The sequence below is a fragment of the Dama dama genome, chromosome 2 (genome assembly GCF_033118175.1).
Source record: "Dama dama isolate Ldn47 chromosome 2, ASM3311817v1, whole genome shotgun sequence".
Lineage (NCBI taxonomy): Eukaryota > Metazoa > Chordata > Mammalia > Artiodactyla > Cervidae > Dama > Dama dama.
Window position 1 is genome coordinate 12,577,568 of NC_083682.1, and position 144,179 is coordinate 12,721,746.

General features: G+C 41.9%; 1 protein-coding gene and 3 pseudogenes across 1 annotated transcript in view; 3 read left to right on the plus strand and 1 right to left on the minus strand.

Moving 5' to 3' along the window:
• Positions 1 to 12,436: 12,436 nt before the first annotated feature.
• LOC133067904 (pregnancy-associated glycoprotein 1-like) lies at positions 12,437 to 112,761 on the plus strand (annotated as a pseudogene).
• Positions 44,241 to 44,337, minus strand: LOC133041130 (U6 spliceosomal RNA; annotated as a pseudogene).
• A 173-nt stretch (positions 112,762 to 112,934) lies between the features above and the next one.
• On the plus strand, positions 112,935 to 114,592 carry LOC133067907 (solute carrier family 25 member 3-like; annotated as a pseudogene).
• Positions 114,593 to 136,901: 22,309 nt separating this feature from the next.
• Positions 136,902 to 144,179, plus strand: part of LOC133066308 (pregnancy-associated glycoprotein 1-like) — an 8,666-nt gene continuing 1,388 nt past the window's right edge. Inside the window, exons 1-8 of the mRNA XM_061157256.1 lie at positions 136,902 to 137,002; positions 138,075 to 138,225; positions 139,205 to 139,322; positions 139,422 to 139,540; positions 140,739 to 140,932; positions 141,753 to 141,869; positions 143,402 to 143,543; positions 143,631 to 143,729. Coding sequence (XP_061013239.1) covers positions 136,902 to 137,002; positions 138,075 to 138,225; positions 139,205 to 139,322; positions 139,422 to 139,540; positions 140,739 to 140,932; positions 141,753 to 141,869; positions 143,402 to 143,543; positions 143,631 to 143,729 — 1,041 coding nt within the window. The remainder of the gene's footprint in view (positions 137,003 to 138,074; positions 138,226 to 139,204; positions 139,323 to 139,421; positions 139,541 to 140,738; positions 140,933 to 141,752; positions 141,870 to 143,401; positions 143,544 to 143,630; positions 143,730 to 144,179) is intronic.

Genomic DNA, 144,179 nt, shown 5'->3' on the forward strand with positions numbered 1-144,179 from the left:
CACCAGATGGTCGACACCATAATCAGATTGATTATATTCTTTGCAGCCAAAGATGGAGAAGCTCTATACAGTCAGCAAAAGCAAGGCCGGGAGCTGACTCTGGCTCAGCTCATGAACTCCTTATTGCCAAATTCAGACTTAAATTGAAGAAAGTGGAAAAAGCCACTAGACCATTCAGGTATGACCTAAATCAAATCACTTATGACTATAGAGTGGAAATGAGAAATAGATTTAAGGGACTATATCTAATAGACAGAGTGCCTGATGAACTATGGACAAAGGTTCATGACATTGTATAGGAGACAGGAAACAAGATCATTGCCAAGAAAAAGTAATGCCAAGAAGCAAAATGGCTGTCTGAGGAGGCCTTACAGATAGCTGTGAAAAGAAGGGAAGCAATACGCAAAGGAAAAAAGGAAAGAGATACCCATTTGAATGCAGAGTTCCAAAGAATAGAAAGGAGAGATAAGAAAGCCTTCCTTAGTGATCAATGGAAAGCAATAGAAGAAAGCAATAGAATGGGAAAGACTAGAGATCTCTTCAAGAAAATTAGAGATACCAAGGGAATATTTCATGCAAAGAGGAGCTCAATAAAGGACAGAAATTATATGGCCCTAAGAGAAGCAGAAGATATTAAGAAGAGGTGGCAAGAATACACAGAAGAACTGTACAAAAAGATCTTCATGACCCAGATAATCACGATGGTGTGATCACTCACCTAGAGCCAGACATTCTGGAATGTGAAGTCAAATGGGCCTTAGGAAGCATCACTACGAACAAAGCTAGTGGAGGTGATGGAATTCCAGTTGAGCTATTTCAAATCCTGAAAGATGATGCTGTGAAAGTGCTGCACTCAATATGCCAGCAAATTTGCAAAACTCAGCAGTGGCCACAGGACTGGAAAAGTTCAGTTTTCACTCCAATCCCAAAGAAAGGCAATCCCAAAGAATGATCAAACTACCGCACAATTGCACTCATCTCACACACTAGTAAAATATTGCTTAAAATTCTCCAAGCCGGGGTTCAGCAATACGTGAACATGAATGTCCAGATGTTCAAGCTGGTTTTATAAGCTGGCAGAGGAGCCAGAGATCATATTGCAAACATCTAATGGATCATTGAAAAAGCAAGAGAATTCCAGAAAAACTCATACTTCTGCTTTACTGACTATGCCAAAGCCTTTGACCGTGTGGATCACAGTAAAATGTGGGAAATTCTTCAAGAGATGGGAATACCAGACCACGTGACCCTGCCTCTTGAGAAACCTGTATGCAGGTCAGGAAACAACAGTTAGAACTGGACATGGTACAACAGACTGTTTCCAAATAAGAAAGGAGTACATCAAGGCTGTATATTGTCACCCTGCTTATTTAACTTATATGCAGAGTACATCATGAAAATCCTGGACTAGAAGAAGTGCAGGCTGGAATCAAGAATGCCAAGATAAATATCATTAACCTCAGATATGCAGATGACACAACACTTATGGCAGAAAGTGAGGAAGATATAAAGAACCTCTTGATGAAGGTGAAAGAGGAGAGTGAAAAACTTGGTTTAAAGCTCAATATTTATAAAACTATCATGGCATCTGGTCCCAATACTTCATGGCAAATAGGGAAACAGTGGAGACAGTGGTTGACTTTATTTTTATGGGCTCCAATATGAATGCAGATGGTGATTGCAGCCATGAATTTAAAGGACGCTTACACCTTGGAAGGAAAGTTGTGACCAACCTACACAGCATATTGAAAATCAGAGAAATTACTATGTCAACAAAGGTCCATCTAGTCAAGGCTATGGTTTTTCCAGTGGTCATGTATCTATGTGAGAGTTCGACCATAAAGAAAGCTGAGACCCGAAGAATTGATGCTTTTGAATCGTGGTGTTGGAGAAGACTCTTGCGAGTCCCTTGGACTGCAAAGAGACCCAACCAGTCTATCCTAAAGGAAATCAGTACTGAATGTTCATTGTTAGGACTGATGCTGAGGCTGAAACTCCAATACTTTGGCCACCTGATGTGAAGAGCTGACTCATTTGAAAAGGCCCTGATGCTGGGAAAGATTGAGGGCAGGAGAAGAAGGGGATGACAGAGGATTAGATATTTGGATGGCATCACAGACTCAATGGACATGAGTTCTTGTGAACTCCATGAGTGGGTGATGGACAGGGAGTCCTGGTGAGCTGTGGTTCGTGGGTTCACAAAGAGTTGGACATGACTGAGCGACTGAACTGAACAGAAGTTGTTGAATATAGTTTCAGATTTCTTTCCTTTTTTTTTTTTTTTTTTTTTGGTTTTCTTCGGTTTTGTTTTTGATGGGAAGTATTTTTGTTTTTCCTTAGAAGAGATTCCACTCTGAATGTAGTCATAAGGCTGAATTTTAAAGCCACTTGAGTAATGTGTTGTTATATGCAGCTAGTCACCAACTTGATGCAATTAGATTTATTAGTCTTTGTTCTCAATTTGTTCAGTTCAGTTCAGTCCTTCAGTCATGTCCGTCTGTTTGCAACGCCATGGACTGCAGCATGCTAGGCTTCCCTATCCATCACCAACTCCCGGAGATTACTCAACCTCATGTCCATCGAGTTGGTGATGCCATCCAACCATCTCATCCTCTGCCTTCCTCTCTCATCCTGCCTTCAATCTTTCCTTACATCAGGGTCTTTTCCAATGAGTCAGTTTTTCCCAACAGGTGGGCAAATAATTGGAGCTTCAACTTCAGCATCAGTCCTTCCGTGAATATTCTGGACTGATTTCCTTTAGGATGGACTGGTTTGATCTCATTGCAGTCCAAGTGACTCTCAAGAGTCTTTTACAGAGGGAGGAGCTAAGATGGCCCAGGAATAGGATGGGGAGACCACTTTCTCCACCACAAATTCATCAAAAGATCATTTGAATGCTGAGCAAACACCACAAAAAAACTTCTGATCTCTAGCAGAGGACATCAGACACCCAGAAAAGCAGCCCAATATCTTTGAAAGGAGGTATGTCAAAATATAAAAGATAAAAGGTGACACAATAGAGTAAGATCGGAGATACTTTCCAGGAAGTGAGTCTTAATAGAGAATGTTTCCAAATACCAGGAAACAGTCTCACCAGCGGGTCTGGGAGAAGCTTTTGAATCTCGGAGGGCAACCTAACTAGGAGGAAAAAGAAATAAAACCCACAGATTACATGCCTAAAATCAACTCGCAGCAGAAAAGTACCCCAGACGCTAGCATCCGCCAGCAGCAAGTGGCGGCTGAACCAAGAGGAGTGGGTGGCAGCATTGCTTAGGGTAAGGACCTAGCCTGAAAGCCCTGAGGGCAATCTGAGGGAGCTAATGAGAGATAGCAACTTAAACTGTGGGATAGCAAGAGACAGAGAATTAACCTGGGAAAAGCCCTAAACTTAGGCACTACTCACCCATTCCCTGAACAAAGGACTGAGCGAATACCAGAGAAGAGCTATCTGGCTGCAGACCGGCCCATCCCCCCGCCAGAGGCAGGAGGCAGGAGGTAGGGGAAAAGGGCAAACTCAGCCCCAGAGATGGCATCCCCTACCAAACTGCAAATAGGCTTTCAGTCTCTAACCAAAGATTTCCTGAGATTCTGGATGGTTGACATCTGCTGGGAGGGTTGCAGCCAGAAATCAGCTCCCCAGAAGAGACACAAGGCATACCTGACCGGCACGCCGGCAAGTGAGGCTGGGACCACAGAGGAAATAAGGCGCTGCTCCCGGGCAGAGTGTGTTCATCAAGCTCCTGGTTGTCTGAACTGCTGGGAGAGGGAAGGCACAAAATGCAGGCCCAACCGATTCTGGCCCTTTGTGGAGTACCTGAGAACCTGAACCTGAGTGGCTTAGGCCTGGGAAGTACATGCAACTCAGGGCCTGCTCCCTGTAGAGCAGACTGGCTCCTGAGCAGTGTAGACAGGGAAAACACACACACAGTAAGCAGGGGCAAACCCAGTGTGGCGGAACACTGTGAGTACTCCCCCACACGCCAGTGATATTTCTCTGCAGTGCCCCTCCCTCCCCACAGCATGACTGAACAAGCAAACCTAAACAAGATACCACCTCCGCCCACTTGTGTCAGGGTGGAAATTAGACACTGAAGAAACCTGCAAACAGAAGCCAAATAAAAAAAGGAAACCACGTCAGAAGTGACAGGTGCAATGGATTAAAATCCCTGTAGGTAACACCGACTATACTGGAAGGAGCCTATAGTTATTAAGAAGTGTAAGGTGCAACAAGGAGCTATCTGAAACTGAACTGAACCCACATTGACTGCAACAACTCCAGAGAAATTCAGAGATATATTTTTTACTATATTTTTTAATTTAAAAAATTCTTTCTTTCTTTCTTTTTTTTAAAGTCATCTATTACTCCTCTATCACTCCTTAATTTTCATTTTTATAAGCCACTATAACCTGGCCAAAAAGAAAAAAAAAGGACCCTATTTTTATTTATTAATTTTTTCACAATTATTTTTATTAGTTGGAGGCTAATTACTTTACAAAGTTTTAGTGGTTTTTGCCATACATTGACATGAAACAGCCATGGATTTATATGTGTTCCTCATCCTGGACACTCCCCACATCCCTCCCAATCCCATCACTCTGGGTCATCCCAGTGTACTAGTCCTGAGCACTTGTCTCATATCTCCAACATGGACTGGCAATCTATTTCACAGGACCCTATTTTTAAAGGGAAGTTCATATATATTTATTAAATTTTTTGTGTTTTAATTTTTTAGTATTGTATTTTTAGGAGTCTAAGCTCTATTCTAGATTTTTAATCATTGTTTTTCAGTATTTGATATCAATTTTGGACATTTAAGAATGCAAACTTTAATACCCATTTTTAATCAGGAGTGTGATTACTGGTTTGATCACTGTCTCACCCTTTTAACTCTCCTTTTTCTGCCCAAGATCACCTCTATTTCTTCCCTCCCCCTTCTCTTCTCGATCCAATTCAGTGAATCTCTGTGGGTGTTCTGGGCTGTGGAAAACACTTAGGGAACAGAGTAGTTCCTAGATCTATATCTCTTCTCTTGAATCTCCCTTTTTCTCCTCCTGTTCACCTCTATCTCCTTCATCAGTCTCCTCTTCTTCATGTAACTCTGTGAACCTCTCTTGGTGTCCCTCACCATGGAGAACACTTTCACAGTTAACCTATACCTTTTATTATCAGTGCTGTATGGATGCATAAGTCTTGAGGCTACAGGAAGAATACGACTGAAATCCACAGGCAAGAGCCTTAAGCCCAAAACGTAGAACACCAGAGAACTCCTGACTACAGGGAGCATTAATTAATAAGAGATCATCCAAAGCCTCCATACCTACACTGAAACCAATAAGATCCAGAGCAAGACATACCACACAAATTCTCCAGCAACGCAGGAACATAGCCCTGATCATCAATATACAGGCTGCCCAAAGTCACACCAAACCCACAGATCCATCTCAAAACTCACTACTGGACACTCCATTGCACCCCAGAGAGAAGAAATCCAGCTCCACCGACCAGAACACCAATGCAAGCGTCTCTAACCAGCAAACCTCAACAAGACAAACATCCAGGCCCACCCACTGGGAGAAACCTCCACAATAAAAAGGAACCACAGACTACTGGAATACAGAAAGGCCACCCCAAAAACAGCAATATAAATAAGATGAAACGGCAGAGAAATAATCAGCAGGTAAAGGAACATGAAAAATACCCACCAAGCAATTCAAAAGAAAAGAAGAAGGGGAATCTACCTGGAAAATCATTTAGAATAATGATAATAAAAATGATCCAAAATCTTGAAAACAATATAGAGTTACAGATAAATAGCCTGGAGACAAGGATTGAGAAGACACAAGACATGTTTAACAAGGACCTGGAAGACATAAATAAAAAGTCAATTAAAAATGAATAATGCAATAAATGAGATCAAAAACACTCTGAAGGGAAGCAAAAGTAGAATAATTGGGCAGAAGATAGGGTAAGTGAGGTAGTTGGTAAAATGGTGGAAATAAATGAAGCAGAAGGAAAAATGAAAAAAAAAGAATAAAACAACAACAACAAAAAAAATGAGGACAATCTCAGGGACCTCTGGGACAATGTGAAATGCCCTAACATTCAATCATAGGAGTTCCAGAAGAAGAAGTCAAAACGAAAGGCCATGAGAAAATACTTGAGGAGATAATAGCTGAAAAATTCCCCCAAATGAGGAAGGAAATAGTGACACAATTCCAAGAAACCCAGAGAGTTCCAAACAGGATAAACCCAAGGTGAAACACTGCAAGATACATATTAATCAAATTAACAAAGTTCAAACACAAAGAACAAATATTAAAAGCAGCAAGGGAGAAACAACAAAGAACACACAAGGGGATTCCCATAAGGATAACAGCTGATCTTTCAATAGAAACTCTTCAGGCCAGAAGGGAATGGCAGGACATAATTCAGGTAATGAAAGAGAATAACCTACAACCCAGATTACTGTGCCCAGCAAGGATCTCGTTCAGATATGAAGGAGAATTCAAAAGCTTTACAGACAAGCAAAAGTTGAGAGAATTCAGCCTCACAAAACCAGCTTTTCAACAAATGCTAAAGGATCTTCTCTGGACAGGAAACACAGAAAGGTTGTATGAAGGTGAACCCAAAACAAGAAAGCAAATGGCAACAGGACCATTCTCATCAATAATTACCTTAAATGTAAATGGATTGAATGCCCCAAACAAAAAACAAGGACTGGTTGAATGGATACAAAAGCAGGACCCATATATATGCTGTCTACAAGAGACCCACCTCAAAACAAGCGACACATACAGACTGAAAGTGAAGGGCTGGAAAAAAAATATTTCACAAAAACATAGACCAAAAGAAAGCAGAAGTCATAATACTCATATCAGATAAAATTGACTTTAAAATAAAGGCTTTGAAAAGAGACAAAGAAGGACACTACATAATGATCAAAGGATTAACCCAAGAAGAAGATATAACAATTATAAATATATATGCATCCAACATATGAATAGCGCAATATGTAAGGCAAATGCTAAAAAGAATGAAAGGGGAAATTAACAATAATACAATAATAGTGGGAGACTTTAACACCCCACTCACACCTATGGATAGATCAACTAAATGGAAAATTAATAAGGAAACACAAACTTTAAATGACACAATGGTCCAGCTAGACCTCATTGATATCTCTAGGACATCTCACCCCAAAACAATCAATTTCATCGTTTTCTCAAGGGTACATGGAACTTTCTCCAGGATAGATCACATCCTGGGCCATAAATCTAGGCTTGGTAAATTCAAAAAAATTGAAATATTTCTAGTCATCTTTTCTGACCACAAAGCACTGAGATTAGATCTCAATTACAGGGGGGAAAAAAAAAAAAAACTATTAAAATTCCACCATATGGAGGATAAATAACACGCTTCTGAATAACCAACAAGTCATAGAAGAAATCCAAAAAGAAATCAAAATATGCATAGAAAAGAATGAAAATGAAAACACAACAACCCAAAACCTATGGGACACTATAAATGCTGTGCAAAGGGGAAGGTTCATAGCAATAAAGGCTTACGTCAAGAAACAAGAAAAAAGTCAAATAAATAGCCTAATTCTACTTCTAAAGCAACTAGAGAAGGAAGAAATAAAGAACCCTAGGGTTAGTAGAAGGAAAGAAATGTTAAAAATTGGGGCAGAAATAAATGCAAAATAAACAAAAGAGACCATAGCAAAAATCAAAAAAACTTAAAAGCTGGTTTTTTGAAAAGATAAATAAAACTGACAAACCGTTAGCCAGACTCATCAAGAAAGAAAGGGAGAAGAACCAAATCAACAAAATTAGAAATGAAAATGGAGAGATCACAACAGACAACACTGACATACTAAGGATAATAAGAGACTACTACAAGCAGCTATATGCCAATAAAATGAACAACTTGGAAGAAATGGACAAATTCTTAGAAAATTTTAACTTTCCAAAACAGAACCAGAAAGAAATAGAAGATTTTAACAGGCCCATCACAAGCATGGAAATTGAAACTGTAATCAGAAATCTTCCAGCAAACAAAAGCCCAGAAGCAGATGGCTTCACAGCTGAATTCTAACAAAAATTTAGAGAAGAGCTAATACCTATCTTACTCAAACTCTTCCAGAAACTTGCAGAAGAAGGCAAACTTCCAAACTCATTCTATGAGGCCACTGTCACCCTAATACCAAAACCAGAAAAAGATGCCACCAAAAAAACAGAAAACTACAGGCCAATAACACTCATGAACATAGATGCAAAAATCCTTAACAAAATTCTAGCAAACAGAATCCAACAACATATTAAAAAGATCATACATCATGACCAAGCGGGCTTTATCCCAGGAATGCAAGGATAAATTTATATCTGCAAATCAATCAAAGTAATACACCACATTAACAAACTGAAAGACAAAACCATGTGATTATCTCAATAGATGCAGAAAAAGCCTTTGACAAAATTCAACATCCATTTATGATTAAAAAAAAAACCTCTCCAGAAAGCAGGAATAGAAGGAACATATCTCAACATAATAAAAGATATATATGACAAATCCACAGCAAACATTATCCTCAAAGGTGAAAATTTGAAAGAATTTCCCTTAAAATCAGGAACAAGACAAGGGTGCCCACTCTCACCACTGCTATTCAACATAGTTTTGGAAGTTTTGGCCACAGCAATCACAGCAGAAAAAGAAATAACAGGAATCCAGATAGGAAAAAAAGAAGTAAAACACTCACTGTTTGCAGACGACATGATCCTCTATATAGAAAACCCTAAAGACTCTACCAGAAAATTACTAGAGCTAATCAATGGATACAGTAATATTGCAGGATATAAAATTAACACACAGAAATCCCTTGCATTCCTATACACTATCAATGAGAAAACAGAAAGAGAAATTAAGGAAACAATACCACTCACCATTGCAAAAAAAAAGACTAAAATACTTAGGCGTATATCTACCTAAGGAAACAAAAGACCTATATATAGAAAACAGTAAAACATTGATGAAAGAAATCAAAGAGGACACAAATAGATGGAGAAAAGTACCGTGTTCATGGATCGGAAGAATCAATATTGTGAAAATGACTATAATACCCAAAGCAATCTATAAATTCAATGCAATCCCTAACAAGCTACCAAAGGTTTTTTTCACAGAACTAGAACAAATAATTTCATAATTTGTATGGAAATACAAAAAAACCTCAAATAGCCCAAGCAATCTTGAGAAAGAAGAAAGGAACTGGAGGAATCAACCTACCTGACTTCAGGTTCTACTACAAAGCCACAGTCATCAAGACAGAATGGTATTGGCACAAAGACAGAAATATAGATCAATGGAACAAAATAGAAAGCCCAGAGATAAATACACATAGCTATGGACACCTTATCATCAACAAAGGAGGCAAGGATATGCAATGGAAAAAAGACAACTTCTTTAACAAGTGGTGCTGGGAAAGCTGGTCAACCACTTGTAAAAGAATGAAACTAGAACACTTTCTAACACCATACACAGAAATAAACTCAAAATGAATTAAAGATCTAAATATAAGACCAGAAACTATAAAACTCATAGAAGAGAACATAGGCAAAACACCCTCCAACACAAATCACAGCAGGATCCTCTATGACCCACCTCCCAGAATATTGGAAATAAAAGCAAAAATAAACAAATGGAGCCAAATTAAACTTAAAAGCTTTTGCACAACAAAGGAAACTATATGCAAGGTGAAAAGACAGCCTTCAGAATGGGAGAAAATAATAGCAAAGGAAGCAACCGACAAAGGATTCGTCTCAAAAATATACCAGCAAATCCTGCAGCTCTATTCCAGAGAAATAAAAGACCCAAACAAAAAATGGGCAAAAGAACTAAACAGACATTTCTCCAAAGAAGACATACAGATGGCTAACAAACACATGAAAACATGTTCAACATCACTCATTACCAGAGAAATGAAAATCAAAACCACAATAAGGTACCATTACACGCCAGTCAGGATGGCTGCTATCCAAAAGTCTACAAGCAATAAATGCTGGAGAGGGTGTGGAGAAAAGGGAACCCTCTTATGCTGTTGGTGGGAATGCAAACTAGTACAGCCACTATGGAGAACAGTGTGAAGATTAGTTAAAAAACTGGAAATAGAACTGCCATATGACCCAGCAATCCCAGTCCTGGGCATACACACTGAGGAAACCAGATCTGAAAGAGACATGCTGATTCCCAATGTTCATCGCAGCACTGTTGATAATTGCCAGGGCATGGAAGCAACCTAGATGCCCATAAGCAGACGAATGGATAATGAACCTATGGTACATATACATAATGGAATATTACTCAGCCATTAAAAAGAATTCATTTGAATCAGTTTTAATGAGATGGATGAAACCGGAGCCCATTTTACAGAGTGAAGTAAGCCAGAAATATAAACAGCAATACGGTATACTAGCACATGTATATGGAATTTTAAAAGATGGTAACGATAACCCTATATGCAAAACAGAAAAAGAGACACAGATGTATAGAACAGACATTTGGATTCTGTGGGAGAAGTTGAGGGTGGGATGTTCTGAGAGAATAGCATTGAAACAAGTATATTATCAAGGGTGAAACAGATCACCAGCCCAGGTGGGATGCATGAGGCAAGTGCTCGGGGCTGGTGCACTGGGAAGACCCAGAGCGAAGGGGTGGGGAGAGAGGCGGGAGAGGGGATCGGGATGGGGAACACATGTAAATCCATGGCTGATTCAAGTCAATGTATGGGAAAAATCACTACAATATTGTAAAGTAATTAGCCTCCAACTAATAAAAATAAATGAGAAAAAAAAAGTCTTCTCCAAGGCCATAGTTCAAAGGGCATACATGTGTGTCATTTTTCAGTGATGTCATATTCTCCAGTTGGGATTTAACAACCAAAACTGAATTAAACAATATGCAAAAATGAGAATTAAGACACAGTGCCCCTCCTACATACACCTGGCAACAGGAGAGGCTCCTGTTGTATTCAGGGACAGGCCTGGATAGATCTCATGCAGGAATAGGCCCTGGCAGTCCTGGATGAATCATTAAACATGACTGTCTTTACTTTGGTTGCCAAAGCTGTTTTGTCTTCTTTGATTGGGAAGAACTTTCAAAACATTTTTTTTTTTTTTTTGGTATGTTTGCTTTTGCAGACAAAATTTTTCATGGTATAGACCCTATGGAAGAAATTATATCAAAAATATATCCATTTATTTTCAGCAGTTAAATTTGTTCGTTTGTATGTCCCTGATGACCTTTCTTTATAAATAGAAGGGAAACAAACATGTTCAGTATGCATTCAATCTCTCTTTAAATCAAGCAAATTGAATTAAAATCCTCTCTGTCCCCACTGCACTCCCAAGTCTAGGCTAGAAATAAAAACCTGCAGAGACTGAAGGCTGATTCCAGCACATCATGTGGATATTATGTTCCCACTGTTTTTTCGAAAAAAAAAAAAATGCTAACATTATAATCAGTGGATTGTACATAAATATCCAAACTTCTGATTCTGTTGAAAACATGGTCAACTGGCCTGCTTTCCAGCATGGTTGAAGTGGAGGAAAGGCTGCTCCCAGGGGTCAGGGTTCACTATGGCCTCCTAGTCATATTATCATTTCTCTTGGCTCCTGGGGCCATGAGTTTGTGAGAACTAGACTACTGGCTCTCTTAAGATAAAGACTACTTTTGTCTTGATCAACGTTGACTTTGAAGCCTTTAACCTAGAAGCCAGTACACAGTTCTTCCTTGTATGTTTGATGGATTATATAAAATACTTGTGGATGAACATGACATTTTTTCCAATACTGAAACCCATGCAATAGAACTACTGCTGAACCCTAAATCTTTGATGCAGACTGACATCACAGGTGCCCCTGATCTCTGCCATTAGACCCACTACCTATGGCCAGTTATATGTCCCTGGGCTGTCCCTGAAGTCTTCACTTTGCCATTTGACAACTTATCCTCCTAGCAATCTCCTCTGCAATGAAGACAGCAATACATATCTCATGAAGTGGCTAGGAAGATGACATGAAACCATGAATGTCAAGTATGGCCCCTAGTTACCATTTTCATGAAGTTCTTAGCAGATTTTTCTCCAAGTAGGCAAGGTTCTCCATCTCCTTAGATGTCCATGCAGATCAGTTAGATTTTCCAGCCAAGCTTCAAGGAAGAGATTACAGTTCAATTGTCTGTATTCTGAGAAGCTTCAAAGTCCACTCGGCAAGGACACTGATGAAGGTAAAGATTTTATCGAAAGCTTTGTGTTTTTATCAGATCTATTAGTGGCGTAAAAGGGAAAACGAGGGTAGGTCAGAGCATATATAACTTGGGGCTCCCAGTCACCACTACATGCTAAGAACCCGAACTTCTCTGAGTACTTGGAGCCAGGAAAGAAGCATGAAGTGGCTTGTGCTCCTCGGGCTGGTGGCCTTCTCAGAGTGCATAGTCAAGTAAGTATGGGGACTGTAATATGTGTCATCTTGCTTTCTCGGATTTTTCTTTTCATCTGATTATTCTTCCACCCATCAGGTTTAGATGGGAATGGAATATTTCCCTGACACTCTTAAAGTTCAACCCTTACTTATTAATAAGTATCTTGCTTTAGGAACTGTGGACCCCATGGTTCTTGGTGTAGATTTGCATGGTTGCACAACTCTTGGGGTCCAGGCATGACCTATTGAAAATGCAACTCCTTACAACTGTTCAGTGCACAGTCTATGCAGATGTCCTGTGGAATAACACTTTTCTACATTTTATTCAACATGTCCTCTTTGTTCCCTGTCTACTTCATTGTGTATATGTCTATCTCTGCATCTCTGTATCATTATCATTTACCTCTTCATCTTTTTGGAAATCTCTGTGAGTGTATTTCTCTCTGTGTTTTTTTCCTTTACTTTTTCTTTTGACTCATCCTTCCTTCTCGAGCCTCTGAATTTCCCTAACTTGTTCCCTATCTCCTGGATTCTACTTTCAACTCCCTCTTCTCTTTCAACTTGGAGAAATATACTGTGTTTTATTCAGTTTTATATCTGACAAGCAGTGTGATCACAACCAACTCAGTAACCTCTTGCATTTCAAATTGCTCCATTGTAAAATAGCATGAGTCCCCCTTCTATCTCCTTCCTTGAGGTTCTATGAAAAGGATAGAGTGGGATGGCACCAGTGATGCTAATGACTGTGATTGTTGAGACTTCCTATTTATCAGGTACCTTATATCCATCACTTCACTTATCCCCAGTATATTCTATTTGGAGGGATACTATTGTTACATTCCATCATTTTACCGAGGCAGAGACAGAGATACCACATGGTCATATGTCTTATCCCAGATTGCAGAACAGAACCTGTAATCAAACCTATGTCTTTGCCACTGTATATGCATAAAATTCTGATAATAATGTGCCTCATAAAAATGACTAGAAAATACACAGGGCCATTACAACGACAGCTTTACCTGAACACTGACAGCTAATTGTAGCTTCTTCTTTGTTTTTTTTGCAAATGCTCGATAAAGAATACCTCTCGAGAGTGAAGCTGATGAGAAAAACCCACAGTGAAAAAAACATGCTGAACAATTTCCTGAAGAAACATGCTTAGAGACTGTACCTGACTTCTTCTCCTGGCTCAAATATAACTATTCTGAGAAACATCCAGGATGTATTTTGGGAGGATGGTGCTCCACAGTGCCCCCTCATGCTCTAGCCTAGCACCAGGGCTCATCTGGAGGTGCCAGGTGGGATGTGGTGTTGGGGTACCTGCAGGAGGCAGAAACACTGGAAAACAGGGACCCTGCCCAGAGGAGAACACACTCTCATCCTCAACTATTGGTCTTTGTGACTGGGCCCGGCAATTACCAGGTGGCAGGTAAATACTCATTTCTGTGTCAAAGATGTGTCATTGGTTTGAAGGAGATTGTTCCTTCTTCAATAAGTGAGTCAGTCAGTTACAGATGAAGAGTGAACCATCACTGATCAAATGGTAGAACCAATGGCAAAGCAATTGTGAATCCCCAGGCCGAGGAATTCAGTTTCCACAGATGCAAGAACCAAAGCTGTAATAAGATACTGAAACCATATTCCGTGTAAAGCCTTAAGTATCTAACTCTGTGGTTACTGTTTTTAGCTTAGAAAAAGGGCTTATTTTGTCTTCAAGAATGCTCATGCCGGCCTGAGATATAGGCATATTAGTAAATACATATCAAATGAAAGGGTCACCTCTAGTAAAACAGATGCAGGACCTTCTGGCAGGACCATTCCTAGCCTAAATCCCATAGATAATGGCCATCTTACCCACAGGATCCTGTCCCTGGGTAGGCAGTGCCCATGTTGACACAGGAGCACACAGATTAGCTAACCCAGAGAGTGGCTTGAGATGGGGACTTGCAGCTTCTCTGCCCATGAGCAGTTGAAGGTTCATTTTGCTGGGAGCCATAAGAGGGGAAAAAAGCACCCACTTTTATTCTCAGACTGTTCCATACACTTTCAGGGGATAACTGGTTTAGTCCTGCAAGAACCTCATACAGCAGTTACTCTGATTAACTCATGGGACATATGAGGAAACTGAGGTGCAGGCAGCAAGGGCCTTGCTGAGGACACACATGTGGTAAACAGTGGAGCTCGGCTGGCTTTTCAGGACTGAAGTTGCTGTGGGGTGTTTCAGGACAGAATAAAACTGATCTGAGGACCCTCGGGGCAGTCAAGGGCTTCAGGTAGCCAGACTGGGAAACTGGAGGCTTGATAATTTAGGGGGCCTGATAATTGACTTCTCACTCTGGCAGGCCTTTGAGTGTCCAACAAAACTTATGGCCTCCCCTCCCCACCCCCAACTACTTCAGTAGTTCCCCCCTCTCTCTTTCTCTCTCATACACACTCACACAAAGACACACATATCCCCAAAAGTCAATCCCCAGGCAGGAATTTCATAGATCCCTGCAAGCAAGAATGTGTTTTCGGCTTCTGTCTTCCTGGACAGATGCAGAATCCACAGTGCCTTACAGAGAATGCAGTCCATTCCTGCCGGTAGGTCACAGTGATGCCAAAGAGAAGGCTGCCTTGCTCTCGGCTCCTTTTGTCCACAAGGGGGCACCGATGGGCCCTGACCTGACTCAGTTGCCCCACCTGTACAGAAGCCACGAGGCCAATTTGACTCACTCAGGTGGTGTCTTTCAGAGAGGCAGATGTTTTAAAATTCACAGCCTCTCTCAAATGGAACCCAAATTTCCCTCCCAGTTTGGTCTAACCATGTGAGGTCCACAGAAGACACCCCCAGCCTCAATTCTTCTCTAAGGATCTAATGTCAATGCACCCCAGCACAGTCATAGCCCCACTTCACATATCTGTAAGTGGGATTACTCTTCTCTCCCACAGATTGGGGACCTTGTAAGTACTGACCAGCCGTTCAGTCTAAGCGTGACACAATCTGGGTTTGAGGGAATGCCTTTTGATGGCGTCTTGGGCTTGAGCTATCCCAACTTATCTCTCACTGTATGCATCCCTATCTTTGACAACCTGAAGAATCAAGGTGCCATTTCTGAGCCTGTTTTGCCTTCTACTTGAGCAAGTAAGTCTGAGATGGACAATCTGTTTCTCCAAATGAGCTGTAATTTGTTTTCAGTTTTAGGAAATTTATAGAACACTTGATAAAGGAGTATCCTGAGAGATAATCTAATCCAGGATAACTATGACCCCAGGGCCCTACCTGGCTTCACCACTGGCTTTTATAAATAATGTTTTATTGGAACATAACCCTGCTCCTGGGCTCAAGATCAGTACCTTGGTCTAGGGGGATGAGTGAGGAGGAAGACTAATGGAAGTCAACAGGAAACAAGTTGAAGGAAGAGGTATTAGGATTTGCTTATGAATTTGATAAGGAAGGAGAAGGATGGTGGATATCTTTCCTTCCTCATTAGCATTTCACTGCAAGCCCAGGACCAGCTACCCAATTTGTAGGAGCCAGTGAAAAACGAAAGTGTGGGACACAAAACAAAAGTGTGGGACCCCTTGTTCAAGAAATATTAGGCATTTCAAGACAGGGAGAGCAGAGATGGGGTCCCTTCTGAGTGTGGGGCCCTTTGGACAGTAGAGGTCACAGGCCAGTGGAGCCAACTCTGGATGACCTGATCCCACACCCTTAGCACTCCCAGGCCTTGATTTTCCTGAAAAATGACAAAGTGGACAAGGGGAAAGCCAAAATGTTTCAGCACCCTGTCCTCTGAGGGTGTCTGAGCACTCATGTCACAGGAGGTCCAGGGCATCTACAGAAAATATAATGGGTGGAGCCCAGCAAGGTGACTCAGCGTCTAACCTCCTCTGTGCCACTCAGTAGCCAGTAACTAACATCAGTCTGGTTCTCAATTGCTCCTAGCCTCAATTTCTGCATCTGTCCATGAGGACCTTATTAGGGCCTAAGGGGTGGAGAAGCAAAGCTCTCAGACAGTGCTGTTGTTGCCATCCTCCAAAGATCCCCCTGCTGTCTTCTCTCTACAGAAGCAAGCCGGAGGAGAGTGTGGTGATGTTTGGTGGAGTGGATAAATCCTACACCCAGAGAGCTCTCAACTGGGTACCATTGATCCAAGCAGGCAACTGGCATGTACACATGGACCAGTTAGTCACTCCCTCTGAGGGTCAGCCCAAGGGATGCTCCACATCAGTACATGAACACGGGCAGACACTCACAAATGGATTTTCAGACACATAGTCACACAAATATATACACCATCCATAATTATACAGACAGACACACAGACACATTGAAACATGCAAGCAGACACATATAAATATACACAGAGACACATATAAACATGCATAACTAGTCAAAGACACAGAAGCACACACAAAGACACATACAAACACACATACAAACAAACACACAAGCCCATAGACATGCAAACAGCCCATGGGTTCATAATCCCCAGGCCTCCTGACCAGGGCTCAGAGCAGGGTCCTCACAGGGTCCAGAGAGGTCTGTGCAGCTGGGAGAGCACTGCACCCGCCTGTGACGCAGGGAGCATGGTCAGAGGACTCTGCAGTGTGGTGAATAGGATCAGGGAGGATTTCACCAGCCTGGATAGTGTTATGATAAGATGACCAACTGTCCAGGGCTACCTGGGACCAAGCAAATTCTCAGTACCCTCAGACAAAAGCTGACCTGTCCTTTGGAGTTTCCGTGTGCTAGTCATGTATTTCCTGGCCAGGGTCTCAGGGTCTGAGCTGGTTGTAGGAGCAGTGCTGGGAGACACCCTCTCCCAGAAGAGCCCCTCTGTCCCCCTACATGATAATCTGCTGCCCCTGGGAATCTCCATCTTCACCCTGTGTTTGACCTATTATTTGTTCCCCACCAGATACAGCTCTCTAGATGGTTCTCACTATTTTCACAGTCTTCATTCACTCATTGAACAGACAGACATGGGGCATCCACTGTGTGCCAGGCACTTTAGGGAGGCAATGAGAATAAAACTTGCCCTCACATCTAAAAAGGCAGATACACGGAAATGACACACACAGTTAGTGAATTGTGACTTTGGTACATGGTAGACGTGAGGAAGGGTCTACAGAGAGTGACCAAGACAGGAGACTGATAACAATACAAAACAATACAATTAAGCTGGAATCTGGAAGATGAGAAGAAATTTGTTAGTCAAAGGGGAGGGGAGTCTTCTAGGAGGGAAAACCAGCTTGTGTCAAGGTACAAAACATCCTGGTGTATTCAAGTAGTGCATTCAAGGATATCAAGCGAGATGCCGTGTCAATAGCAGATAAAGAGAGTCAGGGAAAGAAACAAAGGGCTATTTAGGAGACGGTCAGGAATGGGGCAGCTCTGGGGAGATCACAGTGACCTTTATGCCCCTTTGTTCCACTGTCTCTCAGAATCTCCATGAGCAGATGTATTATTGCTTGTTATGGTGGCTGTGAGGCCATTGTGGACACCAGGACATCACTGATTCTTGACTCAAGAAGACTGATCAATAACATCCAGAGGCTCATCGGCACCACGTCACGGGGTTCTGAGGTGAAGGGTCATGCCCCAGGGTCACTCCCAGTTTCCACACAGAACAAGGATCTCTAGGGCCAATCTCTCTCCCTCTCTCTCTAACAGCACTACGTTTCATGTTTTGCAGTCAATACCCTGCCCTATATTATCTTCACCATCAACAGCATCAACTACCCACTGCCAGCTCAACCTACACCATCTAGGTGAGGGGACAACACTGAGGGTTGGTTCTCAAACTGGAGCCTGCAGGAACCCTTGGGCTACTGCTGGGAGGAGGGAGCCCTCTGCAGGCCATGTCACACCATTTGCAGATGCTCTGAGCCTTGTGGCTGGGCCAGTGTCTCCCACAGAACCAACTACTTGAGAGTAAAGGGTCGCCTGGGACACTGATCATCCTGAAATAAATGTGGACACGTCACACCATGCTGGCGTGGTGGGAGTCACAAGGCGAGGGGAACACTGAGGTCCTCAGTCCTCAGAGAGCTTCACTTCAATCTGAAAACTTAGGGGCATGAACATGAAAGTCAGCCCTAGCAGTCCCTGAAATAGGCCATGTTACAAGGAGAATGGCTGGGGACAATCCCAGTGTGATGTCCCATCATAAATTAACAGTCTCCCTTCCCTTCTCAAAGTTTTCCTGCTTTGGATGATAAATTACGTGGTCAGCCTAGATCTCGGCTGCTTCTTCCCCTTGCTCTGGCCAGGTGCCCCCTTTATGAATTGGGGTACCTGACCCCTCTGTGGGGATGTTGGATACTAAGGTGAATAAAGGGTGCATGGTGACTGCTCAGCCCCGGCACAGGGTGGAGGCTTCATGTCAGCCCCCTGTGGGAGTACATAGCAGGCTGATGGGCTCAAAGAAGGCTTTCAGGAACTGAGGGAATTTCAGGAATTCTAAAACCACAAACTCATGGAGCCATATAGAGGGTTGCTTGATTCTAGGCAACACTGCACTGGATTCCATGCAAATGGCATCCCAAGGTGCTCTACATTGGGGCACTGGGGACTTACTAGGGGTGATGAGGGATATGGACTGACCGGTGGGAATCAGGAACCAGAGTACATTACCCAACCAAGCCTGGAGTGGCCAAAGAGGGTGAGTGTGGGCTGAAGGAGGCTTCCCAGAGCTCCTGAGTTAAGTCTTCAAAAACGTGTTGTGGGCACTATTATATTTAATATGGATAACCAACAACAAGTTACTGTGTAGCACAGGCAATTCTGCTCAGTTATATGACAGCCTGGATGGGAGGGGTATCTTTGGGACCAGGATACATAGATACATACACTTGAGTCTGTTTACTCTCCACCTGAAACTCAGAATATTGTTACTCAGCTATACTCCAATAGAAAATAAAGGTTTTTTAATAAAGTTAGGATTGTGGGGATACAGGTGGACAACCTTCATTCTCTGAAGAGAAAACAAGGAGCAGGAGTCAGAAGGAAAGAAACAGGGAGTGAGGAGAACCAGGGGACACTCTTGTTCTTTTCTAATAATTGTATTGAAGTGTGGCTGATCTTCAGTGTCACCTTAAGTTCTGCTGCACAGCAATGTGACTCAGTTATACACATAATATATATATATTCTTTTTCTTATTCGCCTTCATGTGGTTTATCACTGGATATTGAATACAGTTTGTTACTCTCTACAGTAGGACTTTATCATTGCACTGTTTGCCCAGCTCCCAGTCCTCCACTCACCACACCCTTCCTCATGGCAGCCGCATGTATGGATCCTTTTTGATTTTGGATGAACTCTCACATTCCCTGCTGCTCATAAAACCACTTGAGGTTTTTCCCTCTTACCAAAAGAGGGAAATAAAACCAAGAACGGTGCTCTGTCTCGTTATTGGGGTGAGTCATCAATAAGGGCTCAGGCTGACTGGTGTGTATCTGACTCTCCTAGGGTTCTGACAGTGACTGCTATATCACATTTCAAGAGAACCCAGTGAGTACATCTACAGAGACCTGGATCCTGGGTGACGTCTTCCTGAGGCTGTATTTTTCGGTCTTTGATCGAGGAAATGACAGGATTGGCCTGGCACAGGCAGTGTAAACGCTTGGAGTGATTCAGCAATCAGTAAGGCCACTCCTAACACACACTCACATTCACTTAGGGCACTCCTGCCCAGGATGCTGATGAACTGTATTTGGTGGTCTGCACACCCTGTTCTCAGTAAAGAATAAAGGGTTTCACTCATAGTGGTGCTGAAACAAATGGGTGCCTCTGTTTGTGTCTGGGAGTGAAGGATCTAGAACCTAGTCTGAATCAAAATTGAGAGGAGCCCAACTCTAACTGGCTTCAAGGAAAAGGGAGACTCACTGAAATGATTCTGGGAAACCAGGACACAAGAATCAGAGCGAATACAAAGATCTCAGTGACTGGACCCAAGAAATCAGAAGTCATCAGTTCTCTCTTTCTCACCCTCACTCTTCCCCTTCCCTCTTCTTTGGGGGTCTTAGCCTGACAACTTTCTTCCTTAAGGCTTCTACACTTAGTGTGGGAGTCCAAGCTAACTGCGCTAGGGTTTTATATCCCCAAGGTATCACCTAGTAAGGAAAGAAGCTCGGGGATATCAGAGTTCAATGGTGTTCTCTGAATGACCCACCTCAGATCACCTGTACATCCCCAGATCAGCAATCCTGGCAGGGCCATGAGGCCCTATGACTGGGTTTACATGGTCATTGGCCATGACCCAGCAGCACACATGATTGTCAGTTTCCTTCAGAACTACATGACTGAAGCTTGGGAAATGTAGCCCCAAGGATAGTGACTTTGGGATGGTCTAGGCCATGGAAGAGTTTGTGATGACCCACCAACTCCACCACCTCCTCATTCAGAGGAATTCTAAGGGCTAATAAAATAGACTCTCTTCGTCCCATCTCAGATAATCTTATCACTGGGCTTCTCCTCCAGGGGAGTTTGGGAGAGGTAGTTCATGCAGAGCTGGTTCCCTCTTGTTCCCACACTCCACTCACCAGCTGTCTGCCACATATGCCTGCTCTGTCCTTTCCAGTCCTACTTGGCAAATGGTGGCCTCAGTGGATCCCTGAGCCAACCCCCTCCTCCAGGGCCCAGAATGCCCCTTCCTTGGCCTCCAATGCTTCTGGGGAGATGCAACGCATGTATCGGGAGAGCCAGGGTTCACAGAGCCTTCAGCCTTGGCTTCCTCCAAGGGTGGAGCTACTAACTATTTGCTTGGAGCTGCCAGGGTTAGACACTTTTGTAGTGGAAGCATCTGTTCTTTCCACCTGGAGGCCCTCAGTAGATGGCTCAGCTGAGACAGCAGGGGTCAGAGGTTGATTTCTTTCAGAGTGACTAGTTTGATCTCCTTGTTGTATAAGGGACTCTCAAGAGTCTTCTGAAGCATCACAGTTCAAAAGCTCAGTTTTTTGCCATTCACCCTTTATTATGGTTCAGTTAGCACATCTATGCATGATTACTGGAAAAATCATAGTTTGGACACTACAGACTTCTGTAGCAAAGTGAATTTCTGCTTTTTAATACACCATCCAAGTTTTTCATTGTCTTTCTTCCTTGCAAGGAACAAGTGTGTTTAGTGGTTATGGCCACCATCCTCAAGGCTAAATAATGATTGAAGCCAAATGACCTCTATTTCTGAACCATGAGACAGAACTCTGACTGAGTTGATGCTTCTGTTTTCTGGGCTCCAACAAGAGCTAATGTTTACTGGCTCAGGTTACTCCCTTCCCAGCCTTACCTGTCAGCCTTTCCTTGCCAATTACTTCTAGCCTGAAATTACACTGTAAGGTGAGTTGTTAGGCTTTTGTTCTCTTGTCAGTTTCCCACATCTGCAGCATAGCAACAAATAGCTCTTATGGCTACTTGTTAGCAACAACTATGGCGACTTGTACAGTCCAATCTTAGCCTGTTAAATGAAACTGTCCCCATTTGGCCCCTCATGTTTAAATTTCCTACAGTTGCCATAGATACCTTCTTATTCTTGCTGTTTAATGACGAAATATGAGTGGACCTCATCTAGTTTTCTTTCCCAAGCATGACTCCAACCATGCAGTGAAGTAAGCAGACACTGAGTCATCTAACTACCCACAGGAATTGAGAAACGCAAACCACCGATCTTGCATTTCTTGCTTGCCCCAAAACACCACTGAAGTGATCTGCTGCAACAAAGTGATACATTGGCATGTACATTCCAGAAGGGACACTTTTTCTAGATTTGTTTCCCACCTAGTGCAGAATGTTTACCACATGCCTCACCCTCCAGCAGCTGGTCACCTGGTCTTTGCAGACTCAGCCCACTCCAGTTTCCTTCCACATTGCTCAGTAAAATCTAGAGCACAAACTCAGTCAAATCTCTCACTCCTGCAGAAAACAGTTTTTTTTTTTTTTTTTAATTTGTTTGTTTGTTTTAGAAAAGAATGTTTGGTAACACATTCAATATATTGTGCTCCTTGCCTTGGACTCAAGGACCTGCACCAGAGAATTGGAAGCCTCCCTTTCCACCTAAATCTTTCTCCACTCCCACCAGGGCCAGAAGCTTCACTGGACCCTCTGTTCTCATTGGTATTATTCAGTTGCTAAGTCATGTCTGACTCTTTGTGATAACATGTATGGCAACAGAACAGGCTTCCCTGTCTTACACTATTTTGTGGAGTTTCCTCAAACTCATGTCCATTGAGTCGGTGATGCCATCTCACCATCTCATCCTTTAGGTCCCTCTCCTTCTGCCTACAATCTTTCCCAGCATCAGGGTCTCTTCCAATGAGCTGCCTCTTCACATCAGATGGTGTAAATTTTGGAGCTTCATCTTCAGCATTAGTCCTTCCACTGAATATTGTTCTGCCACTTCGAAAACAAAACTCATGTTTCCAATCATTAACAAAATTGAGCATTGATGAAGTTTAATAGAACAGGGATATTTTCCTCTGGGAAATCCCAGCATTGCTGCCCTGCCTTTCTCTTACCATTTTCTCCACCTGGCATAGAATTGCTTCCCTACAGCTTCTCCAGCTTAAAACTGCCTGCCGACACATCATTGTCAGCTATCCAGGAATTGTTCCTTCCTCCTTCCCCAAAGACTTCTGCCTGCTCCCTAATTGCCCTGTGTACATCAGTTTAGTTCAGTCTCTCAGCCATGTCCAACTCTTTTCTATATAATGGGGTACAGCACGCTAGAGTTCCCTGTCCATCACCAACTCCCACAGTTTGCTCAAACTCATGTTCATCAAGTTGGTGATGCCACCCAACAATGTCATCTTCTGTCTTCCCCTTTGCCTCCTGCCTTTAATATATCCCAGAATCAGGGTCTTTTCTGAAGAGTCAGTTCTTCCCATCAGGTGGCCAAAGTATTGGAGGTTCAACTTCAGCATTTGTCCTTTCAAAGAATATTCAGGAATGATTTCCTTTAGGATGGGATGGTTGGGTCTCCTTGCAGTTCAAGGGACTTTCAAGAGTCTTGTCCAACATCACATTTCAAAAGCATCAGTTCTTTGTTTCTCAGCTTTCTTTATGGTCCAACTCCGACATCCACCCACGACTTCTGGAAAAAGCCATAGCTTTGACTATACAGAGGTTTACTGGTAAAGGAATGTCTCTGCTTTTTAGTATGCTGTCAAGGTTTTTCATAGTTTTATTCCAAGGAGCAAGTGTCTTTTTTTCCACAGCTGCAGTCACTATATGCAGTGATTTTGGATCCCAGGAAAGTAAAGTCTGTCACTGCTTTCATTGTTTCTCCATGTATTTGCATGAAGTAATGAAACTGGATGCAATTATCCTTTTTTTTTTTTTTTTTTTGATCTCTACATACCATATGAAAGCCATCCACAAGAATTTAAATGCAAAAAGGCAAAATGGTTGTTTGAGGAGACCTTACAAATAACTTAAGAAAGAAGAGAAGCAAAAGTCAAAGGAGAAAAGAAACACATACCCATGTAAACGTAGAGTTACAAAGAGTAGCAAAAAGAGATCTAAAAAAGCCTTCCTAAGTGATAAGCGCAAAGAAATAGAGGAAAACAATAGCATTCGAAAGATCAGAGAGATCTGGTCAAGAAAATTAGAGGTAGAGAAGGAACATCTCATGCAAGATGAGCACAATGAAAACCAGAAATTGCATGGATCTAGCAGGAGCAGTATATATTAAGAATAGCTTGAAAGACTATATAGAAGAACTATACAAAAAAGATATTAATGACCCAGATAACCACAATGGTGTGATCACTCACTAGGGCTAGACATCCTGAAATGCAAAGCCATGGGGGCCTTGAGAAGCATAACTACCAGCAAAACTAGTGGAGGTGATGGAACTTCAGTTGAGCTATTTGAAATCCTAAGAGATGATGTTGTTAAAGTGCTACACTCAATATGCCAGCAAATTTGGAAAACTCAGCAGTGGCCACAGGACTGGAAAGGTCATTTTGATTGCAATCCCAAAGAAAGGAGATTTCAAAGAATGTTCAACTACCACACAGTTGCACTCATCTCATATGCTACCAAAGTAATTTCTCCAAGCAAGTCTTCAACAGGACATGAACTGTGAAATTCTATAGGTTTAAGCTGGATTTAGAAATGGCAGAGGAAGCAGGGATCAAATTGCCAACATCCACTGGATCATAAAAAAAAGCAAGAGAATTCCAGAAATACACCTACTTTTGCTTTATTGACCATGCAAAAGATTTTGACTGTGGATCACAACAAACTCTGGAAAACTTACAGAGATTGGAATACCAGGCACCATCTTACTTGCTTTATGAGAAATCTGTATGCATGTCAAGAAACAACAGTTAGAACTGAACACGGATCAAAAGACTGGTTACAAATCAGGAAAGGAGTATGTTAAGGCCATATATTGTTGAGAGAATCAATTCCTATGCAGATTGATAAGAAGTCCAGGGGTCCCCAAGGAGCGAGGGGTCTGGAATTCTCAAGAAGGAAAAAAGGACAAACTTTTTTTGTCCCTCTACATCCCTTAGGATTATATAATGATAATGATTCCTGCTTGAGGACAGTCTCCGGAAAAAAAAAAAAAAAAAAAAAAAAACCTGGCTAATCCTGTTATCGTAAGGTGTAAATTATGGGAGTAGGTCTATTGAGGTCTTTACAACATCCAGGCATTATTTTGATTTACTGTAATAACTAATGAGAGAGTATATAACTCCATGGCTAACTTTAGCAAGGGGGTACTCTTTATACCCCCTTCTGATGCCTATGTCAGTAGCTTTCTCTATCTCCTTTATACTTTAATAAAACTTTATTACACAAAAGCTGTCAGTGATCAAGTCTCATCTCGGGCCCCAGATTGAATTTTCTCCTCTGGAGGCCAAGAAACCCGGCGTCTTTGTGTGGTTCAGCAACAACCTTTCATCTTGGGGGGATCTTCAGGACAAGGTAAGGATGCTTGGAGCTCTAGTTCCTTGTTCTCCTAGCGAACACGTTTTCTGCTGTACTTTACTAACTCTATAGTGTGCTTGTGTGAATGAATTACACACCCTGCATAAAGCACGTGTGGAGCCCTCCTCTGTGATTCCGTGGTGACCTCATACGGCTTATGGCAGATACCTGTTGGGGGTTTATACCGACCTGCCAATGCCAAGAGGCACCCATGGCTCCTTTGGGGAACCCACCAGAAATGGGTAAAGCGTGTGAACTGAACTCTCCTTTTTGGTCAAAATTTTTGGTCTCTTTGACTATTTCAGAACTCCTTGGAATTAGCACTAACCTAATCTGTTGAATCATAGACTGTCAAGGGACTTGTGCTCTATGCTATTACTGTGCATGATGACTTCAGTCCCAAAGTTGGAATGGTAGTCAGGAAGCGCCTAGCCTTGGAAGGCATGGAAAATTTGGAAGCTAGATGGAACTCTAGCTTCAAGAGCATCCCTGAGGTTAAAGGTTACTCAGACTGGAACTACAAGGGATTCCCCCACCCCTTTGGTAATGCTGGCTCTTAGTGGACCAGAGGAGACTCTTATACTGGTGTGGTGATGCTTAGGAGGCTCTTATATTGGTGTGGTGAGGTTTGGAAGGAACATCTCAGTTTTACCTTCGTATCAGTTGTATTGTGGTCAGGAATCTACTCATGGTCTTGCACAGGCACTCAGGTGATGAGAATGTTTCCCCCAGCAGTTTAGCCTGGGAGGCATTCTGGAAGGTTACTCTATTTGCACCCCAGGTTGCATCAGAGGCAAGCAAGGTTGTAATGGTGAGGAGCTGGATGTCAGTCACGGATACCATCAGGTTTACCCCTGGTGGATCTCCACCCCATTTCGGTGATAGAACCGGGAGGGATGAGTAGGTCACCTGTGTCGGTAAGGGACAGACTAAGTCTGACCAGAAAACAAAAGCTTTGGTGTAAAGTCTGTCTATACCCCCATCTAGAGCACGCAGGGTTGCTTCCAGTAGAAAGAGGGTGCTGGTCGCTTTTTTTTTTTTTTTCCCTCTCTTATAGTCGGGAACTTAGAATTCCAGCCTCACTACTTTGAACTGTATCCTGAAAAACTGGGATAGATTTGATCCCCAGGGCTTAAAGAACACACCTGACCTTCCTATGTGATACTGCATGGCCACAGTATCCATTGGAGGACAGCAAATGGTGGCCAGTTGGAGGGTCTCTTAAGTATAATACTGGTTTACAATTAGACCAGTTCTGTAGAAAACAAGGGAAATGGGTAGAAGTAGCATATGTGTTGCCCTTTTTCTCTCTGTGAAATATGCCAGACTTAGGTCCTAAGGAAATAGATCTGGGTGTGAAATCTTCAGCTCCCTCCTGTCCTCCTACTTTGCTAGTTGAGGTGGAGGACAGGAGACAAAGATATAAAGAAAAGCAGGTTTCTCCAATCTATCCCTCGGATCATATGCACAGAGCAGCCAGAGAGACTGAGGAAGAGCCACACAAGCTGTTGCTCTTCATGAAGCACCCACCAGGAGAAATAATCAGTCTATGAGCGTTAATAAGCCTTTTTCTTATCAAGAACTACAAAAAATCAAGGAGGATCTGGAGACTATTTAGAAGACCCAGAAAAATATATTAGAGCTTTTAAAGGTGTTACTCTGCTTTATGACCTTATTTGAAAGGATGCAATGTATGTCTTGGGACAAACGGTGACACCTGACTCAAAGATTAGGGTTTTGGGGAAAGCGGTTGCTTATGGAGATGAATGGTTTGGTAAGAGGGATGAGGAGATAACAAACTTCCCCACTGGAAATCAGGCAGTACCAAATACAGAACCAGACTGGGACTTCATACAGCTAAAAGAAGATGAGATCAGAGTCATTTTGTTAGATGTGTTCTTGAAGGACTCAGGCAAGCATGTGCTAAGCCTTTCAGTTCAGTTCAGTTCAGTTCAGTCACATAGTCGTGTCCAACTCTTTGTGACCCCATGAATAGCAGCATGCCAGGCCTCCCTGTATATCACCGACTCCCAGAGTTTACTCAAACTCATGTCCATCGAGTCGGTGATGCCACCCAGCCATCTCATCCTCTGTCGTCCCCTTTACCTCCTGCCCCCAACCGCTCCCAGCATCAGGGTCCGTTCCAATGAGTCAACTCTACACATGATGTGGCCAAAGTACTGGAGTTTCAGCCTCAGTATCAGTCCTTCCAATGAACACCCAGAACTGATGTCCTTTAGGATGGACTGGTTGGATCTCCTTGCAGTCCAATGGACTCTCAAGCGTCTTCTCCAACACCATAGTTCAAAAGCATCAGTTTTTGGGCACTCCACTTTCATCACAGTGCAACTGTCACATTCATACATGACCACTGGATAAACCATAGCCTTGACCAGGCAGACCTTTGTTGGCAAAGTAATGTCTCTGCTTTTTAATATGCTATTTAGGTTGGTCATAACTTTCCTTCCATTGAGTAAGCATCTTTTAATTTCATGGCTGCAATCACCATCTACAGTGATTTTGGAGCCCCCAAAAATAAAGCCTGACACTGTTTCCACTGTCTCCCCACCTATTTTCCATGAGTTGGTGGGACCAGATGCCATGCTCTTAGTTTTCTGAGTGTTAATCTTTAAACCAACTTTTCACTCTCCTCTTTCACTTTCATCAAAAGGATTTTTAGTTCCTCTTCACTTTTTGCTATAAGGGTGGTGTCATGTGCATATCTGAGGTTATTGATTTTTCTCCCTGCAATCTTAATTCCAGCTTGTGCTTCTTCCAGCCCAGTGTTTCTCATGATGTACTCTGCATATAAGTTAAATAAGCAGGGTTACAATATACAGCCTTGACATACTCCTTTTCCTATGGGGAACCAGTCTGTGGTTGCATGTCCAGTTCTAACTGCTGCTTCCTGACCTGCATACAGATATCTCAAGGGGCAGGTCAGGTGGTCTGGTATTTCCATCTCTTGAAGAATTTTCTACAATTTATTGTGATCCACACAGTCAAAGGTTTTGGCCTAGTCAATAAAGCAGTAATACATGTTTTTCTTGAACTTTCTTACCTTTTTGATGATCCAGCAGAGGTTGGCAATTTGATCTCTGGTTCCTCTGCCTTTTCTAAAACCAGCATGAACATCTGGAAGTTCACGTTCACGTATTGCTGAAGCCTGGCTTGGCCTTTAAACTATGGCAAATTAGCAGACATAGAACAGGAGGAGAAGGAAGCTTCTGGTAAATTCCTTGATAGACTGAGAGAAGCCTTTCGCAGATTCACTGAGATGGATCCCAAAAGTGAAGAGGGACAAATGATCTTAAAGGATAGACTGCTCACTCAGTCGGCTCCAGATACCCACTTTAAGCTATTGAAATGGGTGTATGGACCAAATCAGTCTTTGCATACTCTGTTACAACTGGCTCAGACAGTCTATTATGGTAGGGAAAATGAGGAAATGAAAGAAAAGTAGAAAAGGACAAGGGAACAGGTGGAAGCTCTCGCATTGGCTATGAAAACCGTTCTTAAACAGCCTGAGAAACATGCACAGAGGGACCTAGGTGAAAAGGGATGGGCTTGCTATTACTGTGGAAAGGAGGGGTACCTCAAGCGAGATTGCCTTCAGGCATCCAAGCCGCCCCCGGCTCCATGTCGTGTCCGCAAGGGACCACACTGGAAGAGACGGCCCCCAGAGGTGTAGGTTTCAGGGGTCAGACTCTCAAGACAATCAGGACTGAATGTGCCCATAGGTCCCCACACAAACTCCCTTTCTAATTACACCTGAGGAACCCCGGGCATTAATAACTGTGGCGGGGGGGCCAATCCATCGATTTCCTCTTAGATACTGGGGCAACTTACTCCATGCTTACTGAAGCCCCTGGCCCACTTTCTTCCAGATCTGCTTCCATAATGGGACTGTCTGGACGAACGAAAAGGTATTACTTCAGGTTTTTTTTGTAAGTTGTGAGTTACTCTGTGCTATTTTCACACGTGTTTCTGATTGTGCCAGAGTCTCCCTCACCCCTTTTGGGGAGGGATATATTGAGCAAGGTCCATACCTCTGTTTTCATGAATATAGAGCCTTCCCTTTCTCTCCCTTGGTTGAACAAAATGTAAATCCTAGAGTATGGGCTGATAGAAAATCTGTTGGTTGAGCACAAAATACTATTCCTGTAGATGTCAAGCTCAAAGACCCACACTTATTTCCACATAAGAAGCAGTATCCACTGAAACCTGACGTTAAGGAAGGGTTAAAATCCATCATTGAGCATTTAAAGGAGCAGGGACTATTAATCCCCTGTAAGAGTCAATGCAATACTCCTATTTTGGGTATAAAGAAATCAAATGGTAAATGGAGACTAGTGCAAGATTTACAAAGAATAAATGAGGCTGTAGTTCCTTTAAACCCTGTGCTACCTAATCTTTACATGCCTGAAATGCCTGAACAAGCCAAATATTTCTCAGTAATTGATTTGCAAGATGACTTCTATTAGTGCCTTTAGCAGAGGAAAGTCAATTTATATTTGACTTTGAGGACCCTACACAGCCAGCTTCTCAGTTAATCTAGATAGTTTTCCCCAGGGATTTCATGACAGTCCTCACTTATTTGGAGAAAGTTAGTCACAGCATCTACAAAACTTTAATAGCTCCAAAGCGGTGGTATTACAATATGTAGATGATATTTTGCTCTGTGCTGAGACAGAAGAAGCTTGTTCACGAGCCTCCAAAGACTTCTTAAACTTTCTGGCAGGATGCAGTAACAAGGCATCAAGAGAAAAAGCTCAGCTTTGTCAACAATCTGTTAGACATCTGGGTCTACTCATATCAGAAGGGACTAGGGCCATAGCAACTGAGAGAATTAAACCTATACTAAATCATCCCCTACCTATGAATTTAAGAGAATTGAAAGGTTTTGGAAATCACTGGCTACTGTCACATTTGGATTCTGGCTAATGGGGAACCTGCCAAGCCTTTATATAAACGTATAGCTGAAACTCAGCAGGCCCAAACTGACAAACTGGTTTGGTCTCAAGATACTCAGAAGGCTTTTAAGGTTTTTTAGATTGCCCTCCTCCAAGCTCCTGCTCTGAGCTTGCCCACAGGGTCAGAATTTAATTTGTTTGTCACTGAAAGAAAAGATGTGGCATTGGGAGTTTTGATACAACCCCGAGGGCCTCACCAGCAAACTACTGATTATCTAAGCAGAGAATTAGATGAAATTTCACGTGGGTGGCCGTACTGTATAAGAGTAATTGGGGTAGAGTCTTTATTAGCACCTGAAGCTTTAAAAATAATTAATGGACAAAAACTTACTGTATTGACTTCTCATGATGTGAGTGGAATCTTAAATTCTAAGGTTAATATTTGGATGACAGATAGTAGGCTTCTTAAATATCAGTCATTATTGTTAGAAGGACTAAGCTTAAAGTTTGTGGAAATTTAAATCCTGCCACTTTCCTTCCTGAGAAGGAAAATGAAACACTTGATCACGATTGTTCCCAATTCCTAACTTTAAACCATGCAGCTTGGGAGGATCTAATGGATACCCATTAGACAATCTTGATATGGAAATGTTTACTGATGGCGGTTCTTTTGTTCTGGATGGAGAGTGTAAAGCAGGTTATGCCTTGGTGACTGCTGAACAGGTTTTAGAAGCAAAATCTCTTTCTCAGGGAACCAGTGCTCAGTTATCAGAGTTTGTGGCTCTGAACCAAGCTCTAGAGTTAAACAAAGGGCAGCAGGTAAATATGTACACTGATTTAAGTATGCATATTTGATTTTACAGGCTCATGCTGCTATATGGAAAGAAACAGTTTAAAACAGCAACAAAAGAAAGTATTAAACATTTCAGAGAGATCAAGATACTTTTAACTGCTATATGTTGTCCTAAAGAAGTAGCTGTTGTGCATTGCAAAGGACACAACAGGGATGGGAGTAAAGTAGCTGAAGGTAATCAGCTGGCTGACTGTCAAGCCAGAAAAGTGGTACTTTATGAAACCCCCTCACTGCAGACACCTTTGATCTGGACAGGTCCTGTGGAACAGGAAAAACCACAATATACTGAGGAAGAATTAGAAAGATATGAGAAAAGAGGAGCAAATATTACTGACAAAGGATGGTTACAGTCTGAGGATGGACGTTTAATAATTCCTGAAAGTGCTCAATGGAAAATTCTTAAGGGTTTACACCAGAGTTTTCATTTAGGTGCCGAGAGTACTTACCAGATGGCTTCTCGTTTGTTTGAAGGTAAAAATGTAATGAAAACTTTGAAGAACCTTATCAAAAAGGTGTAAGGTATATCAGAAAAATTACCCAAAGACTGAAAAGCTAGCAAAATCTGGATTACCATGACGTGGAAAGAATTCTGCAGAGGACTGGTAAATTGATTGTACTCATATGCCAAAAGCTAATGGATATTCTTGCTTACAAGTTTGGGTGGATACTTTTACTGGATGGATTGAGGCTTTTCCATGTCGTAGTGAACAAGCCAAGGAGATTATAAAGATTTTAATCCTTGAAATTATCCTCAGGTTTGGACTGCCACAGAGCCTTCAGAGTGACAATGGCTCCGCCTTTAAAGCTGCTGTAACTCAGGGGATGTCTAAAGATCTGGGAAAAGAATATCACTTACTCTGTTCCTGGAGACTCTGATCCTCAGGAAAGGTTGAAAAAGGTAATGACATTATAAAAAGATATCTGCACTTAATTTCTCTTTCTCTTTTCTCATTGTTAGTGTATAGAAATGCAAGAGATTTCTGTGTGTTAATTTTATATCCTGAAACTTTACTATATTCATTGATTAGCTCTAGTAATTTTCTGGTAGAGTCTTTAGGGTTTTCTATGTAGAGGATCATGTCATCTGCAAACAGCGAGCGTTTCACTTCTTCTTTTCCTATCTGGATTCATTTTACTTCTTTTTCTGCTCTGATTGCTGTGGCCAAAACTTCCAAAAGTATCTTGAATAGTAGTGGTGGGAGTGGGCACCTTTGTCTTGTTCCTGATTTCAGGGGAAATGCTTTCAATTTTTCACCATTGAGGGTAATGCTTGCTGTGGGTTTGTCATATATAGCTTTTATTATGTTCCTTCTATTCCTGCTTTCTGGAGAGTTTTAATCATAAATGGCTGTTGAATTTTGTCAAAGGTTTTTTCGGCATGTATTGAGATAATCATATGGTTTTTATTTTTCAATTTGTTAATGTAGTGTATTACATTGATTGATTTGTGGATATTAAAGAATCCTTGCATTCCTGGGATAAAGCCCACTTGGTCATGATGTATGATTTTTTTAATATTTTGCTGGATTTTGTTTGCTAGAATTTTGTTAAGGATTTTTGCATCTATGTTCATCAGTCATATTGGCCTGTAGTTTTCTTTTTTTGTGACATCTTTCTCTTAAAGTCATAGGTAGGGGATGATTTAGTATAGGTATAATTCTCTCCGGGCCTATGGCCCTAGTCTCTTCTGATATGATTAAGCCCAGATATCTAACAGAATGTTGACAAAGCTGAGCCTTCTTTCTTGATGCCTTGTAACCGCAGCCTGCCAGAAAGTTTTAAGAAGCCTTCTGAGGCTCATGAACAAGCTTCCTCTGTCTCAGCACAGAGCAAAATGTAATCTACATATTGTAACACCACTGCTTTGGGGTTAAGAAGTTTTGTAGATCCCATGACAAACTTTCTCCAAATAAGTGAGGACTGTCACGAAATCCCTGGGGCAAAACTATCCAGGTTAACTGAGAAGCTGACTGTGTAGGGTCCTTAAAGATGAATAAAAATTGACTTTCCTCTGCCAAAGGCCCTGAATAGAAGGCACTTTTTAAATCAATTACTGAGAAATATTTGGCTTGTTCACTAATTTCAGACAATAGCATGTAAGATAAGGCACCACAGGGTGTAAAGGAACTACAGCCTCATTTATTCTTTGTAAATCTTGAACTAGTCTCCATTTACTGTTTGATTTCTTTATACCCAAAATAGGAGTGTTGCATCGACTGTTACAGGGAATTAATAGTCCCTGCTCATTTAAATTCTCAATGATGGGTTTTAACCTTTCCTTAATCTCAGGTTTCAGTGGATACTGCTTCTTATGTGGAAATAAGTGTGGGTCTTTGATGTTGACAACTACAGGAATAGCATTTTGTGCATGACCCACAGATTTTCCATGAGCCCATACTCTAGGATTTACATTTTGTTCAATTCAAGAGAGAGAAAGGGAAGGCTCCAAATTCATGAAAACAGAGGCATGGGCCTTACTCAGTATACCCCTCTGCAAAAGGAGTGAGGGAGACTCTGGCACAATCAGAAACACATGTGAAAATAGCACAGAGTAACTCACAACTTACGAAAAAATACTGAAGTAATACCTCTTCGCTCATCCAGACAGTCCCATTTCGGAAGCATATCAAGAAGAAAGTGGGCCAGGGGCTTCAGTAAGCATGGAGTAAGTTGCCGCAGTATCTAAAAGGAAATCGACAGATTGGCCCCCACACAGTTATTAATGTCCAGGGTTCCTCAGGGGTAATTAGGAAAGGAGCTTGTGTGGGGACCTGCGAGAACATTCAGTCCTGATTGTCTTGAGAGTCTGACACTTGAAGCCTATGCCTCTGGGGGCCATCTCTTCCAGTGTCGTCCCTTGTGGACAGGACATGGAGCCATGGGTGGCTTGGATGCCTGAGAGCAATCTCGCTTGAGGTGCCCCTCCTTTCCACAATAATAGAAAGCCCATTCTTTTCACCTAGGTCCCTCTGTGCACTTTTCTCAGGCTGTTTAAGAATGGTTTTCATAGCCATTGCGAGAGCTACTGCCTGTTCTCTTGTCCTTTTCTGACTTTCTTTTGTTTCCTTATTTTCTGTACCATAATAGACTGTCTGAGCCAGTTGGAACAGAGTATGTAAAGTCTGACTTGGTCCATAGGCACGTTTTAATAGCTTACAGCGGATATCTGGAGCCAACTGAGTGAGAAATCTATCCTTTAAGATCACTTGTCCCTCTTCACTTTCAGGATCAATCTTAGTGAATATGTGAAGGGCTTCTCTCAGTCTATCAAGGAATTTACCAGGAGCTTCCTTCTCCTCCTGTTCTATGTCTGCTAATTTGACATAGTTTAAAGGCCAAGCCAGGCTTCAGCAATACGTGAACCGAGAACGTCAAGATGTTCAAGCTGGTTTTAGAAAAGGCAGAGGAACTAGAGATCAAATTGCCAACATCCACTGGATCATTGAAAAAGCAAGAAAGTTCCAGAAAAACATGTATTTCTGCTTTACTGACTACGGCAAAGCCTTTGACTCTGTGGATCACAATAAGCTGTGGAAAATACTTCAAGAGATGGGAATACCAGACCACCTAACCTGCCTCTTGAGAAACCTGTATGCAGGTCAGGGAGCAACAGTTAGAACTGGACATGGAAAAACAGACTGCTTACCAACAGAAAAAGGAGTATGTCAAGGCTGTATATTGTCACCCTGCTTATTTAACTTATATGCAGAGTACATCACAAGAAACGCTGGGCTGGAAGAAGCACAAACTGGAATCAAGATTGCTGGGAGGAATACCAATAACCTCAGATATGCAGATGACACCACTCTTATGGTAGAAAGTGAACAGGAACTAAAAAGCCTCTGATGAAAGTGAAAGAGGAGACTGAAAAAGTTGGCTTAAAGCTTAACATTCAGAAACTAAGATCATGGCATTTGGTTCAATCACCTCATGGGAAATAGATGGGGAGACAGTGGCTACAGTGTCAGACTTTATTTTTTGGGGCTCCAAAATCACTGCAGATGGTGATTGTAGCCATGAAATTAAAAGACGCTTAGTCCTTAGAAGGAAATTTATGACCAACCTAGATAGCATATTAAAAAGCAGAGACATTACTTCGCCAAGAAAGGTCTGTCTGGTCAAGGTTATATTTTTCCAGTGGTCATATATGGATGTGAGAGTTGGAGTGTGAAGAAAGCTGAGCACCAAAAAATTGATGCTTTTGAACTATGGTGTTGGAGAAGACTTGAGAGTCCATTGGACTGCAAGGAGATCCCACCAGTCCATCCTAAAGGAGATCACTCCTGGATTTTGATTGGAAGGACTGATGCTGAAGCTGAAACTCCAGTACTTTGGCCACCTCATGAGTAGAGTTGACTCATTGGAATGGGCCCTGATGCTGGGAGGGCTTGGGGGCAGGAGGAGAAGTGGAGCACAGAGGATGAGATGGCTGGATGGCATCACCAACTCGATGGACATGAGTTTGAGTAAACTCCAGAGGTTGCTGGTGGACAGGGAGGCCTGGTGTGCTATGATTCATGGGGTCACAAAGAGTCTGAGTCACTGAACTGAACTGTACTGAACTGAAAGGCTTAGCACATGCCTGCCTGAGTCCTTCAAGAACACATCTGACAAAATGAATGACCCCATCTTACTTTAGCTGTGTTGTAGTCCCAGTCTGGTTCTGTAGTTGTGACTGCCTGATTTCCAGTTCAGAGGGCATTTATCCCATCCTCCCTCTTCACTACTTATTCAATACCAAACCATTCATCTCCATAAGCAACCACTTTCCCCCAAACTCGAGTCTTTGAGTTGGGAGTCAGCCTTTGTCCCAAGACATACATCACATCCTTCCAAGTAAGGTCATAATGCAGAGTAACACCTTTAAAAAATACATTTTTCTGGGTCCTCTAAATAGTCTCCAAGATCCTCCTTGATTTTTTGTAGTTCTTGATAAGAAAAAGGCTTATTAACTCTCATAGACTGATTATTTCTCCTGGTTGGTGCTTCATGAAGAACAACAGCTTGTGTGCCTGTTCCTCAGTCTCTCTGGCTGCTCTGTGCATATGATCCAAGGGATAGATTGGAGAAACCTGCTTTTCCTTATCTCTTTGTCTCCTGTCCTCCATCTCATCTAGCAAAGTAGGAGGACAGGAGGGAGCTGAAGGTTTCACACCCAAATCTATACCCTTAGGACCTAAGTCTGGCATATTTCACAGAGAGATAAAGGGCAGCACATATGCTACTTCTACCCATTTCCCTTGTTTTCTACAGAACTGGTGTAATTTTCTTTCTTTTTTGTTTTTTAGAACTGGTGTAATTTTCAAACAGTATTTTACTTAAGAGACCCTCCATCTGGCCACGATTTGCTGTCCTCCAATGGATACTGTGGCCATGCAATATCACAGAGGAAGACCAGGTGTGTCTTCTTTAAGCCTTGGGGATCAAATCTATCCCAGTTTTTCAGGTTACAGTTCAAAGTAGTGAGGCTGGAATTCTAAGCTCCCGTCTGTAAGAGAGAGAGGAAAAAAAAGTGACCAGCACCCTCTTTCCACTGGAGGCATCCCTGCCTGCTCTAGAAGGGGGTATAGACAGAATTTACACTGAAGCTTTTCTTTCCTGGTCAGACTTAGTCGGTCCCTTACCGACACAGGCGACCTACCCCTCCCTCCGAGTACTACCACTGAGATGGGGTAGAAATGCACCAGGGGTAGACTTGATGGTATCCCTGAATGACGTGCAGCTCCTCACCATTAAAACTTTGCTTGCCTCTGATGCCACCCAGCGTGCAATCAGAGTAAGCTTCCAGAATGCCTCCCAGGCTTAACTGCTGGGGGAAACATTCTCGTCACCTGAGTGCTTGGGCATGACCCTGAATAAATTCCTGACCACAATATGACCAATAAAAACATAAAACTGAGATGTTCCTTCCAAGCCTTACCACACCAATATAAGAGACTCCTAAGCATCACCACACCAGTCTAAGAGTCTCCTCTGGTCCATTCAGAGCCAGCATTACCAAAGTGGGTGGGGGGGAATCCCCTGTAGTTACTATCTGAGTAATCTTTAACCTCAGAGATGCTCTTGAAGCTAGAGTTCCATCTAGCTTCCAAACTTTCCATGTGTAGCAAGGCTAGGCGTTTCCTGACTACCAATCCAAGTTTGGGACTGAAGTCATCATGCACAGTAATAGCATAGATCACAAGCCCCTTGACAGTCTATGATCCAACAGATTAGGTTATTACTTCTAATTCCAAGGAGTTCTGAAATGGTCAAAGACACCAACAAGTTTGACCGAAAAGGAGAGTTCAGTCCACACGCTTTGCCCATTTCAGGTGTGTCCCCCAAACAAGCCATGGGTGTCTCTTGGCATTGGCAGGTCAGTTTAAACCCCCAACAGGTATCTGCCATAAGCCATGTGAGGTCACCATGGAACCGCAGGGCAGGGCTCCACACGTGCTTTGTGCAGGGTGTGTCATTCATTCACACAAGCATACCATAGAGTTGGTAAAGTAGAGCAGAAAATGTGTTCGCTAGGAGAACAAGGAACTAGAGCTCCAAGCATCCTTACCTTGTCCTGAAGAATCCCCCCAAGATGAAAGGCTGTTGCTGAACCATGCAAAGATGCCGGGATTCGTGGCCTCCAGAGTAGAAGAATTCAATCCGGGGCCCAAGACGAGGCTTGATCGCTCAGAGCTTTTGTGTAATAAAGTTTTATTAAAATATAAAGGAGATAGAGAAAGCTAATGACATAGGTATCAGAAGGGAGCAGAAATAGCACCTCCTTGTTAGTGTTAGCCATGGAGTTATATGCTCTCTAATTAGTTATTACAGTGAATCAAAATAATGTCTGGAGGTTGTAAAGACCTCAATAGACCTACTCTCATAAATTACACCTTAAGGTAACAGGATTAACCGGAAAGTTTTTTTTTTTTTTTTTTCCAGAGACTGTCCTCAAGCAGGATATATTATCATTATATGATCCTAAGGAATGTAGAGGGACAAAAAAAGCTTATCCTTTCTTTCTCCATGATTATTCCAGACACCTCTCTCCTTGGGAACCCCTGGACTTCTTATCAATCTGCCTAGGAATTGACTCTCTCAACAATATACATCCTTACATACTCCTTTACTGATTTGGAACCAGTCTGTTGATCCATGTTCAGTTCTAACTGTTGTTTCTTGACTTGCATGCAGATTTCTCAGAAAGTAGGTAAGATGGTTTGGTATTCCAATCTATGTAAGTTGTCCACAGTTTGTTGTTATCCACAGTCAAAGTCTTTTGCATGGTCAATAAAGCAAAAGTAGGTGTATTTCTGGAATTCTCTTGATTTTTTTATGATCCAGTGGATGTTGACAAATGATCCCTGGTTCCTCTGCTTTTTCTAAATCCAGCTAGAACATATAGAATTTCACAGTTGATGTACTGTTGAACACTTGCTTGGAGAAATTACTTTGGTAGCATATGAGATGAGTGCAACTGTGTGGTAGTTGAACATTCTTTGAAATCGCCTTTCTTTGGGATTGCAATCAAAACGACCTTTCCAGTCCTGTGGCCACTGCTGAGTTTTCCAAATTTGATGGCATATTGAGAGCAGCACTTTAATAGCATCATGTCTTTTTTTTTTTTTTAAACTAATGTATTTTTTTTTTCATTTATTTTTATTAGTTGGAGGCTAATTAGTTTACACTATTGTAGTGGTTTTTGTCATATATTGACATGAATCAGCCATGGATTTACATGTATTCCCCATCCCGATCTCCCCTCACACCTCCCTATCTACCCGATCCCTCTGGGTCTTCCCAGTACACCAGGCCTGAGCACTTGTCTCATGCATCCTGCCTGGGCTGGTGATCTGTTTCACTATAGATAATATACATGTTCCGATGCTATTCTCTCGAAACATCCCACCCTCGCCTTCTCCCACAGAGTCCAAAAGTCTGTTCTGTACATCTGTGTCTCTTTTTCTGTTTTGCACATAGGGTTATTGTTACCATCTTTCTAAATTCCATATCTATGCATTAGTATCCTGTATTGGTCTTTATCTTTCTGGCATACTTCGCTCTGTATAATGGGCTCCAGTTTCATCCATCTCCTTAGAACTGATTCAAATGAATTCTTTTTAATGGCTGAGTAATATTCCATGGTGTATATGTACCACAGCTTCCTTATCCATTCTTCTGCTTATGGGCATCTAGGTTGCTTCCATGTCCTGATTATTATAAATAGTGCTGTGATGAAATTGGGGTGCACGTGTCTCTTTCAGATCTGGTGTCCTAAGTGTGTATGCCCAGAAGTGGCATTGCAGGGTCATATGGCAGTTCTTTTCCAGTTTTTAAGAAATCTCCACAATGTTCTCCATAGCGGCTGTACTAGTTTGCATTCCCACCAACAGTGTAAGAGGGCTCTCTTTTCTCCACACCCCCTCCAACATTTATTGCTTGTAGACTTTTGGATAGCAGCTATCCTGACTGGCGTATAATGTTACTTCATTGTGGTTTTGATTTGCATTTCCCTGATAATGAGTGATGTTGAGCATCTTTTCATGTGTTTGTTAGCCATCTGTATGTCTTTTTTGGAGAAATGTCTGTTTAGTTCTTTGGCCCATTTTTTGATTGGGTCATTTATTTTTTCTGGAATTGGGCTGCAGGAGTTGCTTGTATATTTTTGAGATTAACCCATTGTCTGTTGCTTCACTTGCTGTTATTTTCTTCCAATCTGAGGGCTGTCTTTTTGCCTTACTTATAGTTTCCTTTGTTGTGCAAAAGCTTCTAAGTTTCATTATGTCCCATTTGTTTATGTTTGCTTTTATTTCCAATATTCTTGGAGGAGGGTCATAGAGGATCCTGCTGTAATTTATGTCGGAGAGGGTTTTGCCTATGTTCTCCTCTAGGAGTTTTATAGTTTCTGGTCTTACATTTAGATCTTTAATCCATTTAGGGTTTATTTTTGTGTATGGTGTTAGAAGGTGTTCTAGTTTCATTCTTTTGCAAATGGTTGACCAGCTTCCGAGCACCACTTGTTAAAGAGGTTGTCTTTTTTCCATTGTATATCCTTGCCTACTTTGTCAAAGATAAGGTGTCCATAGGTTCGTGGATTTATCTCTGGGCTTTCTATTGTGTTCCATTGATCTACATTTCTGTCTTTGTGCCAGTACCATATTGTCTTGGTGGCTGTGGCTTTGTAGTATAGTCTGAAGTCAGGCAGGTTGATTCCTCCAGTTCCATTCTTCTTTCTCAAGATTACTTTGGCTATTCGAGGTTTTTTGTATTTCCATACAAATTGAGAAATTATTTGTTCTAATTCTGTGAAAAATGCCATTGGTAGCTTAATAGGGATTGCATTGAATCTATAGATTGCTTTGGGTAGAATAGCCATTTTGACAACATTGATTCTTCCAATCCATGAACACGGTATGTTTCCCCATCTGTTTGTGTCCTCTTTAATTTCTTTCATAAGTGTTTTATAGTTTTCTATGTATAGGTCTTTTGTTTCTTTAGGTAGATATATGCCTAAGTATTTTATTCTTTTTTGTTGCAATGGTGAATGGTATTGCTTCCTTAATTTCTCTTTCTGTTTTCTCTTTGTTAGTGTATAGGAATGCAAGGGACTTCTGTGTGTTTATTTTATATCCTGCAACTTTACTATATTCGTTGATTAGCTCTATTAATTTCTGGTAGAGTCTTTAGGGTTTTCTATGTAGAGGATCATGTCATCTGCAAACAGTGAGAGTTTCACTTCTTCTTTTCCTATCTGGATTCCTTTTACTTCTTTTTCTGCTCTGATTGCTGTGGCCAACTCTTCTAAAGCTATGTTGAATAGTAGTGGTGAGAGTGGGCACCCGTGTCTTGTTCCTGATTTCAAGGGCAATGCTATCAATTTTTCACCATTGAGGGTAATGCTTGCTATGGGTTTGTCATATGTAGCTTTTAATATGTTGAGGTATGTTCCTTCTATTCCTGCTTTCTGGAGAGTTTTAATCATAATTGGGTGTTTAATTTTGTAAAAGACTTTTTCTGCATCTATTGGGATAATCATATGGTTTTTATCTTTCAATTTGTTAATGTGGTGTATTACATTGATTGATTTGTGGATATTAAAGAATCCTTGCATTCCTGGGATAAAGCCCACTTGGTCATAGTGTATGATTTTTTTAATATGTTGTTGAATTCTGTTTGCTAGAATTTTGTTAAGGATTTTTGCATCTATGTTCATCAGTGATATTGGCCTTTGGTTTTCTTTTTCTTTTCTTTTCTTTTTTTTTTTTTTTTTTGACATCTTTGTCTGGTTTTGGAATTAGGGTGATGGTGGCCTCATACAATGAGTTTGGAAGTTTGCCTTCTTCTGCAGTTTTCTGGAAGAGTTTGAGTAAGATAGGTGTTAGCTCTTCTCTAAATTTTTGGTAGAATTCAGCTGTGAAGCCATCTGGTCCTGGGCTTTTGTTTGCTGGAAGATTTCTGATTACAGTTTCGATTTCCTTGCTTGTGATGGGTCTGTTAAGATCTTCTCTCTCTTCCTGGTTCAGTTTTGGAAAGTTATACTTTTCTAAGAATTTGCCCATTTCTTCCAAGTTGTCCATTTTATTGGCATAGAGATGCTGGTAGTAATCTCTTATGATCCTTTGTATTTCAGTGTTGTCTGTTGTGATCTCTCCATTTTCATTTCTAATTTTGTTGATTTGGTTCTTCTCCCTTTGTTTCTTGATGAGTCTTGCTAACGGTTTGTGAATTTTGTTTCTCTTTTAAAAAAACCAACTTTTAGCTTTGTTGATTTTTGCTATGGTCACTTTCGTTTCTTTTGTAATTATTTCTGCCCTAATTTTTAACATTTCTTTCCTTCTACTAACCCTGGGTTTCTTCATTTCTTCCTTCTCTAGTTGCTTTAGGTGTAGAGTGAGGTTGTTTATTTGACTTTTTTCTTGCGTCTTAAGATAAGCCTTTAATACTATGAACCTTCCCTTTAGCACTGCTTTTACAGTGCCCCATAGGTTTTGGGTTGTTGTGTTTTCATTTTCATTCGTTTCTATGCATAGTTTGATTTCTTTTTTGATTTCTTCTATGATTTGTGGGTTACTCAGAAGCGTGTTATTTAGCCTCCATATGTTTGAATTTTTAACAATTTTTTCCTGTAATTTAGACCTAATCTTACTGCACTGTGGTCAGAAAAGATGAGTTGAATGATTTCAATTTTTTGAATTAACAAGGCTAGATTTATGGCCCAGGATGTCATCTATTCTGGAGAAGGTTCTGTGTGCATTTGAGAAAAAGTTGAAATTGATTGTTTTGGGGTGAAATGTCCTATAGATATCAATTAGGTCTAGCTGGTCCATTGTGTCTTTTAAAGTTTGTGTTTCCTTTTTAATTTTCTTTTCAGTTGATCTATCCATAGTTGTTAGTGGGGTATTAAAGTCTCCCACTATTATCGTGTTACTATTAATTTCCCCTTTCATACTTGTTAGCATTTGCCTTACATATTGTGGTGCTCCTATGTTGGGTGCAGATATATTTATAATTGTTATATCTTCTTCTTGGATTGATCCTTTGATCATTATGTAGTGTCCTTCTTTGTCTCTCTTCACAGCCTTTATTTGAAAGTCTATTCTATCTGATATGAGTATTGCAACTCCTGCTTTCTCTTGGTCTCCGTTTGCGTGAAATATTTTTTTCCAGCCCTTCACTTTTAGTCTGTATGTGTCTCTTGTTTTGAGGTGGGTCTCTTGTAGACAGCATATATAGGGGTCTTGTTTTTGTATCCATTCACCCAGTCTTTGTCTTTTGGTTGGGGCATTCAACCCACTTACATTTAAGGTAATTATTGATAGGTGTGGTCCCGTTGCCATTTACTTTGTTGTTTTGGGTTCACGTTTATACAACCTTTCTGCATTTCCTGTCTAGAGAAGATCCTTTAGCATTTGTTGAAGAGCTGGTTTGGTGGTGCTGAATTCTCTCAGCTTTTGCTTGTCTGTAAAGCTTTTGAATTCTCCTTCATATCTGAATGAGATCCTTGCTGGGTACAGTAATCTAGGTTGTAGGTTATTCTCTTTCATTACTTGAAGTATGTCCTGCCATTCCCTTCTGGCCTGGAGGGTTTCTATTGATAGATCAGCTGTTATCCTTATGGGAATCCCTTTGTGTGTTCTTTGTTGTTTCTCCCTTGCTGCTTTTAATATTTGTTCTTTGTGTTTGATCTTTGTTAATTTGATTAATATGTGTCTTGGGGTGTTTCGCCTTGGGTTTATCCTGTTTGGGACTCTCTGGGTTTCTTGGACTCGGGTGGCTATTTCCTTCCCCATTTTAGGGAAGTTTTCAGCTATTATCTCCTCGAGTATTTTCTCATGGCCTTTCGTTTTGTCTTCTTCTTCTGGGAATCCTATGATTCGAAAGTTGAGGCATTTCACATTGTCCCAGAGTTCCCTGAGGTTGTCCTCATTTCTTTTTATTCTTTTTTCTTTTTTCCTTTGTGCTTCATTTATTTCCACCATTTTATCTTCTACCTCACTTATCCTATCTTCTGCCTCCGTTATTCTACTCTTGGTTCCCTCCAGAGTGTTTTTGATCTCATTTATTGCATTATTCATTTTTAACTGACTCTTTTTTATTTCTTCTAGGTCTTTATTAAACATTTCTTGCATCTTCTCAATCTTTGTCTCCAGGCTATTTATCTGTAACTCCATTTTGTTTTCAAGATTTCGGATCATTTTCATTATCATTATTCTAAATTCTTTTTCAGGTAGATTCCCTATCTCCTCCTCTTTTGTTTGACTTGGTGGGCATTTTTCATGTTCCTTTACCTGTTGGGTATTTCTCTGCCTTTTCATCTTGTTTAGATTGCTGTGTCTGGAGTGGGCTTTCTGTATTCTGGAGGTCTGTGGTTCCTTTTTATTGTGCAGGTTTCACCCAGTGGGTGGGGTTGGACGATTGTCTTGTCAAGGTTTCCTGGTTAGGGAAGCTTACTTTGGTGTTCTGGTGCATGGAACTGAACTTCTTCTCTCTGGAGTTAAATGGAGTGCCCAGTAATTAGTTTTGAGATGGGTCTATGTGTTTGGTGTGACTTTGGGCAGCCTCTAAGTTGACGCTCAGGGCTATGTTCCTGTGTTGCTGGAGAATTTGAGAACTTGCGTGTCATCCTTGCGCAGGGACCATGCTAATCTTCTCTGTATCTTTCCAATTTTCGTATATGTGCTGCTGAAGCGAGCACAACAGCGTCATTTCTTAGGATTTCAAATAGCTCACCTGCAATTCCATCACCTCCACTAGCTTTGCTCATAGTTATGCTTCTGAAGGCCCCCCTTGACTTCACATTACAGGGTGTCTTGCCCTAGGTGAGTGATCACACCATCGTGGTTATCTGGGTCGTTAATATCTTTTTTTTTTTTTTTTTGTATAGTTCTTCTATATATTCTCTCAACCTCTTCTTATATATTCTGCTTCTGCTTGATCCATGCCATTTCTGGCTTTCATTGTGCCCAACTTGCATGAAATTTTCCTTCCCTGCCTCTCATTTTCTTGAGCAGATCTCTGATCTTTCTCATTCTATTGTTTTCCTCTATTTATTTGTACTAATCACTTAGAAAGTCTTTTTTAAATAGTCTTCTTTCAATTCTTTGGAACTCTACCTTCACATGGGTATGTCTTTCTTTTCTAGTTTGACTTTTGCTTCTCTTCTTTCTTAAGTTATTTTTAACTTCTCCTCAGACAACCATTTTGCCTTTTTGCATTTCATTTTCTTGCAGATGGCTTTGATGTGGTATGTAGAGATCATAAAACAAAGATAATTGCATCCAGTTCCATTACTTCATAGCACATACATGCAAAAACAATGAAAACAGTGACAAACTTTATTTTCTTTGGATCCAAAATCACTGCAGACAGCGACTGCTGCTGTGAAAGGAAAGGCACTGGCTCCTCAGAGGAAAAAAAAAAACATGAAAAACCTTGACAGCATACTAAAAAGCAGAGATTCTCCTTTACCACTAAACATCTGCATAGTCAAAGCTATGGCTTTTTCCAGAAGTCATGGGTGGATGTGAGAGTTGGACCATAAAGAAAGCTGAGTACCAAAGAACTGATGCTTTTGAACTGTGGTGTTGGACAAGACTCTTGGGAGTCCCTTGAACTGCAAGGAGATCCAACCAGTCCCTCCTAAAGGAAATCAGTCTTGACTGTTCTTTGGAAGGACTGATGCTGACGCTGAAACTCCAATACTTTGGCCACCTGATGGGAAGAACTGACTCATTAGAAAAGACCCTGATGGTGGGAAAGATTAAAGGAAGGAGGCAAAGGGGAAGACAGAAGACAAAACTGTTGGGTGGCTTCACCGACTTGATGAACATGAGTTTGAGCAAGCTGTGGGAGTTGGTGATGGACAGGGAACTCTGGCATGCTGCACCCCATGATATAGGAAAGAGTTGGACATGACTGAGAGGCTGAACTGAACTGATGTACAGAGGACAATCAGGGAGCAGGCAGAAGTCTTTGGGGAAGGAGGAAGGAACAATTCCTGGATAGTTGACAATGATGGATCGGCAGACAGTTTCAAGCTAGAGAAGCTGTAGGGAAGCAATTCTATGCCAGATGGAGAGAATGGTAAGAGAAAGGCAGGGCGGCAGTGCTGGAATTTCCTAGAAGACAAGATCCATGTTCTATTAAACTTTATCAATGCTCAATTTTGTTATATGATTGAAAACATGAGTTTTGTTTTGAAAGTGATAGAGCAATATTCATTGGAAGGACTGATGCTGAAGATGAAGCCCCAACACTTCCACCATCTGATGTGAATAGCCAGATCATTGGAAGAGACCCTGATGCTGGGAAAGATTGTAGGCAGAAGGAAAGGGACCAAAAGTATGAGATGGTGAGATGGCATCACCGACTCAATGGACATGAGTTTGAGGAAACTACACAAAATAGTAAAAGACAGGGAAGCCTGTTCTGTTGCCATACATGTAATCACAAAGAGTCAGGCATGACATAGTAACTGAATAATACCAATGAAAACAGAGTGTCCAGTGAAGCCTGTGTCCCTGGTGGGAGTGGAGAAAGATTTAGGTGGAAGGGGAGGCTTCTGATTCTCTGGTGCAGGTCCTTGAATCCAAGGCAAGGAGCACAAGATATTGAATGTGTTATGAAGCATTGTTTTCTCAAAAAAAAAAAAAAATCTTCAAGAGTAAGCACTTTGGCTGAGTTTGTTCTATAGATTTTACTGAGGGATGTGGAAGGAAAGTGGATTAGGCTGAGCCTGCAAAAACCAGGTGACCAGCTGCTGGAGGGCAAGGAATGTGGTAAACATTCTGTACTAGATGGAAAACGAATGCAGAAAATGTGTCCCTTCTGGAGTGTACATGCCAACGTATCCCTTTGTTGCAGCAGATCACTTCAGTGGTGTTTTGGGGCAAGCAAGAAATGCACAATGGATGGTTTGCTTTGGTCAATTCCTGTGGGTAGTTAGGTGACTCAGAGTCTGGTTACTTCACTGCATGGTTGGAATCGTGCTTGGGGAAAAAAACTAGATGAGGTCCACGCATATTTCGTCATTAAACAGCAAGCACAGGAAGGTTTTTTAAGGCAACTTTAGGTCATTTCAACATGAGTGGCCAAATGGGGACAGTTTCATTTAACAGGAAGATATTGGACTGTACAGGTTGACACAGTTGTTGCTATGACAAGTAGCCATAACAGCTACTTGTTGCTATGCTGGAGATGTGGGAAACTGACAAGAGACCAAAAGCCTTACAACTCTCTGTGCAGTGCAATTTCAGGCTAAAAGTCATTGGCAAGGAAAGGCTGACAGGTAAGGCTGGGAAGGGAGTAATCTGAGCCAGTAATCATTAGCTCTTGTTGGAGCCCAGAAAACAGAAGCATCGGCTCAGTCAGAGATCTGTGTCATGGTTCAGAAATAGAGATCATTTGGGTTGAATCTATATTTAGCCTTGGGGATGGCAGCCATAACCTCTAAACAGAAGATTCCCTTCTCTCCAGGTGGGAGGTTAATTCATATTTGTTCCAGACTCAGGAACCCAAAAAGCCCTATCAGTTCTCAGCAGGCACACATGAAATCTAGAAGGTGGAATTATCATCATGGTGCACAATTTTCCAGATGAGACAACTGAGGTTAAGGGATTTGATCAAGTTCACACACCTATACATGTGAATCGCCAAGCAAAAACCCAGTGCAACAGCCCTCGATTTGCGTGTTTTTTTTTTTTTTTTCTTCCACACCCACTGGGAGTGGTGGGTGGTGATCTGGCACCAATGCTTGGGCAGAAGCAAGCAATATTCAGGCTTAAATTGAAGAAAGTAAGGAAAACCACTAGAATATTCAGCCATGACCCGAATCAAACCCCTTATGATTATATAGTGGAGATGAAAAATAGATTCAAGGGATTAGGTCTGGTAGTCTGAAGAACTATGGATTGAGGTTTGTAACATTGCACAGCAGGTGGTCACCAAAACCATCCCCAAGAAAAACAAATATGAGAAGGAAAAGTGGTTGCCTGAGGAGGTCTTAAAAACAGCTGAGAAAATAAGAGAAGTGAAAGACAATGGAGAAAGGGAAAGATATGCCCAATGGAATGCAGACCTCCAGAGTAAAGCAAGGAGAGATAAGAAAGTATTCGTAAGTGAACAGCACATGAATTAGAGGAAAATAATAGAATTGTAAAGAGTATAGAAGTCTTCATGAAAATTGTAGCTACCAGAGGAACACTTCATGGAAACATGGGCACAATAAAGGACAGCAAAGTCAAAGACCTACTAGAAGAAGATGAGATTAAGAGGAGGTGGCAAGAATGTCGAGATGAACTGTACAAAAATGGTCAAAAATTTGGGATAGGGATGATGCTTGGGTCACTCTTGTAAAGCCAGATATACTGGAGAATGAAGTCAAGTGGGCCTTAGGAAGCATCACTACAAACAAAGCTAGTGGAGGTGATGGAATTAAACCTGAGCTGTTTAAGACATCCTAAGGAATGAGGCTATAAAACTTCTGCATCCAATATGTCAGCAATTTCGAGCACTCAATAGTGACCACTGTGCAGGAAAAGATCAGTTTTCAGCCAATCCAAAAGAAAGGCAATTTCAAAGAATGTTGAACCTAGCATGTGATTGTGCTCATCTCATTTGCTAGCAAGGTAATGCTCGAAATCCTTCAAGCTAAGCTTCAACAGTACATGCACTGAGAACTTCCAGATGTACAAACTAGTTTGAGGAACCAGAGAGCAAATTGCCAACATCCATTGGATCATAGAGAAAACAAGGGAATTCCAGAAAAAACATTTCCGTCTGCTTTACTGACTATGCTAAAGCCTTTCATTGTGTGGACCACAACACACTGTTGAAAATTCTTTTGGAAATGGGAGTACCAGATCACCTTACCTGTCTCCAGAAAAGTCTGTATGTAGATCTAAACGTGGCAGTTAGAATCAGACACAGAATAACTGAAAGATTTAAAATTGGGAATGGAGTGTAAAAATGTGTACATTTTAACTCTCGTTATTTAACTTTTATGTAGGATACATCATTTGATATGCTGGACTACATAAATCCCAATCTGGGATCAAGATTGCTGGGAGAAGTATTAACATCCACAGATATGAAGATGACACCTCCCTAATGGCAGAAAGCAAAGAACTAAAGAGCCCCTTGATGAGGAGAGGAGATGCAAAAATTGACTTAAAACCCAACATTCAAAACAGTATTAAAAAAAATACTCAACATTCATGGCATCCAGGACCACCACTGCAAGGCATATAGATGACAGAAAAGTGGAAACAGTGACAGATTTTATTTTCTTGGGCTCCAAAATCACCCTGGACCTTGACTGCAACCACAAAATTAAAACACACTTGCTCCTTGTAAAGAAGAAAGGCTATGAACAACCTGGATGGTGTATTTTGTGTATTTGGTGTATTTCCTCCCTCCACCTCCTCTTCTCAATCCAATTCTGTGAATCTCTGTGCGTGTTATGGGCTATGGAGAACACTTAGGGAAGAGAGTACTGCATAGATCTGTGTCTCTCCTCTTGAGTCCCCCTTTTTCTCTTCCTGTTCATCTCTATCTCCCTCCTCCCTCTCCTCTTCTTCATGTAACTCTGTGAACCTCTCTGGGTGTCCCTCACTGTGGAGAATCTTTTCACCATTAACCTAGAAGTTTTATAATCAGTGCTGTATAGTTGGAGAAGTCTTGAGGCTACTGGAAGAATAAGATGGAAAGCCAGAGGCAGGAGACTTAAGCCCAAAACCTGAGAATACCAGAGAACTCCTGACTACAGGGAACATTAAGTAATAAGAGATCATCCAAAAGTCTCCATACCTACACTGAAACCAACCACAATCCAAGACCCAATAATTCCAGAGCAAGACATACCACACAAATTATCCAGCAATGCGGGAACATAGCACTGAGAGTCAACATACAGGCTGCCCAAAGTCACACCAAACACATAGACCCATCTCAAAACTCACTACTGGACACTCCGTTGCACTCCAGAGAGGAGAAATTCAGTTCCATGCACCAGAACACCAATACAGGTTTCCCTAGCCAGGAAACCTGGACAAGCCAGTCGTCCAACCCCACCAAATAGGAGAAAGTTCTACAATAAAAATGAACCACAGACCACCAGCATACTGAAAGGCCACTAATAACACAGCAATCTAAATGAGAAGAAAAGGCAGAGAAATATCCAGCAGGTAAAGGAACATGAAAAATGCCCACCAAGTCAAACAAAAGAGGAGGAGATAGGGAATCTACATGAAAAAGAATTTAGAATAATGATAATAAAAATGATCCAAAACCTTGAAAAAAAATGGAATTACAGATAAATAGCCTGGAGGCAAAGATTGAGAAGATGCAAGAAATGTTTAACAAGGACCTAGAAGAAATAAGAGTCAATTAAAAATGAATAATGCAATAAATGAGATCAAAAACACTCTGGAGGGAACCAAGAGTAGAATAACGGAGGCAGAAGATAGGATAAGTGAGGTAGAAGATAAAATGGTGGAAATAAATGAAGCACAAAGGAAAAAAGAAAAAAGAATAAAAAGAAATGAGGACAACCTCAGGGAACTCTGGGACAATGTGAAATGTCCAACATTCGAATCATAGGAGTCCCAGAAGAAGAAGACAAAACGAAAGGCCATGAGAAAATACTCGAGGAGATAATAGCTGAAAACTTCCCTAAAATGGGGAAGGAAATAGCCACCCAAGTCCAAGAAACGCAGGGAGTCCCAAACAGGATAAACCCAAGGCGAAACACCCCAAGACACATATTAATCAAATTAACAAAGATCAAACACAAAGAACAAATATTAAAAGCAGCAAGGGAGAAACAACAAAGAACACACAAAGGGATTCCCATAAGGATAACAGCTGATCTATCAATAGAAACCCTCCAGGCCAGAAGGGAATGGCAGGACATACTTCAAGTAATGAAAGAGAATAACCTACAACCTAGATTACTGTACCCAGCAAGGATCTCATTCAGATATGAAGGAGAATTCAAAAGCTTTACAGACAAGCAAAAGCTGAGAGAATTCAGCACCACCAAACCAGCTCTTCAACAAATGCTAAAGGATCTTCTCTAGACAGGAAATGCAGAAAGGTTGTATAAACGTGAACCCAAAACAACAAAGTAAATGGCAACGGGACCACACCTATCAATAACTACCTTAAATGTAAATGGGTTGAATGCCCCAACCAAAAGACAAAGACTGGATGAATGGATACAAAAACAAGACCCCTATATATGCTGTCTACAAGAGACCCACCTCAAAACAAGAGACACATACAGACTAAAAGTGAAGGGCTGGAAAAAAATATTTCACGCAAACGGAGACCAAAAGAAAGCAGGAGTTGCAATACTCATATCAGATAGAATAGACTTTCAAATAAAGACTGTGAAGAGAGACAAAGAAGGATACTACATAATGATCAAAGGATCAATCCAAGAAGAAGATATAACAATTATAATATATCTGTACCCAACATAGGAGCACCACAATATGTAAGGCAAATGCTAACAAGTATGAAAGGGGAAATTAACAATAACACAGTAATTGTGGGAGACTTTAATACCCCACTCATAACTATGGATAGATCAACTATAAAGAAAATTAACAGGGAAGCAAAAACTTTAAAAAACACAATGGACCAGCTAGACCTCATTGATATCTATAGGACATTTCACCCAAAAACAATCAATTTCAACTTTTTCTCAAGTGCACACAGAACCTTCTCCAGAATAGATCACATCCTATGCCATAAATCTAGCCTTGGTTAATTCAAAAAAATTGAAATCATTGCAGTTATCTTTTGTGACCAAAATGCAATAAGACTAGATCTCAATTGCAGGAAAAAAAAAAAAAAAAAACAAACACTATTAAAAATTTAAACATATGGAGGCTAAATAACACGCTTCTGAATAACCCACAAATCATAGAAGAAATCAAAAAAGAAATCAAACTATGCATAGAAACGAATGAAAATGAAAACACAACAACCCAAAACCTATGGGGCACTGTAAAAGCAGTGCTAAAGGGAAGGTTCATAGTATTAAAGGCTTATCTTAAGACGCAAGAAAAAAGTCAAATAAACAACCTCACTCTACACCTAAAGCAACTAGAGAAGGAAGAAATGAAGAAACCCAGGGTTAGTAGAAGGAAAGAAATGTTAAAAATTAGGGCAGAAATAATTACAAAAGAAACGAAAGTGACCATAGCAAAAATCAACAAAGCTAAAAGTTGGGTTTTTTTTAAAAGAGAAACAAAATTCACAAACCGTTAGCAAGACTCATCAAGAAACAAAGGGAGAAGAACCAAATCAACAAAATTAGAAATGAAAATGGAGAGATCACAACAGACAACACTGAAATACAAAGGATCATAAGAGATTACTACCAGCATCTCTATGCCAATAAAATGGACAACTTGGAAGAAATGGGCAAATTCTTAGAAAAGTATAACTTTCCAAAACTGAACCAGGAAGAAAGAGAAGATCTTAACAGACCCATCACAAGCAAGGAAATCGAAACTGTAATCAGAAATCTTCCAGCAAACAAAAGCCCAGGACCAGATGGCTTCACAGCTGAATTCTACCAAAAATTTAGAGAAGAGCTAACACCTATCTTACTCAAACTCTTCCAGAAAACTGCAGAAGAAGGCAAACTTCCAAACTCATTGTATGAGGCCACCATCACCCTAATTCCAAAACCAGACAAAGATGTCAAAAAAAAAAAAAAGAAAAGAAAAAGAAAACCAAAGGCCAATATCACTGATGAACATAGATGCAAAAATCCTTAACAAAATTCTAGCAAACAGAATCCAACAACATATTAAAAAGATCATACACCATGACCAAGTGGGCTTTATCCCAGGAATGCAAGGATTCTTTAATATCCACAAATCAATCAATGTAATACACCACATTAAGAAATTGAAAGATGAAAACCGTATGATTATCTCAATAGATGAAGAAAAAGCCTTTGACAAAATTCATCCCTCATTTATGATAAAAACTCTCCAGAAAGCAAAAATAGAATGAACATACCTCAACATGATAAAAGCTATATATGTCAAACCCGCAGCAAACATTATCCACAATGGTGAAAAATTGAAAACATTTCCCCTAAAATCAGGAATAAGACAAGGGTGTCCACTCTCACCACTACTATTCAACATAGTTTTGGAAGTGTTGGCCACAGCAATCAGAGCAGAAAAAGAAGTAAAAGGAATCCAGATAGGAAAAGAAGAATTGAAAATCTCAGTGTTTGCAGATCACATGACCCTCTATATAGAAAACCCTAAAGACTCTACCAGAAAATTACTAGAGCTAATCAATTAATATAGTAAATTTGTAGGATATAAAATTAACACACAAAAATCCCTTGCCTTCCTATACACTAACAAGGAGAAAACAGAAAGAGAAATTAAGGAAACAATGCCATTCACCATTGCAACAAAAACAATAAAATACTTAGGCATATATCTACATAAATAAACAAAAGTCCTATACATAGAAAACTATAAAACACTGATGAAAGTAATCAAAGAGGACACAAATAGATGGAGAAATGTACCATGTTCATGGATTGAAAGAATTAATATTGTGAAAATGATTATACTACCCAAAGCAATCTATAGATTCAATACAATGTCTATCAATCTACCAACGGTATTCCTCACAGAACTAGAACAAATAATTTCACAATTTGTATGGAAATACAAAAAACCTCGAAGAGCCAAAGCAATCATGAGAAAGAAGAATGGAACTGGAGGAACTGCCTGACTTCAGGCTCTACTGCAAAGCCACAGTCATCAAGACAGTATGGTACTGGCACAAAGACAGAAATATAGATCAATGGAACAGCATAGAAAGCCCAGAGATAAATCCACATACCTATGTACACCTTATCTTGGACAAAGGAGGCAAGAATATCCAATGGAAAAAAGACAACCTCTTTAACAAGTGGTGCTGGGAGAAGTGGTCAGCCACTGTAAGAGAATGCCACTAGAACGCTTTCTAACACCATACACGGAAATAAACTCAAAAAGGGTTAAATATATAATTGTAAGACCAGGAACTATAAAACTCCTAGAGGAGAACATAGGGAAAGCAGTCTCTGACATAAATCACAGCAGGGTCCTCTATGATCCACCTCCCAGAATATTGGAAATAAATGCAAAAGTAAACAAATGGCACCTAATGAAACAGAAAAGCTTTGCACAGCAAAGCAAACTATAAGCAAGGTGAAAAGACAGCCTTCAGAATGGGAGAAAATAATAGCAAATGAAGAAACAGACAAAGGATTAATCTCAAAAATATACAAGCACCTCCTGTAGCTCAATTCCAGAAAAATAAATGACCCAATCAAAAAATGGGCCAAAGATCTAAGCAGACATTTCTAAAAAAGAAGACATACAGATGGCTAACAAACACATGAAAAGATGCTCAACATCACTCATTATCAGGGAAATGCAAATCAAAACCACAATGAGGTACCATTACACGCCAGTCAGGATGGCTGCTATCCAAATGTCTAAAAGCAATAAATGATGGAAAGGGTGTGGAGAAAAGGGAACCCTCTTACACTGTTGGTGGGAATGCAAACTCATACTGCTATGGAGAACAGTGTGGAGATTTCTTTAAAAAAACGAATTAGAACTGCCATATGACCTAGCAATCCCACTTCTGGGCATATACACCCGAGGAAACCAGATCTGAAAGAGACATGTACACCCCAGTGTTCATTGCAGCACTGTTTATAATAACCAGGACATGGAAGCAACCTAGATGCCCATCAGCAGACGAATGGATAAGGAAGCTGTGGTACATATACACCATGGAATATTACTCAGCCATTAAAATGAATTCATTTGAATCAGTTCTAATGAGATGGAGTCCATTATACAGAGTGAAGTATGCCAGAAAAATAACGACCAATACAGTATACTAACGCATAGATATGGAATTTAGAAAGATGGTAATGATAACCCTATATGCAAAGCAGAAAAATAGACACAGATGTACAGAACAGACTTTTGGACTCTGTGGGAGAAGGTAAGGGTGGGATGTTTTGAGAGAACAGCATCAGAACAAGTATATTATCAAGGGTGAAACAGATCACCAGCCCAGGTTGGATGCATGAGACAAGTGCTCGGGCCTGGTGCACTGGGAAGACCCAAAGGAATCGGTTGGAGAGGGAGGTGGGAGTGGGGATCGGGATGGCTACTAATAAAATAAGTGAAGAAAAAAAAGAAAAAAACTAAAAATAAGGCTACTGCATCATCCAGCATTCTGACTCTTAGAAATATATCCAGAGAAAGCCATAATTTGAAAAGGTACACGAACCCCAATGTTCATTGCAGCACTATTTACACTAGCTAGGACATGGAAGCAACCTAAATGTTTATCAGTGGAGGAATTTATAAAGATGTGGTACAGAAGATATATAAAGAAGATATATACAGTGAAATGTGTGTGTGCATGTAAGCTACACTGCTTCAATTATGATTGACTCTTTGTGACCATGAGGCCTGTAACCTACCATGTTCCTCTGTCCGTGGGATTCTCCAGGCAATCATACTGGAGTGGGTGCCATGCCCTCCTCCAGGGGATCTTCCCAACACAGGGGTCAAACCTGCATCTCTTATGTCTTCTGCATAGTGGGTTCTTTACCACAGGTACCACCTGTGAAGCCTGCAGTGGACTTTTACTCAGCCATAAAAAAGCTGAAATAATGCCATTTGAAGCAACATAAATGGATCTAGAGATTGTCCTACTTAATGAAGTGAGTCAGACAAAGAAAGACAAATGAATGATTTTGCTTCTATGTAGAATTTAAAAAAAAAGAGTACAAACAAATTTATCTACAAACAAAAATAGAATTACAGATGTAGAAAACAACTTATGGTTACCAGAGTGTAAGGCATGGGAGGGATAAATTGAGAGACTGGAGTTGACATATATGCAGTACTATATATAAAATTGCTAATAAGGGCCTACTGAATAACAGAAGGAGCTATACTCAGTACTCTGTAATATCCAATATGGGAAAGAATCTGAAAAGGAGTGGATAAATGTGTATATATAACTGATTCACTTTGCAGTAGGCCTGAAACTAACACAACATTGTAAATCAACTATACTTCAATAAAAATTAAAAAAAAAAAGTCAACAACAACAAAAAAAAATGACATCTGCGCAAATTAAATCAAGAGACCCAGGAAAATTGGTTTAAAGTCATACCCACAGCTTTAATGAGGGCTTGAACTGCCCCCCAAAAGGAGGGACTGTCCCCCTTTGAATGTATTTATGGAAGGCCTTTCTTATGCACAGATATTGTTATAGACCTGAAGCCTTGGAATTAACTAGTTATGTAACTCAGCTCTCAGTTTTTCAATAGGCATTAACAGAACTCCCAGAGATGACTCCTGACCGAGGCTGTGAGTCAAGCAAGCCTCTATTTGAGCCAGGAACTGAGGTCCTCATAAAAACACTGGGGCCTAAGGGCACATCCCTAGAGCACTGCTGGGAAGGCCCTTACCAGGTTATTCTTTTTTCTCCCACAGCTGTCAAAGTGCCAGGAATTTATTCCTGGGTACATCACACTTGAGTTAAGAGGTGGCACCCTGACCAGAACTAAATGACTTCATTTTATGTCTTTACTTTCTATGCTCTGAGTTGTACTTTTCAGATGGGCCTGATAATCTATATGAGCCTATTTATGTTTATTCTAAAAATCCTGAGTCTTCCGTTTGATTCTCAAGACAGTGTTTTCCTGTCCTGGGCTCACTCCTATGCAACATTTCATAATCAGTCTAACTGCTGGGTCTGTGAAGCACTCCCTCCTCATCAATGGAAGGAAGGCTTCCCATGGTGGACATCTCCATTTCAAGGACATACTTTCTCCAAGTCTGCAAATACCTTTGACAACAATCATATGTGATGCCTCTTCTTCATCTGAAGACATCTAACAACCTTAAAATGGAAGGGTGCAACACGTGATACTTTAACTATGGATATGGTGTGAATTTTAATTTGATTATACTTTGTCTCTGTTCAATGACTATTTTGCTACATATAAGGCAAACAGGTCTAGATCTAATGGTTTTTTACCTGATGTCTATTAAATATGAGATGAGATTATATGGTTAACTCCTGAAAAAGGATGTCTAATATCTACTGCCCCTATATGATAGGAACAAAGAGAGCCATTGCCAGAAGTTAGTCGGCAACTTAATTACAGTGATTCGAAACACTTGGGATTTTTGCCTCAGGAAATATGCAGTATAATAATTTCCGTGTGTTCCAACCCCAATTCAGGTCGTCCCTTTTTCTGGCCAGGCACTGATTGGGACTGGATATCTCAGTCACGCTGGCTTGCTCCAATCAGGAATTATTGGATATGTGGCTTTTACCTATGGGCATGGCTTCCCCCTGGTTGGATGGGGAGATGCGCCCTAGGTCTAGCCTTTACTCATGGCTTTATATTTTCAGAGCTTCCAGAAAAGCCTGCTAATTTACCCCACCTTAAATCTCAGTGGGCAAGATCTGTATTTCACTGGTATGATTACTTGGCTGCAGTGTTTGTTCCCTCTTTGGGAACTGCAGATGTTATGCTATGAGTGAATGCTTTGACTAATTTTACTCAACAGGCATTACAAGATTCTCAAAAAGCTATTTTAGCTTTTAATGCTGAACAAGCACAAATTAGAAAAGTGGTTTTATAAAACAGATTAGCTTTAGATATTCTGCCAGCTGTGCAAAAAATAACTTGTGCTATTATTCATACCCAATGCTGTACTTATATACCTGATATGAGCACTAATGTTACTCATTTTACTAAACGCATGACCAAGATGATTAGGGCTATGGAGACTCCTGAAACCTCAATTGCCTCACTTTGGGAGGCGTTAACTAGTTCCCCATGGTGGAAAACATTCTTAATGACAGTTGATTCTGTCATTAATCATTCTGCTTAATCAGACAGAATTAATCATTCTGTAACTAGGTAATTGGATTTGTTTCTAGTCGAATGAAAGCTTTTAAGTTACAAATGGTTTTCTGAGCTCCTATGAGTGCCACAGCCTCCTCCAACTATTACTTAGGGCCCTGGGTCAGAGAGCCTCAATATGAGGGTTTGGAGAATATGTTGCCTTAATAATTTAGGGACCAGTCCCCTAAAGAGCTGGAAGTAGTTATGGAAAGAAAACGAAGGCCCTTTCCCTTGGCAACATAATTCTCCTAAAAGAAAAGAGGGGAATGAGAGAGTCTATTCCTAAGCAGATTGATAAGAAGTCCAGGGCCCCCAAAGGGAGAGGTCTGCAATTCTCAAGGATGGAGAAAGGACAACATTTTCTTGTCCCTCTACATTCCTTAGGATTATATAACAATAATGTATCCTGCTTGAGGATAGTCTCTGGAAAAAAACCTTCTGGAAGCGCGCTGGCTGCAACGGACCACGAAGAAGTGTGACCGTGAGGAGCTACCCCTCACCCAAGGTCAGTGGTAGTGACTGAGAGCGCCAGGCTGTGACAGCGCAGAAGCAGCGGCCGAGAGGAGTTTCCCTACATCCGAGGAAAGGGGCGGCGGCCAAGAGGAACTACCCCACCCCGGAGGTCAGGGGCCCTGCAAGAGAGGTGCTGACTCACACCTGAGGTCAGTGTCCGTGACCTAGAGGAGCAACCCCACCTTCAAGAAGTGGCTGCTGTGCGGGCGCAGGATGGCCGAGAGGAGCTACTCCACGTTCAAGGTCAGGAGTGGCGGCCATGAGAAGATACCCCTCGTCAAAGGTAAGGAGCAGCGGCTGCACTTTGCTGGAGCAGCTGTGAAGAGATACCCCATGTCCAAGGTAAGAGAAACCCAGGTAAGATGGTAGGTGTTGTGAGATAGCATCAGAGGGCAGACACACTAAAACCATAACCACAGAAGTGCAACCAATCTGATCACACGGATCACAGTCTTGTCTAACTCAATGAAACTAAGCCATGCCGTGTGGGGTCACCCAAAACGGTCGGGTCATGATGGAGAGGTCTGACAGAATGTGGTCCACTGGAGAAGGGAATGGCAAACCACTTCAGTATTCTTTCCTTGAGAACCCTATGAACAGTATGAGAAGGCAAAATGATAGGATACCGAAGGAGGAACTCCCCAGGTCAGTAGGTGCCCAATATGCTACTAGAGATCAGTGGAGAAATAACTCCAGAAATAATGAAGGGATGGAGCCAAAGCAAAGCAATACCCAGTTGTGGATGTGACTGGTGATAGAAGCAAGGTCTGATGCTGTAAAGAGCAATATTGCATAGGAACCTGGAATGATAGGTCCATGAATCAAGGCAAATTGGAAGTAGTCAAACAGGAGATGACAAGAGTGAATGTCAACATTCTAGGAATCAGCGAACTAAAATGGACTGGAATGGGTGAATGTAACTCAGATGACCATTATATCTACTACCGTGGGAAGGAATCCCTTAGAAGAAATGAAGTAGCCATTATAGTCAACGAAAGAGTCTGAAATGCAGTACTTGGATGCTATCTCAAAAACGACAGAATGATCTCTGTTTTCAAGGCAAACCATTCAGTATCATGGTAATCCAAGCCTATGCCCCAACCAGTAATACTGAGGAAGCTGAAGTTGAACGGTTCTGTGAAGACCTATAAGAATTTTTAGAACTAACACCCAAAAAAGATGTCCTTTTCAATATAGGGGACTGGAATGCAAAAGTAGGAAGTCAAAAAACACCTGGAGTAACAGGCAAATTTGGCCTTGATGTATGGAATGAAGCAGGGCAAAGGCTAATAGAGTTTTGCCAAGAGAACGCACTTGCCATAGCAAACACCCTCTGCCAGCAACACAAGAGAAGACTCTACACATGGACATCACCAGATGGTCAACACCGAAATCAGATTGATTTTATTTGCAGCCAAAGATGGAGAAGCTCTATGCAGTCAGAAAAACAATACTGGGAGCTGACTATGGCTCAGACCATGAACTTCTTATTGCCAAATTCAGACTTAAACTGAATAAAGTAGGGAAAACCACTAGACCATTCAGGTATGACCTAAATCAAATCCCTTATGACTATACAGTGGAAGTGAGAAATAGATTTAAGGGACTAGATCTGATAGACAGAGAGCCTGATGAACTATGGACAGAGGTTCGTGACATTGTACAGGAGACAGGGATCAAGACCGTCCCCATGGAAAAGAGATGCAAAAAGTCAAAATGTTGTCTGAGGAGGCCTTACAAATAGCTGTGAAATGAAGAGAAGCAAAAAGCAAAGGAGAAAAGGAAAGATATTCCCATTTGAATGCAGAGTTCCATAGAATAGCCAGGAGAGATAAGAAAGCCTTCCTTGGCAATCAACACAATAAAATAGAGGAGAATGTGAAAGACTAGAGATCTCTTCAAGAAAATTAGAGATGCTAAGGGAACATTTCATGCAAAAAAAGGATCAATAAAAGCCAGAAATGGTATGGAACTAACAGAAGCAGAAGATATTAATAAGTGGCAAAAATACACAGAAGAACTGTACCAAAAAGATCTTCATGACCCAGATAATCACAATGGTGTGATCACTCACCTAGAGCCAGACATCCTGGAATGTGAAGTCAAGTGGGCCTTAGAAAGCATCACTATGAATGAAGCTAGTCAATGTGATGGAATTCCAGTTGAGCTATTTCAAATCCTGAAAGATGATGCTGTGAAAGTGCTGCACTCAATATGCCAGCAAGTTTTGAAAACTCAGCAGTGGCCACCGGACTGGAAAAGTTCAGTTTACATTCCAATCCCTAAGAAAGTCAATTCCAAGTAATGCTCAAACTACCACACAATTGCATTCATCTCACATGCTAGTAAAGTAAAGCTCAAAATTCTCCAAGTCAGGCTTCAGCAATACGTGAACCAAGAACTTCCAGATGTACAAGCTGGATTTAGACAAGTCAGAGGGACAAGAGATCAAATTGCCAACATCCACTGGATCATCAGAAAACCAAGAGAATTCCAGAAAAACATCTATTTCTGCTTTATTGACTTTGCCAAAAACCTTCGACTCTGTGGATCACAATAAACTGAGGAAAATTCTGAAAGAGATGGGAATACCAGACCACCTGACTTACCAGACGATGACTGCAGCCATGAAATAAAAAGATGCTTGTTCGTTTGAAGAAAAGCTATGACAAACTTAGACAAAATTTTTAAAAGAAGAGACATTACTTTGCTGAAAAAATTCAGTATAATCAAAGCTATGAATTTTCCAGTTGTCGTGTATGGATATGACAGTTGGACCATAAAGAATGGTGAGTGATGAAAAATTGATGGTTTTGAACTGTGGTGTTGGACAAGACTCTTGAGAATCCATTGGACTACAAGGAGATCCAACTAGTCAATGCTAAAGGAAATCAATCGTGAATATCTATTGGAAGGATATTGGAAGATACTGAAGTTGAAGCTCTAATACTTTGGCCAACTGATGTGAAGAATGTACTCATTAGAAAAGACCCTATTACTGGGAAAGATTGAAGACAGGAGGAGAAGAGGACGACAGAGGATGAGATGGTTGGATGGCATCACCAACGTGATGAACATGGGTTTGAACAAGCTCCAGGAGTTGGTGAAGGACAGGGAGACCTGTTGTGCTGCAGTCCATAGGGTTGCAACGAGTCGGACACGACTGAGAGACTGAACTGAACTGAACATACCCCATAGAAAATGCTATTTGGAATTGGTGAGTTTCTCCAGAAAGACTGGAGCTCCCCAAGGCCCTAACACATATTCTCAATCAAGTCTGCACCAAGGCACAGAAGTCAGTGCCTAGCATTCACAAGGCATTCAGTGAGTTCTGATTGCACGGGGACATCCATTTTAGTCGACATAAAGGAGTAAAGGACACATTTATCCTCCTGTTTCAAACAACTCCAAAGTAGACAAGATAAATGAAAGAGCACTTTTTTTCACATCAAACATCAGGCATCACAGAATGGATTCCTGAACGGGGAAGCAAGTAAGGTGAGATATACAATTTCCCCAACTCTGGAAATAATTTCCCACACATCCCTGGAAGTGGTAACTAGGCAGAGACAAATGGTCTCCCTAACAATAGAAATTTGAGACTATACATAGTTAGAGTTCACAGGAGACAGCTACACACAGAGATCTGTGGCAGTGTACAGGGGATACCCCTCCAGTTTTCAGCAGAGAGTTGATAGCACTGGTCAGTATTATAGGGAGCAATCCTTGAGTCTCAAATTGAGCCAGGTCTAATTGTGTCCCCACCCACCAGCATGCAAATTACTCATAATTCCCATGACACCAGTATGGCCCTAAGACAATATTGCCTTGCTAGTGGAGAATAGTAAACCTGGTCTAAAGGCTGGTCTCTTTTCATCAAAAAAGGGTAAATAGCAATCCTTCAAAAAGTAAAATTGTTTCCAAGAAATTAACAGTGTTTGCACACAGTGCCAGGAGTAATTTATAAAATTTAAAAAATATCCAGCATCCAAAGGATAAAAATGACCATGCCCAATATCCAATTTAAAATTTCCATATGAATTGTGTAAGTATTTGTCATAGGTCAATCACAATATTGAAAAGTAATTATCCTCTAATTAAGATAAATAAATACATTTAAAAAGAAAAAAAATTCCAATGTGCAAAGAAGCAAGAAAATATCTATAATGAGGGAAAAGTCAATTAGTAAAAGCACAGTTAAAATATACATTAAATAATTAGCAAGGAAGGACATTAAAATGCTTACTAGAAAAAAAAAAGAGAAAAAAAAAAAAACAAAGAAAATGCTTACTAGAACAATAATCCTTTCATTCATGAAGCTGAAGAATATTGAGTATGTTAAATAGAGACATGGAAAATCGGAATGGAAAGACTTTGGGAAAAAATTAATTGTCCATCACAGAGACTTGAAACTAAATATATGTAAAATATATGTAAATAATACCAAAATACATGTAAATGGAATCCCACAGGAAGTGAAAGGAGAATAGAGAAAAGAACTTCATAATTACTGGCTGAACATTTTCCAGATACAATGAAACCTTTGATCCCATTAGCAAAGCAGCTCACTTAATTCAAGGACAAGAAATATGACAATAATTCAAAGGCACAGTAATTCATTGTTTAAAACAATCAACCAAAGTAATGTAACCAGAAGGAAAAACAGATGCTGTAGAACAAAAAAATGGGAATCACAGCAGATTGCACATATGAAACAGAGAACACTGGCACCACATCTTAGAGTGCTGAGAGAAATTGAAGACAAATTGAAGATAAAGAGCACGATGATAGAATTAAACCCAACTAGAGTTAATCCCTCAGATGTGAACCCAGACTGAAGATATAATCCAGGGCCCAGACGACAGCAGATTCCCCCATACACTGCACTTTCAAGCCTAAACAATCTGCCAGTCTCCAGGGTGCCATGTGCCTGGGCCCAGAACAGCCCCAAATGTTTATATGGAAGAGTAAATTAGAAGTCTTCCATCATACAAAATATATGCTCTGCTTATAAAGAAATTACGTTAGAAATCAACATTCACTGGACAGAAGAAGAATTAGGTGATAGCACAGTGTGGACCTTCCCTCTTTTACTACTCCAATTTTTCTCAGGAGTGAGCAGATAAATTGACAGGACTTACATCTCTTCAATACTAGACACACTTGACCTGGGATACAGGATGGATTGTCACGGTTCAGTCTCCTCTCTTTTCTCCTCTTTTGCTCATCCTGGGCAACAGGGACTGCTCCCCTAAACCACCGCTCAATCACTACAAACAAACCCGGATGATATTTGCCAATCCTTTCACATACACCAGTGAAAAGTTGTTTCCTCCTATTTTGCACCTCTGGATCTTTTCAACCAACCATGTCTCTTGTACCAAATCCTGGGATCCTTATCCTCTGTCACTTGCAGGGATGTTCCCATATACAAGGCCTCAATTATACCCCCATGAAATTCTTGCTGAGAGTGGCCATAATACATGCAAAAAGAGAAAGAACAGGCAGCTCCTTACTCACCCTTCTTGTTCCGTCACTACATACATTCACTGAAAACCTGTGTAGTAAGTATGTTACATACAGACATTCAAGTTGAAAACTTTCAAACATGTTAAAGTGCATTTGCATGAACAATCACATCAGTTAGTTCACAGATCTGAGACAGATTTTCGTGGGCACATCCCAGACAAGTGGGTGTGCTTTGTGTACTTTAATGTACAGAAGTGTATGGAGGACAACAGTGCAGTATTTTCATTTCAAGCCTACAGTGTCTGAACGGAAAAGCATAAATGCAGTGGTGATGTAGATGGTACTACTACTCTACTTTTACAGCTGTGCTTAGTTGCTCAGCTCTATCTGACTTTTGCAAAATATGGCCTGTAGTCCGCCAGGCTCCTCTTGCCATGGGGATTCTCCAGACAAGAATACTGAAGTGGGTTTCCATGCCCTATCCAGGTACGGTTTGTTTTATTGTTTGGGCTTGTTTTTTATGTATTGTTTGTGTGAAAAGCATTATAAAGCTATTAAACTACAATAATATATAGCCAATTGACTTAGTTGGCTACTAAGTAAGTTTGCTGGACTTATGAAGTAACTGGGATTTTTGAACACCCTTTTGAAATGTAATTTCTTCATATACAGGGGATATACTGTTCTTCTGAGACCTGTACATGCAAAAGTGAACACATTACCTCCAGGTTCAAGGAAGTCACATTGTTTGGGATTTTAGAGGAAACATGAGATCTCCATAATTCTAGCCATCTCAGTCCTTCAAAAGACCTTGATCAGGACAAACAAATACCAAAGTAGAAATAGTCATTGTGTTTCTACCCACTTCTAGATAGTATTGCTAACTCCTCACTCCTGGATCTTGCAATGCTAGTGGAATAGATGGAGAAGTGATGTGAACAGAAATAAGGGAGGTGAGAGAGGTAGGTCAGAATGTGAGGTAACAAAGACAAGGTATTTAGAAGCTGAAGAACTGGAAGAGATTTGAGTCCTGAGTTGGAAAAGCAGCTTTCAAAACAAATTGTGTCACGTGGCATGTATAATCCTCACTTCAGTCCTTAGAAGATTTCTACTGACCATTCTGTCTCTTTTTTTTCTGGAGCACAGTTCAGATCCATCTAGCTGTTTCTCATTGCTTCTCCTTCCTCCTGGCTCCCACACTGTGCCCAGCCATTCAGCCTCATCCATTCAGAAAGGGTTTGTTCTTTAAGGCAGGCACATGTGGCTACCTACCAAATGATCTATTCTCTTCTCCTCTTTCAAAATTGAAAACGGTTTGTCATATAGCTATGAGCCCAGGAGCTACAGGACTGCATTTCCTGCCCACCCATGCTCTTAGTCATAACCGGTTACTTTGAGATGCAAGTAGACGTAGAAGAGGGTTTTCTTGGAAGACTGCTTTCAAGGAGCTGATTTAGCTGAGAGATGAGACTCTTCCCTTCCCCACCTATTTCCTAAATGTTGTCTGGATTTTAGTTGTGATAGCTGGAACTCCTGTAGTTGTTTTGGACAATCATGTAACCTTGGAGATGCATACCACCCAAGCTCCGGCTGGCCCACCTCCAGCTTTGTTTCAGTGGGAGAGAAAAATCAAGTTTATCTTGCTGAAGCTATGGTTGTTTTAGTTTTCTGCAATGCACATCCAAACATTATTCTGAAACTACTGTGTGTTTAATATGATACAGCCTTATTATTTTGTTCTGATTATTGAATATATTTATATTTTACATTTCTCTTATTTTTTTATTTTATAAATTGATTCATAAAGCCCAGGTATACTTAAATTTCATAAATGCAAAATTATGATTACAAGCCTTCTTTCCTATAGATTTTGCATTTTTATACTTTCTTATCTTCTTTCCTTTCTTGTTTTCCTCATATTTGTACAGCCTGGGCCATTTTCTCTCTTATCGCCACATCCATATTCGTATCTGCAGGACAAGACAGACTGAGAGCTGTGTGGGGAGAAGCAAAGAAAAATGAATGATGGAACATGACTGAAGGACGGTGGCCCTTGTTACTCATCATGAATGTTCTGTAGTAGGATCACATTCCCCTGCCCTTGGTGGACCCACCACCCATAGGTTTCCTATGACCATGGAAGATACTCTGGCCAGTGGAATTTGAAGAGTGTTGATAAGTCACTTCAAAATGGAAGTATTATTTTCGGTCCCATGAGCTGGGATGCAGATGTAATGACAGGAGCTGGAGTAGCCATTTTAGACCAGAGGTAAGTAGCACAGCTGGAAGATGTGACAAGAAAAAAGTGGGCTCCCATCTCTGTGGAGAGACCTGCACAAACGTTATATGAAAGAGAATTGAAAATTTATTGTATTTAAGACTGTTATTTAGGGTTTGATTACAGTAGGTGAACCTGTAACCTAACACTCATAATAGAATAACTGATCTTTGTGTTAGTCTTGTCTTGACGTGAGAGTCTTTGTGAGACAAGATCTACTGACATATATTTACAAGTGAGTCAAGTGACGGCCCTGCCCTCTGGAAGCTGTGGTCTAGTGTGGGTTTCAGAAACTCAAGCAAGAACAAAGCCACATGGCAGGACAGTCAAGATGCTGTCAGAACACTTGGGAGTGGAAGCTAAATCAGTCCTGATCTCAGGAGGTTGCTTGTAGCAGGGGACAATCCTCTATCAGTCTCCTCATAAATAGGCCATGGTGCCAAGATTCATGTAAAAGTGATGCATTTCAAATTCCTTCCAGAGTGTTTTGCCTTTTGATCCAGTGCTTAAGATATGCATTTGAGACCTGGTTGTGGAAGATTGAAAATTCCCCAGGGCAACTAAGCTGGTAGGCCACAACTACTGAGCCTGAGTGCACTAGAGCCTGTGATCTGCCAAAGAGAAGGACAGGATTGAAAAGCAGTGTGCTGCAGTTACAGAGTAACTCTTGCTTGCCTCAAATAGGGAAGTCCTGAGCAGAAATGAAGATGTAGGACAGTCAAAATTAAAAAAAAAAAAAAATCATCCCAGAGAAACAAGTGTGGTCTCAGAGGAAGCAGGACATGACATAGGATAAAAGCAGTCTGGGTCTGATTTCATGCAAGTCGTGGAGAGGGAAGCTACAGTCTGTTTCCACATGGAACTTGGGATATAAGTTGTGCCTCAAATGTGTCCCAACCCAAGGCTGGGAAGCTGGGAATTCACTCTCCTACTAGCACCTCCCACTCATCCTTCAACTACACCCAGGTGGTGTCTCTGAGCTCTTGTATTAGATCCTCCAAAGACAAATCAAAGGTGACACTAGAAGCAAAAGACACCAAAGCACAGGAAAATGAAACCTCATATCATGTCTTGATTTCTGCACTCACTTTGCCATTTCCAGCATCATATCTGGAATACTGCTTGTCTAAAGAACCCCATGGGTCTCTCCAGGTAACCTTTTTTTATTTTTTCTAAATTGAGCTTTTAATTTATATAGAAGTATAGTGTATTTACAGTATTGTATTAATATTAGTTGTATGGGAAATTAATACCCTTATACATACACATGTATCTCTTATTTCTTAGATTCTTATCCCATACAGAATATTACAGATTATTGAACAGAATTCCTGTGCTGTACAGTAGGTTTGTTGATTATCTATTAAATGTAGTATTATACATATATTAATCTCAAACTCTCAATTTACCCCTCTCCTACCTTGCCAGTGTGGTAACTATAATTATTGTTTTGACCAATGGAAGTGTCTAGACACTTATTGAACCAGAGTTTATGCTTGTGAGAGTGCAGTGGCCAGGGATAGAAAACCTGAGAGACACTCACTTGAGATGATGCAAAATGATGAGAAGGACCCGGCCATGCAAAAAGCTGGGAGAAAAGCATTCTAGATGTGGGAAGTAGCCCCTGCTAAAAACCAAGGTAACCAAGCTTAATAAATGGCTACCCTTCCACTGCCAACCATCCTTCCATGCTTGGCCTACAGGTCAACCACCATGGCCTCATCCTATACTTCAGTTGTGAGTCAGCAGCATGGAGCCATATCAACTTTCTTAAGAGGGACAAACCTGGGGTTATCACAAGGCAGAATCGGCTCTGGACTCAGGGACGTGTACACAAACTGGTTATCACCAAGATCATCAGATGCCAGGGGAACCAGGAATGCCTTGACTAACTCCATGTACTTGTTCTCAGGTGTAGAAACTCCAAGGAACTGATAGAGCAAAGAAACAAGTAATCACTCTTGTTTCATCTTGCCCTGTGTGATTCCCATGGCCTTGTGACCACACTGCTCTCTGCCCAAAAACTCTTTCCTCTATTCCTTCTCCAAAGGTGGCTTGGGAATAACATCAGCCCCTGACTCTGAAGCCTGGTGGCTGAAACTCAGCTCACAATCAGCTGGGACCCAGAGATGTCCAGGCTTGTTCTGTGTTTCTGTCCTTTTTCTCCAACCAGATTCATAAAGCAAAGTCCCTGAAAAACATAAATGTGATTTTAACCTACTCAAGGCCTTTGAAGCTCCAAGGTCTCTTGCAGCATCACAAAGGGAACACAGCCCCTTCATCCAGGCTAGTCTGTCGGATGACCTGCCATTTGCTCTCTGGCTTGGGAGGATACCCACAGTTAGAGTGGAATCACAGGGCCTCTGGGGGAGGCTGTCCACCTCCCCGTGACTCATTGCCAGTGAGTACAGATCTATCCACTGCACATCTGGAGTAAGAATTCCAGCAGGAAGGACGTGACCTACAAGTTTAACCAGAGACTCATGCAGGTCTGGCCCTCTGTTAGGAACTATTCTTTTCCCAGTGTTTCTTCCTTCCTTCCTGGGTCCCGTGCAAGCTGCCCATCTCCTGGCTACTGGGTTATGAATTCCTCCTCCCTTCATTTGCAGATATCTGTACAGTCCCACTTGTGGCTCACTACCTACCTGGGCCCAATCCCTCACATGAAGATGGCACAAAAGAAGGGAAAACCAAGGAGGCGTCTGCCCAGTTCATTGTTTCTAAAAATGTCTGTATTCCTTCTGCTCCCAGACCCTGTCCTGAATCAACATCTCCAGTTAGATGACTCAGAAACCAGTCTGGGTTTGATTTCATTCAAGCCGTGGAGAGGGAAGCTACAATCTGTTTTCACATGGAACTTGGGGAATAAGTTGTGCCTCAAATGTGCCCCAACCCAAGGCTAAGGAGCTGGGATTTCATTCTCCTACTAGCACCTCCCTCTCGTCCTGCAACTACACCCAGTTGGTGTCTCCAAGACCTTGTATTAGATCCTCCAAAGAAAAACGAAGGCTGACACTAGAAGTAAAAGACACCAAGGCTCAGGAAAATGCAACTTCAGATCATGTCTAAATTTCAACACCCACACTGCCATCTCCAGCATTGTATCTGGAATCCTGCCTGTCTAATGATCCCCATGGGTCTCTACAGGTAACCTTTTTTTTTTTTTTTTTCTAAATTGAGCTTTTAATTTATATAGGAGTATAGTGTATTTACACTATAGTATTAATATTAGTTGTATGGGCAATAAATTCCCTTATACATACACATGTATCCATTCTTTCTTAAATTCTTTTCCCATACAGGATATTACAGACTATTGAGCAGAATTCCTGTGCTATACAGTAGGTCTTTGTTGATTATCTATTAAATATAGTAAAGTATACAATGAAAAGATGCTCAGCATCACTCATTATCAGAGGAATGCAAATCAAACCTCAGTGAGGTACCATTACACTCCAGTCAGAATGGCTGCTATCCAAAAGTTTACAAGCAATAAATGTTGGAGAGGGTGTGGAGAAAAGGGAACCCTCTTACACTGTTGGTGGGAATGCGAACTAGTACAGCCACTATGGGGAACATGGTGGAGATTCTTTCAAATATGGAAACAGAACTGCCTTATGACCCAGCAATCCAACTCCTGGGCATAGCCACCGAGGAAACCAGAAGTGAAAGAGGCACGCGTACCACAAAGTTCATCACAGCACTGTTTATAATAGCCAGGACATGAAAACTACCTAGATGTCCATGACCAGACGAATGAATAAGAAAGCTGTGGTACATATACACAATGGAATATTACTCAGCCATTAAAATGAGTTCATTTGAATCAGTTCTAATGAGATGGATGAAACTGGAGCCCATTATACAGAGTGAAGTAAGCCAGAAAGAAAAACACCAATCCAATATACTAACGCATATATGTGGAATTTAGAAAGATGGTAACGATAACCCTATGTGGAAGATAGAAAAAGAGACACAGATGTATAGAACAGGCTTTTGGACTCCATGGGAGAAGGCGCAGGTGGGTTGATCTGAGAGAACAGCAGTGAAACATATATTATTAAGTGTGAAACAGACCACCAGGTTGGATGCATGAGACAAGTGCTCAGGCTGGTGCACTGGGATGCCCCAGAGGGATGGGATGGGGAGGGCAGTGGGAGGGGGGTTGATGATGGAGAACACATGTAAATCCATGGCTGATTCGTATCAATGTATGGCAAAAATAACTACAATATTATAAAGTAATTGGTGTCCAACTAATAAAAATAATTGGGAAAAATTAATATAGTAGTATACATATATTAATCTAAAACTCTCAATTTATCCCTCTCACACCTTGCCACTGTGGTAACTATAATTATTGGTTTGACCGAGGGAAGTGTCTAGGCACTTTTTGGATCAGAGTCAGTGCTTGTGAGAGTGCTGTGGCCAGGGAAAGCAAACCTGAGAGACACTCATTTGAGATGATGCTAAATGTTGAGAAAGACTCGGCCATGCAAAAAGCTGGGAGAAAAGAATTCTAGATGTGGAAAGTAGCCCCTACTAAAAACCAAGGTAACCAAGTTTAATAAATGGCTACCGTCCCACTGCCAACCATCCTTCCATGCTTGGAATGTGGACAACAGCTCAATCACCATGGCCTCATCCCATACTTCAGTTTTGAGTCAGCAGCAAGGAGCCATATCAAGCTTCCCAAGAAGGATGAACCTGGGGCTATCACAAGGCTGAATCGGCTCTGAACTCAGGGACATGTACACAAACTGGTTATCACCAGGAGCATCAGATGCCAGGGGCACCACCAGCGCCTAGACTCTCTCCATGTACTTATTCTCAAGCATAGAAACTCCAAGGAACTGAAAGATCAAAGAAACAAGGAGTCACTCATGTTTCATCTTGCCCTATGTGATTCCCATGGCCCGTTGACCACACTGCTCTCTGCCCAAAATCTCTTTCCTCTATTCCTTCTTCAAAGGTGGCTTGTGAATAACATCAGCCCCTGACTCTGAAGCCTGGTGGCTGAAACTCAACTCAATCAGCTGGGCCCCAGAGATGTCCAGGCTTGTCCTGTGTTTCTGTCCTTTTTCTCCAACGAGAATCATAAAGCAAAGTTCCTGAAAAACATAAGTGCGATTGTAGCCTACTCAAGGCCTTTGAAGCTCCAAGGTCTCTTGCAGCATCAAAGATGGAACACAGCCCCTTCATCCAGGCTAGTCTCAAGCCCCAAATTCACTCAGCCAGGGGTTCCCGGAGTAAACATAAGACACTTACCTAAGTTGCCAGAAGGCTGAGAAGAGAATGCTTCTCTCTATGAATGCAGGGTTCATGTTACCCAGGAAGCCAAGGGTATATGTTGTGTGAATGAGGAGCAGGTGCTCTTTGGATTCTAAGTTGGGAGTGAGTCAGTCACCACTTGCATGACTGCCTCCTGGGGTCAAAACAACTGGGGTTTCCCCACTGTGCCTTGTTCATGGGTGAAACAGCCCTGACTATTGCTTTCCTAGTGCTACATGGAGGCAGGTTTGCTGGTCAATTTGGAACCAGACTTGAGGGGCAACAGCAAAGGAACTTCCTCTCTTGAGATTGCAGACAACTGAGAGGTCCTGAGTAGTGGATGCAATTGACGTTTCACTCATCTTGCCCTTCCTCGAAGTCTCCTAGCCTGGGAACCAGAGTTCCTGAGTCCCAAGTCTTCACTAGTTGCCTGCAGCCTTACACTGAGTCATACACCCCAGGGTTCAGTTTGCCATCTCTTGGATGAGGGATACTAGACTTGCTCCAGAACACTTGTACCAGACTGAAGCTCAATGCCAATCAGTGGACAAGTGGCTCAGAGGTGCCTGTTGCTGAGGATGCTGAGGCTGCCTCTGCTGGGCTGGGGGCTTTAACTGCTGGGCCGGGGGCTTTAACCTGGGTCCTGGGCTCAGGACTGGAAGTGGCAGACCACTTGGCACACAGCTTCTGTGACACCGAAAACTTTAGAGGCCTTTCCCACTGGAACTTACTGTCACTTGGGTTCTGTGGGATGAGATCAGGTCGTTATAATTCAGACATTACCAATGGGGAAGCTTGTAGATTCTTCAGCGGAAACCCAAATTTGGCTGATGAATCCTCTCTCCTAAAAATCTCTGGGAACAAGATATGCCAGGACTCTTAGACAAATTTTGTAGTATTTTAAATACTATTTCAAGTATGTCATCTTTTGGACGACCTGCTATTTGCTCTCTGGCTTGGGAGGATACTCACTGTTATAATGGAATCAAAGGGCCCCTGGGGGAGGCTGTCCATCTCTGCGTGACTCCTTGACATTGAGTACAGCTCTATTGGCTGCACATCTGGAGTAAGAATTCCAGCAGGAAAGAAGTGACTTCCAAATTTAACCAGAAGACTCAGGTAGGTCTGGCCCTCTGTTAGGCACTATTCTTTTCCCAATGCTTCTTCCTTCTCTCCTGGGTCCTGTGCAAACTGCCCACCTCCTGGTTACTGGATTCTGAATTCCTCCTCCCTTCACTTGCAGCTATCTATGGAGTCCCACTTGTGGCTCATTCCTTACCCAGGCCCCATAACTCACCCGATGATGCCCCTAAGGAAGGGAAAACCAAGAAGGGCTCTGCACAGTTCATTGTTTTTAAAAATGTCTGGATTCCTTCTGCTTCCAGACCCTGTCCTGAATCAACATCTCCAGCTAGATGACTGAGCTTAGCAGCAAAATGGAGATGCAGATGGTGCGGAGGGCCAGGGGGGAGGTCGGGAAGTTTGTCAGGTGTGGGGGACAGTTTTCAGATGACAAGAGATCAGTTGGAGCAAGGAGCATGTGGCCCTCCCATTAATCATTCATTGGGAACCTGCCTGAATCTGCTATCTTGGGCTCTTCAGGGTATCACTAAGACAGAAACTTCAAAATGGACCTTCTATAAACTTCTTACTACTAAACGATTTCACACATAACAAAAATAAGAAGGAAGAGTGGCATGAACCCTATATTACATCATTTGACATCTATAACTACAAAACTAACCTCTTACTCTCACAGGGTGTCACAGACTGGAGACTATGCAACATCAGTGTGGTGGACAGTTGAGTTCCCAATAAAGACATTCTTGACTTACATCAGGTCTTTCACTTCTTGCTATGTTCACACATGTGGTGGGGGAAGGGACTGAGGAAGAGGGAGAATAAGAAAGAAAAAAGGAGAGGTTAATCCCATCATGAGGGAATCACCATCAAACACCATGTCAACCTGAGTACCTCCCAAAGACTCTATTTCCTAATCCCATCACATTGGGAGTCAAGGATGGACAGAATTCAATCCATAGCAGCTATGCAGATCTGTTTCTAAATCAAGACAGACCCTTATTTCATTCTCTATCTTACTCCATATTCATTTTTTCTGAAGTATTTTAAGGACGAGATGAACATTTCACAAAATGTACATAAAGAGTATATGGGGTAACATGATAGGATGTGAAAAAATTGCTCTTGTGTTCCCAATAAAATGAACATCTTATATCCAGTCCATATGAAAATTTCCCTGATTTTCAAAAAGCAGTTGTCTTTTCACAGTTTATTGCAAGAATGTACTTATTTGTTGCACTTGATTGTTCTCTTTTAAGACAAAATAACTGCTCCTATCCCAATTTTAATGCCATTTACTTGTTCAGAAACTGGGAGGAAGCAGGGTGGTTTGTCTTACAGAATGTCCCACTATTGGGTTTAGAGCAGCAGTCCACAATACCAGCACAGTGGGCCAGGACCAGTACCAGTCCCAGGTCTATTAGGAACCAGACCTCCACAGCAGGAGGTGAGCTGCAGGGCAGTGAGTGAGTCTTCATCTGCATTATAGATAATCCCCATCACTCTCTCATCACCCCCATAAGGGACAGTCTAGCTTGTTTTCCTGGAACTGTTTGTAGTTGCATAACATATGCTTAATAGAAACAAAAATAGCATACATATTGATGATTATTTCCTTTCTCAGTGCTCAAAATGGTCAGTTGGTGCCCTATCAGTCTATCACAGTGACAAATTAGATGTTGTCTTTTAACATTGGGACACATTCGACCAGCTTAAAATTAAATATTAAAACACTCTGATCATGGGATCCAGCCCCATCCTTCAAGGCAAATATAAGGAGTAAAGGTGGAAGTACTGACAGATTTCTTCATCTTATCCTCTAAAACCACTGTGGATGGTGAATTCAGCCATGAACTCAGAAGAAGTTTGCTTCTTGGCAGGAAAGCTATGACAAACATAAACAGTTGAGGAGAAGCAGAAACATCATTCTGCCCAATAAACTGGTAGATGTTTGGCCTTTTCATGTGGAGTCTTAAACTTTCTGTCCAGTCCCCACTGGTCTTTGAAGTCCCTCAGGTTCCTGTCATTCAAGATTCCCAAGATTATTTTGTGCATTTCTTGATCCAGTCCTGAAATCAGCCATCTCTTTAAGATCATCTGATGGGATATATATTTAGAAGCTACATGTTAGACCTCAGAACAGTCACTGTTATCAAGTTGTCTTTCTTCTGGGCTTAACAGTGGTCACAGGAGGAAGTATAAATTTTCCTTAGAAAATAAAATAAAACTGAATATATTTTGTTGGTACAAACTTATGCTTTCAGTACACAATTTAAGACAGCAGGATTTTAATTAAACTTCTCTATGATATGTGTGAACCTATGTTTCTAGCCACTGAAGAGCTTACATCAGAACATTAGTTTTAATTATTGTCTTGGTTTGAGCTATTAACATACGTATGTTTCTGTCACAATAACAGAAACAATATCAGGAAGAATAAGTTGTTGAATTATTGCTAACCACAGCTGTGATGGCGGTACAGAAGCATGGCGGCTGCAAAGTCACTGCAGAAGCACGGTGAAGAGGAATTTCCCCACATTCAAGCTCAGGGGCGGCAGTCGAAAGGAGCTACCCTACTTCCAAGGTAAGGAGGAATTACCTGCAAGGCAGGAATTTCCTGCAAGGCAGGAATCCCTTAGAAGCAATGGAGTAGCCATCATAGTCAACAAAAGAGTCAGAAATGCAGTACTTGGATGCAATCTCAACAATGACAAAATGATTTCTGTTTGTTTCCAAGGCAAACCATTCAATATCACAGTAATCCAAGTCTATGCCCTGACTAGTAATGCTGAAGAAGCTGAAGTTGAACAGTTCTATGAAGACCTACAAGACCTTCTAGTACTAACACCAAAAAAAGATGTCCTCCTCTTCACAGGGGGCTGGAAAGCAAAAGTAGGATGTCAAGAAACACCTGGAGTGACAGCCAAATTTGGCCTTGGATTACAGAATGAAGCAGGGCAAAGACTAATAGAGCTTTGCCAAGAGAACGCTCTGGTCATAGCAAACACCCTCTTCCAACAACACAAGAGAACACTCTACACATGGACATCACCAGATGGTCGACATCAAAATCAGATTGACTATATTCTTTGCAGCCAAAGATGGAGAAGTTCTATACAGTCAGTAAAAACAAGATCAGGAGCTGACTGTGGCTCAGATCATGAACTCTTTATTGCCAAATTCAGACTGAAATTGAAGAAAGTGGAAAAAACCACTAGACCATTCAGGTATGACCTAAATCAAATCCCTTATGAATATACAGTGGAAGTGAGAAATAGATTTAAGGGACTATATCTAATATACAGTGTGCTTGATAAACTGGAAAACTCAGCAGTGGCCACAGGACTGGAAAGGTCGTTTTGATTGCAATCCCAAAGAAAGGTGATTTCAAAGAATGTTCAACTACCACACAGTTGCACTCATATCACACGCTACCAAAGTAATTTCTCCAAGCAAGTCTTCAACAGTACATAAACTGTGAAATTCCATATGTTCAAGCTGGATTTAGAAAAAGCAGAGGAACCAGACATCAAATTGCGAACATCCTTTGGATCATAGAAAAAGCAAGAGAATTCCAGAAAAAGCCCTACTTCTGCTACATTGACTATGCAAATCCTTTGACTGAGTGGATCACAACAAACTATAGAAAACCTACAGAGACTGGAATACCAGATCATCTTATCTTGCTTCTGAGAAACCTGTATGCAGGTCGAGAAACAACAGCTAGAACTCAACATGGAACGACAGACAGGTTCCATCAGAAAAGGAGTATGTCGAGGCTGTATATTGTCACCCTGATTACTTAACCTATATGCAGAATACATCTTGAGAAATGCCCAACTGGATGAGGCACAAACTGGAATCAAGATTGCTGGGAGAAATATCAATAACCTCAGATATGCAGATGACACCACCCTCATGGTAGAAAGTGAAGAGGAGCTAAAGGACCTCTTTGTGAAAGTGAAAGAAGAGAGTGAAACATCTGGCTTAAACTCCACATTCAGAAAATGAAGGTCATGGCATTTGGTTCCATCACTTCATGGCAAGTAGATGGTGAAACAATGGACAACATGAGAAGCTTTACTTTTGGGGGCTCCAAAATCACTGCAGATGATGACTGCAGCCATGAAATTAAAAGATGCTTGCTTTTCTGAAGAAAAGCTATGACAAACCTAAACAGCATTTTTAAGCCAGAGACATTACTTTGCTGAAAATGTTCAGTATAATCAAAGCTATGATTCTTCCCAGTTGTCATGTATGGATGTGAATGTTGGATCATAAAAAATGGTGAGCAATGAAGAATTGATGGATTTGAACTGTGGTGTTGGACAAGACCCTTGAGAGTCCCTTGGACTGCAGGGAGACCCAAGCAGTCAATTCTAACGGAAATCAATACTGAATGTCCATTGGAAGGACTGATGCTGAACCTGAAGCTCCAATATTTTGGCTAGCTGATGTAAAGAAGAGACTCATTAGGAAAGACCCTGTTGCTGGGAAAGATTGAAGGAAGGAGAAGAGGACGACAGAGGATGAGATGGTTGGATGGCATCACCAACTTGATGGACATGAGATTGAGCAAGCTTCAGGAGTTGGTGAAGAACAGTGAGCCCTGGCATGCTGCATTCCATGTGGTTGCAAAGAGTCAGACATGACTGAGCAACTGAACTGAACTGAACATACCCCATAGCAAATACTATTTGTAATTGGCATGTTTCTCCAGCAAGACTTGGGCTTCCCAAGGCCCCAAGACGTATCCCCAATCAAGCCTACACCCATGCACAGAAGTCAGTACCTACCATTCACAAGGCATTCAGTGAGTCAGGGGGACATCCATTTTGGTAGACATAGAGGAGCAAATGACACATTTATCTTCCTGTCTCAAACACCTCCAAAGGAGACATCATACATGAAAGAACAGATTTTTACATCAAACATCTGGCAGCAGAGAATGGATTCCTGAGGCGGGGAGCAAGTAAGGTGAGTTCTACAATTGCCCCAACTCCAAGAAATAGTTTCCAACACATCCATGGAAGGGGTATCTAGGCAGAGAGAAGCAGTCTCCTCAAGAAGAGAGATTTGAGGCTGTAGGTAGTTAGAGTTCACAGGAAAGAGCTACACACAGAGATCTGTGGCAGTGTACAGGTGACACCCCTCCAGTTTTCAGTGGAGAATTGATAGTCCTAGTTAGAATTATAGGGAAAAATCTTTGAGCCTCAAATTGAGCCAAGTCTAATTGTGTCTCCACCCACCAGAGTGGAAATTACTCATAATTCCCATGACATCAGTAGGGCCCTGAAGACAATATTGCCTTGCTAGTGGGGAATAATAAACCTGATCTAAAGCTGGTCTCATTTCAGCTTAAAAAACTGAAAAGCAAGCCTTCAAAAAGTACAATTCTATCCAAGAAATGAACAGAGTTTGCAAATAGTACCAGGAATAATTTCTAAATGTTAAAAAATATCCAGCTTCCAAAGCATAAAATGACCACATACAACATCCAATTTAATATTTCCATATAAATCATGAAAGTATTTGTCTTAATTCCATCGTATATTGTAAAATAATTATCCTCAAATTAAAGTAAATATATTTAAAAAGAAAAAAAAATCCAGATGTGCAAAGAAACAAGAAAATGTCCATAATGATGGAAAAATCAATTAGCATAAACACAGTTAAAAATATAGATTACATAATTAGCAGGGAAGGACATTAGAATGTTTATTACAACAATAATCCTTATATTCATGAAGCTGAAGAATATTGAGTATGTTAAGTTGAGACATGGAAAATAGGAATGGAAAGACTTTGGGAAAAATTTAATAGTCCATCACAGAAATTTGAAACAACTTTAAGAATACTAAAATATATGTAAATGGAATCCCACAGAAAGTGAAAAACAGGAGAATAGAGCAAAGAACTTCATAATTACTGGCTGAAAAATTTCCAGATGTGATGAAAGCTTTAAACCCATAAACACAGAAGCTCAAGTAACTCAAGGACAAGAAATATGACAACTATACAAAGGCATATCATAATTCATTGCTTAAAAGCCAGTCCAGGTTGGATGCATGAGAAGTGCTCGGGGCTGGTGCACTGGGATGACCCAGAGGGATGGGATGGGGAGGGAGGTGGGAGGGGGATTTAGGGTGGGGGACACTTGTATATCCACGGCTGATTCATGTCAATGTATGACAATAACCACTACAATATTGTAAAGCAATTAGCCTCCAATTAATAAAAATAAATGGAAAGAAAAAAGCAACGAAATAATTGTAACCAGAAGGAAAAACCGAAATAGTAGAAGAAAAAATGAGAATGGCAGCAGATTAGGCATATGAAACAATGTTAGCCAGAAGACACTGGCACCACATCTTAGAGTGCTGAGAGAAATATAATTGACTAAGAATTTTATACCCAAGAAAAATACATATCAAAAACCAGATAAAATACTTTCTCAGACATACAACAAGTACAAGACTGCATCACCCCAACAGAACAATGTAATAAATGTTTTATAAAAAGTCTCAGGTCAGAAGGAATTTAAAAGTAAGTGGAAATCTATATCTACCGGGGTATGAAGAGTACCCCAAATGAAAAACATGTAATATACATTAAAAGGCAAATATAGGGCCTTCCCCATTGTCCAGTGGTTAAGGATCAGCTTTGCAATGCATGGGATGCTGGTTTGTTCCTTTGCCAGAGAACTAATATTCCACATGCCACTGAGCAACAAAGGCTGTATGTCTCAAATAGAGCTTACATACTGCAAGTACTGAGCTTGCCCTCCTCAAATAGAGAGTTCCCTAGCAGAAGGAAGATCCTGCATGCCAAACTAAAAAAGAAAAGATAAATAAATAATTAATTTAATAATTATTAATAATTATCATAATTAATAATGATTGGCAAGTTAAAGATGCATACCATGGATCTTAAAACTACTTAGAAAACATTTACAGTTATTAAAGTGACAAAGGATATAAAAGGGAATCATAAAAACTACTCAGTCACAAAGAAATCAGGGATGAAAAGAGAAATGGGAAAAAAGAACATGGGAAAAGCTGAAGATAAAGGGCAGGATGATAGAATTGAACCCAGACTGAAGATATAACCCAGGCCCCAGATGAGAGCAGATCCCCATAACACTGGACTCTGAGCCAAAATAGAGCCTGCCAGGTCCCAGGGCCCCATGTGCCTGGGACCAGAACAGCCCCAACGTTTTATATGGGACAGTAAATTAGAAATCTCCCATCATACAAAGTACATCCTCTGTTTATAAAGAAATTGCATTAGAAATCAATGTTCACTGGACAGAAGAAGAATTAGGTGATAGCATAGTGTGGACCTTCCCTCTTTTACTACTCTAATTCTTCTCAGGAGGGAGCAGAAAAATTGACAGAACTTACATCTCTTCAATAGTAGAAATACGTGACCTGGGACACATGTTCGATTTTCATTGTTCATTCTCCTCTCTTTGCTCATACTGAGCAACAGAGACTGCTCCTCTAAACCACAGCTCAATCACTACAAACAAATCCAGATAATATTTGCCAAGTCTTTCACATAAACCAGGGAAAACTCGTTTCCTCCTTTTTTGCACTCCTGTCTCTTTTCAACCAACTATAGGTCTTGTGCCACGTCCTGGAATCTTGGTCCTCTGTCACTTGCAGTGATGTTCCCATACACTGGGCCTCAATTATCCTCAATGGAATTCCTATTCAGAGTGGCCATAATACATGCAAAAAGGGAAATAACAGGCAGCTCCTTACTCTCCTCTCTTGTTGCTTAACTACATACATTCACTGAAAGCCTGTGTAGCAAGTCTGTTACATATAAACTTTCAAGTTGAAAACTTTCAAACATGTAAAAGTGCATTTGCATGTACAATCACATTAGTTAGTTCACAGATCTGACACACATTGCCATGGGCACATCTCAGAGAAGTGGGTGTGCTTTGTGTACTTTATTGTACAGAAGTGCATGGAGGACAATGGTGTTTTTATTTCAAGCCTACGCTGTCTGATGGAAGCATAAATGCAGTGGTGAAGTAGATGGTACTACTACTCTACTTTTAAAGGTGTGCTTAGTGGCTCAGCTGTGTCCAAGTTTGGCAACATACAGACTGTAGTCCGCCAGGCTCCTCTTGCCATAGGGAATCTCCAGACAAGAATACTGGAGTGGGATTCCATGCCCTATCCAGGTACTGCAAGATTAAAAATGTTTGTTTTATAGTTTGTGATTCTTTTTTATGTATTATTTGTGTGAAAAGTATCATAAAGCTATTAAACTACTATATTAAACTAATATATAAGAAATTGTCTTACTTGGCTACCTAAGTATCTTTGCTGGGCTTATGAAGAAATTGGGATTTTGAATGCCCTTTTGAAATGTAACCTTTTCATATACTGGGGACTTACTTCACTGCTAAGACCTGTGGATACAAAGTGAACGCATCCCCTCCAGGTCCAAGGAAGTCACATTCTTGTTTGGGATTTAGGAGGAAATGTAAGATCTCCATAATTCTAGCTATCAATGTCCTTTCAAAACTCCTTGATCATCAGAAACTAATATTAAAGTAGAAAAGCTCATTGTCTTTCTACACACGTCTAGAAAGTGTTGCTAACTCCTCAGTACTGGATCTTGTAATGCTGATGACTGGATGGAGAAGAGATGTGAACAGAAATAAGGAAGGTGAGACAAGTAGATCAGAATGTGAGGTAACAAAGACAAGGTATTTTGAAGCTGAAGAATTGAGAGAGATTTGGGTCCTGAGTTGGAAAAGCAGTTTTCATAACAAATTGGGTCAGGTGGTATGTCTAATCCTCACATCAGTCCTTATAAGATCTCTACTGACCAGTCTGCCTCCTTATTCCAGAGCACAATTCAGATCCATCTAGCTGTTTCTCATTGCTGCTCCTCCCTCCTGGCTCCCACACTGTGTCCAGCAGTTCAGCCACATTTATTCAGAAAAAGTCTTTTCTTTAAGGCAGGCACTTCTGGATACCTACAAAATGATCTATTCTCTTTGAAAACTGTAAATAGTTTTTATACAGCTATGAGCCCAGAAGAGACAGGACTATATTTCCTGCCCTCCCATGCTCTTAGTCATGACCAGTGATTTTGAGATGCAAACAGACCTTTAAGAAGGATATCTTGGAAGACTGCTTTCAAGGAGCTGATTTACCTGAGAGATGAGTCTCTTCCCTTCCCTACCTTCTTCCTAACTGCTGCCTGGATTTTAGTTGTGATGGCTGGTACTCTTGCAGTTGAATTGGACAATCATGTAATGTTGGAGATGGATTATACACAACCTCTGACTGGCCCACCTCCAGCTTTGTTTCAGTGGGAAAGAAAAATCAAGTTTATCTTGCTAAAGTTATGGTTATTTTAATTTTTTGCAACATGCATCCAAACTTAATCCCAATAATACTATGTGTTTAATATAATACTGCCTTATTATTTTGTTGTGTTTAGTGAATATATTTATACTTACATTTCTCTTATTTTTTATTTTATAAATTGATTCATAAACCCCAGGTATACCTAAATCATATAAATACAAAATTATTATTAGAAGCATGCTTTCCTATAGATTTTGCATTTTTATACTTTCTTATCTTCTTTCCTTTCTTTTTTTCTCCATATTTGTACACCCTTGGCCATGTCCTCTCTTATAACCTCATCCATATCCATATCTGCAGGCCAAGACAGGCTGAGAGCTGTGTGGAGAGAAACGAAGAAGAGTGAATTACAGGGACAAGAATGAAGGATGGTGGCCCTTGTGACTCATCATGAATGTTCTGTAGTAGGATCACATTCCCCTGCCCTTCTGCCCTGGGGGTGGACCCACCACCCCCAGGTTTGCCATGACCATGGAAGATACTTTGGCCAGTGGAATTTGAGTAGAGGTGATATGTCTCTTCCATATGGAAGGGTTATTTTCTGTCCCATTAGGTGGAATGCAGGTGCAATGACAGGAGAGGGAGTAGATATATTAGACCAGAGATAAGTAGCACAGGTGGAAGATGTGACAAGAAAGAACTGGGTCCCCATCTCTGTGGAGAGAGTTGCACTAACATTAGATGAAAGATATTTGAAATTGTATTGTATTTAAGACAATGTTACTTAAGGTTTGATTACAGTAGTTAAACCTGTAACATAGCACTCATAATAGTATAAGTGATCTTTGTGTTAGCCTTGTTTTGACATTAGAGTCTGGTATAATGAGAAAAGATCTACTGACCTATATTTACAAGTGAGTCAAGTGACAGCCCTGCCCTCTGGAAGCTGTTGTCTAGTGTGGGTTTCAGACACTCAAGCAAGAGCAAAGCCATATGGCAGGACAGCTTCAAGATGCTGTAGGGAAACTTGGGAGGGGAACCTGAATCAGTCCTTGTCTCAGGAGGTTGCTGGAGGTAGCAGAGAATCCTCTGTAGGTCTCCTTAAAAATAGGCCATGGTTGCAAGTTTCCTGTAAAAGTGATGTATTTCAAATTCCTTCCAAAGTGTTTTCCTTTTTGATCCAGTGCTTAAGATATGCGTTTGAGACCTGGTTTGGAAAGATTGTAAATGCCCCAGGTCAACTAAACCAGCGGACCACAACTACTGAGCCTGAGTGCCCTAGAGCTTGTGATCTGCATCAGGAGGAGCATGGGATTGAAAATCCAGTGCACTGCAATTACAGAGTAGCCCTTGTTTCCTGAAAATAGAGAAATTCTGAGCAGCAATAAAGACCTAGTGAAGCCAAAATTGTTTTTAAAATATGGGGAAATGAACAATAACACAATAATTGTGGGAGCCCGTAACATCCCACTCATACCTATGGATATATCAACAGAGAATTAATAAGGAGACACAAACTTTAAATGATGCAATAGACCAGTGAGTCCTAACTGATATCTATAGGACATTTCACCCCAAAACAATGAATTTCGCCTTTTTCACAAGTGCACATGGAACCTTCTCCGAGATATATCACATTCTGGGCCATAAATCTAGCCTTGGTAAATTCAAATTAATTGAAATCATTCCAAGCTGCTTTTCTGACCACAATGCAGTAAGATTAGATATCAATTACAAAAGAAAAACTTTTAAAAATTCCAACATATGGAAGCTGAACAACACGTTGCTGAATAACAAACAAAGCACAGAAGAAATAAAAAAGGGATTGAAATATACATAGAAATGAATAAAAATGAAAACACAACAACCACAGACCTATGGGACACTGTAAAAGCAGTGCTAAGGGGAAGGTTCATAGCAGTGCAGGCTTAACCCAAGAAACAAGAAAGGAGCCAAATAAGTAACCTAACTCTACACCTAAAGCAAGTAGAAAAGGAAGAAATGAAGAATCCCAGGGTTAGTAGAAGGAAAGAACACTTAAAAATTAGGGCATAAATAAATGCAAATGAAACAAAGGAGACCATAGCAAAAATCAACAAAGTCAAAAGCTGATTCTTTGAGAAGATAAATAAAATTGACAAACCATTAGCCAGACTCATCAAAAAAGAAACGGAGAAGAATCAACTCAACAAAATTAGAAATGAAAATGAGAATCACAACAGACAACACAGAAATACAAAGGATCATAAGAGACTACTATCAGCAAATATATGCCAATAAAATGGACAACTTGAAAGAAATGGACAAATTCTTAGAAAAATAAAATTTCCAAAACTGTATCAGGAAGAAATAGAAAAACTTAACCAACCCATCACAAGTACAGAAATTGAAACTGTGATCAGAAATCTTCCAGGAAACAAAAGTCCATGGCCAGACAGCTTCACAGCTGAATTCTACCAAAAATGTAGAAAAGAGCTAACACCTATCCTACTCAAACTCTTCCAGAAAATTGCAGAGGGAAACAAACTGCCCAACTCATTCTATGAGGCCACCATCCCTCTAATACCAAAACCAGACAAAGATGCCACAAAAAAAAAAAAAAAAAAGGAAAAGAAAAGAAAACTACAGCCAATATCACTGATGAACACAGATGCAAAAATCCTTAACAAAATTCTAGCAAAAGGAATCCAGGAATCCAACAACATATTAAAAAGATCATACACCATGACCAAATGGGCTTTATCCCAGGGATGCAAGGATTCTTCAATATCCACAAATCAATCAATGTAATACACCAGATTAACAAATTGAAAGATAGAAACCATATGATTATTTCAATAGATGCAGAGAAAGCCTTTGACAAAATTTAACATCCATTTATGATTTAAAAAAAACAACAACAGAAAGCAGGAATAGAAGGAACATACATCAATATAATAAAAGTTATATTTGACAAACCCACAGAAAACCTTATCCTCAGTGGTGAAAAATTGAAAACATTTCCCCAAAAGTCAGGAACAAGATCAGGGTTCCCACTCTAATCACTACTATTGAACATAGTTTTGGAAGTTTCAGCAACAGCAATCAGAGCAGAAAAAGAAATAAAAGGAATCCAGATTAGAAAAGAAGAAATAAAACTCACTGTTTGCAGATGACATGATCCTCTACATAGAAAACCCTAAAAACTCACCAGAAAATTACTAGAACTAATCAATGAATACAGTAAAGTTGCAGGGTATAAAATTAACACACAGAAATCACTTGCATTCCTATACACCAACAATGAGAAAACAAAAAGAGAAATTAAGGAAACAATCCCATTCACCATTGCAATGAAAAGAATAAAATACTTAGGAATAAATCTACCTAAAAAACAAAAGATCTATATATAGAAAACTATAAAACACTGATGAAAGAAATCAAAGAGGACATAAATAGATGGAGAAATATACCATGTTCATGGATTGGAAGAATCAATATAGTGAAGATGAGTATACGACCCAAAGCAATGTATAGATTTTCAAATCAATCCCTATCAAGCTACCAATGGTATTTTTCACAGAACTAGAACAAATAATTTCACAATCTCTATGGAAATACAAAAAAAAAAAAAAAAAAAAAAAAACCTCGAATAGCCAAAGCAAACTTGAGAAATAAAATGTAACTGGAGGAATCAACGGGCCTGACTTGAGGCTCTACTGCAAAGCTAGAGTCATTAAGACAGTATGGTAGTGGCACAAAGACATAAACGTAGCTCAGTGAAACAAAATAGAAAGCCCAGAGATAAATCCACACAGCTATCGACACCTTATCTTCCACAAAAGAGGCAAGAATATACAATGGAGAAAAGACAATCTCTTTAACAAGTGTTGCTGGGAAAACTGGTCAACCACTTGTAAAAGAATGAAACCATAACTCTTTCTAACACCATACACAAAAATAAACTCAAAATGGATTAAAGATCTAAATGTAAGACCAAAAACTATAAACCTCCTAGAGGAGTACATAGGCAAAACGCTCTCTGACAAATCACTGCAGGATCCTCTATGACCCACCTCCCAGAGTATTGGAAATAAATGCAAAAATAAACAAATGGGACGTAATTAAACTTAAAAGCTTTTGCAAAACAAAGGAAACTATACACAAGGTGAAAATACATCCTTCAGATTGGGAGAAAATAATAGCAAATGAAGCAATGCACAAAGAATTAATCTCAAAAATATACAAGCAACACCTGCAGCTTAATTCCACAAAAATAAACGGCCCAATCAAAAAATGGGTCACAGAACTAAACAGACATTTCTCCAAAGAAGACATACAGATGGCTAACAAACACATGAAAATATGCTCAACATTGCTCATTATCAGAGAATTGCAAATCAAAACCACAATGAGGTACCATTTCACGCCAGTCAGAATGGCTGCTATCCAAAAGCCTACAAACAATAAATGCTGGGTAGGGTGTGGAGAAAAGGGAACCCTCTTACACTGTTGACAAGAATGCAAACTAGTATAGCCACTCTGGAGAACAGTGTTGGGAGTACTTTAAAAACTGGAACTAGAACTGCCATATGACCCAGCAATCCTACTGCTGGGCATACACACCGAAGAAACCAGAATTGAAAGAGACACATGTATCCAAAGTTCATTGCACCACTGTTTATAATAGCCAGGACATGGAAGCAATGTAGATGTCCATCAGCAGACGAATGGATAAGAAAGCTGTGGTACATATACACAATGGAATATTACTCAGCCATTAAAAAGAATACATTTGAATCAGTTCTAATGAGGTGGATGAAATTGCAGCCTATTTTACAGAGTGAAGTAACCCAGAATGAAATACACCAGTACAGTATACTAATGCATATATATAGAATTGAGAAAGATGGTAATGATAACCCTATATGTGACAGCAAAAGAGAACAGATGTATAGAACAGTCTTTTGGATTCTGTAGGAGAGGGCGAGTGTGGGATGATTTTGGAGAATGGCATTGAAACATGTATATTATCATATGTGAAATGGATCGCCAGTCCAGGTTTGATGAATGTGATAGGGTGCTTGGGGATGGTATACTGGAATGACCCAGAAGGATGGGATGGGGAAGGAGGTGGGAGGGGGGTTAAGGATGAGGAACAAATGTACACCTGTGGCAGATTCATGTCAATGCATGGCAAAACCACTACAATATTGTAAAGTAATTAGCCTCCAATTAAAATAAATTAATTTATATTTTAAAAAAAAGTATTCTCCCAGAGAAATCAGTGAAGTCTCAGGGGAAGCAGGACATGAAAAAGGATGAAACCAGTCTGGGTCTGATTTCAGGCAAGTCATGGAGAGGGAAGCTACAGCCTGATTTCACAGGGAAGTTGAGACATAAGTTGTGCCCCAACCCAAGGCTCAGTCTGTCAGTCAGTCATTCAGTTCAGTCGCTCAGTCGTGTCCGACTCTTTGTGACCCCATGAATCACAGCACGCCAGGCCTCCCTGTCCATCACCAACTCCCGGAGTTTACTCAAACCCGTGCCCATCAAGTCGGTGATGCCATCCAACCATCTCATTCTCGGTCATCCCCTTCTTCTCCTGCCCCCAATCCGTCCCGGCATCAGTGTCTTTTCCAACGAGATAACTCTTCACATGAGGTGGCCAAAGTACTGGAGTTTCAGCTTCAGCATCAGTCTTTCCAGTGAACATCCAGGACTGATCTCCTTTAGCATGGACTGGTTGGATCTCCTTGCAGTCCAAGGGACTCTCAAGAGTCTTCTCAAACACCACAGTTCAAAAGCATCCATGTTTCAGTGCTCAGCTTTTTTCACAGTTCAACTCACTTCCATCCATGACCACTGGAAAAACCATAGCCTTGACCAGACGGACTTTTGTTGGCAAAGTAATGTCTCTGCTTTTTAATATGCTATCCAAGTTGGTCATAAATTTCCTTCCAAGGAGTATGCGTCTCTTAATTTCATGGCTGCAATCAACATCTGCAGTGATTTTGGAGCCCAAAAAATTAAAGTTTGACAGTGTTTCCACTGTCTCCCCATCTATGTGCCATGAGGTGATGGGACCAGATGCCATGATCTTAGTTTTCTGAATGGTAAGCTTTAAGCCAACTTTTTCACTCTCATCTTTCACTTTCATCAAGAGGTTTTTTAGTTCATCTTCACTTTCTGCCATAAGGGTTGTGTCATGTGCATATCTGAGGTTATTGATATTTCTCCCGGTGATCTTGAATCCAGCTTGTGCTTCTTCCAGCCCAGCGTTTCTCATGATGTACTCTGCATATAAGTTAAATAAGCAGGGTGACAATATACAGCCTTGATATACTCCTTTTCCTATTGGGAACCAGTCTGTTGTTCCATGTCCAGTTCTAACTGTTGCTTCTTGACCTGCATACAGGTTTCAAGGCTAGGGACCTGGGATTTCACTCTCCCACTAGCATCTGCCTCTCATCCTTCAACTAACAGCCAGCTGCTGTCTCCGAGCCTTTGTATTAGATCCTCCAAAGACAAATGAAAGGTGACACTAGAAGCAAAGGGACACCACAGCTCAGGAAAATGCAACCTCAGATAATGTCTAGATTTCTACACTCACTCTGCCATCTCCAGCATCATATCTGGTATCCTGCAAGTCTAGAAAATTTCATGGGTCTCTAGACATAAGCATTTTTAAAAATTCAGCTTTTAATTTATGTAAAACTATAGTTAATGTACAGTATTGTATGAGTATTAGTTGTATGGGAAATTAATTCCCTTATACATACACATGTACCTGTTCTTTCTTAGGTTCTTTTCCCATACAGGACATTACAGACTATTGAGCAGAATTTCTGTGCTGTACAGTAGATCTTTTTTTTTTATTATTATTATTATATATTGAATAAAGTTTTATTGATATTAATCTCAAGCTCTCAATTTATCCTCTTCTACCTTTCCACTTTGGCAATTAGAATTATTGTTTTGACAAAGGGAAGTGTCTATAGACACTTTTTGGATGAAGGTCTGTGCTTGTGAGAGTGCAGTGGCCAGGGAAAGCAAGCCTGAGAGAGACTCATTTGAGATGATGCCAAACTTTGAGACAGACCCGGTCATGCAAAATGCTGGGAGAAAAATATTCTAGATGTGGGAAATAGCCACTGCTAAGACCCAAGGTAATCAAGCTTAATATATGGTTACCCTTCCACAGCCAACCAGCCTTCCATGTTTGGAACTTGGCATACAGGTCAACCACCATGACCTCATCCCATACTTCAGTTGTGAGTTACCAGCAATGAGGCATTACAGCCTTCCCAAGAAGGGAGAACCTGGGGCTATCACAAGGCTGAATCGGCTCTGGACTCAGGGGCGTGTACACAAACTGGTTATCACCAGGAGCATCAGGTGCCAGGGGTACCACTACTGCCTCTGATTATCTCCATGTAGTTCTTCTCAGGAGTAGAAACTCCAAGAAACTGATAGAGCAGAGAAACAAGTAATTACTCTTGTTTCATCTTGTGCCATGTGATTCCCATGTCCCTTTGACCACACTGCTCTCTGCCCAAAAACTCTTTCCTCTATTCCTCCTTCAAATGTGGCCTGTGAATGACATAATCCCCTGACTCTGAAGCCTGGTGGCTGGAACTCAACTCACAATCAGCTGGGACCCAGAGATGTCCAGCCTTGTTCTCTGTTTCTGTCCTTTTGCTCCAACCAGATTCATAAAGCAAAGTCCCTGAAATACATAAATGTGATTATAACCTTCTCAAGGCCTTTGAAGTTCCATGGTCTCTTTAGAACATCAAAGAGGGAACATATCCCCTTCATTTAGGCTAGTCTGAGAGCCCAAACTCGCTCACTGAGGGGTTCCCTGAGGAAATATAAGACACTTATCTAAGTTGCCAGAGGCTGAGAAGAGAATGCTTCTCACTGTGAATGCAGTTCCATGTTATCCTGTCACCAAAGATCTGTGTTGTATGAATGAAGAGAGGGAGCTCTTTGGATTCTGAGTTGGGAGTGAGTCAGTCACCACCTGAATGACTGCTTCCTGGGGCCATTGCAACTGGAGCTCCCCCACTGTGCCTGGAACCCAGAAGAACAGCCCTGACTATTTCTTTCCTGCTGCTACATGGAGGCCTGTCTGCTGATAAAATCGGAGCCAGCCTTGAGGGGCAACAGGAAAGGAACTTTCACACTGGTACTTGTAGATTTCTGAGAGCTCCCCAGCAGAGAATGCAATTGAGCTTTCGCTCACCTTGCCCTTCCTGGAAGTCTCCTAGCCTGGGAACCAGAGTTCCTGCATCCCAAGTCTTCACTAACTTACCTGCAGCCTTAAGCTGAGTCATACACCCCAGGGTCCAGTTTCCCATCTCCTGGATGAGGGAGACTGGACTTCCTCCAGAACACTTGTTCCAGACTGAAGCTCAGTGCCAATCATTGGAAAAATGGCTCAGAGGGGGCGTGTTGCTGAGGATGCTGAGGCCTCCTCTGGTGGGCAGGGGTCTGTAACTCTCTGGTGATGTTCGTAGGTCCTGGGCTCAGGACTGGGGGTGATGGAACAAGTGGCATACAGCTGCTGTGACAACGAAGACCTTATAGGCCTTGCCCACTGGAACTTACCATCACTTGGGTTCTGTGGGTTGAGATGAGGCAGTTATAAGTCAGAAGTTACCGATGGCAAAGCTTGTAGATTCTTCAGCGGAAACCCAATTAGGCTGATGAATCCTCTCTTCTAAAAAACTCTGGGAACAAGATACGCCAGAACTCTTAGACAAATTTTGTAGTATTTTAAATAGTGTTTAAAGTAGGTCATTTTTTGAATGACCTGCCATTTGCTCTCTGGCTTGGGATGATGCCCATAGTTATACTGGAATCAAAGGGCCCGTGGGGGATGCTCTCCCTTTTCCCATGACTCAATAGCAGTGAGTACAGCTCTAGCCCCTCCACATCTCGGGTAGGAATTTCAGCAGAAATGACATGACCTCCAAGTTTAACCGGAGAACTCATGTAGGTCTGGCCCTCTGGTAGGCACTATTCTTTTCCCAATGCTTCTTCCTTCCCTCCTGGGTCCTGTGCAAGCTGCCCACCTCCTGGTTACTGGCTTCTGAATTCCTCCTCCCTTCACTTGCAGATATCTACAAGGTCCCACCTGTGGCTCACACCCTACCCAGGCCCAAACCCTCACCTGAATATGGCACTAAAGAAGGGAAAACCAAGGAGGGGTCTGCCCAGTTCATTCTTTATAAAAATGTCCACATTCCTTCTGCTTCCAGACCCTCTCCTGAATCATCAATACCTACAGCTAGATGACTCAGTAGCTTAGCAAGAGAGTGGAGATGCAGATAGGGTTGGAAGTAAGGTTGTCAGGTGAGGGGGGATGGTTTTCAGATGACAAGAGAAGAGTTATAGTAAAGAGCAGTGGTTATCCAAGCACTCAATCTTCAGAGACCTGCCTGAATCTGCTAACTTGGGCCCCTCATGGTATCACTGAGAGAGAAATTTCATTCTATAAACTTCTTACTCCAAAATGATTTCAAACATAACAAATATAAGAACAAAGAGTGTCATGTCCCTATATTTCATAATCCAGCATCAATAACTACAAAACTAATTTCTCAGTCCCAGAGGTTGCCATATACTGGAGACTATGCAACATCCAGGTGGTGGACAATTGAGTTCCCAGTGAAGACATTCTTGATTTGTATCAGGTCTTTCTCTCCTTGCTATGTTCTCACTTGTGGAGGGGGAAGGGAAGGAGGAAGAGGGAGAATAAGAAAGAAAAAGAGGGAGAGTCAAATCTCATCATGAGGGACCACTATCAAAACCCCATGTCAACTTGTGTACCTCCAAAGACCCTAATTCCTAATTCCATCACAATGGCAGTCAAGGGTGGGCACAATTAAATCCATAGCAGGTATGCATATCCGTGTTTAAATCAAGACAGACCCTCATTTAATTCTCTTTTGTCCTCTTTATTTATTTTTCCTGAAGTATTTTAGGGATGAGATGAACATTTCACAAAATGTACATAATGAGTATTTGGGGTAAAATGACAAGATGTGAAAAAAATGCTCTTCTGTCCCCAATAAAATTACCATCTAATATCCAGTCCATGTACAAATTTCCTTGATTCACAAAAAGCGGTTTTCACAGTTTATTGAAAGAATGTAATCATATGTTGCACTTGGTTGTTCTCCTTTAAGAAAAAATATCTTCCTCTCCCAATTTTAATGCCATTTATTTGTTCAGAAACTGGGAGGAAGCAGGGTGGTTTTTCTTACAGAATGTCCCACTATTGGTTTTAGAGCAGGAGTCCACAATACCAGCACAGTGGGCCAGGACCAATATCAGTCTTTGCTCTATTAGGAACCAGACTTCCACAGCAGGAGGTGAGCTGCAAGTCAGTGAGGCTTCATCTGTATTATAGCTGCCCCCATCACTCTCTCATCACCCCCAGAAAGGACAGTCCAGCTTGTTTTCCTGGAACTGTTTGTAGGTATATAACATATGCTTAATAGAAACAAAAATAGCATAAATATTGATGATTATTTTCCTTTCTCAGTGCTCAGAATGGTGAGTTGGTGCCCTAGCAGTCTATCACAGTGACAAATTAGATGTTGCCTATTAACATTTGGACACATTTGGCCAGCTTAAAATTAAATATTAAAAAACTCATGGGATCCAGCCCCATCCTTCATGGCAAATAGAAGGAGAAAAGGTCAAAGCAGGACAGATTTCATCATCTTAGCCTCTAAAACCACTGTGGATGATGGCTGCAGCCATGAAATCAGAAGGCATTACTTCTTGGCAGGAAAGCTTTGACAAACATAAACAGTTGTTTGAGAAGCGGAAACATCATTCTGGCCAACAAACTGATAGATGGTTGGCCTTTTCATTTGGATTCCTAAACTTTCTGTCCAGTCCCCACTGGTCTTTGAAGTCCCTCAGCTTTCTTGTCCATCACGATTCCCAAGATTATTTTGTGTATTTCTTTACCAAGTCCTGAAATCAGCCTTCTCTTTAAGAATCCATGGATCGTCTGATGGAAAATGTATTTAGAAGCTACATGGTAGACCTCAGAATAGTCAGTGTTATCAAGTTGTCATTGCTTGTAGGCTTTACAATGGTCAGAGTAGGAAGTACACATTTTCCTTAAAAAATAAAATAAAAAGGAATTTAATTAGTTGGTAGAAACTTATTCTTTCAGTTCAAGATTTAAGACAGCAGGGTTTTAATTAAACTTCTTTATGTTATGCGTGAGCCTCATTTTCTAGTCACTGAAAGGCTTACTTCAGAACATTAGTTTTAATTATTGTTCTGTTTTTGCCTGTTAACATATACATGACTCTGTCACAATAACAGAAGCAATATGAGGAACAATAAGTTGTTGAATATAGTTTCAGATTTCTTTCCTATTTTTCTTTTTGTTTTCTTTGGTTTTGTTTTGGATGGGCAGTATTTTTGTTTTTCCTTAGAAGATATTCCACTCTGAATGTAGTCATAATTCTGAATTCTAAAGCCACTTAAGTAATGTGTTGTTATGGGCAGCTAGTCACCAACTTGATGCAATGAGATTTATCAGTCTTTGTTCTGTATTTGTACAGTTCAATTCAGTCACTCAGTCGTGTCCTTCTGTTTGCAACGACTTGGACTGCAGCATGCCAGGCTTCCCTATCCATCACCAACTCCCAGGCCTTGCTCAAGTTCATGTCCATCAAGTTGGTGATGCCATCCAATGATCTCATCTTCTGTCTTCTTCTCCTGCCTTCAATCTTTCCTAACATCAGGGTCTTTTCCATTAAGTTAGTTCTTCCCATCAGGTGGGCAATAATTGGAGCTTCAGCCTCAGCATCCGTTCTTCCAGTGAATATTCAGGACTGATTTCCATTAGGATGAACTGGTTTGATCTCCTTTAAGTCCAAGGGACTCTCAAGAGTCTTCTCCAACACCATAGTTCAAAGGGCATATACGTGTGTCATTTGTCAGTGATGTCATACTCCCCTTTTGGGATTCAACTGCCAAAACTGCATTTAAACAATATGCAAAAATGAGCATTAAGTCACAGTGTCCCACCTACATACACCTGGCAATACGAGAGGCTCCTATTATATTCAAGGGACAGGCCTGGATAGATCCCATGCAGAAATAGGCCCTGGGAGTCCTGGATGAGTCATTAAACACAACTGTGTTTATTTTGGCTGCCACAGTTGTTCTGTCTTCTTTTATTGGGAAGACATTTCAAAATTATTTTTTGTATGTTTGCTTTGGTAGACAAAATTTTTCAAGGCATAGATCCTATGGGGAAATTGTATCAGAAATATATCCATTTATCTTCAGCAGTGAAATTCATTGGCTTCTATATCCCGGATGATCTTTCGTTATAAACAGAAAGGAAACAAACATGTTTACTATGCATTCAGTCGCTTTGTAAATCAACTAACTTGAGTTAAATTCCTCTCTGTCTCCACTGCACTCCCAAGTCTAGGCCAGAAATAAAAAAGTGCAGAGACTGAAGGCTGATTTCCGCACATCATTGTGGAGATTGCATTCCAACTGTTTTTTTGGGGGAAAAAAAAATTAGCTGCTAATATTAAAATCAGTAGATTGTACATAAATATCCAAACTTCTGATTCTATTGAAAACATGGACAACTGGCCTGCCTTCCAGCATGGTTGAAGTGGAGGAAAGGCTGCTCCCATTGATCAGGTCTGTGCTGCCCAGGGTCCGGCATGGCCACCTAGTCCTACTATAATTTATCTTGCCTCCAGGGGCCATGAGTTTGTGAGAACTAGACTGCTGGCTCTCTTAAGATAAAGACTACATTTGTCTTGATCAGCTTTGACTTTGAAGCCTTTAACCCAGAACCCAACACACAGTACTTCCTTGTACATTTGTTGGATGATATAAAATATCTTGTGGATGCATATGACATTTTTTCCAATGCTGAAACCATGTAATTGAAGTACTACACTGCCCTAAATCTTTGATGCAGACTGGCATCATAGGTACCCCTTATCTCTGCCATTTGACCCACTAGCTAAGGCCAGTTGTATGTCCCTGGGCTGTCCCTGAAGTCTTCACTTTGCCATCTGAAAACTTATCCTCCTAGCAATCTCCTCTCCAACGAAGACAGCAATGCATATCTCATGAAATGGCTAGGAAGATGACATGAAACCATGAATGTTGAATATGGCCCTTAGTATCCATTTTTATGATGTTTTTAGCATTTTTTTTTCTTCAAGTAGGCAAGGTTCTAAATCTTCTTAGATGTCTATGCAGTTAGATGTTCTGCACTAACCCACTCCCTCCTTTTCCCTGTAGATGCTCTATGTGGGTAACGTCACCATTGGAACACCCCCTTAGGAATTCCAGGTTATCTTTGACACAGGCTCATCTGACTTGTGGGTACCCTCCCTCTTTTGCACCAGCCCAACTTGTTGTGAGTACAGACACCCCGTACTTGGACCATCTTTCATTTGCCCTGCCACCCTGTTTTGCACTCTTGGCCCTGATGACACTCATTTCTTGACTGCAGCTACACAAGTTAGGTTCAGACATTACAAGTCTTCCACCTTCCGGCCTACCCAAAAGACATTCAGCATTGCATATGGATCTGGGAGCATGAAGGGATTTCTTGCTTATGACACCATTCGGGTAATGTGTAAACAGAAGCTGTGTCAGGACTGCCTGTGGAGTGACCATGGCTTGCAAAACAGATGCAGGACCATCTGGCAGGACCCTTCCTAGCCTAACTCCCATAGATATTGGCCACCTTACCCACAGGAATCTATCCCTGGGGAGGCAGTGCCTGTGGTGACACACAAGTAAACAGATTAAGTAACTCAGAGAGTGGCTTGAGGTGTGGACTTGCAGCTTCTCTGCCCATGAGCAGTTCAAGGTTCATTTTGTTAGGAGCGAGAAGAGCGGAAAAAAACACCCACTTTTATATTCTTAGACTGTTCCAGGCACTTTCAGGTAATAATTGTTTTAATCCTGCAACAACCCCACATAGCAGGTGGTCTGATTAGCTCATGAGACATATGAGGAAACAGGTGCAGACAGCAAAGGCCTTGCTGAGGTCACACATATGGTGAACAATGGAGCTAGACTGGCTTTTCAGGACTGCAGTTGCTGTGGGGTGTTTGGGGACAGGATAAAACTGATCTAGGGACCCTCGGGGCAGTCAAGGGCTTTAGGTATCCAGACTGGTAAACTGGAGGCCAGATAAGTCAGGGGCCCTGATAGATGAGTTCTCACTTTAGAGCACCGTTGAGAGTCTAATAAAACCTATGGCCTGCCTCCTCAACACACTTCAGTAGTTCCTCTCTCTCTCTTTCTCTCTCGTACCCAAAGTAATACAGACATACCCCCAAAAGTGAATTTCCCAGGCAGTAATTTCATAGATCCCTGCAAGCAAGATTGTGTTTTCAGCTTCTGTCTTCCTGGACAGATGCAGAATCCACAGTGCCTTACAGAGAATGCAGTCCATTCCTGTCATTAGGCCACAGTGATGCCAAAGAGAAGGCTACCTTGTTCTCGGCTCATTTTGTCCAGAAGGGGGCACTGATGGGACCTGGCCTGACTCGGTTGCCCAACCTGTACGGAAGCCACGAGGCCAATTTGACTCACTCAGTTGGTGTTTTTCAGAGGGCCAGATGTTATAAAATTCACAGCCTCTCACAAATGGAACCCTAATTCCCCTCCCAGCTTGGTCTAACCATCTGAAGTCCACCAAAGACACAGCCCAACCTCAATTCTTCTCTGAGGATCTAATGACAGTGCACCCCATTCCAGTCCTAGCCCCACTTCACATATCTGTAAGTGGGAATACTCTTCTCTCCCACAGATTGGGGACCTTGTAAGTACTGACCAGCCGATCGGTCTACGTGTGGCAGAATACAGGTGTGAGGGTGTACCTTTGATGGCATCTTGGGCTTGAACTACCCTGAGCTACCCATCTTTGGAGATATCCCCATCTTTGACAACCTGAAGAATCAAGGTGCCATTTCTTAGCCGGATTTTGCCTTCCACTTGAGTAAGTAAGTTTGATATGGACAATGCCTTTTCTAAATTAGCTGTAGGATGTTTTCAGTTGCACGAAAATTATAGAACACTTGATAAAGAAGTATTCTGAGAGATAATCTAACCCAGGATAACTATAGGCCTAGGGCCATACATAGCTTCACCACTGGCTTTTATAAATAATGTTTTATTGGAACACAACCATGCTCCTGGGCTCAAGACCAGTAGCTTGGTCTAGGGGACTGAGTGAGGAGGAAGACTAATGGGAGGCAACAGGAAACAAGTTGGAGGAAAAGGCAATAGGATTTGCCTATGAATTTGATAAGGAAGGAAGGAAAAGGATGGTGGGTAGCTTTCCTTCCTCATTAGCATTTCATAGCAAGCTCAGGACTAGCTACCCAATTTGCAGGAGCCAGTGAAAAATGAAAGCGTGAGGCACAAAACAAAAGTGTGGGACCCCCTTGCTCACTAAATATTAGGCATTTCAAAACAGGGAGAGCAGAGGTGGGTTCCCTTCTGAGTGTGGGGCCCTTTGGACAGTAGAGGTCACAGGCCAGCGGAGCCTAGTCTGGGTGACCTGAACCCACATTCTTAGCACTCCCAGGCCTTGATTTTCTTGAAAAATGACAACCTGGAGAAGGAGAGAGCCAAAATACTTCAGCAGCTGTCCTCTGAGGGTGTCTGAGGACTCAGGTCACAGGAGGTCCAGGGCATCTTCAGAAGACATAGTGGGTGGAGCCCAACCAGGTGACTCAGCTTGTAACCTCCTCTGTACCACTCATTAGCCAGTAACCAACCTCAGTCTGGTTCTCAATCGCTCCTAGACTCGATTTCTGCATCTGTAGATGGGGAACTTATTAGGGCCTTGATGGGTGGAGAAGCAAAGCTCTCAGACAGTGCTGTTGCTACTGTCCTCCAAAGATCCCCTCCTCTATTCTCTCTACACATGCAGGGCAAAAGGCAGTGTGGTGATGTTTGGTGGGGTGGACCAACACTACTACAAGGGAGAGCTCAACTGGATACCATTGACACAAGTGGGTGACTGGCGTGTACACATGGACCAGTAAGCCTCTCCCTCTGAGGGTCAACCCAAGGGATGCTCCCACTACTGTACATGGACACAGGCAGACACACACAAATGGATTCTCAGACACATAGTAACACAGACATATATACCACCCACAACGACACAGAGAGACACACAGCCACATGGAAACACATAAGCAGACACATATAAACATACACGGAGACACGTATAAACATGCATACTAGTCAGAGACACACAGAAACACACACAAACATACAAACACACATACAAACAAACACACAAGCACATAGATACACAAACAACCCATGCGTTCATAATCACCCCAGTCCTCCTGACCAGCGCTCTGACCAGGATCCTCACAGGGTCCAGAGAGGTCTGTGCAGCTGGGAGAGCGTTGCACCCACTGCCCTGTGAGGCGGGGAGCACAGTCAGAGGACTCTGCAGTGTGGTGAACAGGGTCAGGGAGGATTTCACCAGCCTGGACAGCGTTATAAGATGACCAACTGTCCAGGGTTACCTGGGACCAAGCAAGTTCTCAGTACAGATAAATGCAAGTTTAAAAACAGGGTAAGTCCTGAGCAAATGGGGAAAACAGGTCTCCTTCTAGAGAAGCTGCTCAGCAGTGGAGAGAGATTGGCTGCAGTCTTAAGACATGAAAGCAACTAATAAAAAGACACCCCACGTACATGGGCATATACTGGGGCAGGAGCTATAACAGAAAATCAGAAAGGTGGGATCCAGAAGTGACCTGAGGACAAGAGGCAACAACTGATAGCATTCTGTGTGATACACTCAGACAAAAGCTGACCTGTCTTTTGGAGTTTCTATGTGCTAGTCATGTATTTCCTGGCCAGGGTCTCAAGGTCCGAGCTGGTTGCAGCAGCAGTGCTGGGAGACACCCTCTCACAGAGGAGCCCTTCATTCCCACCACTATGAGAATCTCCTGACCCTGCGAATCTCCATCTTCACCCTGTGGTTGACTGGTTATTTGCACAGCTCTCTGGATGTTTCTCATTCATTATTTTCACAGTCTTCATTCACTCACTAAACAGAGAAGCGTTGTGCATCCACTGTGTGCCAGGCACTTTAGAGAGGCAATGAGAATAAAACTCGCCCTCACATCTAAGAAGGCAGATGCACAGAAGTGACACACACTCATAATGAATTGTGACTTTGGTACATGCTAGACGTGAAGAAGGGTCTACAGAGAGTGTCAAGAAGGGAGACTGATAAATACCGGGGGAAAGACTTCCCTGAAACCATATCAGTTAAGCTGGAATCTGGAAGATAAGAAAAAATTTGCTCTTCAAAGGGGAGGGGACTCTTCTAGGAAGGAAAACCAGCTTGTGTCAAGGTACCAAAGATCCTGGTGTACTCAAGTACTGCATTCAGGGATGTCAAGGAAGATGCCGTGTCGAGAGAAAGGGAAAAGATTCAGGGTAAGAGACAAAGGGCTGTTTAGGAGACAGTCGGGAAGGGGGCAGCTCTGGGGAGACTCAGAGTGACCTCGATGCCTGCTTTGTTCCACTGTCTCTCAGCATCTCCGTGAAAAGACAGGTTAACTGCTTGTTCTGGAACCTGCGAGGCTCTTGTGGACACCGGGGCATCACTGACCCTTGGCTCAAGAAGACTGATCAATAACATCCAGGAGCTCATCAGTGCCTCGCCACGGGGTTCCGAGGTGGAGGCTCATGCCCCAGGATCACTCCCAGTCTCCACACACAACAATGATCCCCAGGGCCAACCTCTCTCCCTCTCTCTCTAATAGCACTACGTTTCATATTTTGCGGTCAATAACCTGCCCTGTATTATCTTCAACCATCAATGGCATCAACTACCCAGTGCCAGCTCGAGCCTACATCCTCGAGGTGAGGGGAGGACCCTGAGGGGTGGTTCTCAAATAGGGACTCAAAATAACCCTTGGTCTGCTGCTGGGAGGAGGCCGCCCTCTGCAGGCCATCTCTCACTATTGCAGATGCTGCTGAGCCCTGTGGCTGGGCCAGAACCTCCCACAGCACCAACCATTTGAGAGTAAAGGCCCGTTTGGGACACTGATCATCCCGAAATAAGTGCGGAGACGCCACACCATGCTGGCATGGTGGGAGTCTCAACGAGAGAGGAACACTAAGGTCCTCAGTGTTCAAGGAGCTTCAGTTCAAAATGAAACTTCAGATGCATGAACCCGGGAAGTCAGCGCTAGCAGTCCCTGAAATAGGCCACGTGACAAGGAGAATGGCTGGGGACAGTCCCAGTGTGCTGTCTCAACACAGGGAATAACACTCTCCCTCCCCTTCTCGCAGTTTTCCTGGTTTGGATGATAAATTACATGGTCAGCCTAGTTCTCGGCTACCATCTTCCCCTTGCTCTGGCCAAGTGACGCCTTTGTAAGTTGGGATACCTGACCCTTCTCTAAGGAGGTTGGATGCTAAGGTGAATAAAGAGTGCATGGTGACTGCTCAGCCCCGGCACAGGGTGGATGCTTCATGTCAGCTCCCTATGGGAGTTCAGAGCAGGCTGATGTGCTCAAACAAGGCTTTGAGGAACAGAGGGAATTTCAGGAATTCTAAAACCACAAACTCATGGAGCCATATGGAGGGTTGCTTGGTTCTAGGCAACACTGCACTGGATTCCATGCAAATGGCATCCCAAGGTGCTCTGCACTGGGGCACTGGGGACTTACTAGGGGTGACGAGGGCTACGGACTGACCGGTGGGAATGGGGAACCAGAGTAAGTTACCCAATCAAGCCTGGAGTGGCCAGAATGGGTGAGTGTGGGCTGAAGGAGGTTTCCCAGAGCTCCTGAGTTAAGTCTTCAAGAACGTGTTGTGGGCACTGCTATATTTAAGATGCATAACCAACAACGAGTTACTGTGTAGCACAGGCAACTCCGCTCAGTTATATGACAGCCTGGATGGGAGGGGTATCTCTGGGACCAGGATACACGGATTCATACGGTTGAGTCACTTTATTGTCCACCTGAAACCCAGAATATTGTTAATCAGCTATATTCCAATATAAAATAAATTTTTTTTTAATAAAATAAAGTACGGATTGTGGGGATGCAGGAGGAGAACCGGCATTCTCTGCAGAGAAAACAAGGAGCAGGAGTCAGAAGGAAAGAGACAGGGAGTGAGGAGAACCAGGGGACACTCTTGTTCTTTTCTAAAAATTGTATTGAAGTGTGGCTGATCTTCAGTGTTGCCTTAAGTTCTGCTGCACAGCAAAGTGACTCAGTTATACACATAAAAATATATATATTCTTTTTCTTATTCTCTTGCATGTGGTTTATCACTGGACGTTGAATATAGTTCCTTATGCTCTACATTAGGACTTAGTTTTTTTAACATTCCTTGTTTCCCCAACTCCCAGTTCTCCCCTCCCCCACACTCTTCCTCATGGCCACTGCATGTATGGGCCCTTTTTGGTTTTGGATGAGCTCTCACATATCCCCTGCTAAAGGGAAAATCCTTTGATACTTACCAAAAGAGGGAAATAAAACCAAGTGTGCTGGGTCTGGATATTTGTGGGAGTCGCATGTAAGGGCTCAAGGTGCCTGGTGTGTGTCTCTGACTCCCTCAGGATTCTAGAGGCCACTGCTATACCACCTTTTAAGAGCACACAGTGAGTACATCTACAGAGACGTGGATCCTGGGTGATGTCTTCCTGAGACCGCATTTCTCAGTCTTTGATAGAGGAAATGACAGGATTGGCCCGGCACAGGCAGTGTACATGCTTGGAGTGGCACAGGAATCAGTACGGCCGCCCCTAAGAAACACTCACTCACACTTAGGGCACTCCTGCCCAAGATGCTGGTGAACTGTAACTGGTGGTCTGCACACCCTATTCTCAGTAAAGAATAAAGGGTTTCACTCATAATGGTGTTGAAACAAATGGGTGCGTATGTTTGTGCCTGGGAGTTGTACAATGATCGGGAAGGATCTGGAACAAAGTCTGAATCACAGTAAAGGGGAGACAACTGCAACCGGCTTGGAAGAATGGGGAGATTCATTGAAATGTTTCTGGGAATCAAGGACAAAAGACTGAGAGCAAATATAAGGATCTCAGTGACTGGACCCAAGAAATCATAGGTCATCATATTTCTCTTTCTAACCTTCACTCTTCTTTGAGGGTCTTAGCCTGACAACTTTCTTCCTTAAGGCTTCTACACCTAGTAAGGGAGTCCAAGCTACCTGCTCTAGGGTTTTATGTCCTGAAGGAATCTCCAATAAGGAAAAAGATTGCAGACATCAGACTTCAAGTGTGTTCCCTGAATGGCCCACCTCAGACCACATGTAGAGCCCCAGATCAGCCATCCTGGCAGATGGCTTTACGTGGTCATTGGCCCTGACCCAGAGGACACACATGATTCTCAGTTTCCTCCAGAACTTCATGACTGAAGCTTGGGAGAGGCAGACCCAAGGATAGCGACTGGGGGATGGTCTAGGCCATGGAAGTGCTTGTGTTGACCCACCAACTCCACCAGCTCCTCATTCAGAGGAATTCTAAGGGGTAATGATATAGACACTCTTCTTCCCATCTCAGAGGTACTTATCACTGGGCTTCTCCTCCAGGGGAGTTTGGGTGAGGTACTTCATGCAGAGCTGGTTCCCTTTTGTGATCACACCCCAGTCACCAGCTCTCTGCCACATATGCCTGCTCTGTCCTTTCCAGTCCTACTTGGTAAGTGGTGGTCCCAGTGGATTCCTGAGCCATCCCCCTCCTCCAGGGTCCAAAATGCCCCTTCCTTGGCCTTCAATGATGCAGGGGAGAATGCAACGCTTGTTTCAGGGGGCCCAGGGTACACAGAGCCTTCAGCCTTTCTGAGCTTCCTCCTCTGGAGCTACAAACTCTTTGCTTGGAGCTGCCATGGTTAGGTACTTTTGCTGTGGAAGCATCCGTTCTTTCCACCTGGAGGCCCTCAATAGATGCCTCAGCTGAGACAGCAGGGGTCAGAGGTTGATTTCCTTTCAGATTGACTGGTTTCATCCCCTTGTTGTATAAGGGACTCTCAAGAATCTTCTCAAGCACCACAGTTCAGAAGCTCAATTCTTTGGCATTCACCCTGTCTTATGGTCCAGATCTCACATCTGTACATGATTACTGGAAAATCCATAGCTTTGACACTAAAGACCTCTGTAGCAACGTGTGTCTCTGCTTTTTAATACACTGAGCAGTCTTTTCATAGCTTTTCTTCCTTCCAAGGAGCAAGTGTGTTTTAAGTTTGTGGCTGCAAACAAGGTCCATAGTGATTTTGGAGCCCAAGAAAATAAACTCTGCCACCATTTCCACTTTTCCCTCATCGATATGCCATGAAGTGGTGGGACTGGATGCCATGAATGGGGAGTATCGTTTTGTGAATAGTTTATTGAATCTTGAGTTTTAAGCCAGTATTTTCATCTCCTCTCCTCATCGAGAGGGTCTTTAGTTCTTTGCTTTCTGCTATTAGGGTGGTGTCATCTTCATATCTGTGGATGTTGATACTTCTCCCAGCAATATTGATTCCAGCTTGGAATTATCCAGACTAGCATATTGAATGATGCATCCTACATATAAGTTAAATAACCAGAGTGACAATCTACACCTTGTCATGCTCCTTTCCCAATTTTAAATCTTTCCATTGTTCCGTATCTGATTCTAACTGCTGCTATTTGACCTACATACAGACTTTTCACGAGAAAGGTAAGGTGATATAGTACTCCCATTTCTTTAAGAATTTTCCACAGTTTGTTCTGGTCCACACAGTGAAAGGATTTAGCATAGTCAGTGAAGCAGATGAAAATGTATTTCTGGGATTCCCTTGCTTTCTCTATGATCCAATGGATGTTGGCAATTTGATCTCAAACCACTTTGTATATCTGGAAGTTCTCAGTTCATGTACTGTAGAAGCTTAGCTTGAAGGATTTTGAGCATTAACTTGCTAGCAAGTGAGATGAGCGCAATTGCATGATAGGTTGAACATTCTTTGAAATTTCCTTTCTTTTGGATTGGAATGAAAACTGACCTTTTCCAGCACCATGGCCATGGCTGAGTTTTCCAAATTTGCTGACATATTGAATGCAGCACTTTTACAGCCTCATTCTATAGGATTTTTAAACACCTCAGCTGGAATTCCATCACCTTCCCTAGCTTTGCTTGTAGTGATGCTTCCTAATGCCCACTTGACTTCATGCTTTAATATATCTAGCTTTATGTGAGTGACCCCCGCATCTTCCCTGTCCTGGTCATTATGACCATTTTTGTATAGTTCTTCTGTGCATTCTTGCCACCTTTTCTTAATCTATCTGCTTTCTGTTAGGTCATTGAGTTTTCTGTCCTTTATTGTGATCAAGTTTGCATGATGTGTTCCTCTGGTTTCTCCAATTTTTTTGAAGAGATCTATACTCTTTAAAATTAAGTTGTTTCCCAGTAAACTTGCACTGTTCACTTACGAAAGCTTTTCTTATTTCTCCTTGCTATTCACTGGAAGTCTGTATTTCATTGGGTATATCTTTCCCTTTCTCCTTTGCTGTTCACTTCTCTTATTTTCTAAGCTGTTTTTAAGGCCTCCTCAGGCAACCACTTTGCCTGCTTGCATTTGTTTTTCTTGGAAGTGGTTTTGGTGACCACCAGTGTTACAAACCTCCATCCATAGTTCTTCAAGCTACCAGACCTAATCCACTGAATCTATTTTTCATCTCCATTATATAATCATAAGGGATTTGATTCAGGTCATAGCTGAATGTTCTAGTAGTTTTCCTTACTTTCTCCAATTTAAGCCTGAATATTGCTTGTTCCTGCCTAAGCATTGGTACCAGATCACCACCCACCACTCCCAGTGGGTGTGGAGCAAAAACACACAATCTGAGAACTGTTATCCTGGGTTTGTGCTTGGCTTTTCACATACTTAGCTGTGTGACCTTGATCAAGTCCCTTAACCTCAGTTGTCTCATCTGGAAAATTGGCACCATGATGATAATCCCACCTTCTAGATTGCATGTGTGCCTGCAAAGAACAAGTGGCCCTGAGAGGGCTTTCTGGGTTCCTGAGTCTGGAACAAATATGAATTATCCTCCCACCCGGAGAGAAGGGAATCTTCTGTTTAGAGGTTATGGCTGCCATCCCCAAGGCTAAATATAGATTCAAGCCAAATGACCTCTATTTCTGAACCATGACACAGAACTCTGACTGAGCCAATGCTTCTGTTTTCTGGGTTCCCACAGGAGCTAATGATTACTTTCTCAGATTAATCCCTTCCTCAGCCTTACCAGTCAGCCTTTCCTTGTCAACTACTTCTCCCCTGAAATCACACTGAAAGGAAAGCCAAAAAGGCTTTTGGTCTCTTGTCAGTTTCCCACATCTCCAGCATAGCAACAAGTATCTGCTATGGCTACTAGTCATAGCATCAACTATGGCAACCTGTACAGTCCAATATATGCCTATTAAATGAAACTGCCCCATTTGGCCTTTCATGTTTAAATTACCTACAATTGCCTTAGAAACCTTCCTATGCTTGCTGTTTAATGACAAAATATGTGTGGACCTCATCTAGTTTTCTTTCCCAAGCATGATTCCAACCATGCAATGAAGCAACCAGACACTGAGTCATCTAACTACCCACAGGAATTGACAAAAGCAAACTAACCATCCTGCATTTCTCAGTTGCCCTACAACAGCACTGAAGTGATCTGCTGAAACAATCTGATACATTGGTATGTACACTCCAGAAGGGACACTTTTTCTGGATTCATTCCACCTAGTGCAGAATGTTTACCACATGCCTCGTCCTCCAGCAGCTGGTCACCTGGTTTTTGCAGACTCAGCCCAATCCGTATTCCTTCCACATCCCTCAGTAAAATCTAGAGAACAAACTCAGTCAAAGTTCTCACTCCTGCAGAAAACATTTGTTTGTTTGTTTGTTTTTTTCAGAAAACATTGTTTGGTAACACATTCAAAATCTTGGGTTCCTTGTCTTGGATTCAAGGACCTGCACCAGAGGATGGGAAGCCTCCTCTTCCACCTAAATCTTTCACCACTCCCACCAGGGGCACAGGCTTGACTGGACCCTCTGTTCTCATTGGTATTGCTCAGTTGCTAAGTCATGTCAGATTCCTTGTGATTACATGTATGGAAACAGAATAGGCTTCCCTGGCTTTCACTGTTTTGCGGAGTTTCCTCAAACTCATGTCCATTGAGTGAGTGATGCCAAATCACCATTTCATCCAACATCAGTCCTTCCATTGATTATTGCTCTACCACTTCCAAAACAAAACTCATGTTTCCTATCACTGAACAATATTGAGCATTGATAAAGTTTAATCAAACAGGGATCTTGTCCTCTGGGAAATCCCAGCACTGCCGCCCTGTCTTTCTCTTACCATTCTCTTCACCTGGCATGGAATTGCTTCCCTACAGCTTCTCCAGCTTTAAAAGGCCTGCTGACCCATCATTGTCAGCCAGCCAGGAATTGATCCTTCTACCTTCCCCAAAGACTTCTGCCTGCTCCCTGATGTCCTCTGTACATCAGTTCAGTTCAGTCTGTCAGTCATGTCCAACTCTTTGCTATATCATGCGGTGCAGCATGCCAGGTTTCACTGTCCATCAAAAACTCCTATAGCTTGCTCAAACTCAGGTTCATCAAGTCGGTGATGCCACCCAACAAATTTTCCTCTTCTGTCTTCCCCTTTGCCTCCTGCCTTTAAACTTTCCTTGTATCAGGGCCTTTTCTAAGGAGTCAATTCTTCTCATCAATTGGCCAATGTATTGGAAGTTCAGCTTCAGCAACGGTCCTTCCAAAGCATATTTAGGACAGATTTCATTTAGGATTGACTGGTTGGATCTCCTTGAGGTCCAAGGGACTCTCAAGAGTCTTCTCCAACGCCACAGTTCAAAAGCATCAATTCTTTGGTGCTCAGCTTTCTTTATTGTCCACAGTCACATCCAATCACGACTTCTGGCAAAACCATAGCTTTGACTATACAGACCTTTGCTGGTAAAGTAATGTCTCTGCTTTTTAGTATGCTGTCAGGTTTTTCATAGCTTTTCTCCAAGGAGCAAGCATCTCTTTTTTCACAGCTGCAGTCACTATCTACAGTGATTTTGGAGCCCAGGAAAATAAAGGCTGTCACTGTTTTCAGTGTTTATCCAGGTTTTTGTCATGAAGTGATGGAACTGGATGCCGTGATCTTCGTTTTTTGATCTGTACATACCACATCAAGACCATCCCCAGGAAAAAGAAGTGCAAAAAGGCAAAATGGGTGTCTGAGGAGGCCTTACAAATAACTTAGAAAAGAAGAGAAGGAAAAGGCAAGGGAGTAAAGAAAGATATACCCATCTGAATGCAGAGTTCCAAAGAATAGCAAGAAGTTCCTAAGTGATCAATGCAAAGAAATAGAGGAAAACATTAGAACGGTAAATACCAGAGATCTCTTCAAGAAAATTAGAGATAGGGAGGGAACATTTCAGGCAAAGATGGGCACAATAAAAGTGAGAAATGATATGGACCTAACAGAAGCAGAATATATTAAGAAGAGGTTGAAAGAATACATAGAAAAACTGTACAAAAAAAAAAAAATTAATGACCCAGATAACCAGAATGGTGTAATCACTCACCTAGAGCTAGACATCCTGAAATGCAAAGTCAAATGGGCCTTCAGAAGCATCATTACGAGCAAAGCTAGTGGAGGTGATACAATTGCAGTAGAGCTATATCAGATCCTAAAAGATTATGCTGTGAAAGTGCTGCACTCAATATGCCAGAAAACTTGGAAAACTCAGCAGTGGTCACAGGACTGGAAAGGTCGTTTTCAAGCAATCCCAAAGAAAGGTGATTTCAAAGAATGTTCAACTACTACACAGTTGCACTCATCTCACATGCTACCAACGTAATTTCTCCAAGCAAGTCTTTAACACTACATAAACTGTGAAATTCCATATGTTCAAGCTGGATTTAGAAAAGGCAGAGGAACCAGAGATCAAATTGCCAACATCCATTAGATCATGGAAAAAGCAAGAGAATTCTAGAAAAACACCTACTTCTGCTGTATTGACCATGCAAAAGCCTTTGACTGTGTGGATCACAACATACTGTGGAAAACTTACAGAGATGGGAATACCAGACCATCTAACTTGCCTTCTGAGAAATCTGCATGCAGGTCAAGAAGCAACAGTTAGAACTGAACATGGAACAATGGACTGGTTCCAAAATGACAGACAATTCGGTAAAGGCTCTATATTATCACCTTGCTTATTTAACTTATATACAGAGTACATCATGCCAAGTGGATGAAGTAGAAGCTGGAATCGAGATTGCTGGGAGAAATATCAACAACCTCAAAAACTGAAGTGAACTAATAAACCTCCTGATGAAATTGAAAGAGGAGGGTGAAACATCTCATTTAAACTCCAGACTCAGAAAATGAAGATCATAGCATTTGGTCCCATCACTTCATGGCTAATAGATGGCAAAACAATGGAAACAAAGAGAGATTTATTTTGGGGGGGGGCTACAAAATCATTGCAGATGATGACTTCAGCCATGAAATTAAAAGAGGCTTGCTCATTTGAAGAAAATCTATGACAAACCTATACAAATTTTTTTAGCAGCAGAGACATCACTTTGCTGAAAAAGTTCAGTATAATCAAAGCTATGATTTTTCCAGTTGTCATGTATGGATGTGACAGTTGGACCATAAAAAATGATAAGCGATGAAGAATTGGTGGTTTTGAACTGTGGTGTTGGACAAGACCCTTTAGAGTCCCTTGGACTGCAAGGAGATCCAACCAGTCAGTCCTAAAGGAAATCAATCCTGAATATTCATTGGAAGGATTGATGCTGAAATTGAACCTCCAATACTTTGGCCAATGGATGTGAAGAACTGACTCATTAGAAAAGACCCTGTTACTGGGAAAGATTGAAGGCAGGAGGAGAAAAGGGCGACAGAGGATGAGATGGTTTGATGGCATCACTGACTTGATGGACATGAGTTTGCCCAAGCTCCAGGAGTTCATGAAGAACAGCAAGCCTTCAAAAGCTGCAATTGTTTCCAAGAAATTAAGAGTGTTTGCAAACAGTGAAAGGAATAACTTACAAAAATTAAAAAATATCCAGCATCCAAAGGGTAAAAGTGATCACATCCACAATCCAATTTAAAATTTCCATATAAATTATGAAAGTATTGGTCCTAGTTTCATCTCAATATTGTAAAGTAATTACAATTAATTCAAGCTCAATTAATTCAAGCACAAGAAATATGACAACTAAAAAAAAGGGCATATCATAATTCATTTTTAAAATAATCAACCAAAGAAATGTAACCAGAAGGAAAAACAGAAATAGTAGAACAAAAAATGAGAATTACTGCAGATTAGGCATATGAAACAATGTTAGCCAGAGGACACTGGCACCACATCTTAAAATGCTGAGAGAAATATAATTGACTCAGAATTCTATAGCCAAGAAAAATACATATCAAAAACAAGATAAAATACTTTCTCAGACATACAACGACTACAAGACTGCATCATCACCAACAGACCAATGTAATAAATGTTTTATAAAAGGTCTGAACTCAGAATGAATTTAAAAGGAAGTGGAAATCTGGATCTCCAGGGGAATGAACAGAAAATAAAATGATAAACATGCAATATGTATTAAAAGGTAAATATAGGGACTGCCTTGGTGGTCCAATGGTTAAGGAACTGCTTTGCATTGCTTTTGATGCTGGTTTGTTCCTTTGCCAGAGAACTAAGATCCCACATGCCAATGAGTAACAAAGCCTGCATATCTCAAATAGAGTTTACACACTGCAAGTACTGACCTTGCCCTCCTCAAATAGAGAACCCCTACCACAAGGAAGACCGGCATTCCACACTAAGAACCAATACAGTCCAAGAAATGACAAATAAGTAAATAATTTAATATTTCTTAATATTCATCATAATTAATAATGATAGATGGGCAAGTTAAAGATGCATGCCATGGATCTTAAAACTACTTCAAAAATGGTTACAGTTAATAAAGTGACAAAGGATATAAAAGGGAATCATTAAAACTACTGTCACAAAGAAGCCAGGGATAGAAAGAGACGTGGAAAGAAAGAACATGGGACAAATTGAAGATAAAGAGCAAGATGATAGAATTAAACCCAACTAGAGTTAACCGCTCAGATGTGAACCCAAACTGAAGATATAACCCAGGGTCCAGAAGACAGCAGATCCCCATACACTGCACTCTGCAACCAAAACAGAGCCTGCCAGTCTCCAGGGCCCCATGTGCCTGGGAACAGAACAGCCCCAAAGGTTTATATAGGAGAGTAAATTAGAAGTCTTCCATCACACAAAGTATATGCTCTGTTTATAAAGAAATTGCATTAGAAATCAATATTCACTGGACAGAAGAAGAATTAGGTGATAGCATAGTGTGGACCTTCCCTGTTTTACTACTCTAATTCTTCTCAGGAGGGAGCACGTAAATTGAGAGGACATACATCTCTTCAATACTAGACATACTTGACCTGGGATAAATGTTTGATTTTCACGGTTCAGTCTCCACTCTCTTCTCCTCTCTTGAATACCCTGAGCAAAAGGGACTGCTCCTCTAAACCACAGCTCAATTACTACAAAAAGATCCGGATGATATTTGCCGAGCCTTTCACACAAACCAGTGAAAACTTGTTTCCTCCTATTTTGCACACTTGTCTCTTTTCAACCAACCACGGTTCTTGTCCTACCTCCTGGGATTCTGGTCCTCTGTCACTTGCAGCCATGTTCCCATACACGGGGCCTCAATTATACCCAATGAAATTCCTATTTAGAGTGGCCATAATATATGCAGAAAGGGAAAGAACAGGCAGCTCCTTACTTTCCTCTCTTTCCTCTACATACATTCACTGAAAGCCTGTGTAGCAAATCAGTTACATACAAACCTTCACGTTGGAAACTTTCAAACATGTAAAAGTGCATTTGCATGTACAATCACATCAGTTAGTTCACAGATCTGACACACATTGTCATGGGCACATCCCAGACAAGTGGGTGTTCTTTTGTGTATATTATTGTACAGAAGTGTATGCAGTACAATAGTGCAGTATTTTAATTTCAAGCCTACACTGCCTTGATGGAAGCATAAATGCAGTGGTGATGTAGATGTTACTACTACTCTACTTTTAAAGGTGTTCATAGTTGCTCAGCTGTGTCCAACTTTGGCAAAATACGGACTGTAGTCCACCAGGCTCCTCTTGCCATGGGTATTTTCCAGACAAAAATACTGGAGTGGGTTTCCATTCCCTATCCAGGTACTGCAAGATAAAAATGTTTGTTTTATGGTTTGTGTTTGTTTTTTATGTATTACTTCTGTGAAAAGTATCAGAAAGCTATTAAACTACCATTTTAAATTAATATTAAGCAATTGTCTTATTTGGCTACCTAAGTAACTTTGCTGGACTTATGAAGAAATTGGGATTTTTGAACACCCTTTTGAAATGTAACTTGTTCATATACAGGGGACTTGCTGTTCTACAAAGACCTGTGGACGCAAAAGTTAACGCATCCCCTACAGGTTCAAGGAAGTCACATTCTTGGTTGGGATTTTAGAGGAAACATGATATCTCCATAATTCTAGCCATCTCAGTCCTTCAAAAGACCTTCATCAGGTCAAACAAATACTAAAGTAGAAACTGTCATTGTGTTTCTACCCACTTCTAGAAAGTATTGCTAACTCCTCAGTACTAGATCTTGCGTTGCTGGTGGACTAGATGGAGAACTGATGGGAATAAAAATAAGGAAGGTGAGACAGGTAGGCCAGAATGTGAGGTAACAAAGACAAGGTATTTAGAATCTGAAGAATTGAGAGAGATTTGGGACCTGAGTTGAAAAAGCAGTTTTCAAAACAAATTGTGTCACGTGGCATATATAAACCTCACTTCAGTCCTTCGAAGATCTCTACTGACCAGTCTGTCTCTTTTATTCTGAAGCACAGTTCAGATCCATCTAGCTGTTTCTCATTGCTTCCCCTTCCTCCTGGCTCCCATACTGTGCCCAGCCGTTCAGCCTCATCCATTAGAAAAGATTTGTTCTTTAAGGCAGGCACTTGTGGCTATCTACAAAATGATCTATTCTCTGCTTCTCTTTAAAACTAAAAATAGTTTGTTATGTAGTTATGAGCTGAGTAGCTACAGGACTGCATTTCCTGCCCACCCATGCTCTTAGTCATGACTGGTGACTTTGAGATGCAAGCAGACCTAAAAGAGGGATTTCTTGGAAGACTGCTTTCAAGGAGCTGATTTAGCTGAGAGATGAGACTCTTCCTTTGAGGCGAGCAGAAGTAACGCAACTTAGATTAGGAGTAGGCCTTCCTACTATCAGGTAGCTTTTGCTTAACAATGACCACTGTTTGCCAATTAGGACCAATTAGCTTTCACTGATGTTTGCCAGTTAGGAAATTAGGAATGAAGCTGAAACCCCCGGGAAAGTCCCACGCGTGCGAAAGTATTGACCAATGAAATTGCTTTGCAAACGTGTAACCAATCCGCTTCTCACCCTGTAAATTTGTGTAACAGCTTGGGCTTGGGGCTCTCTGACTGGCACCACTGCGTTGATTGTGGGCGGAGAGTCCTGGCTCGAGTCAGTAATAAACTTCCCTTCCTGCGAGTTGCATTGTCTTGGAGGCCTTCTCTCTTCCCGCTCAGGGATTCAGACATTGGGCATAACATTTGGGGGCTCGTCTGGGATCCCTTTACCGGGGGAGGAGAACACTTCCAGGACAGAGGGGAAGGATAGATAATAGCACCGGTTCTTAGGAAAACTCAGGGGGCCTGAAAACCCAGCGCTGTGTTGTCAGCTGTCCGTGTGTTTGTCTTTGGCTCTCCGTGTTTGTGTGTGTGCCGGCATTGTCTCAGGCAGGTCAGGAAAAGCCCAGAGTAATTCTGGGGCCCTACTGCAAAGCAAGAAGGTGTCTGGCACGGGAAAAGCCCAGAGTAATTCCGGGGCCCTGCTGCAAAGCAGGAAGGTATCTGGCACAGGGAAAGCCCAGAGTGATTCCGGGGTCCTGCTGTGAAGCAGGAAGGTATCTGGCACAGGAGAAAGCTTTCTCCAGCCGGCGTAAGGCCGAGGCCAGCGAGTGCGCTGGAAGGCAGCCGGCTCTGTGGGAAGGAGAGTTCCTCTCCTGATCCCGAGTCTGGTCAGGGGGTCCGAAAACCCAGCGCTGTGTTGTCGGCTGACATTTGTCTGTCTGTGTGTTTGTCTTCAGCTCTCTGTGTTTGTCCGTGTTTGTGTGTGTGCTGGCATTGTCTCTGGTTTTTAATTAGACTCTTTTCAGGCAGGAGTTTCAGTGAACAGGCAAATGGTTGCAGGGCAATTGATGAGTCCCGGCCAGGGCTACACTCTGGCGGACTCTGGAGGCCCTACAATAAGTGAGCCTCAGTAACTAGAGCCCAACCAGGTGAAACTCTCCTTTCACTATGATTGTCAGCAGCTGTTGCAGGAGCGAATTCTGGCAGAAGCATGGAAACGAGTCCCAGGGGCCGACGGGAGGCCAACCGCTCAGCCTCATTTCATGGACGAGGGGTTTCCTCTGTTGCAACCTAACTGGGATTTTGAGTGAGCAGAAGGTAGGGAGAGTCTCCGAGTGTACCGCCAGACTCTAATGGCTGGCCTGTGGGCCACAGCAAGAAAGCCGACAAATTTGTAGTAAGGCAAGAGCCCACTGAGAGCCCGGCAGCCTTCCTAGAGAGGCTAATGGAAGCTTTCAGGACACCTATGGACCCCCAGGCTTAGGAGTCAGTGCTGCATTTCTGTTAGCATTTGTAAATCAGGCAGCCCCAGATATTAGGAAGAAGTTACAAAAGATAGAGGGATTGGGAGAACAGATTTGCTGAAAAGGTATTTAATAATAGGGAGACCCCAGAAGAAAGGGAAGAATGAATTCGACAGGAGGAAAGGGAATTAGCTGAGAAGTATGAGGGAAGTAAAGAGACCCCAAACTGGACTTGGACTGAGCCAATGAAAGAGGCTTTCCAGACACTCAGACGGGCCCTACTAGAAGACCCAGCCCTTGCCCTGCCTAACTGAAATAAGCCATTCCAGCTGTTTGTAACTCCATGATTGCAGCGAGATACTTGCTGAGGCCCTGGTGGCACAAAAAGACTTAACTGATGTACCCCTAGACAACAGTGAGCTAGTATGGTTCACCGATGGGAGCAGCTGTGTAAGAGATGGGCAAAGGAAAGCTGGAGCTGCCGAATATGGCTCCGTGAAGTTTTATGCACTGTCTGGCTTTGGTGGGGTCTTAAGTTGTGGTCTGACACACACTGCTGTTGTTTCTCTGGAATGCCGTATGCAGGTGGACCCACAGAAGTACAAGGGCATTTTTAATGGATTTTCAGTTACACTCAAAGAGGATGGTTTCCATGGTTTGGCCAAAGGATGTGCCCCAACCCTCACTGGCTACTCCCTGCAGGGGCTCTGCAAGTTTGGCTTTTATGAAGTACATGCTTGGAGAGGAGAATGCCTATCTGTGGCGCACATCACTGAATTTGGCTGACTCTGCCAGTGCTGAATTCTTTGCTGACAATTAACTTGGACCCGCCTCCCACAGGGTTTCAAGAACTCCCCTAATGAGGCTCTGAGTGAGGCTATGGAAGCTGCTAAGGTTCGAGTTCAAACCCAACCAGGTTATGGTAACACTCTGAGGGATGCAGCTCCCAAAATGTATAAGGAAGACAAGGGGGTTGCTCCTCTTTGGATGAGACAGATACCATGAAGTTTGCCTGCTTTGAACGTACTGTTGCAGATTCCGTGGTGTCTGTGTTGAATAAAGAGAAGGGTAGCAGTGCTTCTCAGATCCTCAAGAGACTTGGATTTAGAGGTGTATGGAAGGGTATCATCATGATCGGCACTCTGACTGCACTACAGTGGTTTAAGGTCTACTTCAGGCTCCCTCGCCCTCCTCCCCCTGAGATGTCAGAGTCTCTGAAGAAGAAGCTTGGGTACACTCAGTAGATAAATGAAAGCAAATATGGACTGAATCTGCGTGTTGATCAGTGTTTGAGGAAAATACAACTGGACGAGAGATAATCCAGGCTTGTAAAGCGTGCCAGCTGATGAGGACAGGGAAAAAAGCAGCACACGGGAACGAGGTACTGAGGGGAAGAGCCAGGGCAACACTGGGAGATAGATTTCACTGAGGTAAGGCCAGGCAAGTACGGGTATACCTTCTCGGGGTGAGTGGAAGGGAGAGTTTAGAGGAGATAGTGCCTAGGTATGGGCTGCCAGTGACTATGGGCTCTGATAACGGACCTGCCTTTGTGAGTCAGATTGTACAAGGGCTGGCCCAAGCTCTGGGGATGAAATGGAAATTACATTGTGAATATAACCCCCAGAGCTCAGGACAGGTTGATAGAATGAATTGGACCCTAAAAGAAACTTTGACAAAGTTGGCAATAGAGACTGGCGCGGACTGGGTGACCCTCCTTCCCTTCGCACCCTTTCAGGCACGTAACACCCCTTATAAGCTTCCCTTTTGAGATTCTGTATGGAAGACCCCCTCCTGTGTATTAGAACCTAGATGGAAAGGCCCTTATGTTGTTCTCCTTACCACTTCTACTGCTGTCAAGGTCGACGGGGTTGGACGCTGGGTTCACTGCAATCACGTGCGGCAAGCCACACCGGAAGAACAGGAAAAAGCACGAGTAGAATGGAAGACGAGTCCTCACCCGTCAAATCCTTTGAAACTGAAACTCGTTCGCGGGGAGGTCTCCTAATTCTCCTGCTGATTATTGCAGGAGTTGAAGCTGCATAACCTCTTGTGATGGGCCCCGGGAATGGGAAGTAGGAAACAGATTTGGTAGCCCCGAGTGTGGCGCAACCCGCAGGGAGTGCGGCCGCCCTGGGAGCTGCGGAGCGGTGGCGGTGGTGGCGGGGGGGGGGGGGGGGGGGGGGGGGGGAGGAGAGGAGGGCCGAGCCTGCGGCCAGGGAGGCCCGGTTTTGAAACCGCTTCTTTGCCAGAGTTCGGTCTCTCCCAGCCCTGTTTCTTTCTCGTGTGTACTTTGCGCAAGTAAGTTTGGGAGCATCGGTTAACAGCCTATGGGTGAAATTTGGCTTTCGTTCGTGCATAAGGAATTCTTGACAGAAGTATTTTGAAAGAAAAATCTTTACAATGGCCTCAGCAGTACTTAGTTCTGTTCCCACTACTGCCTCTCGTTTTGCCTTGTTGCAAGTGAATAGTAGCAGTGGTTCTGATTCTGAGCCTGGAAAAGGCAAAGGTCGAAATACTGAAAAGTCTCAAACAAATACAAATGAGAAAAAAAGAGAGAAAAGAAGAAAAAAGAAGGAACAGCAGCAGAGTGAAGCAAATGAGGTAGCAATTATATTTCATGTCTGCTTTCTCAGTAGATTGTAAGCATGAAGAGGACAGTTACTATCTTGTTGATCCATGTATCCACACTTCCTGGTCCATAGGTACTTGGTAATTATGACTGTAGAAACCAAGTACCTCAGATATGGGTGAACCAAGCTTTACTATCTCTGCAAGGCCAAGGGCTTTCCTCCCTACAAGCTGCTGTAGATGACTTGATTTTTCTCCAACAGGGTAGGGTCTGCGAGGTTTCTATGCAGACCATACAAGAGTGGTAAGAGAATCAATCAGTCATTTAGAGAAGTCTTTGACTTCCTTGTCTGAGGTGGTCTTGATTAGAAAGAGAGAACGGGAAGCCCAGCAGAGATGGTTTGAGTCTTGTTTTCAACTACCTTAATTTCCACCCTCCTGGGTCCAAAAGAGGGAGATTCCTCTACTTGAACAACAGACAGGGGGGAATGTGAGGCGAGCAGAAGTAATGCAACTTAGATTAGGAGTAGGCCTTCCTACTATCAGGTAGCTTTTGCTTAACAATGACCACTGTTTGCCAATTAGGACCAATTAGCTTTCACTGATGTTTGCCAATTAGGAAATTAGGAATGGGGCAGAAACCCCTGGGAAAGTCCCACACGCACGGAAGTATTGACCAATGAAATTGCTTTGCAAACGTGTAACCAATCCGCTTCTCACCCTATAAATTTGTGTAACAGCTTGGGCTCGGGGCTCTCTGACTCGCACCACTGCGTTGGTTGCGGCTCGAGTCAGTAATAAACTTCCCTTCCTGTGAGTTGCATTGTCTTGGAGGCCTTCTCTCTTCCCGCTCGGGGATTCGGACATCGGGCATAACACTTCCCTTCCTTACCTATTTCCTAACTGTTATCTGGATTTTAGTTGTGATGACTGGATCTCCTGTAGCTGTATTGGACAATCATGTAACCTTGGAGATGCATACCACCCAAGCTCTGGCTGGCCCACCTCCAGCTTGGTTTCAGTGGGAGAGAAAAATCAAGTTTGTCTTGCTAAAGTTATTGTTGTTTTAGTTTTTTGCAATGTGCATCCAACTTAATCCTGATACTACTATGTGTTGAATATGGTAATGCCTTACTATTTTGCTGGGGTTAGTGAATATGTTTATATTTTACATTTCTCTTATTTTTTATTTCATAAATTGATGCGTAAAGCCCAGGTATACCTAAATTGTATAAATGCAAAATTATGATTATAAGCATGCTTTCTTATAGGTTTTTCATTTTTATACTTTCTTATCTTCTTTCCTTTTTTGTTTTCTCCATATTTTTACACCCTTAGCCATGTTCTCTTATAACCTCATACATATCCATATCTGCAGGCCAAAACAGACTGAGAGCTGTGTGGGAAGAATCAAAGAAGAATGCATTACAGGACATTAATGAAGGAAGGTGGCTCTTGTTACTCACCATGAATGCTCTGTAGTAGGATCACATTCCCCTGCCCTTCTGTGGACCCACCACCCCCAGGTTTGCCATGACCATGGAAGATACTTCTGCCAGTGGAATTTGAGTAGAGTTGATAAGTCACTCCCAAATGAAAGTATTATTCTCTGTCCCATGAGCTGGGATGCAGATGTAATAACAGGAGTTGGAGTAGCCATTTTAGACCAGAGGTAAGTAGCACAGCTGGAAGATGTGATAAGAAAGAAGTGGGTCTCCATCTCTCTGGAGAGACCTGAACTACCATTATATGAAAGAGAATTGAAAGTGTATTCTATTTAAGACAATGCTATTTAGGGTTTGATTACAGCAGTTGAACCTGTAACCTAGCACTCATAATAGAATAAGTGACCTTTGTGTTAGCCTTGTCTTGGCATAGGAGTCTGAATGAGACAAGATCTACTGACATATACTTACAAGTGAGTCAACTGACAGCCCTGCCCTCTGGAAGCTGTGATCTAGTGTGGGTTTCAGAAACTCAAGCAAGAACAAAGCCACAAGGCAGGACAGTCAAGATGCTGTAGGAACACTTGGGAGGGGAGCCTAAACCAGTCCTGTTCTCAGGAGGTTGCTTGAAGCAGGGCACAATCCTCTAACAGTCTCCTCATAAATGGGCCATGGTGACAAGATTCATGTAATAGTGATGCATTTCAAATTCTTTCCAGAGTGTTTTCCCTTTTGATCCAGTGCTTAAGATATGCCTTTGAGACCTGGTTTGGGAAGATTGCTTATGCCCAAGGATAACTAAGCTGGTGGGCCACAACTACTGAGCATGAGTACCCTAGAGCCTGTGATCTGCTCAAGAGAAGCACAGGATTGAAAAGCAGTGCACTGCAATTACAGAGTAGCCCCTGCTTGCTGAAAAAAGAGAAGTCCTTAGCAGCAATTCAGACCTAGTGCAGAGAAAATTTTAAAAAAATTATCACAGAGAAACCAGTGTGGTCTCAGCAGAAGCAGGCCATGACAAAGGATGAAACCAGCATGGGTCTTATTTCATGCAAGTTGTCGAAGAGGGAAGCTGCGGTCTGTTTTCACATGGAACTTGGGATATAAGTTGTGCTTCAAATGTGCCCAAACCCAATGCTAGGGAGCTGTGATTTCACTGTCCTACTAGCACCTCTGTCCCATCCTGCACCTATACCCAGCTGGTTTTCTCAAGCCCTTGTATTAGATCCTCCAAAGACAAATGAAAGGTGACACTAGAATCAAAAGACACCAAAGCTCAAAAATGAAACCTCAGGTCATGTCTAGATTTCTGCACCCACTCTGTCATCTCCAGCATCATATCTGGAATCCTGCACATCTAAAGGACCCAGTGGGTCACTACAGGTAATCTTTTTATTTTTTTCTAAATTGAGCTTTTAATTTATATAGGTGTATACTGTATTTACACTATTGTGTTAATAACATGTGTATGGTAAATTAATTCCCTTATATATACATATGTATCCATTTTATCTTAGATTCTTTTACCATACAGGATATTACAGACTACTGAGCAAAATTCCTGTGCTGTACAGTAGGTCTTTGTTGATTATCAAGTAAATATAGTAGTATACATATATTAATCTCAAACTCTCAATTTATCCCTCTCCCACCTTGCCACTGTGGAAACTATAATTATTGTTTTGACGGAGGGAAGTGTCTGGATGCTTTTTGGATCAGAGTCTGTGCTTGTTAGAGTGCAGTGGCCAGGGAAAGCAAACCTGAGAGACACACATTTGAGATGATGCTAAATGTTGAGAAGGACATGGCGATGCAACAAGCTGGGAGAAAAGCATTCTAGATATGGAAAGTAGCCCCTGCTGAGAACCAAGGTAACCAAGCTTAATAAATGGCTACCCTTCCACTGCCAACCATCCTTCCATGCTTGGAACGTGGCATACAAGTCAACAACCATGGCCTCATCACATACTTCAGTTGTGAGTTAGCAGCAATGAGCCATATCAACCTTCCCAAGAAGGAAGAACCTCGGACTATCACAAGGCTGAATCGGCTCCGGACTCAGGGATGTGTACATAAACTGCTTATCACCAGGCGCATCAGGTGCCAGGGCCACCACCAATGCCTTGACTATCTCCATGTACTTGTTCTCAGGCGTAGAAACACCAAGGAACTGATAGAGCAAAGAAACAAGTAATCACTCGTGTTTCATCTTGCCCTGTGTGATTCCCATGGCCCTTTGACCACACTGCTCTCCGCCCAAAAGCTCTTTCCTCTATTATTTCTTCAAAGGTGGCTAGTGAATAGCATCAGCCCCTGACTCTGAAGCCTGGTGGCTGAAACTCAACTCACAATCAGATGGGCCCCAGAAATGTCCAGCTTTGTCCTGTGTTTCTGTCCTTTTTATCCAACCAGATTCATAAAGCACAGCCCCTGAAAAACATAAATGTTATTGTAACCTACTCAAGGCCTTTGAAGCTCCAAGATCTCTTGGAACATCAAAGAGGGAACACATCCCCTTCATCCAGGCTAGTCTGAAACCCCAACTTCGCTCAGCCAGGGGTTCCCTGAGGAAACATAAGACATTTATCTAAGATGCCAGAAGGCTGAGAAGAGAATGATTCTGTGAATGCAGGTTCATGTTACCCAGGCAGCCAAGAGTCTGTGTTGAGTGAATGAGGAGCAGGTGCTCTTTGGATCCTAAGTTGGGAGTGACTCAGTCACCACCTGCACGACCACCTCCTGATGTCACTACAGCTAGAGTTTCCCCACTGTGCCTTGAACACAGAAGAAACAACCCTGAATGTTGCTTTCCTGCTGCTACATGGTGGCAGGTCTGCTGATAAAATCGGAGCCAGACTTGAGGGGCAACGGGAAATGAACTTCCACTCTGGTGCTTGCAGACATCTGAGAGCTGCCCATCAGTGGATGCAGTTGAGCTTTCACTCATCTTGCCCTTCCTGGAAGTGTCCTAACCTGAGAACCAGAGTTCCTGGGTCCCAAGTCTTCACTAACTTACCTGCAGCCTTAAGCTGAGTCATACACCCCAGGGTTCAGTTTCCCATCTCTCAGATGAGGGAGACTGGACTTCCTCCAGAACACTTGTTCCAGACTGAAGCTCAGTGCCAATCAGTGGACAAGTGGCTCAGAATTGCGTGTTGCCGAGGATGCTGAGGCTGCCTCTGGTGGGCCGGGGGCTGTAACTGTCTGGTGATGTTCCTAGGTCCTGGGCTCAGGACTGGGAGTGGTAGACCACTTGGCACACAGCTGCTGTGACACCGAGAACCTTAGAGGACCTGCCCATTGGAACTTACCATGACTTGGGTTCTATGGGATAAGATCAGGCCATTATAAATCAAATGTTACCAAAGGGGAAGCTTGTAGATTATTCAGCAGAAACCCAAATTAGGCTGATGAATCTTCTCTCCTAAAAAATTCCTGGAACAAGATATGCCAGGACTCTTAGACAAATTTTATAGTATTTTAAATACTATTTCAAGTAGGTAATCTTTTGGATGACCTGTCATTTGCTCTCTGACTTGGGAGGATACCCACTGTTAGAGTGGAATCAAAAGGCCTCGGGGGGAGGCTGCCTATCTCCCTGTGACTCGTTGACAGTGTGTACAGCTCTATCCCCTCCACACCTGGAGTAAGACTTCCAGCAGGAAAGACATGACTTCCATGTTTAACGAGAAGACTCAGGTAGGTCTGGCCCTCTGTTAGGCACTATTGTTTTCCCAGTGCTTTTTACTTCCCTCCTGGGTCCTGTGTAAGCTGCCCACCTCCTGGTTACTAGCTTCTGATTTCCTCATCCCTTACCTTGCAGTTATCTATGGAGCCCCATTTGTGGCTCACTCCTTACCCAGGCCCAATCCCTCACCTGACAATGGCACTAAAGAAGGAAAAACCAAGGAGGCGTCTGCTCAGTTCATTGTTTCTAAAAATGTCTGCTTTCCTTCTGCTTCCAGACCCTGTCCTGATCAAAATCTCCAGCTAGATGACTCAGTTTAGCAGGGAAATGGAGATGCATATGGTGGGGGGTGGGGAGTGGCAGTAAGGTTGTCATGTGTGGGGGACAGTTTTCAGATGACAAGAGATGAGTTGGAGTAATGAACATGTGGCCCTCCAATCACTCATTCATTGGGGACCTGCCAGAATCTGCTATCTTGGGCTCCTCAGGGTATCACTAAGACATAAACTTCAAAATGGACCTTCTATAAACTTCTTACTACTAAACGACTTCACACATAACAAATATAAGTAAGAAGAGTGTCATGAACCCTATATTTCATCATTTGACATCTATAACTGCAAAACTAACCTCTTAGTCCCACAGGTTGTCAATAGACTAGAGACTAAGCAACATCAAGGTGGTGGACAGTTGAGTTCCCAGTAAAGATATTCTTGACTTGCATCAGATCTTTCTCTTCTTGCTATGTTCACACATGTGGTGGGGGAAGGGATGGATGAAGAGGGAGAATAAGAAAGAAAAAGAAAGAGAGGCTAATCCCATCATGAGGGACCACCATCAAAACCCCATGTCAACCTGCATACCTCCCAAAGACCCTACTTCCTAATTCCATCACATTGGGAGTGAAGGGTGGACACAATTCAATCCATAGCAGCTATGCAGATATCTTTTTAAATCAAGACAGACCCTCATTTCATTCTCTCTTTTACTCCGTATTCATTTTTTCTGAAGTGTTTTAGGGATGAGATGAACATTTCACAAAATGTACATAATGAGTATTGGGGGTAAAATCATAGGATGTGAAAAAATTGATATTTTTTCCCCAATAAAATGAACATCTTATATCCAGTCCATATGCAAATTTCCCTGATTCTCAAAAAGCAGATGTCTTTTCAAAGTTTATTGAAAGAATGTACTCATTTGTTGCACTTGGTTGTTTTCCTTTAAGAAAAAATAACTGTTCCTCTCCCAATTCTAATACCATCTACTGTTCAGAAACTGGGAGGAAGCATGGTGGTTTGTCTTGCAGAATGTCCCACTATTGGGTTTAGAGCAGGAATCAACAATACCAGCAGAGTGGGCCAGGACGAGTACCAGTCCTTGGTCTATTAGGAACCAGAATTCCATGGTAGGAGGTGAGCTGCCAGCCAGTGAGTGAGGCTTCATCTGTATTATAGCTGCTCCCTGTCACTCTCTCATCACCCCCAGAAGGGACAGTCTAGATTGTTTTCCTAAAACTGTAGTTGCATGACATATGCTTAATAGAAACAAAAGTAGCATACATATTAATGATTATTTCCTTTCTCAGAGCTCAGAATGGTGAGTTGGTGCCCTAGCAGTCTATCACAGTGCCAAATTAGATGTTGCCTATTAACATTTGGACACATTTGGCCAGCTTAAAATTAAATATTAAAACACTCTGATCACGGGATCCAGCCCCATCCTTCAAGGCAAATAGAAGGAGAAAAGGTGGAAGGAGTGACAGATCTCTTCATCTTATCCTCTAAAACCACTGTGCATGGTGACTGTAGCCATGAAATCAGAAGTTTGCTTCTTGGCAGGAAAGCTATGACAAAGAGAAACAGTGTGTTGAGAAGGAGAAATATCATTCTGCCCAACAAACTTGTAGATGTTTGGGCTTTTCATTTGGATTCCTAAAGTTTCTGTCCAGTCCCCACTGGTCTTTGAAGTTCCTAAGATTCCTGTCATTCAAGATTCCCAAGATTATTTTGTGCATTTCTTGACCCAGTCCTGAAATCAGCCATCTCTTTAAGATCGTGGGATGGGAAATGACTTTAGAAGCTACATATTAGACCTCAGAACAGTCACTGTTATGAAGTTGTCTTGCTTCTAAGCTTTATAGTGGTTACAGGAGGAAGGATACATTTTCCTTAGAAAATAAAAATAAAACGGAATATAATTAGTTGGTACAAACTTATGCTTTTAGTTCAAGATTTAAGACTCAGGGTTTTAATTAAGCTTCTTTATGTTATGTGTTAACTTCTTTTTCTAGCCACTGAAAGGCTTACATCAGAATATTAGCTTTAATTATTGTCTTGCTTTTAGCTATTAACATATGTATGATTCTGTCACAATAACAAAAACAATATTAGGAAGAATAAGTTTTTGAATTATTGCTAGCCACAGCTGTGATGGCAGGGCAGAAGCATGGCAGCTGCAAAGGCAGCAGAGAAGCACATTGGAGAGGAGCTTCCCCACATCTAAGGTCAGGGGTGGCAACCTAGAGGAGCTACACTAGTTCCAAGGTAAGGAGCAGTGGCTGCACTTTGCTGGAGCAGCCGTGAAGAGGGACCCCACGTCCAAGGTAAGAGAAACCCAAGTAATATGGTATGCACAGTGAGAGGGCATCAGCGAACAGACAGACTGAAACCACAATCACAGACAACTAGCCAATCTGTCATATGGACCAAGCCTTGTCTAACTCAATGAAACTAAGTCATTTTGTGTGGGGCCACCCAAGACAGATGGGTCATGGTGGAGAAGTCTGAAAGAATGTGGTCCACTGGAGAAGGGAATGGCAAACCTCTTCAGTATTCTTGCCATGAGAACCCCAAGTTCAGTATGATAAGGGAAAAAAAAGGACAGTGAAAGATGAATTTCCCAGGTTGGTAGGTGCCCAATATGCTGTTGGAGATCAGAGGAGACATATAACTCCAGAAAGAATGAAGGGATGGAGCCAAAGCAAAGACAACATACAGTTGTGGATTGGACCGCTGATAGAAGGAAGACTGGATGCTGTAGAGAGCAATATTGCATAGGAACCTGGATTGTGAGGTCCATGAAGAAAGGCAAATTGGAAGCAGTCAAACAGGAGATGACAAGAGTAAACATCGAGATTCTAGGAATCAGCGAACTAAAATGGACTGGAATGGGTGAATTTCACTCAGATGACCACTATATCTACTACTGCAGGCAGGAATCCCTTAGAAGAAATGGAGTAGCCATGATAGTCAACAAAAGAGTCTGAAATGCAGTATCTGGATGCAACCTCAAAAATGACAGAATGATCTCTATTTGTTTCCAAGGCAAACAATTCAATATCACAATAATTCAAGTCTATGCCCCGACCAGTAATGCTGAAGAAGCTGAAATTGAAGTTATATGAAGACCTACAAGACCTTCTAGTACTAACACACAAAAAAGATGTCATTTTCATTACAGGGGGCTGGAATGCAAAAGTAGGATGTCAAGAAACACCTGGAGTAGCATGCAAATTTGGCTTTGGATTACAGAATGAAGCAGGGCAAAGACTAATAGAGTTTTGCCAAGAGAGCACACTGGTCATAGCAAACACCCTCTTCCAGCAACACAAGAGAAGACTCTACATATGGACATCACCAGATGGTCTACACCGACATCAGATTGATTATATTCTTTGTAGCCAAAGATGGAGAATCTCTATACAGTCAGCAAAAACAAGACTGGGATCTGGCTGTGGCTCAGATCATGAACTCCCTATTGCCAAATTCAGACTGAAATTGAAGAAAGTGGAAAAAACCACTCGACAATTCAGGTATGACCTAAATCAAATCCCTTATGACTATACAGTGGATGTGAGAAATGGATTTAAGGGACTAGATCTAATAGTCAGAGTGCCTGATGAACTATGACAGAGGTTAATGACATTGTACAGGAGACAGGAATTAAGATCATCCCCAAGAAAAAGAAATGCAAAAAAGCAAAATGGCTGTCTGAGGAGGCCTTACAGATAGCTGTGAAAAGAAGGGAAGCAATAAGCAAAGGAGAAAAGGAAAGATATACCCACTTGAATGCAGAGTTCCAAAGAATAGCCAGGAGAGATAAGAAAGCCTTTCTTAGCGATCAGGGCAAAGAAATAGAGGAAAGCAATAGAATGGGAATGACTAGAGATCCCTTCAAGAAAATTAGACATACCAAGGGAATATTTCATGCAAAGATGAGCTCAATAATGGACAGAAATGATATGGCCCTAACAGAGGCAGAAGATATTAAGAAGAGTTGGCAAGTATACACAGAAGAACTGTACCAAAAAGATCTTCACAACACAGATAATCACGATGGTGTGATCACTAACCTAGAGCCAGACATCCTGGAATGTAAAGTCAAATGGGCCTTAGGAAGCATCACTACAAACAAAGCTAGTGGATGTAATGGAATTCCAGTTGAGCTACTTCAAATCCTGAAAGATGATGTTGTTATAGTGCTGCACTCAATATGCCAGCAAATTTGGAAAACTCAGCAGTGGCCACAGGACTGGAAAAGGTCAGTTTTCATTCCAATGCCAAAGAAAGGCAATCCCAAAGAATGCTCAAACTAGTGCGCAATTTCACTCATCTCACACACTAGTAATGTATTGTTCAAAATTTTCCAAGCCAGGCTTCACCAATACGTGAACCGTGAACTTCCAGATGTTCAAGCTGGTTTTAGAAATGGCAGAGTGGCCAGAGATCCTATTGCCAACATCCAATGGGTATTCGAAAAAGCAAGAGAATTCCAGAAAAACACATACTTCTGATTTACTGACTATGCCAAAGCCTTTGACTGTGTGGATCACAATAAAATGTTGAAAATTCTGCAAGAGATAGGAATAACAGGCTACCTGACTTGCCTTTTGAGAATCCTGTATGCAGGTCAGGAAGCAACAGTTAGAACTGGAAATGGTAACAGACTTGTTCCAAATAAGAAAGGAGTCTGTAAAAGCTGTATATCGTCACCCTGATTATTTAACTTATATGCAGAGTACATCATGAAAATGCTGGGCTGGAGGAAGCACAGGCTGGAGTCAAGATTGCCAAGAGAAATATCAATAACCTCAAATATGCAGATGACACAAACCTTACAGAAGAAAGTGAGGAGGAACTAAAGTGACTCTTGATGAAGGTGAAAGAGAAGAGTCAAAAAGTTGGCTTAAAGCTCTATATTTAGAGAATTATCATCATGGCATCTGGTCCCATCACTTCATGGCGAATAGATGGGGAAACAGTGGAGACACTGGTTCACTTTATTTTTATGGGCTCCAGTATGACTGCAGATTGTGATTGTAGCCATGAAATTAAAAGACACTTACAACTTGGAAGGAAAGTTGTGACCAAACTAGACAGCATATTGAAAAGCAGAGAAATTACTGTGTCACCAAATGTCCGTCTAGTCAAGGCTATGGTGTCCGTCTAGTCAAGGCTATGGTTTTTCCAGTGGTCATGTATGGATGTGAGAGTTGGACTATAAAGCAAGCTGAGACCCAAAGAATTGATGCTTTTGAACCGTGGTGTTGGAGAAGACTCTTGAGCATCCCTTGGACTGCAAGGAGATCCAACCAGTCCATCCTAAAGGAAATCAGTCTTGAATGTTCACTGGAAGGACTGATGCTGAGTCCGAAACTCCAATACTTTGGCCACCAAAATATTGAGGGCAGGAGGAGGAGGGAATGATAGAGGATGAGATGGTTGGGTGGCATCACCGACTCAATGGACATGATTTTGTGTGTACTGCACGAGTTGGTGATGGACAGGGATTCCTGGCGAGCTGCAGTTTGTGGGCTCACAGAGAGTTGCACACGCTTGAGTGACTGAACTGAACTGAGGATGTTGAATATAGTTTCAGATTTCTTTCCTTTTTTTCTTTTGGTTTTCTTTGGTTTTGTTTTTGATGGGCAGTGTTTTTATTTTTCCTTAGAAGATATTCCACTCTGAATGTAGTCAGAAGGCTGAATTTTAAAGCCACTTAAGTAATGTGTTGTTATATGCAGCTTGTCACCAACTTGATGCAATTAGATTTATTAATCTTTGTTCTCATTTGTTCAGTTCAGTTCAGTCCTTCAGTCGTGTCTGTCTGTTTGCAACACCATGGACTGCAGCATGCCAGGCTTCCTTATCCATCACCAACTCCCGGAGCTTGCTCAAGCTTATGTCTATCGAGTGGGTGATGCCATCCAACCATCTCATCCTCTTTCTTCCCCTTCTCCTCCTGCCTTCAATCCTTCCTTACATCAGAGTCTTTTCCAATGAATCAATTCTTCCCAACAGGTGGGCAAATAATTGGAGCTTCAACTTCAGCATCAGTCCTTCCAGTGAATATTCTGGACTGATTTCCTTTAGGATGGACTGGTTTGATCTCCTTGCAGTCCAAGCGACTCTCAACAGTCTTATCCAGGGGGAGGAGCTAAGATGGGGCAGAAATAGGATGGGGAGACCACTGTCTACCCCACAAATTCATCAAAAGATCATTTGAATGCTGAGCAAACTCCACAAAACAACTTCTGATTTCTAGCAGAGGACATCATACACCCAGAAAAGCAGCCTTTGTTTTTGAAAGGAGGTAGGACAAAATATAAAAGATAAAAAGAGAGACAGTAGAGTAGGGAATGGAGATCTGTCCCAGGAAGGGAGTCTTAATAAAGGAAGTTTCCAAACACCAGGAAACCCTCTCACTGGCGGGTCTGGGGTCAGTTTTTGAATCTCGGAGGGCAACCTAACTGGGAGAAAAAATAAATAAAACCCACAGATTACGTGCCTAAAAACAGCTCCCAGGAGAAAAGGACCCCAGATGCTCACTTCTGCCACCAGCAAGTAGGGGCTGAATGGAGAGGAGTGGGTGGCAGCATTGCTTAGGGTAAGGACAGGACCTGAAAGCCCTGAGGGCAACCTGAGGGAGCTAACAAGAGATAGTAACTTAAACTGTGGGATAGCAAGAGAGAGAGAATTAACCTGGGAAAAGCCCTAAACTAAGGCACTACCCGCCTGTTCCCAGAAAAAAGGACTGAGCGAATACCAGAGAAAAGCTAGCCTGCTGCGGACAGGCCCATCCCCCACCAGAGGCAGGAGGCAGGGGGGAGGGGAAATGGGCAAACGTGGCCCCAGAGATGGCATCCCCTACCAAACTGCAAACAGGCTTCCAGTCTCCAACCAAAGACTTCCTGAGATTCTGGATGGTTGACATCCCCTGGGAGGGTCGCTGCCAGGAATCAGCTCCCCAGAAGAGACACAAGGCACACCTGACCAGAGCACCCTGAAAGTGAGGCTGGGACCGGGGAGTGAATAAGGCGCACTACACCCGGGCAGAGTGCACTTGTCAAGCTCCTGGTTGTCTGAGCTGCTTGGACAGGGAAGGCAGAAAACGCAGGCCCCACTGAGTCTGGGCCTTTGTGGAGTACCCCAGAACATGAATCTGAGCGGCTAAGGCTTGGGAAGTGCACACAACTCAGGGTCCGCTCTCTGTAGAGCATACTGGAGCCTGAGCAGTGTAGACAGGGAAAGCACACATGTTGTGAGCAGGGGCAAACCCAGTGTGGCCAGAACACTGCGAGTACTCCCCACACACGCCAGTGATATTTGTCTGCAGTGCCCCTCCCTCCCCAAAGCATGACTGAACAATCGAACCTAAGCAACAGGCCACCTCCACACAGTTGTGTCAGGGCAGAAATTAGACACTGAAGAGACCTGCAAGCAGAATCCAAATAAACAAAAGGAACCGCCTTAGAAGTGACTGGTGCAATGGATTAAAATCCCTCTAGTGAACACTGACCACACTGGAAGGGGCCTATAGATATTGAGAAGTGTAAGCTGGAAGAAGGAGCTATCTGAAACTGAACTGAATCCACATTGCTTACAACAACTCCAGAGAAATTACTAGGTATATATTTTACTATTATTATTAATTATTTTTTTTATTTAAATATCTGTTTTACTCCTTAATTTTCATTTTATAACCCACTATAAACTGGCCAAAACTTTTTTGTTTATTTTAATATAGTATTTTTAAGAGTCTAACCTCTACTCTAGATTTTTAATCTTTGTTTTTCAGTATTTGATATCAATTTTGGACATTTACAAATCCAACCTTCAATATCCACTTTTACTGAGGAGTGTGATTACTGGTTTGATCACTCTTTCCCCATTTTAATTCTCCCTTTTCTCCCCCAGATCACCTCTATTTCCTCCCCCACCCCTTCTTTTCTCAATCCAATTCTGTGAATCTCTGTTTTTGGGCTGCAGAGAACACTTAGGGAACAGAGTACTGCCTAGATCTGTCTCTCTTCTCTTGAATCCCCCTTGTTCTCCTGCTTCTCACGTCTATCACCTTCCTCCCTCTCCTCTTCTTCATGTAACTTTGTGAACCTCTCTGGGTGTCCCTCACTGTGGAGAACCCTTTCACCATTAACCTGTAAGTTTTATTATCAGTGCTGTATGGATGGAGAAGTCTTGAGGCTACTGGAAGAATAAGACTGAAATCCAGAGGCAAAAGGCAACCTAGAACACCAGAGAACTTCTGACTACAGGGAACATTAACTAATAAGAGATCATCCAAAAGCCTCCATACCTACACTGAAACCAACCACCACCCAAGAGCCAATAAGTTCCAGAGGAAGACATACCATGCAAATTCTCCAGCACCGCAGGAACATAGCCCTGAGCATCAATACACAGGCTGCCCAAAGTCACACAAAACAAACACATAGACCAATCTCAAAACTCTCTACTGGACACTCCATTGCACTCCAGAGAGAAGAAATCCAGCTCCACCCACCAGAACACCAACCCCAGCTTCCAAACCTCGACAAGCCAAATGTCCAGCACCACCCACAGGGAGAAAGCTCCACAATAAAAACACACACACACACACACACACACACACACACACAGACAACCAGAATACAGAAAGGCCACCACAAACCCAGCAATCTAAATAGGATGAAAAGGCAGAAAAAATACCCAGCAGGTAAAGGAACATGAAACATGCCTACCAAGCCAAACAAAAGAGGAGGAGAAGGGGAATATACATGAAAAAGAATTTAGAATAATGATAATAAAAATGAACAAAAGTCTTGAAAACATAATAGAGTTACAGATAGATAGCCTGGAGACAAGGATTGAGAAGACACAATAAATGTTTAACAAGGACCAAGAAGAAATAAAAAAGAGTCAATTAAAAATGAATAATGCAATAAATGAGATCAAAAACACTCTGGAGGGAACCAACAGTAGAATAACGGAGGCATAAGATAGGATAAGTTAGGTAGAAGATAAAATGGTGGAAATAAATTAAGCAGAGAGGAAACAAGAGAAAAGAATAATAATAAAAAAATGAGGACAACCTCAGAGACCTCTGGGGCAATGTGAAACACCCCAACATTCAAATCAAAGGAGTCCCAGAAAAGAAGACAAAAAGAAAGGCCATGAGAAAATACTTGAGGAGATAATAGCTGAAAACCTCCCCCAAATGGGAAAGGAAATAGTGACACAAGTCCAAGAAACCCAGAGAGTCCCAAACAGGATAAACCCAAGGTGAAACACTGCAAGACATATATTAATGAAATTACCAAAGATCAAACACAAAGAACAAATATTAAAAGCAGCAAGGGAGAAACGACAAATAACACACGAGGGTATTCCCATAAGGATAACAGCTGATCTTAAATAAAAACTCTTCAGGCCAGAAGGGAATGGCAGGACATACTTCAGGTAATGAAAGAGAATAACCTACAACCTAGATTACTGTACCCAGCAAGGATCTCATTCAGATATGAAGGAGAGTTCAAAAGCTTTACAGACAAGCAAAAGTTGAGAGAATTGAGCACCGCCAAACCAGCTCTTCAACAAATGCTAAAGGATCTTCTCTAGACAGGAAACACAGAAAGGCTGTAAGAACGTGAACCCAAAACAACAAAGCAAATGGCAATGGAACCATTCTTATCAACAATTACCTTAAATGTAAATGGGTTGAATGCCCCAGCCAAAAGACAAAGACTGGATGGATAGATACAAAATCAAGACCCCTATATATGCTGTCTACAAGAGACCCACCTCAAAACAAGGGACATATACAGACTGAAAGTGAAGGGCTGGAAAAAAAATATTTCACACAAACGGAGATGAAAAGAAAGCAGGAGTCACAATACTCATATCAGATAAAATTGACTTTAAAATAAAGGCTGTGAAAAGAGACAAAGAAGGACACTACATAATGATCAAAGGATCAATCCAAGAAGAAGATATAACAACTATAAATATATATGCACTGAACATAGGAATACTGCAATATGTAAGGCAAATGCTAACAAGAATGAAAGGGGAAATTAACAATAATATAATAATAGTGGGAGACTTTAATACCCCACTCACACCTATGGATAGATCAACTAAACAGAAAATTAACAAGGAAACACAAACTTTAAATGACACAATGGTCCAGCTAGTCCTAATTGATATCCATAGGACATTTCAAACCAAAACAATCAACTTCACCTTTTTCTCAAGGGCACAAGGAATCTTCTCCAGAATAAATCACATACTGAGCCATAAATCTAACATTGGTAAATTCAAAAAGACTGAAATCATTCCAGTCATCTTTTCTGACCACAATGCAATAAGATGAGATCTCAATTACAGGAAAAAAAAAAAACTATTAAAATTTCCAACATATGGAGGCTAAATTAAAAGCTCCTGAATAACCAACAAATCATATAAGAAATAAAAAAAGAAATCAAAATATGCATAGAAATGAATGAAAATGAAAACACAACAACCCAAATCCTATGGGACACTGTAAAAGCAGTGCTAAGTGGAAGGTTCATAGCAATACAGGCTTACCTCAAGAAACAAGAATAAAGTCAAATAAATGACATAACTCTACACCTAAAGCCACTAGAGAAGGAAGAAATGAAGAACCCCAGGGTTAGTAGAAAGAAAGAAATCTTAAAAATTAGGGCAGAAATAAATACAAAAGAAACAAAAGAGACCATAGAAAAATCAACAAAGCAAAAAGCTGGTTTTTGAAAAGGTAAATAAAATAGACAAACCATTAGCCAGAATCATCAAGAAACAAGGGAGAAGAAGCAAATCAACAAAATTAGAAATGAAAATGGAGAGATCACCACAGACAACACTGACATACAAAGGATCATAAGAGACTACTACCAGCAGCTATATGCCAATAAAATGATCATCTTGGAGGGAATTCACAAATTCATAGAAAAGTATAACTTTCCAAAATGAAACCAGGAAGAAATAGAAGATCTCAACAGACCCATCACAAGCATGGAAAGTGAAAATGTAATCAGAAATCTTCCAGCAAACAAAAGCCCAGAACCAGATGGCTTCGCAGCTGAATTGTACCAAAAATTTAGAGAAGACCTAACACCTATCTTACTCAAACTCTTCCAGAAAATTGCAGAAGAAGGCAAACTTCCAAACTCATTCTATGAGGACACCATCACCCTAATACCAAAACCAGACAAAGATGCCACAAGAAAAGAAAACTACAGGCCAATATCACTGATGAACATAGACGCAAAAATCCCTAACAAAATTCTAGCAAACAGAAATCAAGAATATATTAAAAAGATCATACATCATGACCAAGTAGGCTTTTTCCCAGGAATGCAAGGATTCTTTAATATCCTCAAATCAATCAATGTAATACACCACATTAACAAACTGAAAGATAAAATCCATGTGAATATCTCAATAGATGCAGAAAAAGCCTTTGACAAAATTCAACATCCATTTATGATAAACAACTTTCTAGAAAGCAGGAATAGAAGGAACATACCTCAACATAATAAAAGCTATATATGACAAACCCACAGCAAACATTATCCTCAATGGTGAAAAATTGAAAATATTTCCCTTAAAGTCCAGAACAAGCCAAGGGTGCCCACTATCCCCACTACTATGGAACATAGTTTTGGCAGTGTTGGCCACAGAAATCACAGCAGAAAATGAAATAAAAGGAATCCAGATAGGAAAAGAAGAAGTAAAACTCTCACTGTTTTCAGATGACATGATCCTCTACATAGAAAACCCTAAAGACTCTACCAGAAAATCACTAGAACTAATCACTGAATACAGTAATGTTGCAGCATATAAAATTAACACGCAGAAATCCCTTCTTTCCTATACATTAAGAATGAGAAAACAGAAAGAGAAATTAAGGAAACAATACCATTCACCATTGCAACAGAAAGAATAAAATATTTAGGAGTATATCTACCTAAGGAAACAAAAGACCTATATATAGAAAACTATAAATACTGATGAAAGAAATCAAGGAGGACACAAACAGATGGAGAAATGTACTGCATTCGTGGATTGGAAGAATCAATATTGTGAAAATGCCAATACTACACAAAGCAATCTATAGATTCAATGCAATCCCTATTAGCTATTTTTCACAGAACTAGAACAAATAATTTCGCAATTTGTATGGAAATACAAAAAAAAAAAAAAAAAAAGGCCTCAAATAGCCAAAGTAATCTTGAGAAAGAAGAATGGAACAGGAGGAATCAACCTGCCTGACTTCACGCTCTACTACAAAGCCACATTCATCAAGCCAGTATGGTTCCGGCACAAAGACAGAAATATAGATCAATGGACCAGAATAGAAAGCCCAGAGATAAATCCATGCACCTATGGACACCTTAAATTCAACAAAGTAGGCAAGGATGTACATTGGAAAAAAAGACAGACTCTTTAACACGTGGTGCTGGGAAAACTGGTCAACCACTTGTACAAGAATGAAACTACAACACTTTCTAACACCATACACGAAAATAAACTCAAAATGGATTAAAGATTTAAATGTAAGACCAGAATCTATAAATGTTCTCCTAGAGGAGAACACAGGCAAAACACTCTCCGACATAAATCACAGCAGGATCCTCTAACACCCACCTCCCATAATATTGGAAATTAAAGCAAAAATAAACAAATGGGACCTAATTAAACTTAAAAGCATTTGCACAACAAAGGAAACTATAAGGAAGGTGAAAAGACAGCCTTCAGAATGGGAGAAAATAATAGCAAATGAAGCAACAGACAAAGGACTCATCTCAAAAATATACAAGCAACTCCTGCAGCTTAATTTCAGAAAAATAAATGACCCGATCAAAAAATGAGCCAAAGAATTAAACAGACATTTCTCCAAAGAAGACATACAGAGGTCTAACAACCACATGAAAAGATGCTCAACATCACTCATTATCAGAGAAATGCAAATCAAAACCATGATGAGGTGCCATTACACGCCAGTCTGGATGGCTGCTATCCAAAAGTCTACAAGCAATAAATGCTGGAGAGGGTGTGGAGAAAAGGGAACCTTCTTGCACTGTTGCATGGGAATGCGAACTAGTACAGCTATTATGGAAAATAGTGTGGGGATTCCTTAAAAAACTGGAAAAGAACTGCCATATGACCCAGCAATCCCACTCCTGGGCATACACACCAAGGAAACTAGATCTGAAAGAAACACATGCACCCCAGTGTTCATCGCAGCACTGTTGATAATAGCCAGGACATGGAAGCAACCTAGATGCCCATAAGCAGACTAATGGATAAGGAAGCTACGGTACATATACACAATGGAATATTACTCAGCCATTAAAAAGAATTCATTTGAATCAGTTCTAATGGAATGGATGAAACTGGAGCCCATTATACAGAGTGAAGTAAGCCAGAAAGAAAAAGACCAATACAGTATACTAATGCATATATATGGAATTTTAAAAGATGGTAATGATAACCCTATAAGCAAAACAGAAAAAGAGACACAAATGTATAGAACAGACTTTTGGACTCTGTGGGAGAAGTCGAAGGTGGGATGTTCAAGAGAATAGATTTGAAACACGTATACTATCAAGGGTGAAACAGATCACCAGCTCAGGTTGGATGCACAAGACGAGTGCTCAGGACTGGTAGACTGGGAAGACCAAGAGGTATGGAATGGAGAGGGAGGCAGGAGGAAGGATCGGGATGGGGAACACATGTAAATCCATGGCTGACTCATGTTAATGTATGGCAAAAAACACTACAATATTGTAAAGTAATTAGCCTGTAACTAATAAAAATAAATGAAATAAACCACAACAACAACAAAAAAAAAAACAAAAAAACAAACGAGTCTTGTCCAATGCCATAGTTCAAAGAGCATATATGTGTGCCAATTCTCAGTGATGTCATATTCCCCCTGTTGGGATTTACTCACCAAAACTGAATTGAAACAAAATGGAAAAATGAGGATTAAGACACAGAGCCCCACCTACATGCACCTGGCAAAAGGAGAGGCTCCTGTTGTATTTAAGGGACAAGCCTGGATAGATCTCATGCTGAATAGGCCCTGGGAGTCCTAGATGAGTCATTAAACACGATTGTCTGTACTTTGGCTGCCACGGGTGTTTGTCTTCTTTGATTGGGAAGACATTTCAAAATTATTTTTTGTATGTTTGCTTTGGTAGGCAAAATTTTTCATGTTATAGACCCTATGGGGGAAATTATATCAGAAATATATCCATTTATCTTCAGCAGTTAAATTTGTTGGTCTGTATGTCCCCGATGATCTTTCTTTATGAGTAGAAAAGAAACAAACATGTTCAGTATGCATTCAGTCTCTTTGTAAATCAACCAACTTGAATTACATTCCTCTCTGTCCCCACTCTACTCCCAAGTCTAGGCTAGAAATAAAAACCTGCAGAAACTGAAGGCTGATTACAGCACATCATTGTGGAGATTTTGTTTCCACTGTTTTTTGGGGAAGAAAAAATTAGTTGTTACCATTAAAATCAGTAGCTTGGACATAAATATCCAAATTTCTGATTTTCTTGAAACAAGGCCAACTGGCGTGCTTTCCAGCATGGTTGAAGCAGAGGAAAGGCTGCTCCCAGTGATCAGGCCTATGCTGCCCAGGGTCCAGCATGGCCGCCTAGTCTGACAATCATTTCTCTTGCCTCCTGGGGCCATGAGTTTGTGAGAACTAGACTGCTGGCTCTCTTAAGATAAAGACTACTTTTGTCTTGATCAGCTTTGACTTTGAAGCCTTTAACCCAGAACCCAGCATAAAGTTCTTCCTTGTACATTTGTTGGATGATATAAAATATCTTGTGGATGCATATGACATTTTTTCCAATACTGAAACCCATGGAATTGAAGTACAACTCTGCCCTAAATCTTTGATGCAGACTGACATCACAGGTACCCTTGATCTCTGCCATTAGACCCGCTACATAAGGCCAGTTGTAGGTCCCTGGGCTGTCCCTGAAGTCTTCACTTTGCTGTCTGAAAACTTATACTCCTAGCAATCTCCTCTCCAACAAAGACAGCAATGCATATCTCATGAAATGGCTAGGAAGATGACATGAAACCATTAATGTCGAATATGGCCCCTAGTTACCATTTTCATGATGTTCTTAGCAGTTTTTTTTTTTTTTTTCTACAAGTAGGCAAGGTTCTCCATCTTCTTAGATGTCCACGAAGATCAGGTAGATTTTCCAGCCAAGATTCAAGAAAGAGATTACAGTTCAATTGTCTGTATTTTGAGAAGCTTAAAAGTCCATTCGCCAAGGACACTGAGGAAGGTAAAGATTTTATCCAAAGCTTTGTATTTTTATCAGATCTACTAGTGGCAAGAGATTACAGTTCAATTGTCTGTATTTTGTGAAGCTTAAAAGTCCATTCGCCAAGGACACTGAGGAAGGTAAAGATTTTATCCAAAGCTTTGTATTTTTATCAGATCTACTAGTGGCATAAAGGGGAAAACTAGGGTAGGTCAGAGCATATATAACTAGGGGCTCATGGTCACCACTGCATGCTCAGAACCCAAACATCCCTGAGTACTTGGAGCCAGGAAAGAAGCATGAAGTGGCTTGTGCTCCTCGGGCTGGTGGCCTTCTCAGAGTGCATAGTCAAGTAAGTATGGGGACTGTAATATGTGTCATCTTGCTTTCTCGGATTTTTCTTTTCATCTGATTATTCTTCAACCCATCAGGTTTAGATGGGAATGGAATATTTCCCTGACAGTCTTGAAATTCAACCCTTACTTATTGATGAGTACCTTGCTTTAGGAACTGTGGATCCCAAGGGTCTTGGTGTAGATTTGCATGGTTGCACAACTCTTGGGGTCCAGTCATGACCTATTGAAAGTGCAACTCCTTACAGCTGTTCAGTGCACAGTCTATGCAGATGTAGGTGTGGTCCTGTGGAATGGCACTTTTCTACATTTTATTCAACAAGTCCTCTTTGTTCCCTGTCTACTTCAGTGTGTATATGACTATGTCTGCATCTCTCTATCACTATCATTTTCCTCTCCATCTCTTTGGAAGTCTCTGTGAGTACATTTCTCTCTGTGTTGTTTTCAATTAATTTTTTCATTTGACTCATCCTTCCTTCTCAAGCCTCTGAATTTCCCTTACTTATTCCTTATCTCCTGGATTCTTCTTTCAACTCCCTCTTCTCTTTCAACTTGGAGATAAATACACTGATTTATATACAGTTTTATATCTGACAAGCAGTGTGACCACAGCCAACTCAGTAACCTCCTGCATTTCAAATTGCTCCCTTGTTAAAGGGCATAAGAGTCCCCCTTCTACCTCCTTCCTTGAGGTTCTATGAGAAAGATACAGTGGGATGGCAACAGCAATGCTAATGCCTGTCATTGTTGAGACTTCCTATTTATCAGGTACCTTATATCCATCACTTCACTATCTCCAAGATATTCTATTTGGAGGGTTTGTTTTGTTACATACTACCATTTTACCAAGGGAGAGACTGAGATACCACATGGTCATATGGCTTATCCCAGATTGCAGAACAGAACCTGTAATCACACCTATGTCTTTGCTATTGTAAATGCATAAAATTCTGATAATGTGCCTCATAGAAATGATTAGAAAATACACAGGGCCATTACAACAACAGTTTTATCTTAACAATGATGGCTAATTGTAGCTTCTTTGTTTTCTTTGTCAAATGCTCGGTAAAGAATACCTCTAACGAGAGTGCAGATCATGAGAAAAACCCGCAGTGAAAAAAAAATGCCGAACAATTTCTTGAAGGAACATGCTTACAGTCTGTACCTGACTTCTTCTCCTGGCTCAAATATAACTACTCACCCCCTGAGAAACATCCAGGATGTGAGTATTTTGGGAGGATGGTGCTTCACTGCGCCCCCTGGTGCTCTAGCTTAGAACCGGGGCTCATCTGGAGGTGCCAGGTGGGATGTTGGAGTTGAGGTTCCTGCAGGAGGTAGAAACACTGGAAAACAGGTACCCCACCCAGAGGAGAACACACTCTCATCCTCAACTGTTGGTCTTTGTGACTGGGCATGGCAATTACCAGGTGGAAAGTAAATATCCATTTCTGTGTCAAAGATGTGTCATTAGTTTGAGGGAGATTGTTCCTTCTGAAATAAGTGAGTCAGTAAGTTACAGATGAAGAGTGAACCATCACTGATCACATGGTAGAACCAACGGCAAATCAATTGTGAATGACCAGGCAGAGGAATTCAGTTCACACAGCAGCAAGAACCACAGCCGTAAAATGTTACTGAACCCGTATTCCGTGTAAGGCCATGAGTATCTAACACTGTGGTTACTGTTTTTAGATTGGAAAAAGGGCTTATTTTGTCTTCAAGAATACTCATGCCAGCCTGAGAGATAGGCATATTAGTAAATACATGTTAAATGAAAGGGTCACCTGTGTGGTATTGATTGAATGTGGTCTGAGTTTAGATGGAGTGGCTGAGGTTGATCAAGAAGGACCTCCTGGAGAAAGGGGTGCTAAGGCTGGGTTTGAAGAGACTACAGAGCTTCTCAAATGAAGGCACCAGGACTTCCCTGGGTGTCCAGTGGTCCTGGAGGCCCAGTGGTTATGCCTCTGTGCTTCCAATGCAGGAGGTACCACTTCAACACCTGGTCATAGAGTCAGTATCCTGCATACCATGTAGCACAGGAAAAATATATCAAATGCAGGCACCTCTGTGACCAAAGTCAGTGAGCTGCATGGTGGTTAGAAAGTGATCTCAAGAGATATGTGACATCCAGAGGGAGGCATGAGTGTGGGAATAGAGGGTAGCCAGTTCTGCACTAACCCACTCACTCCTTGTCCCTGTAGATGGTCTATGTGGGTAACATCACCATTGGAACACCCCCTCAGGAATTCCAGGTTGCCTTTGACACAGTATCAGCTGACTTGTGGGTGCCCTCCATCTTCTGCATCAGCCCAACCCTTGGTGAGTACAGACACCCTGCACCCAGATCATCATTCTCTTGCCCTGCCACCCTGTTTTGCACCCTTGGCACCTGATGACACTTATCTCTTGTGTCTGCAGCCTCACACGTTATGTTCCATCATCTTCGGTCTTCCACCTTCCGGCTTATCACAAAGACCTTCAACATTGCATACGGTTCTGGGAGGATGAGGGGATTTCTTGGTCGTGACACCGTTCGGGTAACAGTGTAACAAATGCTAAGTCAGGACTGGCTGTGGGGTGACCACTGCTTGCAAAACAGATGCAGGACCATCTGGCAGGACCCTTTCCAGCCTAAGTCCCGTAGATATTAGCCATCTTACCCACAGGATCCTGTCCCTGGGTAGGCAGTGCCCCTGGTGACACTTGAGCACTCAGATTAGCTAACCCAGAGAGTGGCTTGAGATGGGGACTTGCAGCTTCTCTGCCCATGAGCAGGTCAAGGTTCATTTTGCTGGGAGTGAGAAGAGGGAGGAAAAGGCACCCGCTTTTATATTCACAGACTGTTCCAGGCACTTTCAGGTGATAACTAATTTAGTTCTACAACAACCCCACACAGCAGTTACTCTGATTACCTCATGAGACATATGAGAAAACTGAGGTACAGACATCAAGGGCCTTGCTGAGGAAACACATGTGGTAAACTGTGGAGCTCAGCTGGCTTTTCAGGACTGCAGTTGCTGTGGGGTGTTTGGGGACAGGATAAAACTGATCTGGGAACCCTTGGGGCAGTCAAGGGCTTCAGGTATCCAGACTGGGAAACTGGAGGCCTGAGAAGTTAGGGGGCTGATAAATGAGTTCTCACTATAGAGGGCCTTTGAGAGTCCAACAAAACTTATGGCCTGCCTCCCCCATAGTATTTGAGTAGTTCCCCCCTCTCTCTTTCTCTCCCATACACACTCACACAAAGACACACTTATCCCCAAAAGTGAATCCCCAGGCAGGAATTTTATGGATACCTGCAAGCAAGATTGTGTTTTTGGCTTCTGTCTTCATGGACAGATGCAGAATCCACAGTACCTTACAGAGAATGCAATCCATTCCTCTCATTAGGTCAAAGTGATGCCAAAGTGAAGGCTACCTTTCTCTCAGTTCATTTTATCTACAATGGGGCACCGATGGGACCTGGTCTGACTCTTGGTTGCCCCACCTGTACAGAAGTCACGAGGCCAATTTGACACCAAAGTGGTGTTTTTCAGAGGGGCAGATGTTTTAAAATTCACAGCCTCTACCAAATGGAACACAAAATTCCTCTCCCAGCTTAGTCTAATGTCTGAGGTCCACCGAAGACACAGCCCAGCCTCAATTCTTCTCTGAGGATCTACTGGCAATGCACCCCAGCCAAGTCCTAGCCCCAATTCACATATCTGTAAGTGGGATCACTCTTCTCTCCCACAGATTGGGGACCTTGTAAGTATTGACCAGCAATTCGGTCTAAGCTTGGAGCAAACCGAGTTTGAGGAATTACCTTTTGATGGCGTCTTGGGCTTGAGCTACCCCAACATGTCTTTCCTGGGAGGCATCCCCATCTTTGACAACCTGAAGAATCAAGGTGCCATTTCTGAACCTGTCTTTGCCTTCTACTTGAGCAAGTAAGTCTGAGATGGACAATCCGTTTCTCCAAATTAGCTGAAATATGCTTTCAGTTGTAGGAAATTAATAGAACATTTTATAAAGAAGTATCCTGAGAGATAATCTAATCCAAGATAACTATGGCCCCAAGGCCCTTCCTGGCTTCACCATTGGCTTTTATAAATAACATTTTATTGGAACATAACCCTGTTCCTGGGCTCCAGATCAGTAACCTGGTCTAGGGGGATGAATGAGGAGAAAGACTAATGGAAGGCAAGAGGAAACAAGTTGGAGGGAAAGGCATTAGGATTTGCTTATGTATTGGATAAGGAAGGAGAAAGATGTTGGGTAGCTTTCCTTCCTCATTAGCATTTCACTGTGAGCCCAGGACCAGCTACTCAATTTGCAATAGCCAGTGAAAAAGGAAAATGTGGGAGGTCACAGGCCAGTGGAGCCAAATCTGGGTAACCTGAAACCATACCCTTAGCACTCCCAGGCCTTGATTTTGCTGAAAAATGACAAAGTGGATAAGAGGAGAGACAAAATGCTTCAGCACCCTGTCCTCTGAGGGTGTCTGAGCACTCATGTCACAGGAGGTCCATGGCATCTTCAGAAGATATAGTGGGTGGAGCTCAGCAAGGTGACTCAGCTTCTAAACTCCTCTGTGCCACTCATTAGCCAGTAACCTACCTCAGTCTGGTTCTCAATTGCTCCTAGCCTTGATTTCTGCATCTGTTGATGAGGACCTTTTTAGGGCCTTGATGGGTAGACAAGCACAGCTCTCAGACAGTGTTGTTGTTACCATCCTCCAAGGATCCCCTTGCTGTCTTCTCTCTACAGAAGCAAGCCAGAGGAAAGTGTGGTGATGTTTGGAGGGGTGGATAAATCCTACTACCAGGGAACGCTCAACTGGGTACCATTGATCCAAGCGCGCACCTGGCGTGTACACATGGACCGGTAAGCCTTTCTTTCTGAGGTTCAACCCAAGGGAGGCTCCCACTACTGTACATGGACACAGGCAGACACTCACAAATGCATTCTCAGACAAACAGTCACAGAGACATATAGACCACCCACAATGACAGAGACAGACACACAGACACATGTAAAAAACAAACAGACACATATAAACATACAAAGAGACACATAAAAACATGCAAGAATTGCATAGCTCATCAGAAACACAGAAGTACACACAGAGACACATACAAATAAACACACAAGCAAATAGATACACAAACAGCCCATGGGTTCATAATCCCCAGGCCTCCTGACCAGGGCTCAGAGCAGGGTCCTCAAAGGGTCCAGAGAAGTCTGTGCAGCTGGGAGAGTGTTGCACCCACTGCCCTGTGAGGCGGGGAGCATGGTCAGAGGACTCTGCAGTGTGGTAAACAGGATCAGGGAGGATTTTACTAGCATGGACAGCATTATAAGATGACAAAATGTCCAGGTATACCTAGGACCAAGGAAGTTCTCAGTAGAAATAAATGTCAGTTTACAAACAGGGTAAGTCTTGAGAAAATGGGGAAAACTGGTCTCCTTATGGAGAAGCTGCCCAGCAGTCGAAAGAGGTTGGCTGTAGTCTTAAGATGTGAAAGCAACTAATAAAAATGACACCCCACATCCCTGGGCACAGAGTGGGGCAGGGGCTATAACTGAGAGAATCAGAAAGGTGGGATCCAGGAGTGACCTGAGGACAAGAGGCAATAACTGATAGGATTCTGTGTGATACCCTCAGACAAAAGCTGACATGTCCTTTGGAGTTTCCGTGGGCTAGTCATGTATTTCCTGGCCATGGTCTCAGGGTCTGAGCTGGTTGTAGGAGCAGTGCTGGGAGACACCCTCTCCCAGAGGAGCCCCTCTTTCTCCCTACTATGAGAATCTGCTGCCCCTGCAAATCTCCATCTTCACTCTGTGTTTGACCAATTATTTCCTCCCCACCAGATACAGCTCTCTAGATGTTTCTCATTATTTTCACAGTCTTCATTCACTCATTGAACAGACAAACATTGGGCATCCACTGTGTGCCAGGCACTTTAGGGAGGCAATGAGAATAAAACTTGCCCTCACATCTAAGAAATCAGATGCACAGAAATGACACAGACAAATAGTGAATTGTGACTTTGGTACATGCTATACATGAGGAAGGGTCTACCGAGACTGACTAAGACAGGAGACTGATAAACACCAGGGGAAAGTCTTCCTTGAAAACAATACAATTAAGCTGGAATTGGGAAAGTGAAAAGAAATTTGCTGGTCAAAGGGGAAGGGAGTCTTCTAGGAAGGAAGACCAGCTTGTATCAAGGTATGAAAGATCCTGGTGTATTCAAGTACTGCATTCAAGGATGTCAAGGGAGGTGCCGTGTCAAGAGCAGATGAAAAGAGTCAGGGCAAGAGACAAAGGGTGATTTAGGAGACAATCGGGAAGAGGGCAGCTATGGGGAGACTCATAGTGACCTTGATGCCCATTTTCTTCTACTGTCTCTCAGCATCTCCATGAACAGAGAGACTATTGCTTGTTTTAGCGGCTGTGAGGCCCTTATGGACACTGGGGCATCACTAATCCAAGGCCCAAGAAGTCTGGTCAATAACACCCTGAGGCTCATCGGTGCCACGCCACGGGGTTCCAAGGTAAAAGGTCATGCCCCAGGGTTACTCCTTGTCTCCACACGCAACAATGATCTCCAGGGCTAACCTCTCTCACTCTCTCTCTAACAGCACTACATTTCATGTTCTGCAGTCAATACCCTGCCCTCTATTGACTTCACCATCAACGGCATCAACTACCCACTGCCAGCTCAAACCTACACCATCAAGGTGAGGGGATAATACTGTGGGTTGGGTCTCAAACTGCAGCTTGCAGTATCCACTGGGCTGCTGCTGGGAAGAGGGCGCCATCTGCAGGCCATGTCACACCGTTTGCAGATGCTACTGAGCCGTGGGGCTGGGCCAGTGCCTCCCACAGAACCAACTACCTGAGAGTAAAGGGCTGTCTGGGACACTGATCATCCTGAAATAAATGTGGAGACCCCACACCATGCTGGCATGGTGGGAGTCACAAGGCGAGGGGAACAATGAGGCCCTCAGTCCTCAGAGAGCTTCAGTTCAATCTGAACCCTTAGGTGCATGAACATGAAAGTCAGCCCTAGCAGTCCCTGAAATAGGCCATGTTACAAGGAGAATGGCTGGGGACAATCCCAGTGTGACGTCCCAACATAAATTAACAGTTTCCCTTCCCTTCTCAAAGTTTTCCTGCTTTGGATGACA